Genomic DNA, 144,179 nt, shown 5'->3' with positions numbered 1-144,179 from the left:
CTACATAGCATACACATTGCCACACCCTTGGATGTAAAGCAATCTGGGCTGGCTGCGAGGGTGGATGGCAGCTTTCCCATCGCAGCTATTATTTTGTTATCTCCCTGAGTTGTAACATTGCTCTGACCCGAAAAGCATGACTGCTACAATATGAAGGAAAGTACAGCATAGTTATAATATTGTAGCTGATAAGGAAAATTAATGTATACTACTACTTGGTGAGCAACCTATGAAACACCTCACTGAAATTGCAAATCAGCATTTGTGTATGTATACAGTATAATATGTTTCTTTAGCGAGACTACAGAAGAATGAAATGAATGTGGAATATGTCAGCGTTGTTATGTAGTCCTAGTTATTGTATTCAGTTCTTGGTCTTTGGGTTTGTAGAGCTTGCTTGCATTCCTATAAATATGAGGGGATGTTTACTCGTTGAAATGATAAAGATGGACTGTTTTGTACAAGGCCGAGCTCATGTTGGAATGCATTCAAGAGTAGATTCAATTAATGATTGACTACAGTGCCTTTAGGAATCTTTTTGTGTCTCTGAGACGTTTACGGTGTCATTTGTTGCCAGAAACTATCAATTCAAATGTAAAACCTGTAGATAATAGTAAAAGAGGAAGCTGTGTGGATTTGGCTAGAGTCAGCAATAAATGATAGAGGAACTCAGAGTGCTGCCAGGAAGATGCGAGCTCACTCAGCCTGCGCAGACAGATGTGAAGTTATTAGTACAGAGGAAATTCCAGTATACAGCAGCCAACTGGAGTTAGAAAACGGAGCTGCTTTAGGAAGCTGCTACTTGTCCAGCGCCAGGAATAAATAATAGGTAAAAAAAAAATGTCTAACAATTTAACGCTTCACAAAAACGGTATTATTGTAACAACACAACAGAAAATATCACATAAAAAATTGGCAATAATATAACAACTATCACTCCATATGCCTTGTTTGAAGCGGTTATCGATGAAAGAGGAGAGCTCTAATGTCACTTTCACCAGTGGATCAAAGGTCATCTGTGATAGCTAAGTCTGAAAAGTAAACATTGAGCTTTAGCATCCATTAACAAATAGACAGACTAAGATATGATGGTTCAGTTCTCTTGTCTCATATAGATCCGCTTCAATTTCAAGCGCCGATTCACAGTTCGAGCACAGAGATGGTGGTGTTCACGCTGAAGTGCACAAAATGAATGTCTGTTCTTCAGCGGAGGTGGAGCTACAAAAACACCAGTATTTCTTTAGAGTTTGACCAATGAAGAATGAAGCTACTAAAATATATCATATCATAAAGTTATCATTTTACAGTCGGGCTTATGACCCTTGTGGTAATATTTAACAATAATACTACAGCATTCTACTTTATCTGTAATAAACTCTAAGGGACTGAAATGACTGAACCAGATCATTATCATTAAACAATGCAATTAGTGTGGACCACTGAGGTCGAACATTACTAGTCAACCTGTAACTTATTGTGGTTGTCAATATTTGTTTTTCCAAATTAATTAATAATTTAAATCTAAACTAAAAATTCATTATACATTTGAATTAATAAGTAATCCAAGTTTTCAAAAGAATAATCAGCTTCAAAGTCAAATGGTGACAACATTCATCTTTTTTTGAAAGTAGCCTATCAACAAATAGGTAAACCAATTTGTATTTACCTTTGTTGCTGTTCATTTGATCTACTGTTCATCAAATGACGCATACTTGGGTGCGGACCGAGTCATCTGGTCTGATATCACCCCGAATCGACATGGTACTTTTGTAATAAGAAAACAGTTGTCTCCAAATTAGAAACAATATAATCAAGCAAGATCCTTAACAGCATATTGTTAACATAACTGTAAAAACACAAAGTAGATAAGACCATAGACATGATTAACTTGTCTTTAGTTTCAGTGATTGGCTTGTCACCTTTCCTAACATGTGTTCCACTATTTGCTAGTGTACTGTAACTTCAACTGAAAAAGGTCAATTATGTTCCATGCTATCTTTACATGTGTTTTTATGCATGTGTGTGTGTGTGTGTTTGTTGGGGGGGGTGCTTGGTCTATCAAACATAGAGGTCACTATCACGTAGGTCACATAGGCATAAACATAAATAATTTGCTGATTTTGCCTCTAGGGATTTGGTCCTTTGGGCTAAATAAGAGTTCAGCATCTAAGATTTAGAACTAAAGAAGCATTTTGGCTTCAGGTCGTAACACAGGGGTCAGCAATTAATTTTGCAAAGGGCTACCTGAGAAACTGTAACCCAAACCAACATTCTAACCTCTTCAAGTGTTCACTTAACAGATCTCTGGTCTCCCTTGCCAACCAAATATCATTTTCCCATATTGATTGGCATCAAATTACGTTGGCGGTTCAGGCCCACAACATCGCAAAATGCCTCATTTTAGATTTGTTGTGCTGCACCTGCTAGTGCAGTTCTGCGAAAATACTAAAACAAAATCTAGCCCGCCTCCTAACAGATTTAAACTGCACATCGTTGCGTTGGGCATGAATATAGACCCTAAAAAGTTAATGATCAATCTAATTTCAAACAAGGTCAAACTAACTGCAGGGAATTTGGTCAAATAAACCAGGCAGATCCTTTTTTTTTTTTTAAAGTTCAAAATTGGAACAGCAAGAGAAAAAACATGTATGAAACATAACATTTCCATTACTCACACATTTTTATCCATAAAGGTGTATTGTTTGTGAAAATGTGTTCATATTTTTGTCTTTTATGTTAAATATGTTGAAATGTATGATTAGGTAGTTCAACCTGTTGCCTCAAGTCAAGTGTTTGTTCTTCTTCTTCTTTGTAGCTTGTGAATTCAATTTTTAATAATAATCCAGAAAGGATTCTTCTCATGCTATACATTTGAGCACATGTCATGTTTGATTGGAGCAGCACAGCTTGAAGTGTCTGCCTTTCAGCAGGCTTAGCTCCATTACCCATCTCTTGCCCTCTCAGTTTTATCATTCTTCTGTCCAAACTGCTTGTCAAGTCTCCTCAGCTTCACATTCTAAATCCAATTAGTTGCATTAGATAGTGTGTGAAAAAAACCCCCTCAATAACGACAACAACTCTGTAATCTGGACCTAGACATGTATTTGTTGCTGCTGTTCTTTGTTCCATGTGAACGCTATTGATCAGGAGATACATAAGGGTAGTGAAGGGCAAGACCTGGACAGGTAAGTGTTTTTGTGAAATAAATGTGAAAGTATTGCTCATTTGATTAGTGCTGGGATGTGGAGGGTGAAATTCACGGAGTGCAAACAATAGCAGCATGTATGTACAAGCAACTTTATAGAGGGTTGAGGAAAAAGCAGGTGAATATTGAAGCAAGATGACGGGTTTATAGTGGGCTTTACTGCCTCGGGCTAAATCGGTCGGGCAAAAGTGATGATGCCAGACAAGGCTACCGGACGTTATGGAAGTTATCATAGCCTGGAGTTCTCATTTCAAGGTGCTAACAGGAAAACAAATATGTAGATTATCATAAGAAGAGAGAAGTGAGTCTTCTAATCTGATTTTAGATTATGAAACTTTTATGGCAAATTCCTTAGCCCAAGACTTCAAAGGGAATATAACACAACCGTATTGTCATGAGACTTGGTGACATCATTACCAATTTATTTTCATGAACATGTTTTGCATTTGCCCTTCAATTTAGAGGTGAACACATCATCCATTGGAAGGGTGGGAAGCTCTTCTATGCCTTCTAGTAATTAGTTATGTGCACTGGCAGCGCTAGGATTTTCTTTTCCTTTGGGAGGCCAATGAGGAGCAAGCATATAGTATTAGACGGTTCGCCAAAAAAAGAAAAAAGAAACTGGAGGCAGAGTCATGCCTGAATACAAATAATTATAATAATCTGTCTTTTGATTCAATTATATCTATTATTTGCACACCATAGCAAATATACAAGTTGTGACGTGCCACCGCCTGCTCACCACCACAATAATGCAGAATGTTAAAATATTTTTAAAACATTGGTTTAAAAGATAGTAGTTGTATAGTGTGACAATTTGAAAGTAGAACCAAATATCCATCCGTTTTCTATACAGCTTTGTTATCATTAGCGTGACAGGTGACCTGGAGTCCATCCCATTCAACTTTAGGCGAGAGTCGGACTACATGCCGGACTGGTCGCCACTCAATCACAGACAGATTAATTCTATCAAACTTGTCAAATTAGAACAAATCAACTTTTAATGGTTAAATGAGGAAAAACAAGAACATTCTTGAGTTTACATAACATAATGTGACCGAGGCTTTCGTTATGACTTGAAGGGTTTGCCATCACATCAATAGAATGAATGTAAACATCATTGACAGCACCTCCATTGACAGAGAGCCCCCATCCTCTGTTCTCTTTGTGTTCTATGTAAACTTATCTTGGCCACTCTCTCGTGTCCGTGCTGTGCTTTCGCTGCTCCATGTTGCTATTCCTACATCCCAATACTCCATCTAATATTTCCAATGCAGAGAGCAGTATCACTGAATTATTTAGCACCTCTGGAAATGGGGTTGAAAAAAAAAAAGGAAAGTCAAATTCAGGTCTCCACATGCACATTTATTTGCAAAGAAACACAAAAAGAGTGACACACACTCTCTCCAGATTTGTGAATGGCACCGGAATTTTGCCAGAAAAAATATTCTTCAACTATGACCCAGGAAGGAGATAGGTAGATCAATCAGGAGAACTGAACCCTCTACCCTGATTCTATAATCACCATCCACAGTCCTGTCCTGGTGCTGATGGATGACCACTCTCTCAACCTACCCTCTCTTTTTCAGCTATAGGTATTCAACCCACACGTGGCATACACACATACAGAGCTTCACTTCCCTATAAATCAGGACGGCACACACACATAGGGCCCTCGGTAACCTCCTTGAGCGTCTCTTTTCATGGGTGTGATATTTAGACTGAGCAATCACACTGAGGTTTAATATCTTTCTCAGAATTTCCATCAGCAGTTTGTGCGTATACTGTGTTTGCACTCATTAGTGTCTTGGGATTCATTCTGCATCTGCTGGAATCACTGTGGCCTTTTATGCTCATGGGCACCATTCGTATAAGTCATTATTTTCAGAGTGTCTGAAGTGTGCAAGGGAAAACAAAGTAAATGGATGTATTGTCTTGACTTGATCATCAGCTCTTCTTTCAAAAGGCGGACGAGTTGTGGAAATACTTGCAAGGAAGACAAAGACGGGAGATTAATGGGACAAAACTAGGGATGTTGTAAAATAAAGAAAAGCCACTATAAAGAGTGTTATTATATTTTTGTACTCAAAAGGTGGATGGATTAAAATTCACTGTGTTCAACCAATGCGCAGTCAGTCACTTAGATGTTAATAACATGAAACCAAGTTTGTTTTTAAATATTTACCTCAAAGAAAGTCATCAAAATTGATTTAATTAATTTTAAATAATCAGTCGTAGTTTTTAATTTAAAATTTCGAAAATAAATGGATTAATGTATTACAATTTTTTTGGAGGAGAGTTTAAAGAAAGTGGCTTTACATAGTTTGGATTTGGAATTGATATCTTCATAATTGTCATGTGTTAATCAGAAGCTTATATAGATGCACAACATGACCAAACTGCATTAGCATACTGATGGATGCCTCACTATTGACTCCTGACAGATTGAAGCCAAATGTGTGTGCGTGTGCATGTATGGTGAGCCTCTCCTAAGTCATCTGATTAACTCTCTGGAGCTCAGTGATGCAAACCACAATCAATAACTGGCCTCCAAAACCATCCTTCATGTACTTGACTATTTCTGAGGCTATTTCTGTCCTTTCTTTCGCTTTGTATCCCAATTTTTACTCTATAGTCTCGTTTCACAAGAGCATTGTAAAAAGCTACTGTTCGTCATCAATCAGCTGAGAATGAGCTCATTGGAAACACTCATTTATTTCTTTTATTATTTTATCATATGTTTTGGTACATTACATTTCAGTTTTCCTTACACTCTCTCCTTTACTTTCTCTTTGGAACCACCTATTACTGATGAGTCGATTTCACGAGTCACTGGTGCGGACAGTGGACAGTAGAATATGTGCACATGTATGAATAGGAATAACTATGCCTCATAGGAAAATAGTACAGAGTAGAAAAAAAGTTCATATTTATACTGTCAAAGATGTTTCTTATTATTATTTCAGATGAAATGAAAGTATTTTTGCTTCATTGAGAATTAATTAAATCCCTGACAAAATGTTTGTTTCATGCATTGTCGTGTCGGCCAAATGTTCTGCACTTGCTTTGTATTTAGTAATTGATCTAATGAGCTCAGTTAACTTGGCATTTTATGTTGGTTAATTGTGTTTTTGTATAAATGTGCAGGCAAGAATGCTGTGATTAAATACGTACAAAGGGATCATTCTCATTTGCTTGGTCAATTTAAATAAAAACACTCAAAATGTGCATATTAATTTACCTCCTGCATATCCAAATACAATTCAGTACTTTATTCACAATATACTATGCACTGCCAAACAAACAAAAGAAAATCATTCCTATTTTTTTTTCATTCATTTTGCAAATGACATTACATCTATCATTCATGATTTTCTTTTTTGGAGACGTCAAATATGTACTAGATTGCTCGCAGAAAAAAAGTCTAATATAGAATAAAGCTCCATCTGTATAAAGCTCTCTCATCAGTGTGTGTTCTTTGGGATCACCATGAAATGTTGACCATTAATTTATGATTTTTGCATTTTGTAACTGGCCGTGGTTCTGCGCTAGAGCACCGCAAGGTTAATGTGTGACACCCGCTCTGCCCGATTCATGTCACTTCACCAACCTTGCCACTAACACTGGTGTATGCCTGGTGAAGCTTAGAAGGGCCATAGCTGCCATGCTTCCATCAGCCTGGTCCACGGCAACTGTTGGTGTTACCGACACCAGAGTGTGAATGCTCGAGTGTATCGATAATGCATCTTCTGTGAGCGCTTTGAGTATAGGCTTTTATAAAAAAACACAACTGTCTCATCTACAGTCTCAGTTGGACCCACGGGTGCATATTTTGTATAATCCAAATCCATCCATTTCCATACCTCATATTCTCATCTGGGTTGCGACCTTGATTAGGCGAGAGGTGGAGTACATCCTGAACTGTTGGTCAGCTAATCAAAGTGCACATGCCTTATACAACTATTCACACTCAGTCATGCAAACTCCATTCAGGAAGACAAAAACCCAGATTTCAACCAATGATCTGTCAAGTTGTTTGTCATTGTTCCTTCTGATTGATTGTCTTGGTATACCCTGACAATCGCCCAAAGTCAGCTGGGATGGCTCAAACATACATTGATGCTGATAAGCAGTACAGCCTGTAGAGGGAGGATTCTCCAGTTTGTGTCACTCTTTCCAGATAATGTCAGCACACGGCACAATGCCAAATTCTGTTTACGTTATCTTTAATTAATTAGTAAGCTCCAGCTGATGCTGTTATTCTCATCATGTCTACCCATGCCGAAGAACTCTCCAGATAAGGGTTTGTGTGAAGCCCAAGTACACATTGTTATATTGTATAGTGAAACAGAGAATCACATTTAAACCAAAGGCTAGCCATTAAACAATTAGAGATGGAAACTGCAAATCCGACTGTAAAATGTTCTCTAGATTTCAGACTTAGTAGCAGACTTTCAGTCATTAGGTGATAACGGATGACAGTGTTTACTTCCACCCTAATCTTTACTGGCTGCTGTTTTTTAATAGGCTGCCGAGAAACAAATAATTGTTTAGACAGAGACTAATCTCTCTCTAAATCCAATCTCCCCACCACCCAAATCCTACTGAAACACACTAATGACATTTTATAGCGGTTAATGGAAGATAATGGTAGCATGTGTACATTTTCCCCCTGTGCCTGTGTATGCCCTTGTGCCAGAGTATATTCAATCTGTACTGTATGTCTGTGTGCCTTTGGTTTTGACTGGCACTAAACCTGTTTCCATTAACTCTACCCTTTGCACAAGCGTTGCTGAAATTACATTTCTTACTTTTAACACTTCTTTAAGAAGATGTCTTTTTACTGCTGTTTGCCCTTGGGGCAAGATGCTAGAACTAATTAAGGTAAATGTATGTATGCCATGCTATGGGATGGACTGTCAAGTGTCTGGGGAATAATAACCCTTTGCCTTCTGCACACTATAAAATTTGTACAGCCCTTTGAGTCCATCTGCAAATTGGCATGTTGGTCAAGTGGTTGTACAGAATTGCCTCACATTCTTAAGATCAGGGGTTCAAAACTGGGCTTCAGCATGGAGTCTGCATGTACTTGGCTTCCTCTTTGATTCCAAAAACACACTTGCTGGACTCACGGACAACTTGAAACTGTTCAGAGATGTCAATGTGTGCGTTTGTCAGTATGTGCCATGTATTTAATTGGCCGTTGACCAGCTTGGGTGAACCCTGCATCTTGCACAAAATCTGCTGGGATTGTCTCCAGCGCAACCAGCAGCCAAGTGAGGCCAAGTGGTATAGAAAATGGAAGAATGGCTCCATGTTCAAAGAAAAAGAAATGAGATGTCTGTGATCTGCCTCTCTATACTTGCATCATGTCATACAGGATAGTGTTATGCAACACTTTTCTACTTTCCCATTCACACAATGATAATGGCTTATACTCTCATTGAAAGATAAACACTCAGTAAAACACTGACAACACAATATCAGAAGCCCCTGGGGTCAGTATTAAGAAGGGGCCGATTGGCCCATGAGGGCATTAATGGTTATTCCATTTAGCATTGTGGCAAAATGAGCAGCTTTTTTTTTTCTTCCCAACTTTCTTAGCCTGTGTTGCTACTGCACCAAGAGAGACACTGTTTTTCCAGCTTTTCCCATAGTAAGTGTGTGATGGGCCATAGATAAAAATGAACATATAAATAATTTGTTGGTTGTATTTATGCTTCAGCAGTACAGAGCTTCTTTAAAACAGATTTAATGCAAAATCTCCACTGTTATATCTGATGCACATTTGAGTGTCAGTGCTTGACCACATTATTGGACCACTAAAGTACATGCAGTAACGGTTTCACTTTTTCTGTTACTACCTACCATAGAATTACAAAGTTTTTTAAGGTGATACTTTTAGTAAAACAAATTCACATACAATTTAAAAGCTGTTAATGAGATAAAACCTCTTCCTAATTACAGTTGTGCGAATAAACACGTTCTGTCTTTAGCCATTACTTGGTAAAAGATAAAATAGCATGTTTTATTTTATGGGTTAATGAGAAAAAGTAACACTCCGACAGGTGAGAGTAAAGTTAAAAACACTACACATTGATGCAAATTTAAAATATTATTTTCTACGGCCCCCGTCAGCCGTGGTCCCTCAAAATCTCCCACTTTTGGCAGCCCTGTATCAAGAATATTAATCACTAGTGGCATTAATGAGCTGTTTGATACCTACAAGGAACCACCCTCCACATCATAACAAACATTACATGTGACTTGTATGCATGTGTTAGTGAGCGCAGCATAGATAATGCTCATCTGACTCTTTTGCTGACTCCACAGCTTCATCATCATTAGGCAGCTGCAGTGATAAGACAAAGTGATAGAGGCCGAGAGGTATGTGGGGGTTGGCATGGGTGCAGAGAAAAACGTGATGTGGTTCCGCAGTTGAAACATCAAGGGGATTATCAACACTACTCCCACCTACCTAATGGACTCCCTCACCAGGGCTGATGAAAGACACAGCTATTTTTTTTAATTAACACTTGACAACATGATCCAGGAAAAATGTGATGTGAGAGAGCAAAAGTTGTATCAGTTTTGAGATTTACTTGAAAAACTTGAATTTGCATTCATTTCCACCCACTGTTTTTCCCCTTACGGTTACTCTTCCAATTCCATCCGTGCTTTCATAACGCCTCCTACAAAGTAAGTAAAAATGTAAACCATGTGAGAGAGTATTTTACACGAGTGAGAGAGCACATACCTTGATTTGCCATGTTTATCAAGGTTGCATTAGCATTAGATATTATCTGTGATATGTATTTGGAAACTCTACCTTCTAGTCTTTTGCAACGACCTCTGTTTCTCCACTTGACCTCAACAGTACTCCGACTTTTTTCATGCAAGTGTGAACAGGCAGTAATGGAGATAATGTTCGGGCATGCCCTCTCAAAGCTGGACTGGCTGTGCTGCTTGACAGTGATTGGATTTTCATTGATTAGTTTCATCCTAATTGGATGATAGGCTGTAGCTCAATGAACGTTTGAGGACTGAAAGACCTCAATTGAAGCAGTGAAGTACCAGAAATGCTTTCACTACCCATGCAGTCAAGGTTATGTTTATTTGTAGACTTCACAAGTGCTATTTAACTGTGTTTAATTTATATGAGATTAATGAGAAACATAATGATGTGGGTTTGTGGGTTATGAGGAAGAGCTGTAGCACTAAGTTGTTGAGAGACGATGATTGTTTACTTCAAACTAATTGTTTTCCATGGGGGTGGAAATGATTAGTAACATATATATTATGTGACTATGACTAACTACTATAACATTATCAAATTTTCAATTAAGCATGCTCCAATAATTGCATTTGCTAGAAAACAGTTTAATATGTAACAGGGCCAAACTAAATATACTGATATACAAATTAAGGAAATGTAGATGTTACGCATTGTAGCTTCATTATACAATCAAACAACAAAAAATAAGTGTTGATGCTTTTTATTACCATGATGACTACAGAGTTTAAATGAATATGGCTACTTGCCACAAAAATTACAGCATGATTGAAAAAGAGTCGGACCAAACATCTGTGGATAATGATGAACATCACAAGATGAAAGAATACACAAACCATATTTTCCGGACTATAAACTGCTACTTTTTGCCTAAGATTTGAACCCCGCGGCTTATAGTCCAGTGCGGTTTATCCATGGATTTTCCATGATTTGTATGATATTGTATTATTTGTGCTCTTATATTGGGAAATTTAACATTTAAACTGCGGATGATAGTCCAGTGCATCTCATATATAAACAAAACAGGATTTTCCCCTAATTTTGCTGGTGTGTTTTATACTCGGATGTGGTTTATAGTCCAGAAATTACAGTCCATAGTGTATATATTCTTTGGACATAACGAAAAGTGGCTCACTAAAAGCTGGATAGTTTCACACTTAATGGGTGCACATGCTCTACAGAGACACAACCATACGGTATGGATGCAAAAAAATTCCCTATCCTCCAGCTAGCATTACTCATGATTGTTTTTTATAAAAGCATTTATTCTTTTCTTTTTCCCCTGAGTTGTTAAGCTAAGGCATTGTGACGTACGGATTCAACCTTAAACAGTCAAGTAAAGATGGATGCTGCTGCTTATTCTGCAGGCTGTCTGATAAATAAAGATCTAATCTCTTGGCGATCATTAAAGGCATCACTCTGGGAGCAATGAGGGATATCTAGAGGGAAAAGAGCAGTAGTTGCTGTGTAGCAAGCAGGAAGGATACTGGAAAACAAGAATTTACAACATATGCCTGGTCTGGTTCAGTGAGACAGTTCTATTGTTTGTACAGTACTAGTATGTCAGCTCTTCTGGAGATTCTGTTGAAACTCATTAACAATGCCTTTTGGCATTGAACAAAAAGAAGTCAAATTAAGGAATAATCTGAAACCAAAACCCTTATCTATGTATTACGAGAGGGCTGTTAGGGAAAATGTACACTACTGCTAACTGCTGTTCAGTCCAGAAGTCTACATTATCATACTTCTTAATGGCAATTGTTCTGCCACTTTTTTTTGGTAGACATACGTATAGCCCACAACATTAAATGTGCCACAGGAATAATGGATACAACACAACCCATCTTCCATGTCCTTTTCTTTCCTCCAAGAGAAGATTAGTGTCTCCTCTGGGAAGTACATCTTGACCTTAACCCTCCCTCATTTTCTCCCACACCACCTCTACCACTCCCCTCATCACCATTTGATGTAAATGCAAATGATTCATTATCTGCCCTGGACACTATCAGTAGTCTATGACTGGAAAGTGGAAAAAAATACTTTACACGGAGTGGTTCTCCTTTATAACGATTCCATGTATTTCACACGGAGCTTTTCAAACATTACTTGAACATCATATTGTGAAATGTAAGTACATGCTGGGAGCTACTGATCTACAAGTTCTTGCTACATCTCAGCACAGTCTTGAAACAACATACACTGACAATGTTCAAATAAACAAAATACCTTTTTGTCTCATCACTACCTGCATCTCAAGGAGTGATTGCCACTTTTGAGCCACACTTGGATAAAAATTGTCTGACAGTGTGGAATCGCTACTAGGAACTAAGGAAGAGCGAACTTAAAGATGAAAAACAGGCTTGAAGGGGCGAGAGAGAGGGACCAAGATAAATGACCAATCATCAAAAAGCATTTGTCAGTTTGTGTGTTTGTTTTTTCTCACATTTAAAACAACCAGCTGATACACTTTTACGATGCATTCTTTCGGTCTCCATCTCCTTACACCATCTGCTCAACATCAACAAGGACTATCAAGCTAGCAATATGGGTGGTTCTCAGAAAGTGAGGTCTGGGAGTGTAACACAAAAGCCAAAAAATATCCATCCATCCATTATCTTTCCCGCTTGTCCCCACGGGGACGCGGGTCTGCTGGAGCCTATCCCAGCCGTTATTGGGCAGTAGGCGGGGGGATTGGTGGCCAGCCAATTGCAGAGCCAAAAAATAAACTTGCTCAAAATCATTCATTCATTCATTCATCTTCCGAACCATCTATCCTCAGGATAATTGTGGGCATGCTGGATCCTATCCCAGCAGTCTTTGTGAGGTAGGTGGGGTGTACCCTGAACTGGTTACCAGCCAATTGCAGGGTACACATAGACAAACAAACATTCACAATCACACCTACGGACAATTTGGATGTGCATGTTTTTTGGAAATCTGGGAGGAAACTGGATCACCCACGCAGGCATGGGGAGAACATGCAAACTCTGCACAAGAAGTGATACAAAAATGAAGGGGTTGAGAGTGTCCTATTTTACTGTGGTTTGCGAACTGGTACAAAGAAATGTAAACAAATCTCACTCAATATCAAATGCGTACCTGTATAGCAGAACAACAAATGGGGCACAACATAACAAGGAAACTAATTTAAATTTCTTGATATGTTACATCACTGAAACTCATTTGTAAGTCCAAGCGGGTTTATAGAGGACTCAAAATGCAGATGAGATGTCACAATATCGCATTTAATGCGAGACTGATTCCACGGCAACATATCTGTTGATAAACTGATCTCAGTGGTTCAGAACCTCTGAAGTTGTTATAGCCTAGTCAGGGTCCAACAGTTCTTCTCCAACAAATAGGTAATTATTCTAGATTATCATGCTTATTTTACAGAAAATGATGCTAAGTTTGCCTTTTCACTTCACTGGGTGTAAATCTCAAGGCGACTTGGGAGTAAACTAAGCAATGATTAGACTACCTAAATCATCCACCGTTCACACACATTGTTTCATTTGACTAGTGATCAAGATTCCCAATCTCCATGGGGGTTTGTATAATGAAAGTTGCATACACAGTTCACAGTGCCTGCAGAATATAAAATGAAGGGCAAATACAATTCTGGCAGCAAATGAACTCTATGCATGCAATGCCTTCCTTTAAGTGTTGGGGATGAGATATATAGGCGGGGAGACGTAGTGGAGGGGTGGGTCTCTCCATTTTAATGCATCTCATTAATAACGAACAAGAGGCTTTGTTATATTGAGCAGAGAGAATTGGTGTAAGACAGGACTTGGGGAGGAGAAAGAGAAAGTGTGGAAGGTGTGAGCAGGTAATCAGCATTTAATTACACCCTTTTTTTATTCACACTGAGTGAGGGATGTCTACATACACATGGATGTAATGGAATGGAGTCTATAGTTATGCATAATCACATAATCTTTAAAATGTAATATTTAAAAATGTTGCTAAAACAATAAAGCATTTCTGCAGCTTTGTGCGAAACGAATATAATATTACAGATAAGGTTACTCAGATTTCATGACTGAAAAACATTCCAATTGGTGATGGAAACAGATGGTTTGCTGTGGCGACCCCTGAGAGGAAAAGCCGAAAGGAAAAGAAGATAGCTGATATGAGAGCAAGACTAGAGTATGTTGCAATGATATACAGGCATTGTATTTAATGAGGAAAATGTAGTCAAGTTGTTCTTATACTAATCCCTATAGGTTGGCATGTCAGAGATCAGTTGTCCAAAAATCAGTTGAGATAATTTGTAATTATATTTCATCATCACCTTCCTAAAATTATGGCCTAGGTCAGTATTTTTTGTCTTCTGATTTTGAAAAAACTGAGCAAAATACTGTTTTTATCATACAGGTAATAATTTCATTTCAGGAGTGGAATTGAACTATCTGTTTAACTAAGAATGTTTGTTGATAACGTGATCAGTATCAGATGTTTGTGGTATTTTTTTCAAACATTAAGCCATTCTCTTTAAGCGGGTGATAAAATCAACAATAATCATGCGTGTAGAAAAAAAATTAACCAGTCAATAACTCATTTAAAAAGGCTGTAATAGCTCACTGACAGTTGAAGGTTATGACCTCCAAAATGTGCTGTTACAGTGTGCGACAGAGCATGACTGACATCATCCTGACATAACATGCGCAAGTGGCTGGATAATCTATGGTTGATGCATTTATGCTGACAGTGGGCTTAGTATATAATGCACATGCCACAATGTATCTTGTTGTGAGTGACATTGGATCATAGTTGTCTGTCCACTAGGCTTTCTGCAGTTCTTCAGTTGAATCATAAAGAGCCCTAAAACCGGTAGCTGGTTCACGTGACTTAAAAGTCCTGCAAGAACAGCATTTCAATTTGAAATGTCAGGATTTAAGAAGATTGCATACTGCAGATCAAGCAGGTAGCATAGCTATTTCTCCCATTTTTTCCCCCTTCATTTGCCCCCTCCTGTTTCCCTTGTTCTACTCAATGTTCCTAAAGACACAGAAGGATTGTAGAAAATATCTGGTTAGAGTGAATCGAAGCAACGTTATCATTCGTGTGAAGTCGACAATAGAAGCTTCAGGGAGACAATAGAAAAGACCAAAACACCCTTGTTATATTTTGGTTTGTTTTGACCCTCCCCTGCATGCATTGATCATTGATTCAAACACAAACCTTAGATGAGATATCAGCCATATGTTTTTTTTTTAGGGGGCAGGGGGGGGGGGGTCATTTGCACATACATTTTTTTCCCCCAAAACTTCCTAAAATCTGAACCAGATTTATTTGGCAGAGCTGTAGAAAAGAGAGGAGGATACCGAGCAAACAGATGGAAATTTGACCTTTCTTTAATCAACCCCGTGTGTATGTGCTTGGATTTGATATGAGCATTTGCCTGAATACATTACAAAGAAGAAGCCAATCTGCTATTTATCCATTTCTACAGAAGAAGAGTGCTGCGCTGGAATAAGCAAATGGCTGACTTTGATCATTGTTGCTATTAACCACGACCTGCACTGACTAACAGAGCAGCTAAAAGGTGATTGATGACTACACCAGCAGCTGCAGTGCAAGCCCAGAAATGTCTTTGCTGACTCTTGATAGTCTTACAAACTGTCACTAAATTCTAGTTCCTTTATTATTTGCGTCCATGTTTCGTTTTAATTCTAGTCAGCTAAAAATAATACGCAGTGGGAGAGGTCTCATTCCTGACTGGGCTTTTCCTGAGTCTATCCTTCAGCTATCATTGCACCAGTGGGTTATTCCTTTTGATGCTTTCGTGGTTTTGAGCTGCAGCCAGTGTCGCTACTGCTCTTGGTGGTAACCGTGTCAGATATACACAGGGAACAGGCCTCACCTGGCATACCGATTAAGTGCTGCAGAAGTCTCATGTTAAGACAGGGTCATGCTATTCCATGTGAACTCTGTCAAGAGTTCTGCCTGGGATGTAATGCGAGAACTATCAGTAGAATGGGTTATGTCGTTTTATTGCAGTTGATGAGTGATTCTGTTGCAATGCCCAAGGAGTTTCTTGTTCCACATGTCGGTCTAGGTAGCAGTTGTAATTCTCGCAATCGCTGAGGGAGTGATGAAAGACACTTTAGGAGAGCTAACATGCTATTCTGCATCACTGCATATCATAGCGATTTCAGAATACTTTTACTTTATCTGCTTCAAGAAGAAGATTACAAATATTTTTTTATTATCGTTACTTGCCTTCTTTGCCTTTTTTTCATTCCCAGCAATGATTTGGTTGTGTAATAGCATCACTCTACTGTCCAGTGGTCAAACTGTAATGGTTGCCTAAAATTTTCCTTACAAGCCAAGCAAAGCTGTGTCTGCTTAATATAGTACTACCTATTGCCCAACTGTCTTTTGCATATGATTATCATCACTCAGACAATAATAATAATACACAATCATATGTATTTATGCTTCTCGTATAAATTGGACAACAAAATAATCAACATTTAAATCTTACAGTACCAATAATAGTAAGCAATAATAATGCTGTGAAAATATACTTTTACTTATAATTTAACTACAAGACATAGTAATATTTTTTTTCCAAGAGAAACTGCATACCAAACCAAACTGAAAACCATAAAACCAAGATACAAACAGAACCAAGATTGAGAACCACTCTTATTGTAAAACTTTTAGAACTGTCAGTGAAATATTAACAGTAAGATGTGTGATTAAAACTTGAATTTGACCAACAAGGAGCCTTACTTATAATTGCTTTATTATATGTTCGGTCAGAGCTGCTGAATACTGTTAGACTGCTTTGGTGGCAAATGCATAGAGCTATTCAAACTGAACAATATCTCAGAGTAAAAAGCCTGTTCAATCATGAGGGCTATTTGAGTGAAATTACATCTCCTTGGTGGTGAAAATTGTACCCTTAAAGCCAACTGCGGTAATTGCCTTTGTTGACTTGTCATCGCCAATACAAATAAATGGAGTGAAGCTGAAGGGTGCAACCAAAAGTGAACCCATTCATATCACTTATTTGGAGTTTAGAATACTGCGATAACATTATGGAGTTCATTCCTAATTGGATACATTTTCCTTGGATAACTACCACAAGCAGAAATGTTTTTAACAAGACAAAATATGGTGAGGAACCAAAGTAAACTACTCTGCATAATAAACACAATCAACATTGATTGTATACAGATATCTCATTTTTGTACCATGCAAGTTTATGTAAGCTCTGCATGGCTCTAAACAGTTACATTAGGACAATCCCCCCCGATCAATCGGCAAGCAAGACAATAGCACAAGGGCTAACTTTTCCCAGAAAGCCGCAGACAAATGTCTGCAATTCAAGCCAGGAAACTGGTGTGCAAATTTCAAATCACCGCAAAGTAATTTCAGATGTCTCTACATCCTTTTTCCTGCTTTATTTTTTATTTTTTGGCGTCACTGCTCAAAATGCATAGGCCTACTTTAAAGCTTAGCAAAACAGAAAGGTCATAGGTATAATGCGCCTGCATTTTGCTGTTCTCTCCCTGCTTTGAAATGGCAATGGTTTTAGAATGCATTAAAGGTGTCTTCATAGTGGGCACAACACAATGCACCGCGAGCAGGTGTCTGGGATGAATCGATTCAATTTCATGCAGTGGTTTTACTTCCTGAACACATCTTCATGGAAACAAACAAAAGTTGAACTTGAACTCTACTTGAACTTTTATTCGAATTCTGATCAGGAAGAAAACCCACATCCAGATATGAGACTGCAAAGCATGTTTGGATGCAAAGCTATTTGGTTTTTGTGGATAAAGCTGAGATTTGAGTCGAATGTTTCAGGGGTGAGGAGGTTCAAAGGAATCTGGGTGCAGGATCGAGACAGAAAGGGAACAGATTCTGAAACCACAAAGAGACAGACTGGAAAGAGAAAATAGAGAGATAAGAACAATCCGCCAGAACACTAACTAGAATGTGCAATATGGGCTTGACATGACAAAAAGTACAAAAAGAGCATTGATCTGGAAACGTGACCGGCTTAAGAGAAGGTAGCTGCCAATCAGTGGAAGGTGCAGCTCATAAACACCTCTGTAAAATCACACACACACACGCACACACACATGCACACGTACATGCACGTACACGCAAAGTGGACAGGCTTTGTAAATCTTTCTACCACAATGAGGATGACAGCCTCACCTTTCTATGGGGGAAGGCCAGTGACGAAGTACGGAGCAATATGTTGCCACAGATGCCTGGGAATATGTGTGGGCGAAGCAGACCAGAACTGGGTTAAAGGGCATCTGTAATTGGACGAACATTGCACTTATTTTACAGCTCTGAACTTGATGGTTACACTAAAATACCCGCCATATCCCCCACAAGCTAAGTAGTGATTTAGTTTTAGGCTTGTTTTTTTAATGCTTGTTTTAAGCTGATATTGACTTGTGTCAGAGGCAGAGGCTGAGACCATTTCCCCATGGTTAAGCCATTATCGTTTACACAATATTAACTGGTAAACAAACTAATGTTGATTCTTTTGGATTTTAATCACAATCACTTTCAATAGTTTATTCCTTACACTGTCTAAAACATTTTTTTTTAATGTCATTTTTATTTAAAAAAAGAAATACAATTTAAAGAATATTTAGCATTTATTTTTATTCAGTTATTCGACTCTCCATGCATGTGAGGAATAGGACTTTAAATCTTTCGTTGTAATATAGCTGATTATAATATAGAAGCCACTTTTTGTTGGTGTGTGCCTCGAGATTTTTTCCAATGAAAAGGTGTGCCGTGAATAAAAAAAGGTTGGGAAACACAGCATTAGACTGTCTGTCCCACTCGGCCATGGCCCAAGACAATGTAAAACTGCACAGGCAGCCAAACATTTTCACCTGTTGAATAAGAGTGGAGCTGGTGTTCAGAAATGTACGACTATTGAAATAAAATAACACAGCAGGCCCCCCACATTTCTGTTATACGGGGTTATTGTCTGCACAGGAAGCTCTTTGACTCTTTGGGTGGTGCTTTTTTGTAAGAGCCGTTATGGGTGAAGAACATCCCAAGAGTTTGCTGCAGATAATGACGCAAAGACCTTTTTTGATTGTGGTGGATATGGCTGTGGCAGGAGAGAAAGGCTCCAGGTGAGAAGGTTCGCAGAAAGGCTGATGTTCTGAAATGGGAATCCAAAAGGTGAACAAGAGGACAAAAAGTCAGGATACTAACAGTACTGTTCTATATGGTTTACATGACTTGAACAGAAAGCACTGTTGAGCTGAGACAAGGAGGAGTGCAAGACTGGTTTAAAAGATGGTAACTCCGAATCAGGTGCAGAACTGCATGTAGTCTCCACCATGCTTGTATTCGCCCATCCGAAAGCACACATCTACCCAGGAGCAGAAGGGGTGGAATACAGGGTGCAGATGTAGCAGACCTGACAAATTTTGGTGACAAGTTTCTAAGGATTATTGTCTTTATGTAAAAAAGATTGGTCCAGCACTGCCAGTGTCAAAATTGGCCACTTCTTTTACCCTCACAATCTTGTAGTGTAATCAGAGGATGATAAAGATATACTGCACATTCAGTGAGTCCCTATGTTAATCACTAAATAATAGATTTTTTTTACAAATAGACCTTTTTGCCCACATCTGTGACTTTGCTGTCAATAATGTTTTTATGTACATGGTAGTAACATGCTAAATTATTCAAAATGAAAACTGTATAAAATATAACAATTGTTTCATTGATTCTATTACTGACCCCACTTAATTGTTCTAAAATAGTACCAAAGGTTCAATTAAGAAAATTAAATTGATTTCAGTATTTGGAATGATGCTCACTTTCACAACAGGCAGATAGTACAAGTACAACATCAGAATAACTTTGGGATGTTCATAAATAATGGAACTATATTTGCTGCATGCAAATATGGAATATTAGTGAGTGAATAGCAACATGTTTTTCTAAATAATCTGTCATGACCCTCAAATGTGTATGACTCACCGTCTTGAACAGTTGCTACTCCCATCCCATCATTAACTGTAAATGTAGTGTTGGTATATCTCATTATTCATTATACAGTAGTGCACGTGCCATGTGGGAAATGCAGAAAGCTGAAAGTACCATATTAGAAATTTCGCATATACGATAATGGACTATGATGAGAAATGACACAGACAGGGAATATTTGTGACTGTAATTTTAACAAAGAGGGGTCATGGCAGCTGGCGTTAATGGCATCAAACACGAATTTCCGCCTTACATTATCCACTTATGTCCATTTGGGCGTTTTTGTTTGTTTTAGTGATATTTTTATATCCATGCCACACATCTACCCAATATTTACTTCTCTCTGTTTTTCTTATACATCTCCTGGGGGCTAAGAACCGCGGATCGGCAGAGTAATTGTGCAGTCAGCCTTTTCCCTATCTTCCGAGGTTTGAAAGTCCACATCTGTAAGTAGAGTCTCATGCAGTAACATCATTGCACAGCCAGGAACAGCTCAAAGGCAAATAAGAATGTTTTATGAAAGTATTATGTTTTTTTTCTGTCACAAAGGGTACACTATAGCTCCTTCTCTAAGGAGGATGGAAAAGAATCTCGTGGTAAATATCTGACCTTTGTCTGGGCTCGATCATCTTGCTGCAGTGACAATGCTGCAGGGTTGAAGTGAAAGAAATGCCAAAACAAAAATGCCATAGTTCACTGAAGTACAAAAAAAAAAAAAAAAACATCTTTTGATATGTGGGCTCGGACTTCCTTCCTTCCTTCCTTCCTTCCTTCCTTCCTTCCTTCCTTCCTTCCTTCCTTCCTTCCTTCCTTCCTTCCTTCCTTCCTTCCTTCCTTCCTTCCTTCCTTCCTTCCTTCCTTCCTTCCTTCCTTCCTTCCTTCCTTCCTTCCTTCCTTCCTTCCTTCCTTCCTTCCTTCCTTCCTTCCTTCCTCTGAGTGGTTTCTCGGACGCCTGCCTCGTCCACAACTATCATTCTACTTTTTGTTGTGTTTTATATTCTCAGCAAGGTCCCATTGTGGTTTCACAGGTCTGTAACAAGATTGTTTAAAACCGCTACGCGGACCGGCCTTGGTGCATGACAAAAATGAAAAATGAAAATCCTCTCCTTGTCCTGGAGCTTTTTTCGAGGTAGAAACAACCGTCGGTGAACATTTTGAGGGAGACTAAGACAGGTTTAAACAAAAAGTGGATCTATTGAAGGTGTTGGTAACAGCATGGAAATCTACTACATTGAGAGGCTGAACAATCAGGCATCTGTCACTTCACCTCTGAGGTCCAAGCAGTCTAGAATGCTGGATTAGATGAATGGCCATTGAGTTTATACAAAGTGGGGTTGACTGCTCTGTGTTGTGTATTGGTTGTTCAATTTTAGTAGAGAGACACCTTTAAAAAAAAATAGTTGCATTTTTTTTTTCATGTTACCTTAAAACGAGTTGCTTTCCATTGAGAATAGAATAAATTGTTGTTTAAAATCCTTTTACGTTATCTGCATACAAATTATATTTTTTTGATAATATATACAGTTCTGTTAAGTCTTACACTATTAATTATATTTTTCAAATTAAAATGAAGAACCAACACAAACGCCCAGTGTGCCCCTCGGCCGACATTAAACCAGGTGCCTCCCGCCAAGCCACTGGTCCCCCACTGGTTGCCTGCTCGCACCACAGCCAGAACTAAAGCACTTTCGGCTTCCCTAATAGCACAATTACTTTTTACTTACTTGAGAGCCATACTGAGGGCTAAATTAGAGCAAAAAAAAAGAAGTTCAATACCTGCATGTATGTGCCAGTTTATGAACCGCAACATAGTTTGTGAACCGAAAGAGTATTTGTCTGAAAATCCTGTTTGTACACCAATTTGTTCATGAACAGGCACAATCTCTAAACCAAGTCTTTCCAAGTTTGGACTGTTAAAGTCCAAACTGCATTTGAAGAAGGCATAATGGGGCACAAAGTTGAGTTACGCTACCATGTAACAGCATAGTAGCACATTAGTTCAGAACAAAATAACTTTTTTTCTGAGATCAGTACAACCACATTACATTTAACAGTCTATCATCAGTGTTTCTCTGTGAATACAAACAAAGACACATGGACATATTGTAATCATTAATCTGAGAAGGGGAAACATTACTTGGACCTTGGGTAACATAGATGAGCGAGACCCTGAGCGCAGGCATTGCTTGAGAAAGTGAAGGCAAAAATATGCATTATTTAGAAGTGTCAGTAGCAAGCAGACTTTCTAATAAAATATAATCACTCAATACAGCACATACCTCACTCAAGGGCCTTTATGATAGGAAAAGATTGTTGTTTTCCTGGAGTGTTCTTAGCCATAAATTATTAAAAAATAAAACATGAAAATGTGGCCAAGCACTGACAAGGATAACATACTCCGGTCGCATTGGTTGAAAAATGTTATGGCAGCTCTGAGGCCACAAAAACATAAGGGTGATACAACATAGTGGGATCGAGGAAAAAAAAAAAAAAAAAAACAGCAAGCAGGTCTCTATGTACGTAATTTGTGGTGTGTGAGGTCAACATGCTCGGCTGAAACTGCCAATGAAAGCATGCCATTGGTTTGTCTGTGGCTGTACTACTCTTCCACATCAATAACCTCATGACCTCACTATTGGATCAAGGTCATATGAGGCAAAATATACTGGAGGCTTGCATAATGAAGATGCATTCCATAATGTGCCATTCATTCAACACACTTCATGTGCACGTTGGTGACACTTTAATTAGCTTCCAGTCATATAATGCATATAAAAGTCCCTTGTATAGTTGAGCTCACATCAAAATTGTATTTGTTTGTATATTCTATATATATATATAACAGTATACAGGGGTATTATCTAACAGAATTGGGGCCTACAGTATTCATAGTACACATAGACGTACTATATATACTATTTGACCATTTTTTGGATGAACTGATATAACAAAGTATATTGTATAGGACACATGAATAATCTGTTACAGTATTATAAGTTAACACATATTTAAAGACTGATGAGCTGGTCAAGATTTTCAATTTTACTTACTCCTCATTTTGGACATGCAGCGTAAACTGTGCCAAAGGTAGTCATTTATTGCTACTTTTTGAATATATTTTGTATATTTTATCAATCAATCAATCAAACCCAAATAAATGATAGAAAATTGAAGACTCCATCTACTGTCTTGTAGAATTCGCTTTGACGTTTTTGGACATAGCTATTTCCTGGAACATCACAGCACACGCACGGAAGTAAGCCAGAACGCAGAGATGATTAGTGTTTGTAAAAGTCTGCAAGGTTCAAAGAAGCCAGAGGTCGTTGAAATGGTAAGGGGATGGGGGGTGAGTCACATCCTGTGATGTTACAAAAGCCTGAAAGTCCATCATTTGCTGTGGTCCATTGATGGGCATCTTTGAGGCACCAGCTCCTTGTCACTGTAATTACATGTTCGTTGCTGCTATGGCTTACTGTCTCTGCTGTGTTTACTTTTCATTTTGCTGATGGAATCTTCAAAGTCCCTTTGTTGACTTTATCAATCTAGATTTAATTTCCTAGATTATTTTTCTATTTTAATTAGAACTGTTTCTCTTGCTCCAATGACAACCTCCCACCGATACATGTACAGATTGCAGCAGACGCCACGAAGGAGATGGTACCCAGCGGCGCAGTTATGGTGACACATTGTGGGCTGGGTCAGAGTTTAATCAGCCGTCATAGCACCTCTGCCTTGCATAGAGCCTCCAGTCAATTCCACAGCTCAGAACCTAATTGGTAAGGAAATAGCAAAGGGAGATAGTCCTGCTGACTGGCAGCGGAGGGCATCTGAGTTCCAACATTTACCTTTCATCTGTCACACAAACTGATTATATTAGCATGTACTGGTTAATAACTGTTTGGCACAACCCCTGTGGTTGAATTTAATTGAGCAACAAAAATGGTTCAGTGGCCTTTAACTCATTTCAAATGTGAGAAAACACACTTATAGAAGGCGCAGAAGATTATGCATACAGTATTTTCTGGACTATAAATCGCATTTTTTTTTGTCATAGTTTAGCGACTTATACACAGGAGCGACTTATGTGAAATTATTAACATATCATTTCACGTTATTTTCACACTAAACAGCATGAGGGCACTCTAGGCCTGTGGAGTAATTGGAACTGCAACTGACAATGAGTCTGACGTAAGCCACGTAGAAGACGTTGGTTTGTTTGCATGTCTGTGCATGTGGTTGTGAAAAACAAAGAGGGTGAATAAAACAACGTAATGGTTTAACCTTTTGCATTTTCTCTCTGTGGAAGGTTATGGTATTATAGACATGACAAAATGTTGTTTGGAAAGCGTTCTTCAGTTATCCCCAGATAAAAATCTGAATGGTCTGTGTCATCCCGGTGAATGCTAAAGCATTTTCATCAAAGGCCTCTGAAAACCCGCCTTCTCTCCATTCTAAACAAGATGTGAGCAAATGCCATTTACTGGTTGGTTTTAGGCATCAATGAAAGTTGTTTGCTTCTAATAATTGGGGTCACTTGGAGTACAATTGAGGTGTGTTTTGCTTGAGCAAATCTATAAGCGTATCCTATTAGCAGCTTCTGGAGCCTCAAGGCTGCAGTGTACATGAGTATAGCCCGGTTCAATCAAATTGTCAAAAAGACAAACATACATATTGAAGGGAGTCATTTTCAAAGAAATGTTTGATATTTAACAATGAGGACAACTTCATGTTATTTTTCAACTTTCCTGCTGGATGTCTTTGTCACATATCACTGAATCTTTAGTCAAGATTAACGATGCTTCATTTTCACTCTTTCATTGTTCCCTTCCTTTTGTTTTAATTGAAGAGCAAAAATGTTCGGTTGTATACTGTGCACAAATTCATCCAAGGTTTGCTGGTTATCCACTGTTGCTAGATATTTACTGCTGCAAGAACCTTTTTAAACATTTGGGCTACACTGATGCTACGTTTTGTGATTCATTGAGGAAACAATAATGCTCTCTTTAAATACAATAATTGTAGGGGTCATTGAAGACGTGTCAGTGAATAAGGAGTACAAGTTCATTTCACATCGGTCTTTGACACATTGTTGCTCTGTTTAGCATCCAACTGAGACAGCAATCTATGAACCCATCCTCAGTGTCACTATGCAGTTCTAGATTCTGGCAAGGAAAGAAGCTGAAATGCTTCCCTTGGGAATCCTGAAGTTGATGGGTTGGCATTTTCATTTGTAAACCCTTTTCCCATCTCAACACAACCTGTGGTGGACTGAATTATTTGCAACAAAAGTGGGCCATATCGGTGTACTCCAGGGGGAAGTCCCATGGTGTCAATCCACCAATCCCATTCTGCTCAGATACCTTAGATTTTGTATTTCTTGTCTGTGATAGAATGGGTAACCAATTGAGACACTTCAGATAATATTGGATATGAGCAAATCACTACTGATGGGGGAAAATATTGACACACTAAAGTCAACTCAGACCTGAGCTTGAGCCATCCATAACTTGTCACAGCTGTATGGTTGGTCGCACCGGGTAAAAAACAATGTCGATATCGTAAGTGCTGACTGTTGAGGAACTGGAAGTGCATTGACAACCACAGAAATATTAAAGACAAAACATTCAGGCCAGTCATAAGCAGTCTTAAAATAATTGGTCCTAGCACTAATTGTCATGTCAGAATAATTAAAAGGTCCGTAGGGCTTCAAAGCTGTTGTATGACTGAACACAAAATCCCTAAAACACCCAGACTCAACATTAGGTATCACACGCTGTAATCACATTCACATCTCTTTCAGTTATTTATAAATACCGTACTCCCTAAGGCTGCCACTTTAAACTGTTTTGTCTTACTGGCAGTTTTGGCAGGAGTGATGCATAACAATTTCCCTAAAATTTAATTCCCAAACCACCAGGTTAATTGATCCCTAAAGTCTTAGCTTTTATAATTAAACAAAAAATTATAATTTCACCATTTTGGAACAAACTCATGCATATTCATCCCGTAATGACATTGTAAACATTTCCATCCATCAGTGCTTGTCGTGATTCTATCAGGATTGTGTAATTAGCTATACTTTTCAGGTGGAAACTTAAAACATTGGTTGCAGTAATTTTAGTTTTCTGGTGTCTTGCAAAAAAGCTCTATGCAAAATTCAATTATCTATCCAAGCTCAACATCAGGTAATAAACTATATGGACAAATATACCGTAACACCTGGCAACTAAAACTACAAACAAGGTGGCCACAAATATACAATTTGGTCCCTGCTGAACATCCTTAAAACATTTTTACATTAAAATATGTTGTTGGTAATCAAGATTTACTGAACTTTCAGAACTTAAATATGTTCTATTTTCAATACAACAGGTTTTTTCATTTTATTCAATCAATCTATCCAGGTTTTCTGTCAATGAAACACGTGTACATGGTTCAGCACACTGCCACTCAACCCAGGGTAGTTTTACTCAATTAGAGCTCTTAATTATACCCTAAGCACAGGACCTTTGTTTCGACATGGGTGTCGATAGAGCTCTGTTGGAAGAGTAGTGCTGATTGATCAAGTAGGACCCATTGCATTGAAACACACAGGGGGTGTTTGACAGGAGGAAAGAACATGCAAGAAAAAGTAATTACAATGGAGATTAGTACAATAAGTGAGTCTGGAAGTTCAAAATAAACATTCCTGAATATTTGCTGGGTCATACGTTTGTGTTGTTGAGTACAGATCATATACATGTCTCCCAGCCTATGAAGTCTTGCCATTTCTGTCGCTGCAGCAGTTTATCACTCACATTTTATATTTTGTCTCCCACAGTGAATAAACACAAGCCATGGATTGAGACATCATACCATGGGGTAATCACTGAAAACACTGATGTTGTTCTGCTTGATCCTCCTTTGGTGGCTCTGGACAAGGATGCTCCCATCCCATATGCAGGTAAGAAAGCAATGATGAAACAATAAGGCCAGTATACTCAACTTTTAATTTTAGCGTTACCAAAGTTGAAGCAACCATTCCAAAGCCATCTCCACAATTTGTGAATCTTAAATTGATGTTACATGCATTGGTTCAGTGCTTAGCATTGGATGCATCACAGTATGTGATTTAAATTATCTTACCCCTCTGATTGGGGCAATCATTCAGTCCAATAAGTCCTTAAGAACACGTTTCATGGTTTATTTTTTTGTTTTGTTTCAAATTACCTCTGGTGGGTGGTAAGAACTGAAAGAAAGAAAAGATGACTGTGACTGGATTAGAGTATACCCACTTTGTGACACTTCCAGCTTGTCCAAAGGGGTGCCAGCTCTTGAGGGAAGGTGTTAGTCCCTGCCAGGCTGCTAATGTGCCCCTTGCATATGTTTGGAACCTTTTCAAGTCTTTCAAGCTGGGCATGATTAGTGTGTGTGTGCAGAGATTGCAAAACCAGGTCCAGAAAGTAAAAGAACGGCCACAGTTTGGCTCTGTGTGTGTGTGTGTGTGTTAGTGGGGGAGGAAACGGAGTGTTCGAAGAAAACCCACTCTGGTTACCTCCCACATCCCAAAAACATGCAAACGTGACCAAATCATGCACTTGTGCGAGCAACCACAACTATTAGTTACACCAGTGGGAGCACATATAGTTCTAATGCATTTACGATGAACTACAGCAACATTAGTGTTTAAAACATACAAATCTTAATGAGTGTTTTGCTTTTGAGATGCAAATGGCCGCAATGGTTTGAGTTGAAGATGACAAATTGTTCTCTTTGCCATTGTTCACATACTCAGTTATTAATGAACTACTAAAATGCAATCAACTTTCTCAATGAGCCACACAAATGAACCACATAGACTTTGTAATGGGATTTTTCAGGGCTTTCAATTTTTTTTGTCTTTTGATGGCTGAGAAAATCAACAGAGGAAGGCAATCTTATGTTGCTTCGAGAGCAAGAAAAAAATAATGTCAGGGTTAGGCCCATTATCTGTTCATTGCACAGAGAAAGGGGAGGTTTTAAACAAAGGCACTGCTTTATTAAAAAATAGAAACTGATATAGAAAATGGCTATTATTCGTCTGTTAGTCATTTGGTGAAAATGTGGGTGCTTATAAGCTCAGTAAAGCTTTTGCGTGCTCCAAGGGCATGTCTTAAAGGCACAAAGAAGATATAATAAATAATTGAATTAAGATTTATCATTATTGTTAGTGTTAGTAGCAAAACTAGTAGTACAGTATTTTTGAAATAATAAGTGTGCTTGATTTGACTTCTGATTGCATAAAATAATTACAAAGACTGGATGCATGGCTGTTCTGATAAGATAATGATATAAATTTCAAACACAGTCCTAAACTGATTTTACAGGCTGAAGAAAGTAAAGAGTGAGCTATTTTATTAAAGACAACTGATTTTTGGGTATGGCTTATTAATTCCTTTATTTGCTAGAAGTGTTAGTTTAAGGGTAAACAGTTCCAATCCCGCATTCAGGAGTGGTGCTTTAAAAAATAGACATTTAGTTGTGAGTTATTATGTAGCATTACAAAGAAAAATAAAGGTATATAATTAAAATGACTTGAAATAGAGTTGCATTCTATTTGAATGTTGTTGATGTAGACAGGCTTGTCGGTGTCATGTTGCAAAATCTCGTTGTAAGGCACTTGAAACATGACTGTACAAAATCAGTCACCTGAATCCAATCTGTTCCCATAGCCCCCGTCATTTTGCCCGGGAACTTGTGACAGTCCAATTAAATACAACTGCATATCAGGAAGGTTAAATTATTGTCATCCATCGGAGCATAAAATTGAGGAGCAACTCGGGAGAAGTAAGCGGAGATCTGCACATGCACGATTGACACGCATGATTGAGAAGTGTGTGTTGGTGCCAGAACTGCAAAAGAATGAAGCTTTTTATCAACATTCAGTGTTTCTACAGTGAACTGCCGCATAGTCTCAGTTCAGTAATCACAAATTAAGCTATTCACTTAATCATGTCTCAAAAGTTTTTTTATTTATTATTATTTTGTTTTCCTTACAAAATCCTGTCAACTGTATGTATGACTTTTCATAAAAGGTTTTTAATTGCAACATTTAATGTTTATGTCTGCACAGCCATGCCTAAATACTTGATCACAACCAAACCTACACTCAGCCAAATTTTTTTGTGATTGACATCCAACACTAGGACAACCAGGAGTGGCTAGATTAGACAGAGACACCCATGTCCTTATTGGCGTGCTGAGTAAACACAGAGGCAAAACAACAGGATTTGTAACATCAGCTCAGCAGAAATAACCAAACCAAGCCACAACAACTGTTTTGCAGTGTCATTTTTTTGATCCAATGGTCTGGCAACAGTAAGTATCAAATCTCTTGTAGCGCTGAACTGATATCTCGCTTAAAGTCAGCAAAAATGTAAAGTAATTTCTGCGTTCTGCTGTGCAGTCAAATGTTCATTGTTTGACACCGACCTGCACCGACACAGTAATTTATCATCATTATGGTCATTATGATAATTGCCATCACCAGCAACCTCATCAACAGAACTGTTGATGTGTACATACATGGACAGTAATTTGTACCCTATGTAAGTGTTTAGCTGTAAGCCATTTATTATATTTGGAATGGTACAACAATATTTGAAGATGTTTTAACTGTGAAAGTTTTTTGAGGGTCATAGATTGTGATATAGTTATGGTATATCCTCTTCATTCAGATAGATATTAAATGCCTTCCAGGGGAGCATCAGTTATTTACAGAAATGTGCTATTCACAGCATGACTCGGTCCCTATCCTGGACAAATAGTGGATGTTTAGTAGACCCGTGGATTAGTGGTTATTCTTGGAAGCGATTCCTCGTTTTTTTAGCAAACTCCTACTTATTGGCAGTTTTTTTCTCAGATTCCTTTTACAGTAAGGTCTCATTATCTGGCCGCTGCTTTGCTGAAGGCATGTGTATGTTTTTGGTTTCATGTGATGGAGAGTGAGAATCAGAAGTGGGGTCCGACAGGTGAAAACCCTGGCTCCAGGCTATACATACTTGCCAATGAAGGCTTTTAGTATTTAATTCTTCATTTCCGTTTTTTCACACTTGCAAGCATTCACTTCTGACCCCTCTTACTGTTCAGAAATCTTCATGTATTAAACCACTTCTTCAAATGTCCCTGCATGGCATTTTCTATAGTGGATATTAAATATTTATGGATGTATATTCATGAAGGGAAAACCTGTTTTATACTACAGCAACACCGTTAAGTACTATTAAGCTAAAACTTCCTCTGTTTAAGGTATGCAAATATAAAGGGACTCATTGCTATGCTGGAGCTTGCCACATCAAAGGTGAAGCAGAGAGCAAGACCAGGCAGTATAAAGAAATTCCCCTCAGGGGTACTGATACTACTGTATGCTGTGCTTCCTGGCATGCAGAGTCATTATCTTGTCTATATTTAGTCTATTGGCTGTACAAAGCAAATCTCATTCTGATATTTGCTTCTGCTGTCTCACATGAGTTGGTACAAATACTGTCGTTTAGACAAGTGGGTGTAAAGGCTTTCACTTCAAGTGATATAACAAGTCTGTCCATACTGATTTGATTTGGGGTTTGAGTATAGTTCAAATGCTTTTGCGCGCACACACACGCACGCATATATATTTATATATATATATATATATATATATATATATATATATATATATATATATATATATATATATATATATATATATATATATATATATATATATATATATATTCTTACAAATAAAATGTATTATTATTATTATTTATTATCTATATCTCTATATATATATATATATATATATATATTTTTTTTTTTCTTTACTTTACATTGAATGTGCAACAAGCTGTGGTCAAAGACACACATTGATACATACTCTCACACACGCACACGCACGCACACATACACACACAGACACAATACTACTATATGTATAGCATGACTCCTTTATGCGCTCTGTGGCAAAGAGTATAAAGACACACGACAGTGTAAAGGCATTATTTCTCTTGAGGAAACTATGTACACCTTCCACTGATGTTATCGCAGCGGAATCACGTCCTCAGTGATGTAGAGAAATAGTGAGTTCAAAGGGCCCGAAATAAAGTGGCTCACCAAGTTCTGTGACAACACAGACAGACCCACTTGAGACTTACTGAAAGAGGTCTGAATATATGCAGGAGGAGCCTTCATTAATGCACGTATAAAGTAGAAGAAAGAACTCATAGATGTGGGCAAATGTAGTATTTCAAGGAACCTATCAAATCTGTTGAGTTCTGAATATATGCTGGAGTAGCATTCATTAATACACATATAAAGTAGAAAAATAACCCATAGATGTGGGCAAATGTAGTATTTCAAGGAACCTATCAAATTTGTTATAATATTTTTCATCAATTCCAATGTACACATTTGATGGTCTCTTAATGCCTTTCATGCACAGAACACGTCAATGAAATCTATAAGACACATTAATCATACAGATGCAAAAAGGTAATTCAGAATATACTCCACTCCTAAACATGGTTGTAGTAATGCTCAATTTGACTGACACTTTCAGAGAGATGTTTGATTAGGGCCATGAGCAACAACTGCTTCTTGAACCCTGTTCTAACTGAGGACATTAATTTTCTTCTTTATTATTGTCGTGCACCATGAACCACATTTGAAGGCCGAAACCTGCACAGGTACCCATCAAACTTTGCATGCACATCTAGAGTGCCCAAAATGTTTATATTATAAAGTTGCCATCTATGATAACTTCCCCAAAACTGGCCCGCGAGAGATTTAATGCGGTGCTATTGCGGTACATTTGCCACAAAAATTGGCAGGCTTGTGAAGCAACCCAAGACACATCTTAAAATGTACAAGAGGTCAACTTACTAAAAACAATAAACTTAAAAAATATATAACTTTGTTGACATTGATTTTAGGTCTGTAACAGAAATGATTTGAAGCATATCAATCTGAAGAAGAAAAAACACCACTGTCACCTACTGCAGTGATATGTAACTACACTTTATTCCAGTACACAAAAAAAGCACCAAACCCTGCACCCCGACAGTGCTATCTGCACTTATATGTACATAATAAAGCGTCTCCTGAGCGATAAAACGCAGCACCTCTTAAACAACTCTAATAACAATAATAAAAATCTGATTGACCAGGATTTAAAAAATGGAATGAAATCACTATGAAATGAAGAGCCATAGTGATCTTCTGCTCTCCCGCTATTGTAAGAAACAAGACTTTAATTGTCTATGTGAAACCATCCAGAGTCTTGTTATTCTGCTCTCCACTTACCCTCAGGTCTGACATGACATGAGTCACAAATCACAATAGTTGGTGACCAACTCTCTCTGCTCATAAATGTTTTTCACCTTCATCCACAACCTAAGTACTATTTCCAATCCAAAACCATGAGCTGCTCATACATTATTGGCAGTGATGACTAATACATACTGTATACTTGTTAAACTTGCAGTGTAACCCTGCCCATCAGCATTACGCCAGTTTCTCAGCATAGAAGCTTATCTGACAGATGAACAATCGTGTTCAACTTCTGCTCTTGTCCACCAGTGTCATTTTTATGCCCCTAGCTCTTCCCTGCCATTTCCTCCTTGCCTGATTCCTTTTGAGATACTGACGGTTCCGCACAGTCAGGCAGAGTGAGAAATATGGTAAACACTCAGTGCTGTGCTCTCCTTCATTGAAGCTGTCATACTTCATTGATATGAAAAGCCAAGAGGGAGCATAAGACGCTAAGCCGAAAGAAGGATAAAGAGGTAAAAACGAACTAGTGAGGGGAATAAAGGGTTAGAGTGTTTGTCATCATCTGCTCTGCACTGAAGATAAGTGACAAGCAGTACTGATAAAAGAAATATAGAAAGTGATATATGTGGCTTCGGTATAAACCTTAACGGCCTAACCTCGAAAGGGAGCAATTTGCCAAAATTTAATTAACTGTAACGTGATCAATCAGGGCAATAAAGGATGGAGCCCTTCCAGTGGGGCAGGCTGCCAGCCTTTCATCCTATAGCTCATTTTGCCTTCTCTAAGCACCAAAGAAATGCAGCCCGCAATACTCCTGACTCTTCTCGGTACAATACATGGAAGATTCCATTTTGCCATTTCTGACAGACATTTTCCTTTCGAGTCATCAGTTTTGTTTTGAGACTTACATTTCACTGGGGAATTGCATGGTTTTACATCTGTGTGTTTGCCTGGAGTTCAAGCAAAAAACAGGTGGTCCCAAGTACAGAGAGGAACAGGCACGGAAAGGCAGGAATGCAGAATTTTGACATTTGTGCGACACCAGTGAATGCCGTTTGAATTGATTGGCATCTTGTGCTTATCTGAAAAAGCATGACATATTCCATCAAATTGAAAATCAAATTTTATCAACTGGGTTTGTTATGGATGTCGATGAGAACGACAGGAAAAAGCCAGTCTCACCATTATCTATTGGACAATGACAAGACAAACCACACAGGGGAGAACAGGAGAAATCAAAATATGTGATGGAATCAGTATCTGGATTTTGCAATAACCTGCAAGTCAGAAGACTTAGTCTACAAAAGAAGTGTGGAAAGGAAGGCAGCATAAAAGGATAAACAGAAAACTTATCACTAGAGACACTGGGAAGCAAAGAGGAGTTGAAGGTTGAACTGAGCAGGTTGATGGTGATGGCATGCAGAGTGACGGCCCGCAGGCCGACACCGGGTGCTCCCTGCTGGGTCTTGGTACGCTCTGACAGGCAGAGAAAGACAGGTAGACCAAAATACATGGAATCATAAAGGGCAAATCAAGTGTGGGGTATCGGTTAAAAAGTATTAGGGACAAAGGCAAAGAAAGGTACTGGAGCTTGACCAAAAAAACTGTGATCCAACAAAGTGGAACATGCAGCACAAGCAAAAGAAAATGTGACATTTGACAATGGTCAGAGCCAGCGCGAAGAGTGAATTAGAGTGATGAGACAAGGCAGACCTGACCATGACACGAGTAGTTGGAGCTAAATGACACAAAGCAAAACTGAATTTAGTTAGTCCCAACAATGCCAACTGCAATTTGTGTTGCAAATATATTCCATCAATAACAAGGCCACTAAAACGGCCCATGAATACAGAAAACAGTCTGGATACGTGAAAATAAAGTACAAATTGCTGACATACTGTATATTATCCCAGCCTCGTTGTTCCACTTGACCTTTATAACTCACTCCTAAGAACAAGAACCCTAATGTTTTATTCTCAGGTTCCAATCTATCAGAGATGCACACAGAAACAGTGCGCGGGCAATCCTTTGGGGAAAAAGGAAGGTGGTTGATAAAAAGGTGATTAAGGTCATTGGCCCTGAGAATGTGGAGCAAAATGACTTATATGAGGGTTAGGGATTTAATGGAACTGTCAACATGTAATGTATTTGTGCCTCCTGTTTTCCTGATAAATTTGAAAGTACTCTAGAAGAACTGTGATCAGCTCGCCTGGGGGTCTCACTAAACAGAACAATAACTAGCTACCACACCAGTGCCCTTTATGTGAAGTGACTCATCAGCACTGATCCATTCTTTGCGTAAATCACAGAAATGTGATCGATAGCCTCCACTAAGTGATGACTCAACGTGTGTGCAAAGCCCGTCACTGATAAGTGCAGTCTATGCACCTGCATGATGGATGTTTGCAAGTGTTCTTGCCATCAGCACTGTTTTCCAGGCAGTGAATTGTGGTCACTCTGACGGACAGGCAACCTGGGGCTCAGCCAGCTGCTGGCACGCCTGGAAGCATCTGGATTCACAATGACAGCAATAAGCACCATATTGATTAAATTGTTTTATAAGGCCCAAGCACTATTGATTCGTTCTTTATTCAGAATGAGAACATTAAGAAGTATTTTTTTTAAATATTGAAGTTTACACTGTATATAATGTAATGTTTCATATAGAAAATGCCTTTTTTTTACCACAACAGAACAGAACAGTTGCCTTATGTTCTATTAGCATGTCAGTAGCATGCTTTTGTCACTAAACCCTATGGATCAAGAATTGCAGACATATTTCTGCAGCAGTCTTTCACTTTTACTATCATTTCTTGTCATGTTGTAATTGATCCATTTTATGCGGTGAGCCAGCCCAGTCCATATATTGCTGAGCCAATGGCAAGCCCTTTTGTTGGACTGACAACCAATAACCATTTGGCCGTCTTCGCTTCTGATTGCTCGGCAGGCTGCTTGCTTTTAGTAGTGTTAGCAGAGCCTCGGGTTTTTGAAAACAAGTGACAAAACAATAAAAGCATTTTTGTGACACATTGTCAAACACAAACAGCTTTCCTCCAGCGACAAATGCACTATAAGTCAAAGTGTTCTATTCTATCCTATTCTATTCTATTTCAATGGGGTTTTTTTTTCAACCAGAAGTATGCAAACTCATTGTTAGGGTTATGTCGATATTTATATAAAAACATATTTTCAATAGGACTGGCAATAAAATGGTATGTGCCTTACAAGGTGTCAGTGTTGGAGACAATAACTTGTTGCCAAAATCACAACAGCCGTATCAGATCAAGTATGTCATTGAAGCTAAAATGACTGACCAAAAGAGAGTAGAATTTCACGATTAGGGTCTGAATATTATTTTGGTGAAGTGTTTTGTCCCTGATATTTCAAGTTTAAATGACGGGTTGAGGTGGACGTATTGAAAGGTGCACATCTTTTTGCGGTAAATGCTGTATTTGTGGTGAATTAAAGCATTAGTTGTTTTTGGTTTTATATAGGTTACATGTTTCTTTTCAAGGCAGAATTATTAATTTTTATATTTAATTTGAGTTAGAAAGTAGCCCATACTTTAATAATCAGTTGTGTTACCTTCTACTTTTTGGAGAATTATCACCACACATAGAGGTCATGTTATGTTCAGGGGTATTCAAGAAAAAAAATCATTTTGGGACCAGTGTTCTGTTCTATTCTTTAATGCTAATCTCTGATTGCCAGAAAACTGTCTAATGAAACCATATTCACCCCCACAATTGAAGAGATTGAATCGCATCATAAATTGTGGTGGAAGCATTTTATCACCAAGCTTCTTGCAAACTGGTGAGAGGCATTACAACAAATACTCTCCATGGAAACAGATGATTTACTTGATTGTGTAATTTCACACTTGATGGGCTTGCAGGCACTCCAGAAATTCTACTTTTAGTATCCAACCACGAGATACATTTTTCATGGGTAGCATCAAATGTTTAGCGCAGTCACATTCTAATCAGGGGTTCGATCTTCCTATGTACTTGTTCTTCGCACTGGGCGAAAGGAACTCATATTGCTTTTCTTTGACCAAATAAGTCTGTTGTGATGTAACAAGAACGACATAACGTAAAATATTTTATCACACCATTGTTTGTTCTTCAGGCTATTATTGGTGGTCTTGGTAAATAGTATTTCACTTGCATAGCGCTTTTCCATCTGTTAAGGACCTCACATTGAATTCCTATTCACCTACTGATGACGCAGCATCAGGAGCAACTCAGGTTTCTGTATCTTGCTCAAGAAAACATCAAAATGGTCTCAATAGCCAGGGATTGAACCTGCAAACTCTGGACTAGGAGATGACCACTACACCAATGAGCCCAGATGATTTTTCCATCACTAACCACATTCTCCCAGCTGCCTCCCGAGTTTGACAGATTCAGTTATCATATTTATAAAAGAAATACGATCGCATCCACCTCACGTTTCGCAAAGCTCTGAATCTGTACAGTGTGTGCCCCGATAAAATCCACCAAAATCGTGTTATACTACGTGAGCTAAAATTTAGACATGGTTACAGTTTTCGTAAAGGTTAGTCTGCTTTCAGCTACCAAAATGTCAGGTACGCGGGGGCTGTCAAAGGAAAGGCTGAAATGCCCAGCATGGCATAGAGTGATGAACTCGGTTCCCCAAAAAGTGCATCAACGCTTGTGTCAGCACGGAAATCAGGATTCGGCAGTTGTTATACAAGGGTGCTGCTGCGCTCTACTAATATAGGGCCCATAGTGTTCGATTTGCACCGTTTATTTCATTTACCTTGCGATTGATTGATTCTCAGCAGAAAGTCAGTAGAAGTTTACTGTTTGTGTGTTCCTGTGAGGCTTTTAATACTCTCTCAAATACTTTTCAGAGACTCCCACATGCAATCTTGAGGGCTGATTGCGGTGTGGATGCAAATGAATTGATTCCCGTGTAAATGAACTCATGATACAAATCTATGCTAAGTGGCGCCTTTTTAATTTTATATTGATGAATGAATGGCTTGACGAGAGCTCAGAATAATGGTTTATAATGCGATCCACTCTAATTGCAGAAACATTGATTGACTGTTAGGGCAATCTTGCAAATATTGTGTTAGAACAATCTCTATTTCTGTAGAGTGGAAAGATTGTCGAGCACAGGTGAAGGCCTGCAGTACATTTCTGGCCCATTGTGCGTTTTATAATTCAAGTTACACCCTTCATTTTTCTCTTCTTTTTTTAAAAGAAAGCAATTGATCCAATTGTTGTGATTGATATGATTGGAGAGAAACAGAAACACTGATGATTTTCAGAGACTTTACGACACTCCTCCAAAAGTATTGGAACAGTGAGGCCAGTCTATTTTTGCCGCCTGAACATATATAGGTTTGATATTAAAAGATGAATATGAGACATGAGAACAACACTAACTTTTCCATGGATTTGAATGTCATACACCAATTAAAAGTTGTAGTTATTTGAGACAGAACATACAAATTTTAGTTGATTTGTTTGCTGGGGTTTGTCTCTACGATCTCCTCCTTAGTTGGTAAAGTACAGTACATGTTTTAGAATTTACAGGGTCTAAGTATGGAGATGAAATTGGTCAGTCTAAAATCTTCAATTTATTTCCGCTGATAAACTCTTTTTTTTGTCAGTTTTTTTTTTTGCCAGTGGTTTTTGGGTCATTATCTTACTGTGTGATGAAGGATCTCCCAATAAGATTTGTCGCACCATTCGTTACAGTGTCAAACTAATTAATTTTGTCGCTGACATTATCTGTTGCATTACTTAAGATTAACGAGTCCATCCCAAATGAAGAAGAAATGAAGTCCCAAGCTATCACATTACTTCAATACTGGGTTTCACTGTAAAACTTATAAGATTCTTACTTTTTCTGATCTAGGTCTCCCATCACTTAAGTTATTCTTGCGTCTGATCACTTCATAAGAATTCTCGTATTTTTAAGCTTGTCTGTATTTTGGGTCGAATTTCCTTTTCAATTTGGTGATGAAGCCTGGATGTGCTTTTCTTTATACAACTAAACACTGTAGGTTGTGCTATCTTCATTATGGCCTGCATTTTATTTATGTTTTATGTCAAAATGATTTTTGTCACTCTGCAATAGAAATAAATGGTCTGATTGTTGACTTTTGGAGGTGAGTTTAAGTTTAGTAAGCATTCCTTAAGTTCTGGAAGTATTACAAGCAACATGAGCCTCATTTTATGGTTAGCACATCAGCATTCCAAATACATTCTTGAGGGATTCTATTAGCGTTGAATGACTGCAAAATGAACTGAGGTAAGCTGAATTCTGACAGGACCTGAATCAATTAAATATTTTGAATCTGAAGTTGCCTCACTACGACTGTATCATTGGATGCATTTAATGCTTCAAACTTACTTTGCACATCTTGAAAATTGTGTGAGTGTAGATCCACACACATAAATGCTAAAAGTGTTCTTTCAGTTGCATGTCAAACTTCCCCTGGGAGCATCTGTGACAGGATCCGAGTCTGAACCTCCTTGCAGTGAAATCCCAGCTCTTTTCTTTCTCTCTCCTCATGGTTTTCTATTGGAGATGAAAGAGCCCTCTCCACCCCCTCTCTCAGTTGTTCTCTTCTTTTTTTTTGCTGCTAAATCTGTTCTGATCTCTTATCAGCAATATCAAGAATGAAAGCACTTGAGAAAAGCAGATTTTGCTTTTTCAAACTCTCATGGGGGAGTTGTATAGGTAGAATTGTAAAATTCAAGATGATACTGATCCAATATTGATTACATTGTTTAATACTCCTAAAGGAAGTGATACTTTTAATGTAGGGTATTTTAAATCAAATATTGGTACATGAATACATGAAGATTAATTTATTTACTTTTGTTATTAGTTGGCAGTTGGACATTTCTTTTTTTTTTTTTTTTTTAACAATTCTGAGTAACTTAAAATTGCCAGCCAACACCTAACCCCCCAAATGCCAGAATAATTCCTCAATGTTTGTCAAGATTGCATTTTCAAATATTCATTTAATAATGAAAGTAAAAAAAATACATAAATGTTCTTCTGATCATATAAGATCATTTCAGTGATAAACATTATTACTCAAAGCTGAACTGAGCTATTTGTTAAAGCATCTGTTGATTTTGCTACTTATTCAATAACTGAATTAACCAAAGCAGGGCCAAAAGCAAAAGTGCTTTGAGACACTTCAAGCTTCACATTTAGTTCCTCTGTACCTGAATAGTGCCTACCTGCTGTTTTGAAGGACCAGCTCTGCGCCCTCCTCTTCTGTCTGCATTGCTGCCTCATCATGCATACCTTGTATTCTGTCTTTAACCTGAAGGAGCAACAAGAGCAAGTCATTACCATTTTTACACAAACATGACAAATGACATCTTGGCTGTTTGGAGCTACACTAGGTTCACACATGAGTCTTGGTTATACTCTGACATAATGCTAATGTACTAAGTCAGATTGGAACAGAAAGCTTGACTAAACAGAGTGGTGCACTGAAACACATTACACACTTAAGCAAGCGTAAGGTAAACTAGGTCTCAACAAATGCGTCTAGTCTGGCTCAGTAGTTTTGTTCCCACTGTGATCCTATATATATAAAAGAGTGGGGTCGGAGCTGGCACATTCTATCTTAAAGCATACAGAACACAGCAAGATGGCTTGATTTATCTTATTTTGACCAGGTTTTGACCTAGTTTGTTTTGTGGCACTCATGGCTGACTTTTTGACCATTCTTCCAGAAAACGTCCCATAGGGCGCTTTATCTTCACAAAGTGGTCCTCAAAGCACACTCGCATCCATCCATCTTTGTTCACATTCATACACAAGTGGAATGCTGCTTTACTGCAAGGCAGTGCCAGGTCCACTGGGGTCAAATTAAGGTCGCTCGAGGACTCTTTGACATGATCACAAGGGTTGACGATTGAACCCAGAAACTTCGGGTTGGGAGATAAGGATTTAACCACCGAGCCATCCCGTCCATCTAGTAAGCATGTTGCCTTGTTTACAGCTGCTGAATGGTCAAACAAGCATTTAGCTGCAAAGTAATTACACAATCATCTATCAGATTGACTACCGATGTTCAAAAAAACAAAAAGGAGCACCTTCCAGTTGAGGCAAGCCCACGCAGTTCACATGCAAACAAAAACACTATTTCCATATTTGGTCTGCAGCAACCATAAAGCCTGTCACTTCACATTTTAAATCACTTAAAGCTCTTCATCTTGGACAGACATTTCACGCCCGGTAGATACTTGAACAAAGTTCTACAACGAGGATCATTATAAACCTGCTGTGGCACCATCATCTAACTGTAGGTGGTAGCCATCTTTACACTGAACATGACGGACTCGTGAGGTTAAATTCCAACCTAACTTGACTCGCTGTAGTTAACTGTGTATAAATCACAACCTGTTAAAAAGCTAAAAGCCATTGTCAAGTCGGATGAGCTCACAACAGCCTGTGGAAGACAATGTCCTCGGGTGTCGTTTCTACTACTGCTGCTGGCAGATTGTATCTTCAGGGAGGAAGTCAAGAGGAAAAGAAATAGCAGAGTGTGTGGAGACAACATCAGGAAGTCAGGCATGTGTATGATATTGAATAGCCACAGAGAAAATGTGATTTTGGTTCCTGGGAACTGCCTCCAGAATAGACCAATATAATGACTTCATGTTTATATTGAGGCGTCTATAAAAGGAAATAGACATCAGTGACCATTTGACCATGTGGTAGTCTGGTTCCTTTCCCCAAATGTTCATTCTCTCTCGTAATTCAATTATGCCACAATAAAAGTAATCGAAGTAGATTAAATGGACTACTATACAGTAACTTAAGTGACTGTTCAAAATGGACACGACATGCCTCACTAAGAAGCAAGAGAACCAAAGAAAGCTTCAATCTGCAACAATAACAATGTTCTATTTTCTGGAAATCAGATGAATATTTTTGGTGTAATTCTGCTATTATGCAAGAGTTGCAAACATTTAAATGTTGATTCCCATGTTGTTTTGTTATTCTTGTCTTTAACAAAGGTAAAATGAATGAGTAGTTTTAATCTAAATATTATTGTAGAAGTCTTGTCTCCGAATTTCTTTTCTTTCCGGTTTGAGGCAAAATCCAGAATCAGGGAGCATTATTGAGGATACGAGATGGATAGATACAAATCATAGATTTTCTCTGAAGACTGAGGCTTCTTCCCACATAAAAAACAAAACATGCAATATAAGGTTCGTAAAAAATGAATGTGAGTGTGAATGGTTGAATGCATGTGCAGATGGGATAGGCGGTTGCCGCTCCCTCATGACATCGATGACGAGAAGCAATAAAGGCAGAAGATGGATGGTCTCACATACATTTAGGCAATTTGTTTGTCTTTTGATTTCAATAGCGTGACAGTGTGTAAAAGAGCAGATGACAGAAACTAGCTGCATGGAAGATACATGCTTGTTGGATTCTTTTGATGCCTACTCCTCCTCCCTTCGAGAGATGATCCTGAGAAATGTAGCTGCATATAGCACCTATTGTTATGTTTAGAGGATGGAAAAGCATCTTACAAAGATAATATAATCATGGGGATTTTAATATGGGCAAGGCTGAGCAGATGTCACTCTTGTCATTTTCAATCATTTTCCTCTGAGGACAGCCAATTAGGATATCTCGCCCTTCAGTATCTACTCGAGCCGAGAAAATGTGTGCATGCGTCTGTTTTCACATGCTGTTTACACACTCCAAAGTGATCCCCAGAAATCTGCACATAGATACATCTCACCTTGTGGCAGTTGCCTTCAGTGAGCTGCTTGAGCAAAGGAAAGCTGTTTTGGCTGAGGCCTGTTACTCTTTAGGTCTACTAGTACAGTGAGGAAACCAACACAAAGAAAGCAGAGATGCGCTAAATGTAAACATGAAATGATACAGATGATTCAAGGTTGTCATGTCAGGGCTGCCTATGCCTCATCCTACCTAGCATGTGCATACAAGGCCAGAGTCACAAAACAATTTGGAATACAGACAGGACAAGGACACTCATACGTAGAAACACAGTTAGAACGGCATTGCACATCTTGCATGAAAAAATGATGGTGCTGATGAATGGTACAGCAAATGCATGGAGGGATGGTGGAAATTGTGTTGAAGGCTTCAAAGAGAAAGTGGTAGAAACAGTAGACTATTTGTTAGTATGTGTGCTGTAATGAGTGTGCTAACTTTAGGAGGAAAATCAAATTGGTCAGGTGAATATTTCATTCCTATGCACACTATGTGTGTGTGTGTGTGTGTGTGTGTGTGTGTGTGTGTGTGTGTGTGTGTGTGTGTGTGTGTGTGTGTGTGTGTGTGTGTGTGTGTGTGTGTGTTTGGGGGGCAACTATAATCTGCACGCAACAAATATAACTAAATTTGTGGAAACAGAAGTTTCAATTGTCAAACATCACACCAGGTTTCACAGTGGAACACGATCAGTTTTAAAATGAGTTTCATTACATACTTGGGCTGAAAGACAAGTTTTGGATCAAATCCAAGTCAGTGAACCCAATGTGATTTCACGCACAAAGAGAGCTCCCTTTTCAGACAGAAGGTCGAGGAGTATTCAATATTCATAACAGTAATTAAACTGTAAATATTGGCGTGGTCTCTTGCTGCTATTTTTTTTTTAAATAAATGGTTGGTCTTGTTTTTTAAAGTCAGATTGTCTTACATCTTAGAACAAAAACAAATGTCACAGTATAATCATAAATAATTGGTAGAGAAATAATAATTGACTCTCAGATGCATTGTGATGCTGTTATATTGAATAAGAAAATGATTGCATCCTACTATGCCACTAATCAAGGGAAAACGTGCATAAATTATAATTAACTTGCGGTTGTTCTGTGTTTGTCAAGTGTGACAACTTATGTGAAATGTATTTAACACCACTTACAACTATTTGGTGTCTAATGAGGTTCTGCGGCAAGGGTAACTATAAAATTTACAAATGAAACATTACAATATACTATGTAAGAGTGCTAAAAAAAATACGGTTCTTCTAAACCTTAAGATTTTTTCATCTATTTTTTTTTGTGTCAGCTCATCAGCAAGCTCTGAAGAAGCTTGAAAACAAGTCTGATCATTTCAACAAAGTGTGATATTCGTTTAATTGAGTGCTCAACACAATAGGAAAATGTATTGTGTAATTGCTCATTCAGTTTTTTTCTCATTTGGGCCTTGGATCTAATTAAGCTTGTCGCAGGTCAAAGGCAGCCTTAGTGATGTAAAATACTTTGTTTCTTTGTGAACCTTAACTCAGCGGAGAACATCCTTGCAGGCATCATTTGGGGTCATAAACTCTTTTTGGGATATCTGAACACAATGAACTCTTGCTGGCCTTGCTCACACCGGGACACAAGCCATTCCCGAAGGCCATTCCCATTAACAAAATTGAAAAATCCAACTATTAATGTGTGTCTGTGATTATTTGTGATTGATTTGGCTTGTTTCATTTTTTTCCTACAGCAGTAATTCAAAATGGTAAGAACACTTGTGATTTTGTTGTCTTGACCATAAGACTAATGACAAATGTGAAACACTAGTGTGCCATGTGAGATCATCAGAGGTGACGCAGACAATTATTCAATTTCACTTAATTTGTCAGAAAATTGTGTATTTACAAATACTGTAAATCACCGGTGTGCCTTCTATGTCACATTGTGGTAAATTAAATATTTTTTTCAACATCTATAATATTGGTCAATCAACACGTGGGTGTTTTTTCTTTCTATTTATCCATTTTTGACCAATCTGAAGTGTTAAAAATGACTTGCACTTTTTTGTAACACCAGCGTTATGTCGTCCTGTGAATAATTCACCATTGCGTTCAAATAAATAAGCTCAGATTTCAACTAAATACATTTATGAACAAAGGTATTCATTCAAAATAGTGCCCTTCGTGATTTTCCTTACCTGTGACTTGACTGACAATCGCACTCATTTTCTATCGCTCATGATGCTGTAGTAAATTGCTATATACACACACATCATTAGAAAATTGAAATGTGTGAGAACAACCTTTTAATGATGAGGAAAGGAAGGTGACAGTAGGGTCAGAAAGCATGGTTAATGCTCCTCCACAACACACACACACGCACACACATATATATATATATATATATATATATATATATATATATATATATATATATATATATACACACACATTGCAGAAAAATTATGTGTCTTCAATTAAAGGATAAATCTTTTACCACACTTGCTGCATATGCACACGTACATAAACATACCACGCGTCACATTCAAAGTCAAAGTGTGCTGGTTTAATTAGTTTTAATTTTATCTCCAGGATGGACAGCTACTCTGTAGTCTTGGAGGGTGCCTAATTTAATGACAAGCATAATCAAAGCATTTACAATTTTATCACATTACAGAGTTCAAGGCTTGACAGTCTGTCTCTGTGCCGCAGCAGAAACGACTGACATCTCTGTCGATTGATTGAACATCCATGGATGTAAGTGTGCTTGTGACCAAATGAGATAAGGAGATGGTGACTTCTGTGCTTCACTAATAGCTGAGTTAATAACTGCTTGCTGATTCCAAATAAGAAATACTGAAGTCATGACAAGTCAAGTCAAGTCAAGTTTATTTGTATAGCCCTAAATCACAAGCAGTCTCAAAGGGCTTCACACAGACAATCAAGTGTGAAAATCACTTACACTAACGCCTCTGCAAATTAGACAGATTTGCTTAAAACGGCAGGTCTGAATATTATGATAGGGAGAGCCAAGTATTGCCTGGTGCATAAGATATTTGTTGACAGTAATCTGATTTTCTCTTCTGTTCGAGCTGATGTGACGTATTCCAGTGGTAGGAGGATGAAAGGAATAACAACTCTGATTTAAGCTGCCAAACTGGCACATTTTGAGTGTGTATCTATGTTTCGGCTTTGGTCACTTTCCAAAATACATCATATCTGGCTTGAGGCAATGGCCATTTTACATCCCTCCTCCATCTCCTCCTTACCAATCGCTGACTTTGTTTTTCTTTCACTTTTCTAACATTTTGAGGGCCAGTTAACAGCTCCAATGGCTGTGTAATCTATGCACTTATTTGCAAGAGTGACATTTCAGGAAAGAAAAGCAGCTTACGAACATATGCGCGTATATATCGACGCTTGCAGCTCATCGTCGATGGTCTGTCAGGTTTGATAATAACTTGGGGCCTGGAGGTGCAGTGGCCTCGAATACTTTGTCACAGTCTTGCAACTCTGCAAACCTCATCGCCAGCAAAGCACTGCTGCCTTCGCTGATAATGAGCTCAGTGTCCTCACAGACACTCTAGTGTGGACGGGTGCCAGATTCCCATGAGGTGTTGAGCACCACATGACATCGACAAAACTTGAGCTTAGTTCCTGAGCACACATTGCCAATAAGTAATATACAGGCATTCACTTCGACGTGATTAAATGAAAATAATGATGCCCAAAGGGTAGACTTGACGCCACACAGACATCGAATTAGCACATCAAAGAATGAGACAGATAGAGGACATTTCAACAGAAAAGTCAACTGAGTTATTAGCAAAGTTTTCATGGTGGGTCGGTGATAACACAAATTACAAAATTGCTGCCAAACTATTGAATAAATAGCAGAGCAAAATCCATAGCCATTAATATGCATCCATTAGTTTTGCATGGCCAAGCTTCAAAAAGACACATTTCCTCCATAAATTTGCTGTTTAAAAGCCCAATGTGACAGGGAGACATATTTAGATAATAGTTTCGACAAAGCCATTAGCGTTTGAAAGCTCTTCTGTCTTTGCCAAGTGCCAACATCTGTTCTTCAGCTCAGGCGGCTTTGGCCAACACTGTAAAACGCCCACACTTTCTCCTGCCTCTCAATGGGTGGCTGTGCACTTATCAGGTGTGGAGTCAAGTGATACGCGAGGCAGGGAAAACTGACAGGTTTTTTGCCCTTCAAATTTGTGTGTGTCCATGTGAGTCATAAGGGAGGATTGTACAATTAGTGTTGCTAATCTTGACCCCTCTTTCTCTGCTCCTCTTCAGCTACAATTACATCACAGGTGGGCCCTTGTCACTATATATCGGACCTGATTTGGGTCTTACAAAGACATTATCTTGTTCATATATCTTCCAGATGATTACGGTAATCACTAATCCTCAAATTCATTGTAATCTCACAATCAAGAATACACAGGGCTGACGTACTTTGACAGGCTTGTTGCGGGGATTTGTGTGTTGTGCGCTGCTCTCGTGATACTCAGCATTAAAACATACATTCAGAAGTACTGGTAAAGAGATATGAACCGTACAGCGGTTCAGAAGATGAATGAATGAATGTTTTCAATGGGGCTATAGGTGCTTCTATGATCTTTATAGGATAGTACTCATCGTGGGGGGTAAATGTCCTTTAATATGTCACAGTCACCTTTTCACATTCATTTTTCATCTGATGGTGATATTCTCTCTTGTCCCCAGGGGAGATCTGTGCGTTCAACATCCATGGGTTGGAGGCTCCATTCAAGGCAGTGGTGCTGAACGGTACATCCGGGGAGGGCCAACTGAGGGCTCGTTCCCTGGTGGACTGCGAACGGCAGAAGGAGTACACCTTCATCGTTCAGGCTCATGACTGTGGCTCAGGCCCAGGGGGCACAGAGGGCAAAAAGTCCCACAAGTAAGTAAAAGAGTAGAGAGTAATGTATGGTTTACATGGAGTTCATTTTAACAACCAGAATTTATCTCTGCCTTGGGTTTTACATTTAATAGATTACGGTACAAAAGGAACATTGAGGCTACACTCTGGTATATCTGTCATTGTTTATTTTATTACATTTTTAATGTATGGTCGGGATTGAAGTAATTTGCTAACGTGACTCATGATGGCCGTAGGGGTAATTTCCTGGAGTGAATGTGAGTGTTATTTATACAGTCTGAGACTTGCAATCAGACCAGGCACACTGTGACCCTGAAAACAATAAGCAGTATAGATAATGAATAGGTAAAGAAAATGTAATCTAGTGATTTCTGTATTGAATATACTGCATTTCCTTATTCGGTCAGATTTGTGCACATATCTCAAAAATCTTAAACAAATGTTCAGATTATTCTGATGCAGAACAATCAAGGCCAGAGAATACACAGGTTGCGTCATATCTAACTTTTTTTTATGTGCTAATAGCAAATTGTATGAAGACTCAGTGATCAGTGTTCCAGTAAATGAAATGTCACTTTGATGCCCTTTGTGCTTTTTCTACACGAATTAATTAATGTAGAAAACTAACAATATAAATGGGAAATAGAGATAATAGAGATAATAGAGATGACGGACGTATGGATGGATGGATGGATGGATGGATGGATGGATGGATGGATGGATGGATGGATGGATGGATGGATGGATGGATGGATGGATGGATGGATGGATGGATGGATGGATGGATGGATGGAGAGATAGACTATTAAAACGTTTCAAAATTGTTTGAAACTTGCTCTCAGACTCCTTCAACTTGGACAAAACATAAGAAAGAATGGAATGAGTGAAAGAGAAAAGAAGAGCCACTACTTTCTGAAAGTTTTAAAATTACTGTTCGAGTATTTAGTCCTTTGCAATGGTGTGACGTTCCAAGGCTTCATATTTTCACATCTTGGTCACTAAAATATTAAACACATTTCCTCAATCAATTGGAAAAAATACAGAGAGCAGTTTGATTTCTGTGTGCGTGTATGTGAAATGTTATGGAAAAATTCCATTTGAGTGAAAGATTATTTTTTTTGATTCAGACAGCTTTGTGAGAAAGTTTGAGAATCTTTGACATCAATCTGTGGAGTGTTCTTATGATGTTGTCTATTGTTGTCTTCTCTGACAAATGTTCACTTTGTTCAAAAGGTGGGCAACAGAGATGAAGTAATGTCCACTTTGAGGGACATGTGGGCTGAGGACCACATTATGATTTGAAGTTCCCCTCAATGTATCCTATCTATTTTCTTGCTCTACTTGCCACCTGTCTGCTGCTCTACTTTTTCCCTTTGTTCTTCTTTATGGCTGGATACAGCTGTCTGAGTCTGTCCTCCATTGCTGTCTCTGCCATAGTTGCCAATACATTCATATTTAATATGACCGCCTCCGTGATAACAAAGGACTTCTTTCTCCTTCTCGTGTGGTGTATATACATTTATCTCATGGTGTGGGTGCCAAAAATATTTGTAGCATTTCCTCTCTTAAATGGAATGATACAATTTTATCGCTTGTGTCTAGCACATGCCATCCCACTAACACAGGATTCTCAAGAACCCATAAGGCGGACACGTCCAGGTCTGTTTCTTGAGGACTGCTGTCCTCCATATTTAAAATGTCTCTGTCCGCTAACACACCTGATACAAACTATCAGCTCAAAAGCAAACTTTTAAGAAGCCTAATAGGACCCTGATCATTTGAACAAGGTGTGTTGCATTCTGCAAAACATGCAGGACAGCTGCTCTCGAGAACCGGGTTTGGACACCACCCCGTCATAACGGGATAGAACTGGGTTAGTGCTTGTCAGCAAATGTGCAGGAGACAGTCTTATCCCAAATAAATTCGATATGACAATCATCATCATCGGTGACACTTGCTGGCCAATCCATCTGCCAGAGAGGCTAATTACCCCACCTAGCAATTATCTGAAGGGCAATTATGGTGTCGTGCACCCACATGTACACTCCCACATACTTTCAGTATCCATTCATCCATCCATTTTCTGAACTGCTTATCCTCACAAGAGTCACGAGTGTGCTGGAGCCTATCCCAGCTGATTTAGACCGGTAGGCAGGGGACACCCTGGATTGGTTCCCAGCCAATCATTTTCAGACGATCAATATTTTAAAAACTGCAAAACAGCAGTGGTAGAAATGCACTAATTTCAGAAATACGAAAAACATTCACGGAATGCGACTACAATTTGTAAGGCTAGGAAGCTCCACTACTGCAAAGGTGTTGGGAACTAAATTATCGTTATAGAATCTCTGACAATAATTGAAATGGAACCTTATTCTGTCAAAACCTGTTAGTTTAAGTGATAACTATTTGTCAACAATAAAATACCTCATGCATAAACATGTTTATTGTCAAGCAATGCAATGTAATATCAAGATTTGGTCTTTGTGTTTTAATTATGAATATGGGCCTGCAGGAAGTGAGCCATCTGTGTTGTTGTGCTTCTTCTCATTAGACACACAAAAGTGACATCAGTTTCATTGTCCCATTCAAAATGCAATTGCATATTGCAATATATCAGCAGATGTTTGAAAATGTTCAACGATGTGGAGAAGACATATGTAAATGCAAAAAAAAAACAAAAAAAGTGCTTATTGCTGTAAGATTTTTTCTTCTAGGAGGAGGTTTAGTAAGATGTTTTCATAAGTGAAAGAATAACACACACTGAGCTGAAGATTGGAAAAGGAGGTACCAAAGAACTGAATTTTTCAGGGATGATTTGGGCTATTGGACCAAATGACATTTAAAAAGAAAAAATCTCAATACCTATGCTTAAACCTCAATTTAAACATTCTTCTTCGTCGCACCAGTCTTACCTCATGTTTCCTGCATAAGAAAATGAGTTTTATGCTCAAGCCAAAGACAATTTGAGTTAACTGGAACTGTAAATACAGTATGTCAAAACAAATAAAAATATGTAGACATCAGGTTGAAGTGAAGTGAACAAGAACAACATTTGTTTAAGGAGCTGAAATACTAAAGGTGGGAGGTGTGGCAGAGGGCTTTGGTTTTGCATCCTGTAGACTGCACTGAAGCTGAAGCAAGGATGTTTAAAATGTTGATAATGTTTAACCAGGGATGTCATAAAGTAGTCTAATTAAATATTGAATTACCTACTGGAGTATTCTTATGGCCACTTTTTTTTTTTTTTTAAAGAAAATTATCATGCACAGTCAACTGATGATGTGTCGTATATGTGTATACAGCAGAATGACAACAATGCTCAGCCTTTTAACCGTGTTATCCTTTGCTGGCCTGGATTATAGTTGCTCATTTTTGTTGAGATATTTATGACTTATTATAAAAGTTAATTTACTTGCGCTGCCTCTATGACAATTCCATAAAGCACACAGTCATTGCAGCTCTTTGTTATTTGAAATATGCATCATCCTCAGCCTCCAAGTACATCATTCTTGCTCTTTGCTTGCAAAGTTGATGTTTAACAAGTTCAAAAATGGATTTTGTAATCTTCTGTTTTCTGCTAGGTCTGGCTCAAAAAGATAAAAGCTCTACGAAAGCATTTTTTTTTCATTTTGCTGGTTTGCAGTTAACAATCACACTTTTTCATATACATTATTCCTATAAAAGCAAAGCAATCAGTGCCCAAAGCTTCCATTAGTTGGCACATCTATTAGAGTGCAATGCCAAAGAGAGTGACAGCCCACAAGTAGGCCCAAATAAGGATTTGAGTAAATACTGCTCTGTATTTTTTCTTTTTGTCTTCTGTTTCTGCTGATTTTGGCACTAATCCAAGATTTAGGATTCAAGATGTTTTGCCATTAGCGGCAAAGTAATAATAAAACGGAAGTACTGAGCTATGGACAAAGTAAAAAATACATATAATCCACCAGCAGTGACAATGAAAAAAAACAGCTATTATTTTCCAAATATAGGGTTCTATTTTCATAGATAGGATGTGTACTCTGCATAAAAAACGTTCTTAGTATTTTGGTGGACCAAGGGCATTTTCTTTTCTCTGTACACCAAGTTGCCTCTTCCAAACATGCTGTGATGGTGCAAACACCCATTTCTACCTGCACACGTCGACAAAAATACAAAAAGAAAGAAAACTCCACCCAGTTCAACCAAGCTACCAGGCACCACAATAGGGGCACATTGGGGGCATGGTGAACAACTCATCTATGCAGTTGAGTTAAAATCCATTTCCTTCATCTGTTGTTTGCAGGGCGGTGGTCCATATTCAAGTCAACGATGTCAATGAATTTGCTCCAGTGTTCCGGCAGCTCGAGTATCAAGCTGCAGTGACAGAAGGCAAGATTTATGACAGCATCCTACAAGTGGAAGCCACAGATCAAGACTGTTCACCTCAATACAGTCAAATCTGTAACTACCAGATTACTACAACGAACACACCCTTTGCTATAGACCGCAATGGTGAGTTGTCATCAGAATAATATCACATCTGTTGTTTCCTAACTTTAATGTTCACTTGGTATTTACTGAAATTGGCGTTTCACTCGTGTTTTAGACAGATTTATGGACAATATTTGAGAGTAAATAAATAGTCCTTTTGCGTGCATTGAAAATGTCTCTGACATTTCACATCAGCTTATGAAAAATGGGAGCATAAAGTATTGAAATAATATTAATATTCCTATGATCCTTTATGACACTTAAAATAAGTAATATAGCCAAACAAATAGTCAGTAAATAAATACTTATTGTGTTTTGATTTTGTTTATAGTCATCAAAATGTCATGCTTCAGAAAAGATACCTACAGAGACTTTATATTTACTGGTGATTTAACATAAAGGAACATAAGAGTTTAACTGCCAATAAATTGCTAAGCACAAAGAAACTCTTCTTAGAAAATAACCTTCTTAGTGTAGTACTTGTATTTGTGTATTTACAGTCTTTATTGCAAGTTACCAAGTGTTGCTGTCTTTGTTGTGGTGGTACAATAAAATGTGTGAAGGTTTGAGTCAGGGTTCATATTGAGCTGTTAATGATGCAGGAGGAGGCTCTTTTTTCTCCATTTTAGGAGCCCTTGTTCAGCCACAGACTGTTGAGGAAAGCCTCTAAGAGCTCTTGAACTCAAAAGCACTTCAGTGGAAAAAGAAAGAGGATGGAGGGCGGAGGCAGTGTAGTAGCAGTGAGTGCCAAAGAAATCAAGACTGACCTTTAACAGGGGATGAATACAAATAGGTCTGAAAAATGCCCTGTAGTCTTTTCTTTTCCTTCTGTCTATAGGGTTCAGAGCAAAACAAAGAATTGATTCTACTAGTGCGTGACATGACACACCCGATCATTTGTTTCACAAATCCAGGAGGGAAAGAGTGGATAGGAACAGTTTGCAAAAGGCTAAAGGCTGAAAATGCAGAAGGTGATTGGAATATATTTTCTGTTGTTACCACCCCTTAGAGTGGCTCATCATATCAACGAGAAGACTTCACATTTTAGAATATGCACTGCAGTCACTCCACTTCTCCTCCGTGTGCCAACACATTTTTATGGTAGAGTTATGTATATATGTCCCAATGATCATATTCTGTTATTGGACTTCTGTGCTCGTCACGGATTTTCCATGACGAACACCATGCTCAGACATGATGAGTCAGAGTGGGTTATATTCTATGCCTGTATTGTTGAGTCGGCCAATCGAAGCTGTGGCCATAAGGTGGTCTGTGCCTAAAGTGGTGGTGAATGATGCTGTCAATATGAAGATGGAGTCCTATCCTTATTTTGTCCTAAAGGAAAACAGAAGCAACTGACGGGTACTGGCGGCCCAAGCAGAATGTAACTGATGGTCACTCAAGCCAAAATTATGGTGTAGGAGGAAATCGGTGAGGCTATGGAGAATGATTTCTGGATAGTTTCAAGGAAATTCTAGTTTATCCAATCAACGTCTAAGGAGCAGGAAGCAGTGCACCATCCAAACTTTGTTAATTGAAGATGAGTTGCTGCTGACATTGACTACGGGTCAGGTGAATGTTTCAAACACCTCAGTTTCACCAACAAGCCTTCCTTTGCAGACCGTGTGTGTGTGTGTGTGTGTGTGTGTGTGTGTGTGTGTGTGTGTGTGTGTGTGTGTGTGTGTGTGTGTGTGTGTGTGTGTGTGTGTGTGTGTGTGTGTGTGTGTGTGTGTGTGCGTGCGTGCGCGTGCGTGTGTGTTGAGAGAGCGAGGGAGCGAGAGAAAAAGAAGTAGTAATTTACTGGATGGCCACCCTTTCTTGTACTCACAACAAGCACAGACTATTGACATGGATTAGTTGCTGTTGTAATTGAAAGAGGTTGGCTGACATCCTCCATCTTGCTGAATATATGTGATCTAGTCCAGTTGTAGGGGGTTGGGTCTTTGTATGGACCCTACGGTATAGTCCCTCCTTTCAAAGATCTCCAGTAATGTTTGTTTTTTGGGGTCATTTTATCAGTGTTTCACTTGTGTGTTTAGTTTTTGGCCTTACTAAACCATTAAACTAGGGTAGAGCAGGAATTTTTCGTTTTTGTCCATTTTTCAAAATATAATAGAACAGACTATTTTTTATGGGTATTGATCCGCATTGGGGAGCCTTGCTTTTGCAGAAGTTTTGAAGCTTATTTCGAGGTCATATGTGATACTCTCAAACTGTCTATTTAAATATGCATTGTCGTTCAAATATTTCTGTGAGGAAGAGAAATGAAGCATGCTCCATGCACCCAAAACTCACAAAACAACATGGGAGGAGCCCCAGATTGTGGCCATTATTGACCAAATACTTATTTTCCACCATAATTTGCAAATAAATTCTGTAAAAATCAGACAATGTGATTTTCTGGATGTTTTTTTTATTTTATTTTGTCTGTCATAGTTGAAGTGTACCTACGATGAAAATTACAGCCATCTCTCAACTTGTAAGTGGGAGAACTTGCACAATTGGCGGCTGACAATTTTTTTTTTGCCCCACTGTATATGTACTTATATTATACAATACTACTATGTTATATTATAAATTATATGTGTACTTAATGAGTTCCAACTGACTGACAATGGGTCTTAAGATCACAAAAAGTAACCAAGCCCTCATGGCTGATAATTTCATTCCGTTCAGATTTACAAAGTGGTACAAATAATCAACTTTTTACATGCAGCATCCTCAATCTGTAAAATACTAATTTGTATTTCCTGTGGATCTATCAAGGTTCGGTTTTCTAATGCATCATTCATCTGCTGTCTCTCTCTCTGTCTGTTTTGTGTGTTCTATTTCATAATGAATTTGTTGGTGACCTTTCTGTGACCAGGTAACATCCGAAACACCGAGAAGCTGATCTATGATGAAGAGCAGCAATATGAGATACATGTGACGGCTTGGGATTGTGGCCAAAAGAGAGCCTTGCACAGCGTCCCTGTGCGAATTGACGTCAAGCCTGTCTGCAAACCTGGTTGGCAGGGTAAGATGTTTTTTTGCCTCTCGTTTGTGCACAACAATTGTAGGCGTTTGAATGTTCAGAATTGCAGATGTATTTGTTTATTTGAGGTGGTTGCCTTTCAGTGCAAGCTTGTTTGTGTGTTTTAGAAGTATAGGAAGAAGAGTGGCACAAAAAAGAAGAGCTGTTTGGGCTTCTTTTTTTTTTTATCCTTGCAGCAACACAGATGTGATTATTTACATTATTTGTGTTTCTCTGCTTACTGAAGTAAACATGGTTCTATTTTCTCAATTTCTAATCCCTTTGCTGTCTTCCACCTTTCAGTTTTTCCTCTGCCAAACCCAAAAAGCCTTTTCTCTTGATTTCTCTCCATTCTTCCCTAAAGAATTGTCTTGTCAAGTTTCTTTTCTGTGATCAACAGCACTTTAGAAAGTGCACCCTGACACAGTCAAGATGGCTCTTTGCACATCAGAGAGCTGTCATGACAGCTCTAACAAGAGTAATGCAAAGTGTCTGTACACACAATAACTGTAGAGTCAATGGAACAGCAGAACGAACAATGAGAGAGCGAGAGAGAGAGAGAGAGAGAGAGAGAGATGCTTTTGCAACCATGTGCAATCATTGTTCCTCTATCAATGAGTGACTGATGCATGGGATTTCTTATTATCAATGCATTTATGGTCGCACAATGTTTACCTGTGGAAAATAAGGGCCCTAGTACACAGCGGGTGGCTCTCTCTTTTAGCTTGGCAATCAGGCTTCTCAACGCGAGTGTTAGAACATGAATTGGTGTCTAGAATGATTCAATGAAGAAATCGGGGACTAACAATCAAACGTCTTTCTCGTATACCCTGGTTTTTAATTATTTGTTCAGTACATTTTGTTATGCACTATAAGCTGCAGAATATTAGGCTATGATTTTCTTTTTAAAGAAGAGAGAGGAGAAATCAGGTCACAGAATCAAACAGCAATTTGCAAGAGAAAACAAACAATAAAAGAACACAATGAATTGTTCCCTTATTTGTTGTCAGTCTCAGTGTGAACATGTGATTAGTCCCCGCCTCAGTGACAATACTGGGCACCATACTGTGATGCGCATCTATTGCTGTATTTAATGCCAAAGGATAAAGAAACTTAACAAGGATAGTACAAATTGGAAACAAATACTTCAAACAAAAGAATGCAATAATGCAGACACTCTGGAAAATCTGCAAAAAGTGCATTATACAAAATTTAAAATTATGGACACAGCAAGCATCTATTGCCATCAAAATAATAAGAAAAGAAATCATCTGAGAATGTGGGAGAGCTGGGTGTGAGGGTAGACGCTCAGTGTCATCCCACAACACGGAATGTCTTACAAACATGAATGCTAATATGACGCAGCCAAGTCTCTTCACAATGACTCACAATCTACTGGCGCTGACAGTGACAATCCTTTCAGCATCTGTGTGCTTTTTCTCATTTGGGGATTTTCAGATACATACAAACATAGATACAGTTTCCCTAGATGAAAGGGCATTTGTCCCTTTGAGCCATGGTTGGCAGGAGGGATAAATGGAGAGGGAGAAGAAAATGTCACCGCCACAGATCAGGGGATTTTTAATAGGCCTTGGGGCTGTAGCATTAGAGAAGCACCGCTTGCAGTATTCTGTCAAAATGTCTGACGCTCTCTTTTTCATTTCCATTTCATAACGTGGGAAAATGAGGTTTCATTGTTAAATGTGAAATCACAATTGCAGACTGACTGAGCTGACCTTTTTTTTTAACATGACATAGTATGCCTTTGGCACTTTGGCCCTAAACTCAGCAACAAGGTTCATGTTTTTGGTTGAATCTCAGGCTTTGGCTTTTTTGATTTCCTGTGCATTCTCTCTTTCTTCCACTGTACAAAATTAGATCAGAAGCTCTTTATTGTCCCTTAAATGGAAATTATATATGTTGCAGAAGGAGCACATAGAGGACAAGGCACACAAAAACAAGATAAGACATAATTTAAAAATACTAAACCCAGACTGGATGAATGAATGAATGAATGAATGAATACTTAATGGAAACCTTCTACTTGTACATGATTGCTAAACACATGTTCAGTCCAGAGCGAATATCATGAAACGATTAATAATAATAATAATAATAATAATTTAATTCTTCTTCATAAGGTATTGAAAAAAATGCAGCAAGCAGATGTGCAAGAACATGAGCAACCTAAAAACTAGTTGTCGTGTAGTAAATTTGCCCCTTGGATAAATGAAACCAGGCACTCTAAACCAACAGTGTGAGAGCAAAAAGCTCAAACTCACGGGATTTCAGCTAGTTTAAATTCATAATATAGTACCAACATAGTAGTTCGTAAGACCAAATGTAATGTTCTCATCAGCGTATTCCACCAACGTCAGCCACGATAGTGATGGGAGTTTCACAAAGTGATGGGAATTCTCACAAAGGGAGTTGGATTCTGACCCTTGCTAATGTCTTTGAGCTTTGGGCTCATGAGGACCTTGGAGGTAGAGAGCCAAGACCCCGCGGCAGACATGCTGAGGGGGATTACAGAGTATATCCCAACAAGCTGTGGATTCCCCCTGGATATCCCCTGAGGTGATAGAAAACATGCCAAGTGGTCCACTTAGTCTTCTGCCATCTTGAGCAAAATGAGAAGAAAAAGACACGATTCCCAATGTGAAATTCATCCGGTTGCAGCAAGTCACGTACCTCGTATACTTACACGCCTAGAATTAGATGAATGTTGCTCCTCAAGATGGAGAAAATAACAAAGAAGCAACACTGTTTCTTTCAATTGATGTCTCAATGCAACAGAGAGCAATTAGTTGGGAGTAATGAATTCACAGATTTTGTACTGCTATTCCACTTATTGTATAAAGAATTTAGTCCCTGATGTCACAGACATAAGTTCACTCTTGTTAATCACAGAGCTATCGGTCTAGAGCTGATTCGAGGAGTCTTACAAAGACATTGTGAACGTTTTTTTTTTTTTTTCCCCGGTACAAAGCAAGGTCGATCCATAAAGGCACCTTTGTAATTTTTTTGTTTGTGGAGGTAGTTTGTTTGTGTGTTTAAATTATATATGTATTTCCATTTTATAACAAAACTGAAGGACTTTCTGAGTCAGGCTTTCTTTTAAACAGATATTATCTATTTGATCCTCATAATTAGGGATTTCAGTAGCGGGTTAGATTTGATAATTCAAGGGGCCAGATTTGATCCACGGGCCAGTAGTCAACTACTCTCCAGCTTACCCACAAACATAGTGAGGATAAGCTGCATAGAAAATTGATGGTTGAATAAAATGTATTTTAGAATGGCCTAAATGAGCTCCATCTCATCTCCCTATGACAAAATATGCACCACTTTACCTGAGAACAAACACGACTACGACCACACACACATTATTTATTGCTCACACAATTTGTCACTGTCACACGTTATTGTTATTTCATCCGCTGCCTCTATATCTGCCGACAGCTGTACAATTTTTTATCATATACTCTTTTGACCTTCCTTGTCATGTGAAGTGTAGATTACTGTCTTCAGAAGACTGATCATTATTTATCTTGATTTAACCTATGTATGAAATAACTGACATACTACACTACCTTTGGACACTATTGATGTTTTTATTCATAAAATGTAAGGTTTTTCCCAGGTCATGATGATTGAAATAATCTACCAAACCCATTTCTTTCCACAATTTATAATGATTAAGTACTATACTGAATACTTACAGGACCTAAAGCTTAATAATAGATTGAGCTTTGCATATATCAACAGTCTTCAACAGTCTATACATAGTTTGTGTCTTGGCAAGTAGTCACACCCAACATTTTAAGCAATACAGATGTTTCTTCAAAGCTCTTGATATTTCCACAAAATATTTAACTGTTCAGTGCTTTTGAGCTATAGCTCTTTAATGTTAGCAGGGCTTTGTTTTTTTTGTTATCAATAATTAGAAATAATAACAGCACAAAAATAGACAAGGCCAAATAAAAACTACTTTTAAAGGTCAATGTGATCACTACGATAAATAAGAATTGAAAATGTCACAGTTTAAGGTTCCCGCCCTCAATTAATAAATCAATCAACTATCTCTTGGCAAATATGTTGAGAGGAACCCTTACATGTGTTCACAATAAATAATAAAAAAAACAGCAATACAGAAACATTTAAGATAGCGATATAAACTGATGACGATACCGAGGTGTTTGTGTTCCTAAACACTGCACTGTACAGCAATTGCCTTTCACAAATAAAATGACCTTTACATTCGACATATAAATTTTTGTTATTATCAAACAACAACAACTTAAAACAGCATTAAACGAATCCCTGACTAAAAGGTAAGATCAAGCACATAAAAGTAGCACACACTCAAGCTTTAATGATCGCCTCCATGGAGAATAGTAGCACATCTGCACTCCGCACCACAGGACTGTTTTCATGCCTGCCTTGCTTCCTTAACCCTCTCATCTTTCTTTCATATTCACAAAGAAAAGGATTTTGGGGCTTGCTTTGGGAATTTTATGAAGTCTACTGCAGGCACACACCCAACACAGCAGAAAGCAAAACGCATTCTTTTAACCCATGCCGAGGTCCACCACACATAAAGGATACATAATAGCCCACTGGTATCTCGTTGAAACATCAATATCTTATACCGGTACAGTATTGTTGTCTGTAAAACATAATACTGGTCTCAGATCAATAGAAGCATTTTAGATAGTAATGCTACTTCCTTTTCAATATATATATATACACCTCTGAACCATCGGTCAGTGATTATTATGGAAAATGTGATAGGTCAGTAATTAACAGTTGGGAATATATAATCATACACGTATTTCAGGAAATGGAATATACAATACATCCAGGGTAAAATTATGAGACCACCATCTTTTTTTCTTTGATGTCTTGTTCATTTTAACATCGAGTGCCATTAAATGTGTATCAAGAAACAACGGTGGTCTCATATTTTTATCATTGGTTGTATATGAGACATCCGCCTCACAATTGAGTGGTCCGCAATCAAAACCTGGGATTTGTCTGGGTATTCTGGCTTCCTTGCGCCTTAGAAAAACCTGCTTAGTAAAATGTAAAATGACAGAAAGGATTCATATTGTGAAAAAGTACGTATGTGTGTATGTATGAATGGTTCTTCATTTACACAGTATGTGCCCTTGGAATGACTGGCGACTAGTTCAAGATATAACCTGTCTCGCACCCAAAATAAGCTGTTACGGGTTCCAGTTCACCTGCAAAACTTATGAGGACAAGTGGTGTAGAAAATGGTTGAAAATTTGTATGACAGCTTTGCTTTCATCACACCTCCTGACAAGCTCACAAGTGCAAATGCTTGAGCAGCCCTCAGCAATCACAGTCTGTAAGTGGTAAATCAACTGCAAGACAGGTGCAGCCAGTGTATGAGTTACGGAGGTGAGTGTTTGAGGTAGTGAAAACATGACAGATTCAACAGAGTGGTGAGCAAAACACATCTCTCTTCCTTTCTCTAGTCAGCATTGTGTGATGCTCCTCTATCAGCTTGCAAGGGATAATTCTAATGCTCTGCATAAATAGGTGAATGAGTGGGTACAATAAAAGATGGATGGTAATTCATTTAGGCATTCTCAAGTTAGAAAAATTGGAAGATTCAAGTAGAGGTGTAAAAATTGACTGATTAATCAACAAGTAATTTATTATCAAATTAATTGATATCTATTTTAACAATTGTGTAATCGTTCAGAGCCATCTTTTTATTTAAAAATTCTCCAAATCATCTAACTTCAGTCATTTATGCAAACAGGGTGATTTAGCTTGTGTGTCAAAATAAGATATACGCGTTTACATTTGAAAAAGAAAAAAAGCAAGCAGTAACTGAATTTGTCTCAAATAGCTTCTTGAGTACATCAGATATTGCCTAAATGTTTTTTTTAACAATTCTAAATAAGCATTTGTAACAATTCTAAATAAACAATTAAATAATCAACAAAAGTATTTTTTAATACACTTGAATGCAAAGTTATTTGTCTCCTGGAGAAAAAGATTCTCATCCAAGAGGTAAAAACACATCTAATTGAGAACGATATCAGAAGGAGCATTAAATGTACTACTTAGTATCATATTTTTAAACTTTATTATTCTAACTCCAACTCTCTAGGCTGGAATAAACAAGTTGACTACGAGCCAGGAACAGGAAGTAAACCGCTGTTTCCACAAATGCATCTGGAGACCTGTGGTGGGCTGCTGTCTTCTGCGAGAACTACAGTTGAGCTACTGACCAATCACATTGGAAAGGGATGTGACCGTGACACCTACTCTGAGAAGTCCCTCCAAAAACTATGTGGTTGGTTCTACATTTTGTCCTCGGTCATAAAGTACAACATATTTTTCTCTTCAAACTCGAATATTTTGATGAATTTTTCGCCACTTTTCCTCCTTTAAATTTGAACTATGCAACCTCACAGATGGTTGACTTGAAAGGTAACAATATAATTGTGGAATGTTAATGCCAGGGCCTTTCATTCTGTGAATTGGATCAAGATTCAGCTAATCCACCAGATAGATTGAATTCATGTTATGGTGCCAAAAGTGTAAGGTGGGAGGTTTTTCTTTCATCACCATGTTGTTGATTAATTAGTTTGTTACAAGGCAGGATTACACACAAGTAACTCAACCAATTTGAATGAAAATTTGGGAGAGTGTGGCACATGGGTCAAGAAAGTATTGTGAAAAAAAGATTGCTGTCTATAGCAATGGCTACCCAATTTGCAGTGTCTGCGCACATTTTGCTTTGTGAACCACTTCTTCAACAAAATCATTTTAATTTGATTGAAAAAATGTCACCACCGTGATACCTGCCACTGAAGATGTTGCCAAACTTTCTTACTAGGAAACCAATTTTGCTGATCCAATAATACATGGGATGCTACCATAATATCGAACTAAAATGTTTCAAAATGAGCTATTTCCACTTAAACTAACAACCTCTGCATTGCTTTCACTGGCTAGCCAGTGCATGCATGATTTATCACAAAGGAGTCCTTTGCAGATATCGCATAATAATTATGTGATAGCAAGAAAAAATAAATTTAATTGCCTTTTTAAGGCCTAATCAATTTCATATTATGTCCAACAACAGCGGGGAAAAGGCAGCAGCAGCGTGCTGGGAAAGTCAATGCATATTTATTTATTGAAGGAATCTAATTACGTAATAGAGCGAGAATGTTGAGGCTGTCTCGTGTACGGCATGAAGAATCATGGTGCAGGCAAGAGAAAACATCAAATATGGTGCACGACGAATGTTTTATTATAAGCGGCAATTGTCAGGTCTGTATTTTAATCTTCATTTGGCAGACAGTTTTGTCGCGTGTTTTTATCCGAAAAGAAGGGGATGTTTAAATACATTGAAGATACGGCACAACATGTATGTCAAGGTGACATACGGGACAAAGTCTTCCCAGAACTCAATTCATTGAAGTTATTTAATTATGAATGTCAGGGATGATCGAGTTGCTTTTCAAGGGAAGATTAGAATGTGGTATGACTCAATACAATGAAGTGATGATGAGTACTTAGGAAGATATAAAAAGGTCAAGTAACAAAAGTAAACAATTTATGTGATTGGGTGCTTCAGTTCGTCCTTGCGGCATGTCTTTTGTGTAACTCATCAACAGACGGCAGCCACCTCATTTTACAGTGTTTGACTCACATCTCTCCTCTGGAAAGTCAATTTCACTTGCCATGAATCAATAGTCACATAGTCTATCAATTCTGGACCATTGATTATGTATTAAGCCGTGCCATCTGCTTTACGCAGTAAAGTAATCATCGCCAAGGTTGGAGCAATCAATGACACATCTACTGTGATTGTTTATGACACTTCTCTTTCATTTTTCTGTCAAATCTTCCTGTCCCAACGGCAATGACTCTAGGAGCCTCATCAGGCAGCACTGATCTTTTGCCTGCCCCCTCCGCTGACACGAACTGGACAGCTTCTCTGATGACAGACAGTGGGAGAGACAGTGAGTTAATTTTTAGGTTTGATGGTCACCAGGCAGCTAAAATCCCAGACTTGGTGGTGCCCCAGAACTTGACGGACCAGTTCACGATAGCAACCTGGATGAAGCATGGGCCCAGCCCCGGTATCAGGGCTGAAAAGGAGACCCTTCTTTGTAATTCTGACAAGATAGGTGAGTGTAAACACATCGACTCATCTCATGTAAAATGAAAATGCATATATATATATATATATATATATATATATATATATATATATATATATATATATATATATATATATATATATATATATATATATATATATATATAGATTAATTGTTCCTAAACAAACTAGTTCTACTCCATACTATGAGGCTTGGGGGAGAAACCAAACCATTAATTTAAGTTTGTTTTTGCAATAGTGCTGCATGACAAAGTAACATACAAAACCGCTGACTTTGCTCTGAGCGAGAATTTTCCCTATATATATTCCAATAGATGTGTGGGTTTTAAACTCCAATTCTTTCATTCTTTCCCTCCTACAGAGATGAATCGCCACCACTACTCCCTGTATGTTCACAATTGCCGCCTAGTGTTTCTGCTAAGGAGGGACTTTACTCAGGTGGACACTTTCAGACCTGCCGAGTTCCATTGGAAACTGGATCAGGTAGGAAGCATTAAGTCCCACATTAACAGTTCATGTTTGAAAAGGAGTATAGGAAGAAGAAAAACCTTTCTGCTCCTGCCCCTTTAATCCCCATTCAATAAATAAAAAAAATCATCATTTTCACATGTTGTAACCATAATGCACAATGAAATTGTTTTGAATATGGGGATCTCCTGACTATTTTCGAGGCACATAGTATTGGCCCATTGTAAGCAAGATATTAATTCTAAAGCACTACTACACCCGTTAATAATAATAATAATAATAATAAAAAACTATATACCTATACAATTGGCTTGAACATAATGATAATTTCTGTAACTCATTTTCAAGACCTTCCTCTTTCTGTACTTCTTTAAAATGTTTATTTTCCATTTCTTTTTGTACTGGGTTATTCTACTCCTGTAGACAGAGAGCTTCCTGTTTGTGCCTGATTTAAAGATAACTAGAATACTAAGATAGAATTCTGACTTTCTGCATTTTGACCCTGCATTGCAAACATACTTGTACAGAAATATACTTGTTCCAGGACTGTGTGTGTTTTGGGTGGACAGCAGCTGCCCGATGATCAAAGATGTTGTCTGAAAGTCAGATAGGTCACCTCAACACACCAAATGAGGGTGTCTGTTTCCGTAAAAAGAAGCCCAGCTGAGCCAAAACATCCAGGTGTAGCACCCAGGGCTAATTTTATCTTCAAACGTCTGCCTTTTGGCTGCACAACGTGGAAGCAAAGGCTCATTTTAGAGGACTACTCTGAATTTACCACAGAGAAAAGTCATCCTTCCCATTAATTTTATCCAACGTTGTATGCAAGGAGTCATTTCAACAACAAAAATTGTGAGAGCAGAAAATTAATGCAGCTTGGCAGAACTAGGCAGAAATAGGCAGTAGAATATTTGAAAACCATACTCACAAGGGTTATGACAGCTTCATAGCTGACATTTCATTATGTATTTAATAATATTTACTAATTAATAAATCATGTATTTAATCATATTTAATGAACACTCTACATGAGATAAATATCCTAACTTTTCTTAACTTTATAGGTTTTTTTTTTTTATCATGCAATGGGCTATTAAAGAGTTTAATGTCGAAAAAAATCCTGGTTGCATCTATTCATTTGACCTGCTGGGAATGGCTGTGTTGGATCTGTTAACAACAGTTTAGTCTTAGGCAGCAAGGCAATGTGTCTAAAGGCCCATTGTATTTACTGTGATCCACTGCTTTTTATGCCTTGCTTTCTTTGCTCTGGGCATTGTTGCCAGAGCTTTATCGAGCTGCTTAAGAGCTTTTGCATTGGTATCGACTGTATGCTTGAGGCCCAAAGTCTCAGCCTTTAAATGCATTATTTCATTCAAGCATCTCGATGCAGAGTACTGTCGATTGTGAAAGGGTTATTGGCAATTGCAAGCACTGTAGAAAATGTGATTTAGTGTGCACATGTAGAAATAAAAGCCTTTGGGAAAATGCAAAGAAAAAAACACAGGCTATGTGACCACTTCATGACTAGTGGTAATGGATATCATGACATAAATTAATAAAAATGCTAATTTCCCCTTTATTAAACTAATAAAGTTCATCCTACCTTCAACAGCTTATCAAGGCAAATTCGAATGAATCATCCAAAATCTTCAAAACCATTGTGTTATTAGATTTTAGCTTAATGCTGTCACATGATTCTCTTCATGACCATTACTGGTCAAGTTTTGAAATGTTTCTTTTTTTTCCCCTCTCTCTCCATTCGCAATCGGAATTGGCAATAAATAGCATATAAATGCTTCACTTATCAAATCTTCCGATAGGCTTGGTGGTGTCATGATTTTTGTATTTGGAACGTTGCATGCTAGGGCAATAATAGTTGAAAATTGTTTGATGAGATTTTTACCTATAGACAGAAAAATAAATTTGAAATTTTTGAAACATCTACTCAAATTCATATTGCTTATATCGCCTAATTTACTCCATCCTCAAAACTTTTTGGGCCCCCATAAGTCTATTAATCACACTCTTCAATCTTTCCAATCATCTCTGGAGAACAATAGTGTTTTGTGAGTGCTGAGCAATGTGCAATGGGGTTATTCGCACACTGCAGACAAAACCTTCTTGCTGCTGGTCAATGACCAAAGAGCGTTACAGAAAGTCGTGTAGAATAGAAGCACGTAAAAAATAGAGGCTTTGCTGTATTTATATTTTATTTTTATATTTTATAATATATTAACAATATTTAAGTATATTCATAATGTATAATACTACTGTGACTGCACCATATAAAATATATTATATACCAATATGCAATAACCATATTTATATGCAAAAGGAATTATCCATAAAATATGACAGTATTAACTTTTCCCTGTACCAGTGACCTTTTCCCATAACAATAACCTGTTCTCAATTATGTTGAGCAATAGCAATTTGTCTGCTGCAAAGTCTGCTTTCCATTCTACCTTGATCACAAATCCAAGCTTTTATTCAATACTGTTTCTAAATTAACACAGCATCGGCATAATTTTAATGGATTATTTTAAAGACCAAATAGAGGGCATGAGATCTAAGATACCCCAGTCTCTTTCTGGGAGGTTAGCATGTGCTGCAGATATTACTAAAGTGTCAGATAAAGGTGCCATTGTTTTTGAGTCAATGATGGCTGCGTATGACAACTAGAAGACTCCACAAACTCCACGATCAATCAAATCATAATTAGTGATTGGCGTGGTGTACATTGCATTTTATAGGTATTGGTAGAATAAATGTTTACTCTGGCATGAGTGTATTTACATGAGCTTTAGCTATTTGGTCTAGTGAATTAATCATATAATTGATATTCAATTGTTGAGCTCATTAGTGCATTCACTCAGCAATGAATTTAACCATTTCTGTTTATCAAGCTGTAGTGAATTTATCCCTTTCTGTTTATTTATTAGTGCATTCACTCAGCAATGAATTTAACCATTTCTGTTTATCAAGCTGTAGTGAATTTATCCCTTTCTGTTTATTTATTGTTCAAGATTTCTTTTGTATATTTAAACAATGCTCAATGAGAAAAATGTGACACTGAAGATTCACAGATCATAGAAGCATGTCATTTTTGATTTAGAAGGTCTTTTTATGTACGCATATTGTATGCTGGTGTTAAAATAAGTGGTCAACTTAGATTTGTTTGGAAATCTATAGTGAACACATATTTATTCTGATTATTGTCTTGTTATGACAAGAGTTAGTTTCTGGTTTGACAAGAGTTACCAGAAAAACCCCAATCAATTTATTTTTCCGCTGCAATTGCCTTCTCAGTCGTCTGAGCTCATTGTCAGACTCTCTAGAGCACAATTTGAATGCTGAGCATCTGGCATGTTAAAATTGCCAATGTGTTGTTATTTACTGCTGACTTACCATGCTGCTAAACTGTTGACTGTTTAGGAACCACATTTACTGATAGATATTTGGAATGGAATTGAATGGGATGCAATTGAATTGAATATTAGGTCCCAGTTATGGGAATGCTGAAAATCAATGATCTTTTTCTCTTTGCAAATTGAGACTCTACAGATGTATACATGATGAGGTAACAGGCTATATAGTAATAGTCACATTGTGTAATGAATTATGTTTGCATATTATTTTTAGTGATTGCTGTCTCTCAAGATGTCCAAAGTAAATAGTAAATGATATTCTCTGACTTTATTCAATACTATGGATGCTCTGCCATCTTTACATCATCTGTCCATCTTGAGACACAATGGCAAACTGATTGAAACTTGTTTGAAAATAAATTCAAAGATTAAGTCATATTTAGTGCATGCTTAAAATAAGAAACGTGTCTAATAGGAAAAGATAAAGGGGAATACAAATGCAAAATTTCATCCATACAACTATTTTTGTTCCCAGTGCAAGTAAAGTCAAATTATAAACAAAGAGAATTCAGAAATGTGTTTAATAATGTCTGAAAATGAGCCAAAATTGAGAACAATATAACCTTGAATTGCGGAGATATAGGGCTCTATTTTTGTGACCGGCATAGGTCTTGCGTTAAGTGCAGTCTCGCTGTGCACAGGGGTGGTGTTTTACTTCTTTTGGTATTTTTGTAGACAGACACATTTACAAATTGGTGTTTGTGCCGTTGTGGCAGTGAACACAAGCGACTTGCTTCACGGCCAGTTGAAGCGGCGGCTCCTCTCATTCACTTTAAATTAAGTACAGGTGAAGCGTGCGGTCTCCATGGCAAAAGCATAACAGACCTGCTCGTTGAAGTCCATGCAAGAGATCCAAGAGCGTAAAGCACAAATATAAGATACTGCTAGAAGCACCCCACTTGTGGATAATGTAATATTGGCCACTGTGATGTGGGCACACTGCCATCCACCCTCAATTGTATCTGTCTTTGACAAAACACCCCCCCTTCCTTCTTGCACACACCAGTTGTACTGCGATCAGAAGCGTGTTTTTAAAAATATATTAAAGATGCTAATAATAATATAAATGCATTCTGTTAATGTATTATCAGAATAAGTCACAACGTTCGATACTCGTCATTCATGAATGAAAACACAATGACATTCATCACAACAGAGCACACAATCTTTGGTCATCCATCCGTTTTCTATGCCGCTTGTCCCCACAGGGGTCACGGGCGTGCTGGAGCCTATCACAGCAGTCATCGGGCAGTAGGCGGGGGACACCCTGAACCGGTTGCCAGCCAATCGCAGGGCACACAGAGACGAACAACCATCTGTACTCATATATACAAATATAGGGGCAATATGGAGTGCTCAATAGGCCTACCAAGCATGTTTTTGAGATGTGGGAGGAAACGGGAGTGCTTGGAGGATATCCACATGGGTACGGGGAGAACATGTACACTCCACACATGGAGGACAGGAGGTGGAATCGAACCAGAACCCTCCTAACTGTGAGGCGGACTTGTTAACCAGTGCTCTACCGTGCCGCTCTGCACTTTGGTCAAATCCACCAAAATGGTACTGCACAACCTGTGCCACAATTTAGACCTGCTAAAATCTAGTCTATTTACTTCCTGTCACCAAATTGTCAGGTACGCCAGGTCATGTCAAATTCCCAACACTCTAAACTAGACTTGCACCAGAACAAAAATGAAGATGCTTCATTACATTGGGCACACATTCACCTTTCTATGAAAGCTGGGCCCAGACAACGTGGTGTCAAAAATCTTACTGCATTGTAGAAAAAACATGCACACACGTACAGCTGTCTCTGAATTTGCACCAAATTAATGTGCAAATGAGGCAATTTTGGAAAACACATGAGGCATAAGGCAAAGAGGGAAATAAAAGTAACACTAAAAGCACAACAAGCAACTCCTCAATAAACCGTCAATAAAAAGAGACAGTACCATCTGTGTGATGTCGGTTGAACTGTTTTGATTTTCCTTAAATTTTTTGTGACTCTGAGGGTTGCTACTGTGGCAAAAATGAGCCTTATCCCAAAGAACCAAACTGGAAAAGAGATTGGTTGGCAGATGTCTGGTGTACGCAGTGATAATTACATTTGCTGAGGCCTGATGACAAGATGGTTTGAACCCACAGTTTCTGGAATATTGTTTTTCAAAATTGAGCCTCATCCCGAATAACTAAACTAGAAAAGAGGTTGGTTGGCAGATGTCTGGTGTAGGTAGTCAGTGATAATTATATTTGCTGAGGCCTGATGACAAGATGGTTTGAACCCACATTTTTTTGAATATTGTTTTTCTTTATCGCTGGCATCTTTGGACAAAAGTACATCCTTTATATATACCAGTACTCTCAGTTTACTTTTGTGTTGTATCAGCCACAAAAAAAATGTTTTACACCTTCACACCGAATGCAAAAGTGTTTTCTTCACAGGAGTGAATACTATCCTGTTGTTTAAAATGAGATTTATTGACTACTAATTATAATAACAATAATATACAAATAAAAAAAAATTCCAATGCAATTGAAAGAAAAAACAATTAGATATTGGAAAGAAAGACACATTCATAGAAAAAAAGAGCACGCTTATTCCAAATGCCGTATTGCCAAAGGATACCGTTGGTGTTCCAATTCCTAGACTTCCAACTTTATGGGCACGATTTAGGGAAGGCTCTTTTTTATTCCAGTGTGACTGTGCCCCAGTTCACAAACAAGATTCATAAAGGCATGCTTGGATGAGTTTGATGTAAATGAACGTGACTTGAAAAAAAATGTGAGAGGAGGTGGAACGGGGATGAGGGTGAGTGAACCGAACTAGATGCAGACTGCACAATTTCGTTCATATAGTGGTTATTACCTGCTGCTGATATCACTGAAATACATATCTACTGTATTATTGGCATACACAATACTACACAATAGGATGTCCTGAATAACATGTTAAGCATTGACGGAAAGGAATATAAACTTGTCACCATTAATAAGAGTAATCACAAATGACAGGTCTTGTGTTGAAGCAATCTTGGAACGATATTACTCACAGTTAGAAATAACATCTTTATCGTATTACAGAGGAACTGCTGGATTATTTGTTATCATTGTGTATTTCCCAAATTAAATTAGTCTTTATTGCAAACACCTTTTAAAACCTTTTGCCCGATGTTTGCAATCTCTCTTTCACATCCCCCCATTACTATATTGTATAGTGTCGAGATTTTTCTCATTATCCTTGAATGCAGCATCTGCTTCCCATGCAAATTGCTTTATTGCATCTGGAGGATTTTACTGGTCTGAGCTGGTAAATGGGCATTGCTATCGCAAAAATTAAGTTTGTTTCGACAATGGAAAGTGAACCCTAGGTTGTTACTGTGATTATTTGATTGAAGGCATGCTTACAGTAGTGAAGAGAAGTTTTCCAAAAAATATGAATACTTTCAGAGAAAAAAAAAATGCCGATTTTACAAACAATAATTGTATTCTTAAAAATTGGCTCAGCCTGAGAAAATATACAAAAGATGGTCACGTTGGATGAAAATGCAAACTAGATCATACTCTTCGTCTTTTATCGCATCTTGGTAAAGAACTGGAGCTCGACAGGAGCATGCAAAACCATTCATTTATAGAATAGAATTAATTTATCATAATTGTACAAGTGGAAATTACAAGGAATAAAATAAATAATAAAATACAAAGAAATGAAGATACCAGTGCGAGGTTGCTGCCATGCAAGACACTGCCAGGCGCCACTGAGAGCAATTTAGGGCTCAGTGTCTTGCTCAAGGACATGTTCAAGGACAGGGTCACCAAGAGTTAGGATCGAACCAACAACCTTCAAGTTGGTATATAAACACAACCGCTGAGCCACATCGGCCATTATGATTCATCGCTGGCATTCACTGATTAGACAATATAGTAGAGAAACCTGAATTTTCCACTAGCATTCATGCATATGTTTATCAAATGTGGATGCATCCCCATGAGAGATTATTATTTTACTATTATTCTATCTCATTTACCCCCCCCACACACACACACACACACACACACACACTTGCAAACACACGCAGGCACATGCGCACACACACACACACACACACACACGTTTCATATTATGTTGCTGTTGTCATTGTAGTTTCATTATGTAAATTAAATACAGTGCTTAACACATTTATCGCCACCATTAATTGGCACAATTAAAACTATTTGTCTCAATGACGATTGAATAATTTTTGTTCATGTTCATTCTGTTTTCAAACAGGAAAAACATTTAAAAAATATATATATCTCTTTTTTTTTTTAAATACATCAATTTTTATTGGCTGAATGCGTTCCTGAAAAGAAGATATAAATGGGATGTTTCCTTTCCCCATGATGGTGCCCCAAGGTAATTTAAAGAAACATTTATCATTTTTCTTGTTATATAATCAATAGTTATGCTGAATAATTAATGCAACACCATCAGAATGGGACTGCAAAGCCTCAACATTATCACGACTCTTAGCAGAACACGTTTCCATCTTCAAATTGCATCATGGAATGCCAATTTAGAGACAGAGAAAAAAGAATGTGGAAAATTGAAATGGTGACAAGCAGTTGAAATTACTATTGCATAGTTCTTTGTTGTTGCACGTTTGAATCATTTTCTTCAAATTCAGTATTTAGTATTAAGAAAAAAAATCTCTGAACTCATTTTCAAAGGTCTTTAATATTGATTAAGTAAAAACACTAGCCAGAAATACATGGAAGAACAAAAACCATCACAAGATGACTAAAAGCAATTTCCTTATCAACTGAAAAGAAATGTAATGTAGCGTAATGCATTCAAAGCATAACTTCATGGTCTATAGAAAATAAACAGTAAAAACTGCAGATCTGTGAAATGTGTCATATTAATCTTATTCAAGTCACCACTATTTCCTACTTTAGCCGCTCTTTGTTATTGTTTCCCCACACATTTGTCTTACTTTTGAGGCGAATGGCTGTTTGAAACTTCCATTCCAGACTTCCCTTTCCACTCAAGTAGTTTTTAAGAAGAAAAGTTAGGGTGCTTTGCTTCTGGTTTTGCTTCCATATGGCTAAAGCACTTCCTGGAGGGCTGCTGTCAAGCGCGTGCAGTGAAGATTTATTGTGCACATCCCACCCTGACCTTAAGCATGGTCAGAGAAAAGGATAAGAAGAGTTGAATAGAAGGCTGTTGAATGTGGTGTAGGAGTACCAAAGGTGCATGTGTTGTCAGGGTTTTGGTAATCAAGAGCGGGCGCGTGATGGATGCTACGTGTCAGCAGGAGAGCTTGAACAATGTTTATCATGATGCTGTCTCATTCTATCTCTCTGCCTAAGTGCTTCAGTTTATGCATTCAAACTGCGGGATTGTGTTATATTGTCCTTTTATATTGGACGCTCAACCGTTAAACACATTGGAGCTTGTTAAATCTATCTGACCAACATATGTCGCAATTTTACAACATGAATTTAAAATCTGCCATTGGCTTCCAAAAATTTGAAATTATACCTGACCTCTTACACAAAGGTCACCTGGGATGGGCTGCAGTTCTTTAGCAACCTGAATGATTAATAGAAAATGGATGGATGGAAGGAAAACAGTGACTGTGTATGACTGCATATCAAGTTGGAATATATGGATGATAGTTTAAGAGAAGAAAAATGTACACTATATATTCCCACAATGAGCGCAACCACAAAGCAGTGTCACCTGATTTTGACCAGTTCTTTGCCCAAACTTGAAAAAGGGCCTTGGTCCTTAGAATGCAAGAACAACACTTTTTCTTTTTTGCAGTTCATTGCAAGGTAAATTAGAGGGTGATTAGATTGATAACCTTAAACATTGCATGATTTTAAATTGAACTAAATTCACTAATTGCATACATATACCAGGCAAATATGAAGCATAAGTAACCAAGTAAAAATAAAGAAGCAACTTAACTGAAAACATAAGCATATGCCAAACATAAACATCCACTTTGCCTTTGTGTATACTGAATTGATTGAGCCACTCAAAGTTCAGATAAATAGAGCTTGCAGCTCAAACCAAACATTTCAAACAAACCAAGCATGAACCAAACTATAGCATTTCTTACCAGTTGCATGTGACCAGGAACTGAGCTTCCCCTTGTATGTTCCCCCAGCTCACATGCTGGTCTGTAGGCAATATGGCCATCCTTGGCATCTGACAGGAAGTTTGGTGATATGTGATGTGGACATTTTTTCTCTGCCCCCTGCAGGTCTAAAGGTGGAGTAGTGGATATTTTGACTGACTGATCTACCTCTGTTAGTTGACGTGACAATGAGAATGCTAAAATATTCCAGTTCAAGTTTTATGTTGGCGACAGATTGGGGTTATTATTTTTTTTATGTAGTCCTAGATATGACACGGAGAAAAAAAACAAATAAGTTGGGGCCACAATATTCATTTGTAGTAAACAAAATAGGTATAGTGTGCACACAATTTGCTATTATGTTTCCATAATATACAGCTTATTCGCCACAAAATCAGTTCTATGTGCATATCAAATACTAATTTGTGAGTTTAATATCATCCCCATGAACAACTTCAACAATTGGAGAAGCAAATGGACTGCACGTGCATTAGAAATCGCAAGATGCAATGTCTTTAAGGACCATATCATTTCTTTTTTCCATCATGTCTAGGACTGTAATTTTCATTGTATAAAATATATATTTTGGCTTCCACTATATTACTTAACGTCTTTTACACATAGTTACCTCATCCAGACATTCATTCAATTACAGTTGAATATACTGCCTTGGGAAAGGAGAAACCAGTTTACTCAGTCACTGGGGATGTAACAGAGGTAAGTGGGTCTACACTTGGTCAGCCAGCCCTAATTTCAGTTTATAAAACTGAAGGACAAAACATCTTTTTCCTTATAAAATGAACAAGTTCAACATTTATAACAAAGGCTCGGTTCAGACGTCAGGCAAATGCGACCCACATTAGATTGTGCGCTCGTATGCATATCCGTATGTATCTCTTTTTTTTTGTGCGACAGTCTGAACGGCTCAATTTCGATTATTTGTTTCTAATCAGACCTGGTCACTTTCATATGTGGTCCTAGATCGGATGCCTATCAGTTTTTTTCCAATCTGACCTCAGTTTGAATGGGCAGGTCACATAGATCCAAAATTGACATTAATCCAGAGTCCAAAATGTGTGCCGGGGGAGCTGCAAGTCCAGGGAGCTAGAAAATTGAATCTGCCAAGTTTTTTTTGCGTAACACAATTTACTTTATATTTGACTTCAAATTAATGCCACTCGAAAGATGAAGCATAAAGTGGATATTTATGGTGATAGTAGTACGCTTCATTTATTACTTTTAGCAATGGTGTGATTTCATCTTTAGTAGAAGTCTCCGGAGATTGAAAAGCCTTGCCTCATTTCCCAAACATTTATACCTCCTCTTGCATCGCTCCTCTGTAGATACGAGATGTTAAACAGATGAGCTCCGACAAGCTGGAACACATTTCCGCAAACACTACGATGTCAGTGGCATCGTTGCTCCTTCTACAGGTCTCTTGGGGGCCGCATTTGGCTTACACACCAGAAAGTCGGAGGCCGCATTTATGTGAAAGCTGAGACAGGAAAAAAATGAATTTCACCCAAAAATCCAAATTAACCATTAAGACCTGCAGTGTTAACCTAACCATAGAGAGGATGTGTGAAAATCTATGGGCTAATTAGTGTTCAATTGGGTGAAAACGTTTCACTTAAACGGCCACACGTAGATGTGATTGTGTTTGCAAAATGCAGCTTTGTGGATGTGAGGTAGCAATTCTGAGTCATACGACCATTGACTCATGTCACATCTTTGAGCTGCTAGATAATTGCGACACTAATTTGTTACTTTTACAAGTCAATAATTCATAGTCGGCTTCAACTATATCTCCCTGACACAAACACACAGACAGAGGAACATCTGAAATGGCTGCTGCGTATCACTCATGTAATTGTTGCTTCCATTTCATAATTATATGCCTTGCACACTGCCAATTTGGGGCTCTTACATAATTGTCCAAATACTGGAATGGCTTGAATGTTGAAACAGTCTGTTTAGACATTTTTCCCCTCAGACTATAAAATGAGAAATAACACTCCTTAACAAGAGGTTTCACCAATTAAATTACTGTCATGTGAGAAGAGGAAGTTGGCAAGATTCAAAATTGCTTCTGCTGGAATGTTGACAATAAATGTATAATTTTTTTCATGTTAAATTTTGCATTTACTGTAACTTTTTCTCTCTTTTCCATAACTCACCTCCTTGACTTAAAGTCACCTTCATTGCAGTGCCCATCAATCTCTGTTAATAAGACTCAATAGTTCTACTCTCCTTGAATTTCTACCTCCAAATAATTTCTCTCATTTTCTCGGCTACTCTGTGTGGCTCTCCACAAACAAACAAAATGTTTAATTAAAAATTGCTATAATGTCTGTACTAAAACAGATAATATGTTTACTGTACACTTCATAAATGCCTTTTTTCCATTTTGTGCGGGTGGTGAAGCCAAATTAATTACCAGATAAAGCTGTGCGGCATCAAAATATTGTTGAATCCCTCCCAAATGAAATGGCACATCTGTACAGTAATATGTTGTTGTTAGCTCATTAAACAAAATGGTAACTGCTACAAAATCCGAACATGAGGCTTAGCATTTCCAAAGATTGTAATAATAAATAGAGACAGACTATGCTCTATGTAGTTTTACAGTATGTTGTGCCTGATTAACACTTTGGAAATCTTCATGTGGTGCGTGGGGTCAATCGGGTCACAGCCTTTATTAGAGCATTATTTGACAATATACAGTATATTGCCACTTGTAAGTTATATGTCTGTTTCTTTTCTAGGACTATTTCCAATATCTTGGAAAAGTAATTTTTCCGATAATTTTATTCACCAGTTTCCTTTCCTCATATTTTTCCTATCTGCACTCTACCCTGATCCATCTGTGTCATCTCTCTGGCCACCACCTTTTCGCCTCACATCGCCTTATCTATCTTTTTCTACTATCTTCCCTCTCCATCTCTCCTCTTAAGTTCGTAGAATGGGTGCAGATAGACTTTGAACTCCAAAGGAAGGATATGAGGCAACGGCTCCCACTGTCAGGTTCTAATAGAGAGACAAGCATTGAGAAAAGGCGAGCAGATAAACGAAAAAGAGTGAGATGGAAGTGGGCAGATAGCAATTCTGTTTTCTTCTTTCCGCCAAGTGCCCCAAGAGATGATGAAAAATCTTTGATGTGCTATGCTTTTGTTCTCCCTCTCTCGTTCACTCCGGTTTGTCCTCTGGTTGTTATCAGTCCTCTCTTTCCTTTGTTTGCAGGAATATTTACTTCGTTCACCATTTTCGTCTGTCAATTTGCATCAGGCAGAGACTCGGGGAAGTAATCAGGGAATACATAAGTTTTTGCTCTCACAAGAAATATGAAGTGGAGATTCAGTACAGAACACCAACTCTGGCTTAGAAGATTTTTTGCTGACAAATAATGCAGCTCAGTTGATGCTTTTGTGTGCAAACAACTGCTGGTAGGTAGTGTGTTGTTAGAGCAAGAGCATCCTCATAGTGCGTTTGTAGGACGGATAGATGGCTTTTTGCTACTCTGAATGTTGTGAAGACTTTGATATATGCTGCTGAAACAAAGTTTGTAGGATTGAATATCGGTTGTGCACCTTTTCAAAAAGGCCTGTTTGATGCGAACACACATCTCATTACCAAATGAACACCGCACCTACTGTGAAGGCCGGTGATGGCAAAATCATCCTTGGTGCAAATAGAATAGAAATACAGAGCCAGTGTGGACAAAAATGTAAAAATAAGGCAACCACTGTGGTTGATGTCGAGAGATTAGTCTGCTTGCTGGCTAAACTCAGATAGTGCGGTTCAGATAATAGGCAGATGCATGGATTTTGGTCACATCTTTTAGATCACAAACTTCTGAGATTTAAACACAGGTTGATAGCCTTTTTTCCACTTTTCTTTTTACGTAATTGGTAATTCTGAGGTAGTATCAGAGCCGGTGTAGTCTGACGTTTAATACCCGAGCCTCACTGCCCACCGCTCTTTGTGTTGAAACCAGTTATCACCACTAATTCAATAATCTCATTGCACCCTTGTGAATGCACATTTCGGACACTGCAATGTTCCGCTTCGGTGAGTTCTGTCAAAACGAAACAGATGAATGAATCCAGCGCGACAGTTATGCCTTTGATGCACCAATTTACTAGGAATCCAGTGTGAAGGCGACAATAGACATGCAAGCTGTGACCGTGTACTGAACCTCCAAATCAAAAATGTCTGTTATTGATCTTAATCCCATCATGATCCTCTATTCACTCTAAGCACCAACTGCAGATATTGATGTTGTGTATCAAGCAGCAGTCATGAGAGATCACACCAAGTTGCCTCACACAACCAAAAACACCTCCATCGATTACAACTCACAGCTGCTATGTGTGCAGAGCGAGGTCACCCATGGTCAAGTGGTCAGAAGTTGACCCACATTGAATGAGAGGAGCTGAGAGGAAGAGATGAAGCACAGCTAAATAGGAATGTCACGTCTATGGCAAAACAGAAGGAGAAATTATGCAAAACATAAACAACAGGCATGAGGGTGCTTGTGCAATCAATTACATGGTCAAAAGAGGGCCAAACATGCAAATGAGTGGCACTGTCAAGCTTTCATCAGAAGAGGGTCAAACACTAATGTATTAAAATCAGTATCACATTCCTCTAAGTGTGGGCCCACTTACTCTTCTGCTTGGGAGAGGCAACAAGCTCCAATGCAGTTTAACGTGAATACAAACACTGGTGGGCATCGGATTGTTAAAAAAAGGTATGCTTTAAAAAGTAGAATTCCATACATCCGTTTCTCATTAATATTGCAGATGAGCTGTCCCAGATGACTTCGGCTAAGAGGTGCAGTAAACTCTGAACAGTAAAATGCAGTGCACGTTATCAAACTAGCGTTCAACCTCACATTCACACCTATTGGTGATCTTCAGTCAACCAAACTCCACAGTGAAAGTCTGGCGCCAAGATTCAAACCCTGATCCTCAGAACTGTGAATCAGCCATGCTAGCCACTAACTAGGCCACCATTACTCTTACTCTGTCCATATCAATGTCCTTCTGTGAGATGTTTTATAAAGTTGAAATATATTGTCAAGTCCGCATGACTTTGACCGTGTTCTTTCTCTCTCTATGCCAGATCTGCGACAAGGAATGGCATTACTACGTCATCAACGTGGAGTTTCCAGCGGTGACACTCTACGTGGACGGGGTGACATATGATCCCTATCTGGTGACAGATGACTGGCCCATCCATCCTTCCCAGATTGACGTACAGCTTACAGTTGGTGCCTGCTGGCAAGGTGATCAGATTTGCTTCAGCTTCATTTTGACCGTTCCGTAGTTCTAAGGAATATAGCGTTTCTTTCATTGCAAGCTGAATCAAAAGTCAGCAAGAATCTTGCTCCTGTGACTGATTGGAGTTGAGAGCCATGTTACAGAAACTTTGCTTGAGGCCATGCATATTTCAATTCAAGTTTTATGTTGGCTTGGCTTCTTGCCCAGGATTGGTTGGCAACAGGTTCAAGGTGTACCCCACATCTTGGTCAAAGTCAGCTGAGAGACTCCAGTTCACCTGCAACACTAATGATGGCAAACGGTATAGATAATTCATTGGCTTGGCTTCTAGAGCTAGTTAACAAATCACTCATGCTGATATTGTGTATTTACCACATTATCCTAAAGAACTGTGCAATACAGAGGAACCAAGAAGAGGACAGACCAATATAAAAACCCAACACATATACATATACCTCCACATATACAGTTCTCCCAAAAAAAAAAACTACGAGTATGTGAACCCTTTGGAATCACTTCAATTTCTGCATACATTGGTGGTAAAAGTGATCTCATACCCATCTAAGTTACAACAATAGGCACACACTTCTCGGGTTCATGAGACAAATGGGGTTGATTAGGAGCAAAACCAATGGAAAGTATATTTTATATTGGGCACAAGGAATGGTTATGTGGGGATGGATATTGTTCCTGTAAATGCTTGAATACAGGTGCATCAGCACAGATATATAAAAAAAACCTGCAAACGGTTGCAACAAGCATATGCTTCACAGAGTGAAACAGAAAGAGAGCAACTTGGATGTAAAATAGGGCAGATTTTATGGGTTGCAAAGCACACCAGACCTGATGTACTATTTGACTCTTGTTTTGTTGTGTTTGGAATCCAGCCTGAAAAATGCTACTGGGCAATCTATTCATTATGTAAACAAGGTCAATCAGAAGCTTAAGGCTGCAAAAGGCTTGGCTGGAATTTCAACATTTGGGGAATAATGGCGCTTTAGAATGAACTGTTTTAAGTGATGCCCACTGGGAATCCTTACAGATGGAGGCACACAAGATTGGACATTGATCACCTTCATGTAAGATGCAGGGAGGTTTTCTCTTTGTTGGTAATCCAAGAGGATCAGTGAGAATCACCCTTGCTTGTGAGGCACTTGCCATGTCAGAGGGAAGTCCAAATCCTGTGCTGGAGGGCCACGATCCTTTATGTTTTAGATGTTTCCCTCCGAAAACACAACTTATTTAAATGATCATCAATAAACTCTGCAGAAGCCTGATCATAATCACGAGTCGCTCTTTGGGATCATGCCACAGAATCTCAAATGGTTTTTGGTCAAGACTCTGGGTAGGAAACAATGTTGAAATCATTCTGTTTTTGACTTTGGGGTTGTTGTCCTACACCACCCATCTTCTCTTCAGCCTCAACTGGCAAGTTGTCAAGTTCTCATGTATAATGCCCTGACAAATTGGAAAGATATATATAATATCTTCTTCATACAAAGTGTCATTTGTTCCTCCCAAACATTTTTTTTGCATTCTTCTATCTACACAGACAGTTTATCAGTAGTGCAGTGGAACTTCTAGGTGTTCTTTTGAAAACTTCATCATTTTTTGGAGGGGAATTGGAAGTAGTGTTTTTGTAAGTGGTGTTATCCAATGATCATGATTCATCGTCATTTAATGATTTACTTGATTACATAATAGCTTTTAAGCTTTTAGAAATACTTTTGTGGGGTTTTTTTTCAATAAGTTCACAATTTTTAATTGTGGGTATTCTGAGAGCTCTTTTGTACAACGTGTGATTCATGCTGGGCAATGAGAATGGAAAATGTGCTTTTCAAGGACAGGGCTTCTATTATATACTCAATTTGATGACAGTAGACTAGTTGACTCCTGACAACAATTATGTCTTTGAAAAGTCATCAGACAAGCAGCTCTTATCCTTTCTCAACCCTGCACTTTGGTTGCTTGATACAGACAGTAAACACATGAAGACATACAGTTGTTTGCATGATATTAGTTCAAACATGCTGTTTGTCAATTGTTGTAACTTAGATTAAAACTGGCTAAAAATTTATGGCCATTTTACTTGGGTTCACGTACCTTTTCTTGGAAACTGCGTACTCAGACCTTCTGTGCTATCAGTCTTGTCTTTGACTAAATGGGAAGCAATTGATTCACATATGAAATGTGAAAGATTAAGATCAGAGTCAGTAAAATTGGCATTAAATGTAGTATTATGCTGGTTTAATACCTCTTTCATATCAGAGCAAGCCCAACGATATCACTAATATTTTTTTGACACATCATTACTAAGGGAACCAAAAAGCGTGGCACTTGTTCTTTGGTCCTGAATGAACAATTCAATTACAAAGGACACTTAGTCTGTCTTTGACAAATGATTGAACCAGTCGGAGTAAAGTCATACAATTAAAATGTCCTCTAAGCGAATAGATGACACTAATCACATCAGGGTGCAAAAAATGGCACTTTTTTTTTTTACACTGAGTAGAATTGTATAGATAGTTCAAAAAGCCTGTCAGTGATCCTTTGACTCTTGAAAAAAATGACAATGCAAAGTGCTAGACCAAAGTGCCATTAACCACTGCAGACTGCCTTTTGTTGATGTTACATACATTCAAAGAGATAAGTTCCCAACTATTTTGCTTTTCAGAATATACACACTCTCCTTGCATGTGGTTCCGGTCAGACATTTGAGAAGCGTACTTGATTACCCCAGCACTCAATTATGATATAAAACAATTACCTGTCAATCTTTTAAGCAATTAACTTTCTCATAATCCCTTTGTGGGAATGACACTTGTAGGAAGTGTATTTTATTTGATGCTACAGAGACGATGATTACTGACTTAATAGTGACTCAACCTCTGACCACTCACATGTAAGTGACTTGAATGGCTTGAGCACGGGGGGATAGCTATCTCTTTATGATTAAAATATTGGAAACATTTAAAAATCTAATTCTCACTTCATTTTAACTCACAAACAGAAATGCAAAATGGCACTTTAAAACAACTACCAATTTAACATAGTGGAGCAATAAAACGTGGCTTTTCATTTGTGAGCTCAAAGTTCACTGATGTTGGCTCATAATCTCTGGAGATTGAACAGTTTTAATTGAGGTGAAGTCAGGGCTCTGGAAACGTCTGATACAGCACACTCATCGTACCATGCCATCATGGATATTGCTTTGTGCACTGGGGCCTTTTGGAAATGGTCGTCACCTAAATGGTTCCCCAAATATTCAAAGTAGAAGAGGAAGTTGCAGAGTGACTCACTAATAACATCTCTCCGATCTTAACAATAATATAATGATGCAGATATGTACTAGCAATAATCAATGTGTTGGAAAAAAAAATATCGAAAACAAAGTTTAAAAAGCTACAACAATTGGCTTTTAATGATTCACTATTCAATATTTTTGAAATAAACACATCGCTATTGCAACAATCATGAAAAACATTTGTGATCATATTAGAATTTGTTAGTTATTTCTCTAAGTATTATAAGATTGTAAGATTGAGGGACCAAAACAGTGCGTAGTCCAAACCCTGATTGATTAAATCATCGATTTAGAGGCGTGTGCCAAAACCTCCTTGCAGGGACTTTTGTCTTTGTATAGTGTCAAGAGTTCAGACCGGAAAGCATGAGTAGACAGGCAATGGGTGCAAAGCAAACAGAAAGAAAATGTCAGTCCAAACAAAGCTTAGTTGCATGTAGCAGTGACATTTTCATTATATTCCTTGATGTAATTTCATGGCTCATAGCCATTAACTGGCCAGTCAGCATTGTTTGATGTAAATAGATTCTGTCACGACCACAGCAAGTAAATGTAATTGAGAATGATCACATTCTTGATATTTATGCTATGAAACTTTGAGCTTGGTGGCACAAGATTGTACGCTTTGGTAAGACGGTAATTAAATCCGTACCAACCCACCATTAGCAGCTGAGAACAAGCATCAATCAGTTGTGCATGAAAGTAAATGTGAAATAATGGCCTGCAATAAATTATTTTCATCAGTTGATGAAAATGAATAGCAATTATCCCCAAGCATGTCTCACTGAAATATACGTATATACTGACATCATAGAGCAGCATTAGCATGACATATGAGCGTTTGTGGATTTAGCCATTGAATCATTTTGAGCAAAAACATACAATACAATGCAGTAAACTACAATGAAACTCACACAGTTGTTTTTTTGTTTTTTTCACATGGTACAGAGAATATGTATATGTTGTCAGTATAATTAGATGTATGTTTTACTGATATGTGGATGCTCAAGTACCAATCGTTTGATGGCTTCAAATGACCATAGAAGCAATGATCATGTTTATATATTTTCATATATTTGTATGAAGACTTACAATATGTTAGTCTATTGACAATAGCAGTAATGTTGTGGTAAAAGCACTTCAAGCACTAAAAGCACTTCATCATGCATTTTCATTTAAAGCGCAATATTTACAAATAGAAGCAGAAACGGGAAGTGACAACCTTACTTTAAGAAATAAACAGATGGAAACTATACACAAAGAAAAGATACCGCTAGTGCCTCAGCAAAAGATGCACAACAAAAATAATCATACATCACATTCACTCCATATCTTAGATTATCACAGGATAATATCTAAGAGGTTTAATTCAAATCTGATGTTCTGGGAGAAATTAGACTATCTTAGTATTAAATAAACCACATTATTTAAATTGCATTGGTTAAAGCAGGAGAAACCTCACAGTGCCCTATCATATGCATGTTTTTATATGAAGGTATAAAAATAGCCAGAATGTCAATGTTAGCTGAAACTACAACCTTTGGAAGAGTTGGCCATGTTTGATTATCATCAACACCACTTCTATATTTATAGTAAGTAATAAGAATTATTCCCAGTTTTCAATAAATACTGGCCTTCCCACAAGTAGACACAAGTCGTGATCATATTTCCAGTTCTCCCCAGCCTCTCCAGCATCAGTAGCTGCTCCTAGATGCAAATGAAGCTGAGCAGACGGTTCAGTGAGCACATGGAAGATGTAGAGTGAGCTGAGGGAATGATCGTCTCATAAACAACAGTCACGGCAGAGTGGGATATTCACTTGTATCTTTTCTGCTCCACGGCAGCTCATAATTCTCAAGAAACCTTCGTCTATCTGTGGCCTATACTGATAACATCCGAATGGATCGTTATCTTGAAAAAACAAGGCTTTATGAACTTTGCTCTCACATGGAGCATGCAAAGCAGGCAAAACTCTTATTGCAGCCTCCAAGGTGGAGTTTTATTTCTTTTGGCGTTTTCATGGGTAGGCATTTCCAGCCAATTGAAGCTCCTGCCCTCATGCCTTTTAAATTCAGCGCAGGTGAGACGTGCCGTCCCCATGGCAGAGATCTGCACACGCAAAGTATATTCATAAAGAACAGCAAGAAGATCTCTACTTGTGGATGACATGAAGTTGGCCGCATGTTAAATTGTTGACTCTGTTTTGTGGACCCACGCATCAACACAACCCGAACAAGGATGTAACACAGCAGACGAGCCAGCTGAGGGTCTGTCGGAAAAAGAGAGGATCCTGGGTTTGGCTTGCATGCAAGGTGTTGGCTTGCATGCAAGGTGTTGGCTAGCGCTCACCACGACTCGTGGGATATGCTCCAGCCACGAGAAGCTTTAACCATTCTCAGCCTCAAACATGTAGACGTGAGAAAAATAAGTGGTGTTTGGCAGTTAAGAACAACAAGACAAACTTTCAGCACATCACCGGTCACACGACAAGTTCATGATTTTGAAGTCTCGTTGGCAATTTTTTTAAATTATTTTAATATGGCAGTGTTAGTATCAACAACACTGTGGTATTTCAGACTCCCAAGAGAATTTTATTTCCTTTTTACAGAAATGTTAACAAAATATTTTTTACAGCAGTGGCCCACAGATCTAAGCAAAGTTAAGAGGGAAGGAAAAAAAATCTAGGTTTAATATAGTTTCCACTCATCTAGATATTGTGTTTCCTTTTAGTTGTTAGAGTGTGTGAGATAACAGAATATACTCGAGCCTTCATCTCAACTATCTGCTCTATTGACAATGAGGAAACTCATCAACTGAAATAACAGCAAATGAATATGGTTTAAATGTGGTAGGTTTGGGGGGTAAAACACTGCTTACGTTTTCACCACCAGGAAATAAGTGTATGATCAATAGTTTCTTGCGGTGGTCAGATGTGGGTTCAACAGCTCAGACTGAGCTTTTGAGCTCACTGATACATCCTTCCGAGCAGTGATACATGAGCCTGCAAAGTGAACTGGGAATTAGGGTGAACTGGGTCAAGCCGGACATTGTCTGACAAAGTGCAGGGAAGGATGCTGAAATGAGGCTTAGGCTCCCCTTGACTACAGTTGTAGTTGACCATGATTGCTTCTGTTACCACCCCGATTGCTCTTCGCAATGCTCATCATTGTTAGTCATTCAGCATCGCAAACAATAAGGAATGCTGATTTGTTCTGCTACTTGACAATCTGTGTAGGTTAGAGCAATTCAACGGTGATTTGACTTATATCCTCTTTCTCAAATATTCAACTAATGTATTTTCCGGACTATAAGTCGTAGTTTTTTTTCATAGTTTGGCCGGGGGTGCGACTTCTACTCTGGAGCAATTTATGTGTGAAATTATTAACACATCATTATACAATTTCACATGTTTTATCACACTAAACCACAAGAGGGCGCTCGACGCCTGTGGAATAATTGGAACTGCAACTGACGATGAGTCTGACATCAGCATCTGGAGTCAGCGGAGGTGTTTATAAGTGACAGAGGACCAAGATTTCGATGGATTAATGATTTGAAGTGACACGGATGACTCAATAAATTTGTTATTTATGTTAGTTATTTGAGTAACTCTTAATATGTTACATCAGGCGTTCTCACTTCCTCGTTTGTTTATGTAACGTTACCATACCATACCGTTCAAGCCTGTGGTTGACTATTCATGTCTGTTCTTGGAGTTGGCTTTTGTCTAAATTTCCCCCAAAAATTCGATTTATGCTCAGGTGTGACTTATATAGGTTTTTTTTCTTCTTTATTATGCATTTTATGGCTGGTGCAACCTATACCCCGGAGTGACTTATACTCCGGAAAATACGGTACCTGCCTTCTAAAAGTTCACACTTTCAAATTCAAGTTTTACATGAATATGAGCATTTATATGGCAACACACTTGATACATTTGCAAAAAATACAAATGCAAATGAAAATGCTCCTTCCTACAAAAAGTTGATTTCACACTTGTGACATATTTTACAAATGGATCTCTATGGAACTCACGTCTCATGAAAACATGATAATTTACTAAAGGATGAGAGTAGAAGCAAAAAAGCCCATATTTGACTTTAGTGTCCAAATTAAAGACTAGTCATCTTCAGTTAGAATATGATTTTATGGCATTTCATACTGCCTTCTCTGGTTTTATATATAAAATACATTGCTTAATTTTTTGGGATATTCAGAACTGAAAATTAAGCATCAATGAATGGTCAGAAAATGGATGGATGGATGGATGGATGGATGGATGGATGGATGGATGGATGGATGGATGGATGGATGGATGGATGGTGAAGGTTTAATATTGGCTGTTTTTTTGTGTATGTGTGTCTGCATGTCCATGTCTAGGTGGTGAGGTGACCAAGCCAAGGTTTACTCAGTACTTCAGAGGCAGCTTATCTGGATTGACCATCCGACCAGGCAAGATTGAGAGTCAAAAAGTAATTTCCTGTCTGCAGGCTTGCAAAGAAGGACTGGACATCAACTCCCTTGAAAGCTTGGATAAGAACATCAAGGTACACATACAGAGGACAAGACAAGGCAGCTTAACAAGTTCCATTAACAAGTTCTCAAAAAGAACCGTCTTACAGTTATTTGTTTCTAGAAGTCATTGGTTTTCTCGCGATAGAATCATACTGTATTTATCATATTATGATATAAAAATAAATCAGTCGGTGCTCGCTGGGCCACCTATTCCAATCGGTCAGTGAAGTATTTTCAAGACGCTACGCAATATTTTTTGTTTTAATTCACTTTACATACACCTAAGCACATAGAATGACTTCCATGTATGTACTACTTGCAAAGCCAATTGCCAAACGGCACAACTTTCTTGTTTGTCTCTTATTTCTTCTTTGTCCCTTATCAACATCTATGTGCACCATTTACACGATGCCCTTAGTGATCAGACGGGGACACTACAATTGGATATGCCTTCAAAAATTCAACCTCTCAAGCAGTAGCTAGTATGTAATTATTTACCCCTGAATGCATGTCCATGTCCACAGTGCCCATAATTTACAAAGTTGCACAGTTTAAACATTGTCTATTTTTGTAGCATAGCCACAAAAGAATTCGCAGTTGCACAAATATTTGTTCTTCTCTTTTCACCACAGAAATAAAACATTGACTGCATATTGAAAGTTGGAGAGAAACAAAAACTCTTGTCACTTCACACAAGATGTGGCAAGCGTCACCTGGGATGTGAGAATGATGAGTGTAGTGAAGTTTACCTTAAGAGGTTCTTTGCTTTTTCAGCTGCCATGATTCTGTGTGTGGCTTAGGGACATCATCTGGCTAGCCTGTAGAGGACTGGCACAGCACGATGAGCACTAAATAACAGAAAAGAAGAGACTAGAGGAATTGAAAAGAAAGCAAGTGCATCTGCAGAAGTAGATATGAGGACGATGGCAAGAAAGGAAACCTACGAGGAGGAAATAATAGGGGAATGGCTGAGTGTGAAGACCCCCATGGTGCTGCTAAGAGCCCAAAATCACCAGAGCAGCAAACCATCTTTCAAGGAAGATTGGCCACAAATAACTATGTTCAAGTTGTGAATGCAGGAGAGCCAACAAAACTATTGGTCCGTATTGCTTAGCTTTTTTTTTTTTTTCACTTCTTAAAAAACAAAATCATGGATGTCAGTTTACTCTTTTATAGTTCCTCATGAAGTTTTCTAATGAAATTTAAGAGCATCTGCTTCAAGTTTGTTGACTAAGGTGTCTGCAGGCTTCATTTTCACTGTTTGAATGGTCCAAAACTTCAACCCATCAATGTTTATTCTCTAAGGAAGCAGCCATTCAAATCATGATTCAATTCATCATTCTACTGATAAAAGACATGGTGTCAAGGTAAATTGGTACATTTTCATTTTATGTTCTTGGTTTTCCAGACTTTACAGCTCATTGCTGTCAAAACATGAACAATGTTCATATTAAAGGACAAAATAGAAAATTGTGTGTTTCAGGGAATTTCGGTTTCCATGCAATTCTATATACATTTTCTTTCTGTATTATAGTGAGACAAATACAACTACGCATTTTCTATGTCTAAATGTGGATGCTATTAATGGTCACTGACCCAATTGACCCAGTTCCTCCAAGTTAATCTCAATATCATTCTTACAGGTCTTCAGCCATATTCTTCAACTGCTTTTGAAAATAACAGCTTTGTTTTTGTGATACTAGTCCGGAGTGACAGTTCTAACCTTAATTCCATTTTCAAATGAGTTTTAGCTCAGAAACTCTTGAGGAAAAAGTAAAAAATGCGTTTCATTCAATTGTGCCGTCACACTAATCATCATTTACATGTGTTTGTACGTGTGTTTGTTCTTAGTTTCACTTTAACCCAGCTCAGTCAATCCTGGTGATGGAGGGAGAGGATTTAGAAAACATGAATGTTGCAGTGAGAAAGGTCTCCTACATAAACTCTCGACAGTTTCCCACTCCAGGAGTCCGACATCTTCGCATCTCTACTACTGTCCAGTATGTACAAGAACTTTTTTTTTTCCTTTTCTTTGAGTTACCATCACTTACTATAGCTCCATTTCATTGGAATTTTTATACCCAATAAATACTTTTTTTATTGCAAGCTCTTACATGTTCTGTATGCGTTAATACAAGCTATTCTGCTATGCGTTAATACAAGACGGATAGTACTACCCAACTTTTCTTATTAACTTGAAATCTCCCTTTTTCACCTCTCTCTTGTAACAAGGTAGCGGTCAAATCAGCTCAGCCTTTTCAAAATGTATGTCTTTCAGAAAAAGTATATTTGGAAAAGCACTGCATTTTTTTTATTGCATTGCTTTTCTTGTAATGTTGTTTCTGTTTAAAGGTGAACTTGTCTAATGATGCTGACACGACTGCCAATGTATGTTCCATTGTATTCTGCACAAGACAGATTCTTCTCAGTTACTTGTTTCCACCATGAACAGATTAGCAGTCGCCAGCTTCCATAGAGAGTATCAATCCACACAAATAAACAGTTAAACAATTCGGAATGACTCCAAATTCAATTATGTTTGTTTTAGCTGATTTCTAATAACGGCAAAGTAAAGTAATCAGGGCTAATCACCAGAACAGTTGTTTTAGGATCCCTTGTTATATTTCTTTGTAATTAAGTTGGACCTTCTCCAGGTTCATGTCTCAGCTCTGCTAAACCAACACGGCATCCGACTCCTCAGTCATATCACACACGCACGCACAAATACACACACACACACACACACACACACACACACACACACACACACACACACACACACACACTTGCATGGTTTCCCTCAACAAAAGCAAGAAGATAACTGTTTTAGGTTTATAAAAAAAAAAGACAAACACTTCAGGATAAATCACAATACAAAATACAAGGCATTTATGATGAGGCTGAGAGAAGACGGTGTTGTTCCTCCGACGCTGCAGGCAAGTACTATCCAGGTACAGAGGGAGGAAATGTGGAGCTAAGCACTCTTGCTGTAGGAGGGGTTGAAATTAATGAATACGGTTATGAAATAAATAATGTACGTGCTTCAACAAAGAGCTGCATGACGAGCTTGGAGTAAAAATACTGTCGATGTATCGCTGAGATCATTTCACATAACCCAAAAATACAATACAATACAATACAATACAATACACTTGTGAAAAGAAAAATGAAATTCAAATGAAAATGTTGAAATGATTCCCGTGAGTTGATCATCAATTAAACGGCTCAATGAATTTTCTTTCAATGAAATTACTGCTACTCCACCCTTTTTGGTCATTTGGTGTTCATTGCGTGTCATGTAAAGCCATTGTGGACTGTTTTAAGCCTTTTAGCTGTGACATTATACCAGAGAGTTTCTGGCTCATTATCATGCGCCGTTTTATTGAGCGGAGAATATTGGTGCAATTAGACATGTCGTTTGTCAACAACGCTATAACATCGAGGAGTTACAACCAAGTGGACCTACAAGCTGTCAGATGATGGTTGAATGCATCTTGGAAGGGATATTGAGAAAGCTGGCGCTAAAGTAATTATTTCAATTATAAAATTAACAGTATAAATAACGGTATAAATGAATAGAATTCTTTACAAAGCTAAGATTTGAAATAAACTAGTTTTTGTACCGTTACCAGATGCATTAGGGGTATTTCAACAAAACATATGTATCGGATCAGTACCTGATTAGTATAACAGATACCTGCTTTCTACCATTTTCTTAGTATGCCAGACATCCTCTCATTAAACCTTTTCTCTTGGCTCATTCGTAGGTGTTTTGGTGAAGACACTTGTCTCACCATCCCTGACATTGAAGCAGTAGTAATGGTGCTGCAGCCCAGCAAGCCCATGATAACCATCACCGGATTAGAAAGACAGAGTTGGCCACCTTCTGACCTCCGGGGGCCAAAAGGTGTTAGGCTATTCCAGCAGCTCCACATCATCAGCACGGTCAACAGGGGAGATGCTTCTGCCCATAACACAGGTAACATACTGTAGTGTCAAATGTGATATGCAGCAGTTTTTAGAGACCAACAGCCTCCCACGAGTTTGCACTTAAACGTGTAGTGTCAATTATGTATCGGCCAACCAATATATGTGGAGCTACTATACCTTTTTGTAGAGGTATCGGGAGGGGTGTATGTGCACAGATGTGGACTTGTCTTTACACCAGTAATTAATGGTGTGCAAGGAGGCAGAGATTTCATATTGATGACACAGCACATCAATTGACAGAGATGGAATGGTCAGAGGCAGGCAGCACATTGGACAAGCAACTGTTTGCATTTCACACTTCTGAGGTTCAGGGTAACAAATACAGGCGCCGGCAAAAAAAATACTAAAGGTCACTGCGGTCACATAGTTCAATCTTTGTTTAGTCAGGCCATAACATCATCATCCACATATCATTTGCCTTATAAATGTGGGGAGCTACAAATTTTAGTTGAGCTTATAGATTTCAATTTCGAAGAAAAACCTATTTTGTTGGTTGGCGTCCTATCGGTCCATGCCGATATATGATTGACTTCACTGTGAATCATGACAATCAAAACAAACTTGAGCATTAATGGATTCCATCTTCTTACTGAAATCCAATTTCCTTGTAGACTTCAGAGTTCAGAATAGACTACAGACTCATCTGATAGCTAGCCAGCAGTCCATCTCAACCCCAAACTCCGGACAGACACTTCAGTTGCTGCAGGAAACTCCTCAAATACATCTGTTTACCAAAGCATATCTTAAACCACAGGAAAACACAAACACACACACACACTGGTGTGTGTCTTTGTATCCCTTGAGCTCAACGATTACTTATTGATGAATGTATTATCTCTGTTGGTATTTACATCTTGATATATCAAAAGGACAACTTTTAAAATATAATTAAAACAATAAATCTGATAGTAATGCAAGGTTATGCAATGGTACTTGCAGCAGCTGTGGATAAGAGCCCGATTTTCTCAGGAGTAAACTGTAATTAAAACTAAAAGTGTTGAATGCAGATCTGCTTGCTCACTCCTGCAGCAGCACTTTACAGGGCTCCCCCCAGGGGACACAGGTTAGTCTACATGAGCTCCTCCACTTCTAATGCACCCTCACAAGTACCGATGTCAGCGCAACTTGAGACCTGTGCCGACCAGCTGCAAGAATCATTCACCAAAACCATTGAAAATTGAGTATTTAAATCCTCTTGTCCCTGACCGCCATGGCAGGAACATCCCGATTTGGCCTGGCCCAGAGCTAATTAAGAGGAGATAAGAGTGAAGGAGGTCTGAGCCCTCTATTGTGAATAATGCAGTGAAGGAAGCAGAGCAGAAAGGAGCATCATGCTTTAAGAGTTGGTGTAGTGGAGCTCTCCCTGCCAGTGAAATAGAACCGGCAGCTGGGGAAAGTGATTAGCTGGAAGCCAAAGAAAGAAACAGTTGGAACGAAAGAGGGTGAAGCAGAGTGAATGTGCCGGGGACACACAAGTTGAAGTTCCTTAATGAGCCGATCTCATGAAGTTTAAAGGATTCAAGAAAAAATCTTTTTAAAGCCTGGCAATACATTTCTTTTAGACCCATTTAATCATTCATTGTCCTCTTAGTTGCTTTCCATGTCATTCATTTACTGCGGACTTGGCACTGCTTCATTTCCCTTTTCCATCTCGGAATATCTTTTCAAGGCTTAGTTGGATACTTTTTTCTCAAGGCCAGCCAAGGTCCTTAATTCATTAACTCATAATCAACATTTTGTCGCTGTTCATACCCTTGCCTCAAAGTCCTTCAGTACAATGTGACTTCAACAGTTCCTCATTATTTCCTTCAGCCTGGCAAGTTTCATGCCACTCATTGTTCTTTGTACGCCACATGATTGCTGTTTTTCCACTGCACATTAGAGACTGAGCCCCCAATCTTTGTCCAACTCAATATGATACATACGTTCCTGCATAAATTCTTCATGAAATGTAAGTGAACAGTACAAAAACTTTTCTTAAACTTATGCCACACTGTGACTTTGCAGTATTTTACGGAATCAACAAAAGATGGAAAAAATGTTTGTGTTTGTTTTGTTATGATGGAAAGCAATGATCGAATGACATCTATGACTGACAATGTGGAAAAACTGCTGTGAAGCACTTTGCAGATCAATTAATGCCCAGATGATGTCATGTCGTCCAAATTGATGGACTTTTTTCCTTAAATTGAATGACAACTTTTTTCAACTACAAGGGGATTTAATTAAAAGTCAGCATTTACACCAAATCATCAATCTGTGTCACTCACTCATCCCCTATTTTCTGCTTGATCTCTGTTGACCCAACCAAACACACATAGATACACACACCGCTATAAGCTGCTGAAGTAACGAGTCCCCTCAGACAGCAATTGCAGTCTCACTTCGAGTCTAAGTACTTGCATCATGACCCAGCGCTCTTCCTCACTGTCTCCTCCCAAGAGTGAGAGCAGCTTTGCACATTTAACAGCCTCTTAAGACACTGTGTGCGCGTGCGTGTGTGTGTGTGTGACACAAGTAATTGGTGTCATCATCTAGGAGACACCATGTTGCAGTTTCTGCTGTTGCTTGTTCAGAATGTGTATGGACCTCAGAGGAAAGCCTCAATGGAGCACGACAGAAGCACACCAAATGTGCAAATGATCCTGTCGTCAACAATCTATTCAATTATACAGTAAGAGTTGCGTCAAAGGTTCACATGATCTAAAAAGCTGTGTGTACGTGCGTGTTTATTTAGAGCAAAGACAAGGACGCCTGGAGCAGATCATTCACAATTTGGACTACTGTGACATTCTGGTGTTGGGTGAAGAGTTGAGGCCTGATCAGGAGTCACTCCAGCTGCAGCGCAGCATTCTGCTTGGAAAACACCTAGATGCCACTAATTCTACATCTGGGATGTCCGTCTATGGTTAGTTACTATTAACTCTTAGTATACATCAATTTCTCTGAACTTGTATGCGTATATTTCACAGCTTCTTAATCAATTTGGATATCGTAGACATTTTTAATTTCATTCATTTTATGTCAGTTCAGCAAGTGAAATGTGTATATTGTATATTATATACATTCATTAAATAAGTAATAAGTAAGCAATATACCACTACCCAATTTTCAAATTAAAAACAACATTTAATGTAAAATACAACAGCTGATTTAACATGACTAGCACTCATGCATTACTATTTTTTTTAACCTTTCTCTCACGCCATGGCCGAAACCATAAAGTGTCTGTTGTTGGTTTGTTTTTTCAGATTGTAATGCATGAGTTTAACTTTTCAGAATTAAACTACTGAATTTATGCTTTCAACGACATTTGGACTCCAATTTATTGAGATGCACCTGCTGTGTGCTTTTTATGAGTTATATTTTATGTTTTATTACAGTGGGCATTAAGATTTGCGAGGCTGTTTATTTTCATCTGTCACTGTAGGTGTGGAGTCCATGGCTAACTATGAAAACGTGATCCGAGAAGTGCGTTACTACAACTGGCGACCAACGCAGCTCACAGAGAGAAGGTTCCGTCTCACATGTTCAGAGCTAAACGGACGCTACACCAGCAATGAATTTAACTTGGAGGTCAGTCTAACGACAGCGAGCCTGATCATTAATGAGCGAGAGAGCAGCCAATATTCACTGTCTGCACATCGGAGTCATAAAAGTAACATTAAGTTAAAAATCAATGACACATTCTGTTAAAATGTGAACGACTCTGCCATAAAGTTACTAATTGGGTTCTGAGGCTTGGTCCCACTTAAATTCGCTTTGTGCTTTATAGCCGGAATGTCAAACTCATTTTCTCCCCAGGCAATAATAGTGTTAAGGCTGGCCTCAGCGACATGGTTGTAAATGAGAAATGTATAAATGTACTGCATCTGCTGCTTGTATTATTACATAATTGCCTTAGGTTTTGCATGTTATTAATTTTCGAAAAACTCTATTCGGAACTTATTTAGGCAGTACTATAGAAAAGTTATGTCAAACATATATCCATGTATGTGGTTATTTTTCGGTTAACCCAAATCTTGGTGCATTGATTATTTGTTATTTTAACTACTAAGAAAAAAAAATCCCAGCATTACTTTTTAAAAATGATATATTGCTAAAATGGGAACTAACATCTTGAGAGGGTTACAAATGTAGTGTTTTTCCAACTAACCTACTGCGATCATGTGTGACAAAAGGCAAATCTGTTCCGCACTCACATTTTCTTTATAGTGAAGAAGATACATGATTGGTTAACTGAGGTCTCTAAATTGTCCTTAGGTATGAATTTGAGATAATATAAAAACTTAAATTAACTTTTGTTTGAAAGCAAAATGATATACATATTCTGTCTTTTCACAGGTGAGCGTACTCCACAGTTCAGAGGTGAAAGAACACGTCAGTCAGATCGCGCCTTTACCTCAGCACATGAAATTAGTTCACTATCCATCTATGATTGATGAAATCTACCCTGCGCATAGCTCAGGTAGGAAAACATATTTGAAATCCTCTGTGCATCATCGTCACCAACTTGCGTCTAGAATTTCTCATTTTCAGCCCTGTTGACTTTCAGCTGTTTGTTTTTCTTGATATAGCCTGGCTGTTTCATTCCCTGGTTCAATATAATGGACTACAATTTGCAATACATTGGACTTTTTTCACTTGTGCTAAATCTTTGTCTCATTCTTAACTGTGTCTTTCCCTATTATATGTTCAACACACATTTAAATTTGAACAACAAAAAGAACAGGAAGTGAGGTTTTATATAAAAAGGTGACCTACTTTTAAGTAATTGTGAACATGAGATTGATAAGGTGCACAGGCAACAGTGTACGCCAACTCAAAATATAGAATAATAATAGTTGACCTTTGTCAATTAACACTTGCAACATCTACAACAGACCGAAAGACAAGTACAGACAATTCAGCTTGTATTTTTTTTTTTTCAAACCACTGTACCTCTGCAGTATAATTATGGTGTGAAGATATGTTCCAAGCTGTTTTTTCACACAGTTTGACATAGTTAAAAATCAGTTTGACTTTGTAGTTCCTTATCAGACTGTTCATCAGACTGCTACTCTCATTCTGCGGAAAGTGGAGAGGCACAGCCGAGTGCTCTTCAGTCAAGAGAACATGGCGAGACATTGGTCTTATTCTGCCATACGAGGTTTAATTATTCATCAGACCCCAATGGATTCTACTTAGTACTGCAGATATTACAGCGCCAAGTGTGTGCATGCCTTTGTGTGTCTGTGTGTGCGAGTGTGTCTTTCAGAGGCTAACGCGACAAAAAAGAAGGTCAAACAAGAGTGCCAAAGTGGGCAGTCAATGGTTGATAATTGAACTATTGTATATTAGTAAATAGTATGTAGTTAGTAGTATTAGTAGTTAGAGCATGATCATGATTAGTGCATGTGGCTGTTTCAGGAGGAGTGCTTTATCGAGTCAATGAACTCAATACAAAACAGGCAAGCAGTTTGTCAGATAAAGAATATGTCTTCAAAAAAAAGAGGCTTTTGTTGCGCAAAAAGTAGCAGTTTATAGTCTGAAAAATACGGTAGTAATGAAACTCTTCTTTGTTTGTGTCTGTACGACAGTATTATGCTGCCTTCGGTGGCCAAATCACGCTCAAGTTGCGATTTATTCATGATGCACTAATTGTTTAATTATTTAGATTTTATTTTATTTTTGCATTGTTATATGTTTCATAATGTACAATATTAGAAATTATCATTTTTTTAGAGCACAGGTTATTGTCATTTGCGCTCATTTTGCTAGGGAAAGATGATTTAAATGTTTGTTTTAGTTCTGAGCACGGTCACAGAATGGACTCTTATCTTAAGGCACTGCTGCATAGTACAGCATAACCTTGTACACCAAACTGAATCTGTTGCAAAAACAGGATGACTTCCATTATTCTCTCATTTTGCAACAGTTTCCTTTCTGTCCAAAATGAGTGAAATTGAATGGATCCATTCATTTTCATAAAACAGTTATTGACTAAAACGTTTCCACTGAAGGTTCCAATGTAGAATAAGAAAGATTCAGATACGCCTCAAGACCAACACATTTATGGGGAAAAAAAAACCCCACTATGAATCCAAAATGGAGTAAATGCGGTACAGACCATTAAATATGAAGTATGGATGTACGATATGGCATGTCCTCATTCATCATTAAATAAACATAAAAATTTTGGATGACGTCCAGTGGAGTAATGCTGAGGTTGCCCTATATATATATATATATATATATATATATATATATATATATATATATATATATATATATATATATATATATATATATATATATATATATATATATATATATATATATATATATATATATAGATAGATAGATAGATAGATAGATAGATAGAGAGAGAGAGAGAGAGAGAGAGAGAGAGAGAGAGAGAGAGAGAGAGAGAGAGAGAGAGAGAGAGAGAGAGAGAGAGAGAGAGAGAGAGAGAGAGAGAGAGAGAGAGAGAGAGAGAGAGAGAGAGAGAGAGATAGATAGATAGATAGATAGATAGATAGATAGATAGATAGATAGATAGATGTATTTTTTTTTAAATTAATTCAAGATATATTCAGAATATATTCAATTAATTCAAAATTTAAGATCCAATTAATTGTTTTGCCCTAGTGTGAATCCATCTTAAATGTCTCTTCATGCAAAAGTGTGAGCTACTTGCCCTAAAGAGATTGCATGAATTATGGGGGCATGAAAGTCTTTAGTTTTTGGGTGGGATTCACAAGAAAGTGAAATAAATGATCATCTAAGGAGTGCTACGAGTGCCTGACTCATAACAAACACACACAGTAACAGCAGCAGTGGGATTGAGGCCAGATTCATAAATGTTATGCTCTTTCAGAAGGCTAAAGATCAGAGCATGAGAAATAAACATTTTAGATCAAGAAGAAAACTGTGTGTCTAGTAGTTGTTGTTGTTGTTTTGAGTGTACCATTAAAAAAAGTTGATTTTGTTTTTGCTCCACTTTTGTTGCTGTGGACTGCACAGCAACTAGATTTATACGTTGGGGATTATTATACTTTTAGGTACTTATTTTACTTATTATACACATAAGATGTCATATACTTTAAATACAATTTATCTTGACAGTAGTGCATGGAAAAGTGGCTTTTCTTTTACATTATTTAAACCCTAAAGCCTTTGACGCAAATATAATTAACTTCGTACATTTTTGAGCTTTTGCGTTCTAAAATTTATAACAGGGGTCCTTACTTGTATTTAGTCATGAACTAAATACAGGATATTAGTTTGCCCAGCTCACTTCTGTGCATGCAAGCGTGGGTTCAACTCCCACTCAGTGAAAATGTGAATGCCAGAGTTAATGGTTTTCTCTTTAAATCCAACATTTGCTCTCTCAACGATTTCAGCCCAAGTCTGCTCTAGCTCTCTTTGACCCTAAAGAAATAAGTGGTACGAGAAAAAAAATGGGAGGATATTTGTTATCATTTTAAACAACAAGCAAAACAGCCTAACTCACAGCTTTCTCTGTGTCTACGAGACACAACTAATGGGATTTTTTTTTTACAAAATTGTGGAGTGGCCAAGGTGCTTGTTGACAGGTTTTCCCTGCTTAATTTAACTGTGCATTTTCCCCCGTGACTTTAGTGACATATTCTCTCCTAAAATAACTCTCAAAATATATATATTTTTTTAATTACACATTTGGACGATAAGGACTGTGGCTCTTTTTGTTTTTTCCTCACTCAGAATGTGGTCAAAGTCTGCTAGTTGTCCATCCCTAGTGTAGGAAACAAAAGGATGGATGTATTGGGGTAGCAGTCGAATGGACTATCCCCACTTTAGGATCGTGTTTGCCGTCTGTCATTATCAGGGGTCCCGAGTGCCATCACAGTGGTCATTGTGATGTGTATCGCCGTCCTGGTGGTGGTGGTGGTGTTAGGCATCTACCGCATCCATCTAACCCACCAGCAAGAAGTCAAGCTGTCTGAGACGACCAAAGAGGAAAACGGGACCTGGGACGACTCTGCCCTGGCAATCACCGTCAACCCGATGGAGGTACAGTAAATGGGGAAAAACGGTGGTCGATTAAGCTTGGAGCAAATACACGGAATAGTAATGAAGTAAAAATGTGCACCTGTTATGCTTTTTCCATCACAATTTAAAAAGGGAAGTGATCATTTATAACTTTGATAACTTCTTGGTTGTCATTTAGTACCTGCTTCTCTCAGAATCTGCAGGATCCCCAAGCCGCGGAGCAAGAGGTGAGTGAGGAAGAGGATGAAGACGAAGAAGAGGAGGATGATATCACTAGTGCAGAGTCGGATGACAGCGAGGAAGAAGTGGACGTCCAACTACCCAGGATGCAAGGAACGAAGCGTCTGAACTGGGACAAAACAATATCTTATTGAAATCCTCAATCACAAACATTCACATGATCAATATGGCTGTAAGAAAACATCAAATGATGATGGCTGACACACTAACACAATCAGGTAGACGTACAAATTTTGTGGTATTGAAAAATGATGAAATATCGCCCCCCACTGGATTTCATTACACCTAACACCTAGCACAGAATGTAAAATAAAAAAAATAAAAACAAATTAAAGTTTGACAAAAAATTGAAATACAACGTCAACTGAATTTACTGTTAATAGGTACAGTAAATGTCATGTCACTATAAAAGTCACACAATTTAGCAAAGCTTGATGAAACAAATTCTGCAAAGATTTCTGATACAAAATAATGCAAGTGGCTAAGATTTATATTATTATTTGGATTTTTGTACAATGTGTGATGTAGCCATCTTTATCTCGGCCCTTGCGGCAAAGTCAGGTGATTTTACTGAAATAGCATATTTTCAATGGAACTCTAAAAGTAACTCACAAAAAAAAATAGAAAGGTACAGTGCAGTGTCCAGATGTCATGTTAAACTCAACAAGGGATTTGAATTTTGTGTTTTGGGGTTACACGGCGAATCCCCATGGTACATTTTTATACACAATCTTGTAAATACAGAGTACAGTACCATAAGTGATTTCCCATCTAAGCCTCTCCATCCTTACCCCAAGCATACAGACTGCACCCAGAGACCTTTCTCTCCACTTGTACACAACAAATATCATCTTGCTTCATTTTCATCTTTACTCTGCAGAAATAGTCAGTGGCGCCGCAGTCCCTTTATGTACATATCAGCTCAGTGTTCAGTTGGGTTTGTATTTGTTTGTTTGTTTGTTTGTTTGTTTGTATGTATGTATGTGTCACTAGCTCCATGGATACCAGAACAGTTCACTAAATCCATGCAGCAAGCTGTACATATTTTCAAAAAGAAAGCAGCCTTATGAGTTGTAAATGTGCACCGGAAAGGGCAAAACAATGGCAAAAAGCAGCACACACTACTAACAGTGTTGCAGGATTTGGCAGACAATATGGCTGAAAACACTAAGGTAGGATTCAAAGAACATTTTCATATCAACAAACATGAAATGGCTACAAAGTAGAACCCGAGGTCCCAGATATAGACCAATAAGTACCCAAAAAAGAACTATTGTATAAAAGAGAACACATAACTACTAGGAAAACAATATATTTGTTGTTTTTTTCTTCTTTCCCAATATTTCACGAACCACAATGAAGAAAACACCAATATTAGTTGAGCACAAGTAGTAATATATATTTCGGCTATCCAATAGGTGCTGCAATATAAAATCTGATCCACTTTGACATGCAGTCTAATGTGTATTGACACAATGGATAGCAATAGATAAAAATGTGTCTCATGAACTGGAACACAATAAGGGGGGAAACTATTGATCAGTCTGTTGGAATCTGTGTTCTGCGTGGTGCGGTCAAGGTTGAGGTTAACGACACATTGATAGCACTTTAAGGGTGAGCGTTAGAAAGGAAGTCAACCCAACCCAATTGTCTTTACAATAATACTATTTGGTATGCTCCCCCATTTGTTTAAACACAGCCTTTTGATTACGATGCCATTGTAAAATTTGAGTCCACCTGTATACTGAAGCTGACCTGTGATCTATTAGTGCCGAGCAAATGCCTTTCCTTGGAATTGGATTTTGCTGATTAACTCATATTTCACAGACACAATATTGATCAGAATGCTGTATTTAGCCTCGTACAAGGCGCATACAACATTATTGTGAATTTTGGGGTTTTAAGAAGATTAAAAACGAATAATGAGATAATCATGACATAGTGACATTTGAATATAATAATAATAATGCTAATAATAATAATGACAATAATAAAACAAAGTCCCTTTGATGGTTTCTTGTTTTTTTTTTCTTTCTTAGCTGTAACTCACCAACACAGAGCTATTGTCTGTGTTAAATGAACACCCTAAAATGGAGTATGTGTATACTGTAGCACAACTATATGTTCATGTAAAATACATGTTGTTTAAAGGTTTACCACATTAGTCTCGTGAGGTCATCCTTTTCACTACCTTACTCATCTGAAACCTTTCGGTGGGTTTTTCCCATCAAGCCCTAATGTCGACCTGATACGTGTTTTAGAAGAGGAGGACAATGCAGTTAACATGGAAACCTTGTAAATTGTGTACAACGTTGTTTTATTTATTTATTTATTTATGGACTCTTTTGTCTGTTTTGCTTTGGAATGGTCAGTCACTACAGCACTTTCTGTAAATTGACCAATAAAACCCTGTTTTGGAATCTAGCCATCAATTTGCACATTGATCTTTTCGTATTTGGCATTAGATTCCCATCAATCCATTCACGATAAGAACACAATTTACACAGGGGTGTCAAACTCATTTTTTTCACGGGCCGCATTGTAGTCATTGCCTCTTTCGGAGGGCTATTATGACTGTCAACCCAGATAAATGTATGAGCACCTCATATTATATACAGTAAAAGCTACAAAACAAACTGACAAATAACTCCTTTTCAAATCAGACGAGCAAAAACTGGTCAAATATTTTAAAAAAAGATATTAAAAGTGAAGACAATTTGCAATTCTAGTAATGACACGAATTTGATGCACAATTCGTCTTCGCGAGCCACATAAAATGATGTGGCTGACTGTATCTGGCCCTCGTGGCCCCAGGGCCTTTAGTTTGACACCTGTGCTCTAAATGAAGTGTAACGGCACGCACACGCTATATAATCCATAAATAAACAGTACATATTCACAGATTCATTTGTGGAACCCGCACATTCACTAAATGAAACGTAACGTACAAAATAATATTTATGTCACCGTATCTGACTGAAAAAGGTTCCAACAAATAAAAAGACCAGAAGATGGCAGCAGTAGCCTAGTGCGAAACCTGCCTACGTCTGCCTCGTTGCCAAATATTTGGTACGTATACTTGCGTTGATATGGGTGTAGTGGTGGTTTTTCCCCCCAACACAAATAGTGTTTGTCACTGGCAGTCTATTTTTCTAGAATATGATCTAGAATAGAATTGTGTGGAATCACAATTTGATCAGGTATTTCAGTTTTACTGAAAAAAACATTACAAATCTTGCAGTCAGGGCTTATGAAATAGAATGCCACTAAAACGTGGTTGTGTTGGCAATGCCAAGGAAATCCACAGTGAGTAACTTAAATCACGCATTCTCTGTTGAAGTTGGCCCTGAGACAATCCCTCATTTATTATAAGTCGATACAAAAATCTGACACTTTAAGGAGTATTGAAGGACTTCAACACTTTTAAAAGGTAAATACAAAGAACCACAAAGAGTATGTATGTATTACTGTCCCATGGCCAAGGTAAATCCAGCATCTCAGGAATTCTAAAACTAACATAGGGTGACATAAAACCAAAGGAATTTTTTATTTTAGGCTATTTGTGCAGGTGAGAATGGCTTGTGAAGTTGTATTTACTCAAAATTCACATCACTTGCTTTTTCTTATCATTTCATTGACGCGGCAAGAATCCTTTTAGCGTCAAAATTCTTATACTTTGGCTCGTATTGCCATTTCAAATTGTAATCACACACAGATAGGTCTTTTGCTGGCCTCGTTTCTTTTACCAGACACTCTTTATGACAGAAGGGGAAGTGGGGGTAGAATTGTATGCTTGTGTGAAAGTACATCATGAAATTGAGAGAGCACACATTGTAAGGAGGCGTAAGTTTTGCCAAGTTTATTATTCACATTTAAAAAAAATGCTCATGTCCTAAAAGTTTTCCAATCCCTGCGAGATCATGCCCTGGAGACAAATCTCAAAATATGTAGAGATAAAAATAGTTTTAAAAAGTATTTTAGGGGGAAAACCAAATTTAACACCATTTAATGGTTAGAAGAAAAAAAAAACAGCACTAACAACTCTAAAAGTAACGTGTGGTCAAATTAGTGATAGCGCGTCACCCTTTGAGTTCATCAAGTCTGTTAGAGGTTACTGTCAACTGAGAAAGAAAAAAATGTAAGTGGGGAAGTAGGTATGACGACAAATCTATACAATATTTGGCTGCCTGCAGGTGGATACAGCAATTAAGGCCTTGAGGTATCTTCATTTGGCTCATTTGCTTGCGCCTGTGATGAGCAGAAGACAGTCATTTCATTTAAACTCTATCGAATTCATAAAACCCTATAGTCCTTTTCACGAACAGACAAGAAACTGGAGAATAAAAACATTGCATCATATTCATGCTTATCTTCTAGTCACAGTCAACGCCCTTGTTGACGTTTTCAGCAGTTATCTGGGGGTTTCATCAAGTTCAATTGGAAGGGTCGCAGTGAGAGTAACAGGTGTACAGTACCTCCCACATTGGAGTTCCAGTGAGAGTGTGCGGGAAGACTTTGTCACTGGTACTGGAGGTAGTTCTTGAGAGTCTGAGGCAGCGGGAGCGTGTCGATGTGATGGATGCGCTCCCTACCCAGAGCCAGGCGAGCTACTCTTCTGCATAGCTCCATGAGTGGGAGGGGTTCGGCTGTAAAAGAGAAAAATGGTTAGGATCCATTTGGTACCAACAACATGAACAACAAGCAACGTGAACTGCGTCATCATCTCATTGTAAATATTTGGACCAGGCCATCTGATTAAACGCTGATACAATCTTTTTCTTCAGACAGTAAATGCTGTTCCGCAAGTATGGCTAGCGAGTAAAGGACATCGCTTCATGGCAAACAAAATAATAGACTAGAAGAAATGTAAAGGAATGTACAAGAAATGTAATGTTAACTAAAACGTACTGCTTGAATAAAATGTTAAACTAATCACGTCATCATCTTTAGATGATAGAAAGAAAAACATAATAAGCTAAATTACTTGGTATCAAAAGCCACATGACACAGCTGCTCCGAGGTTACCATGCACAAAATATCACATCATACAAATTCCAAAACCACATCTCCACTATTAACAACCAAGTAAAACACAAACAATAAAAACAAGATAGGTGTCATTTATATAAAAAAGGAGAAAAAAAAAAAAAGTCAAATGGGGTTCACTCGAGTACAAAAGAGGACAGCAGTAACAAAGTTGGTGGAATGTTCCCTTTCACTGGTCGCTTTCCTTCAGTTTAATTGGTTGACTAAGCATTTTGTCATTAGCTGAAATGCCAAAAGGCTTGTTGTCATGGAGATGGTTAATACTGTATAACAATACAACAATAACAAATTGGACTGCTGGGACTTTAAATGGCATGAGTAGCGTTTCCTTTTTCTGACATGGATTCGCTCCTGCAGGCAGGTCTTTATGCTTTCTTACATCACTGGTTGTTCCAGACCGCAGCCAAATACGTCACGTATACAATAGGGCAAAGTGACCTTTATGAGAGCTAGCCAAATCTTCCAAATTCCCCACCCTTTTCCTCCGGTTGTGCTTTCATGCACTATGATATGCAGGGGCTCCGCTGCTCAGTGGAAGCGAGTGGCATTGGGTCACAAAAAACATAATAATGACAAAAACAAAGGCAAAACTACAGTCGGACCATCACCGAGTGGACCACCTGTGTTGTGCCACCTAGGTAAAAAGATGTAAAAAGCTGCAAAGTGTGGCATTTACTGATGCCGGTAGTATATGTTGGTGCTCCAATTCTTAATTAATAGATCAATCACCATGTTTTTGAGACACATACAGTATGTATAGTACAACTCAAGAGAAAGGGTGTGTGTTTGATAAAGAGTGGGGAACAAAATGTTTTTTCAACGGCTGCATGTCTGATATCCCGGGAGGCTATTGCAGTTTTCCAAAAAATACAATATCAGCCATCACTTTGCCACAAAGCATGCAAACTATGCTAGACGCTAGAACGGGCGGCTACTGCATAAAGGTTGGCGGCTGATATACAGACTCTGCAAGATTTTTTTTCATTGACAACTACGAGTCGAGCATTGCAATTTGTTGGGTAACAATAGGTTTTATGTTGTCGAACGTGATGCCGTTGAAGCAAAGCTGACACAAAATGCAAGGCAGTGGCAATAAAGGATAGAATGAGGACCATCACGATTACATCGTTAAGCTTTTGCATGGTGATCCACTTGTGCTCATTGAAAACCTTAAAAAAAGAGAGAAGGTCAACATTGCACAAATAATCCCATGGGCAGCCGGCTTTAAAGATGAGGGGCAGTCAAAATGTTTATTGGTGGATACCCTTCCAAAAAAAGGAATTAAAATCACAACATCCAATGATAGTCATTTCCAAAATGGCTGAGAGGACGTTGATGCATTCAAACATTTATATTGTTCTAGTATTTTAATTCGGGGAAATTGCACAGGGCTCTTTACCTTTTGACTGTCCCTCATGAATAGCTCGTCTTTGTGCTGTGTGTTGACGGAGATGAACTTACGATCTAGTCCGTTGACGTAGCGAATCGTCACTTCGCAGTGTCCCCACACAGCACTGACAATGGGATACAGTCTCTTGCCTTTTAACCCTCGAAAAGCCACTCCCAGATACTGTCCGTCCACCATGAAGCTCAATGAGCCCTCATCCATGTCAAGTATTACTGCCAGGGAGTCTGGGAGCACAAAGGACTCATCTGGCTCAAGGAAGCAAGGGTATGTGGGAGTTGTCGAAGAAACGGGGTGATTCTTTCCATCGTGGTAGAGTCTGTTTCGCCCCAGGTCCCAGCCCCAGGACTCGGAATCTGATCCCACCAAAGCGGTGTATCCCACTGAGTGTAAAGGTGCTTCGACAGTGGCCACTCCTACAATGGCATGAGTGCCTCTCTGTCTGGCTGGCCAGTGTATACTCCAAACATGGAGGCCCCTAGTGTAGCCCAATTTGCCTCGGATACAGTCCGTGCTCTGAGCTACTGGGTGTCGGTGGAACGTCAGCTTCTCATCTTCTTTGACAAAGACGTTGAGAGACCGATCATCGGGATTCCAGGCGTGGCGTAGCTGAGTCTCGGGACTGGCTGGGGGCATGTCCAGCAGTAAATCCAGTCTGGGTGGCCGGCAGAAATCTGGACCTCGCGGTCCTTGTCGCACGGGGCTGTATGAGGGCTCCCCATCCACTGACTTAATGCTCACTGCAATCTTCTGGCCCATAGTGAGGTGGTCTTAAGGGAAAGAGAGGACAGGGGGAGGGGATGAATGCACTAAGGATCCTAATAATGAAGTGGTATATCCGGATGTTAACTCATTTGGCATGGATATAGTCGACTCTTCTACCAGGGGGTATGTGACTCCTGAAACACAGACACAGCATAAATCTGTGAACGGATTGTGCAATCCATACAAAACAAAATGAGATGGTGTATTTCTAAATCCAGGTAAGATAAGTAATATTCCCACTCACAATTGAAATGACAAATGTGCATCATCAAACTTTACACTGATGCCGGTCCTTTCTCCTTGCAGAGCACACACAAAGACTCCAAAATAATTTCCTTCAGCAGTGTGCTTCAGTTTGGTCCTCAAGAGCCTGTTTTATGTGTAGCCCTATAACAACACATCCGATTCAAATGATCGGCTCATCAGCAAGCTTTGCAAAAGCCTGACAATGCTAATGTTTTAAATCGGGTCTAGAGATTTATCTAAAACAGGCGGGATAGGCGCTCTCGAGAACTGGCCTTGGGTATCCCTGATTTATGTACATACTACTTGCACACTAACATGCATTTTTTTGGTAACATTGTGGAAAGACAAAGATTCTAATTCTAATATACGGAATTGCGCATATTATCTCAGCCTGTTCATCTGCCCCTTGTATACAGTACACCATGTGGCTTTCCCATAAGCTCAGGCCCAGCTGTGCTGCTCAATCCCCTGTCGTTTTTTTGCAAAGGAATCTGTGTTACTCTTCAAGTTGTACAGCAAAATATATAAGGGCAGCCCAAAAGAAATTACACTTTAGTCACTGTCAATGTTTCTATTACAAATCTATATTGGGATGATGAATGACTGATCACAAAATGATGTTCAATTCGGTTCAACATCAATATAGCTAGCGCTAGAGATGTTTAATAGGGATTTTTAATAAAGACAAAGGATTGTCACATTAGAATCGCTTTCAAAATTTCAGTGTCGGAAATAGATCGAGAGACTCCAAAAGCCCATTGGAACACTAACACGCAGGCAAAACTCGGGGCATAGGTTCCGCAATATTTAAGCCAAGAGAGAAATGGGAACCCTGAGAAGATATCGCAAGACAGAAAGCACCGTAAGAAAAAAAAAAAAAACATCAAGTGGCCTGTGAAACGACAGCTTACCATGAAAGCATTGCACCGAGCAGTCAGGAGTCTTTCACACAGAAATGTGAACACACAATCATAGCTGCCAAGTGAAAGAGTGGGAACACAGTTCTCAGTCCAAAAGGGGGTCAGTAAACAGTCAACGGCAAGACGATTGTGGGATAGGGCACAGACAGCAAAGAGTGTGCATGTGTGTGGGCGTGCGTGTGTGTCATGAGTCAGTAAGTTCCAGCTTGTGACGCAAGGATGGAGAAAAAGAGCCTGGCTTCCCAGTTTACAAGAAAATAGCTGCTGAAGGAAGAAAGGTGAAGAGGAGCCAGGGCTTATAGAGGAGCACACTTTTAGTCCCGAAGCAGCTACTCCACAACCCCTTCAAAATTGGCAGTGCATAAGATGCATAACACTAGAGTCAAGATTTAGTTCCCCCCCCCCCCCCCTTTGCAAACTTGCAGATGGTGGACATTGTTATTTCCAAAGTACACATGGGGTTCATCTTGAGCCGCTCAAGCATACTGACATAAATTAGATATGCGACGATGGGGCTCAAGCACATTGACATAAATTAGATGAGCAACAATGTTAGTGCAATAGCAATAATTGCTTTCAACATGTGTGTACATGAGCAGTGTGTCTGGTGTTAAACTTCACGCAGGGGTTACAGCTAATGGCAGGGAACAGCAAATTTGTCAGGAAATTGCTGCACTGGATAGCCGGTGTGAAAGAAACTTCTCAGAGATGCATTGCCAGCTAAAGGCACCAAATGCAACTGAGCCATACAGAATAAACGGGGAGTCATTTTTAAACGCAATTGCAGTTGAAAGTCACGCTGAAAAATGCTGAAGAACTACTTTATAACTGTCAATTTTGTTGAGTTTCAAAAGAGTAAGAATTATTTTCTACCGAAACTGAGCTTGCAAAAGAAAATTATTTAGCTTTCATAATTTCTACATGAGCAACTTGTCTAAGCAGATGGTTACCTCGATGTTTGCCTGTAGAATTCTCAGGTACAGTTCTGAATGCATAGTTTAAGGATGGTGAGTCACCCTGGAACAGACGAAAAATACATTATTTAGAGGTTTCACGGTTTAACTTTGTTATAAATAATTCAAGTATTCAACACGTAATGTTTTGTCAAGAAGTGGTGGTATTGAGAGGCAAGCAGGCAATGTGAATTACATCAACTTTTCACCTCATATTTAAGCTAATTTTTATTAATATTTAACTAATGTGACAGATTATTTATTTATTCATTCATTCATTCATTCATTCATTCGAACTAAAGTTGCACAATGTTAACCATTTTTATTTAGAAAAAAAAAAAACTTGAATGTGCAGAGATATTTTACATCCTTAACGTTGCAATCCAAGAAGCAAGACGTGTCCATAGCAGCTACAATTGCTTCCATCAGTTAATCCGGCTGACCATCTGCTGGTACAGCCACACAAAATACCATTTGATATGGACGATAGCCTGGCCACGGGGTGCTAGGCAGACGGTGTGCTTAAATCCATAGTATTTAATTAAATGACATCTTTACCCACACCAGTAATTAACTTGAACAAGATTTAACGATAAATGTGTTAAACTAGAATGATTGCGAGCCAGAGTGAAGACTTGTGTTAATTTAAATTGCAACCATATTATACCCTGGAATACAGTGGTCTAAATCACAAAATTATTTATAAATTAAGTGAAATGTACTGTAAATACTGCAACTATGAACCCAACTTTCAAAAACTGCTACTGCTGTGCCCATGAGTCTTGTATGAAAGTAAAACACAGTGGTGCCATGAGCTATACTTTATTAAATCATAACACAGTAACTAAATAGACTATAAAAATTGAACAATGAGTTTCATAATTGAATGCTGCTCTCCAATTGATGGTGCTGCTCTTGCTATTGTCCGTCTTGGCCACTCGAGGGCAGTATTGTACTGCGCAGTTAAGCATAGACAAAGAATATGTGTCATTATACGTACATACCTAAACGTCTTAAACCTTCTTTCGGGTAACCAGATGTCATAAATATTTGCACTTTTATTCTGTATACACACTGACGAGTGAAATGCTAGAGAATTAATTTTGACTGGTGTGTTCATTTAACATGATCAGTGTCTTCACGTAGAGTTCATGATAAATATGATAATAAATGGATTCCATTAAATTAAATCATTCAATTAACAGTTATTAGAGCAAAGGTATTATTTGCTGCCCCACTCCACTCCCCATTATCCAGGAATATGACTCACAACTAACTTCCTGTTTGCTTACACGCGCAACAAAACACGCTCAACTGGTATGAGAATAGACCGTCTGGTACATGCCCAAAGTATGCATCAGTCTTCAGATATCGGAAAATGTTTTAGCCATGTTAATACTACACTTTGTCAAATTTTTGAAGGACCACAAAAAACAAAAAAACACCAACACAATCAGATCTGTAATCGAGTACATCCCCGCCGCGTAAACCTATGTAATCAGTACTTTTGGAGAAAACTTTATGCTCACGGAAATAAAGTATAATGTTGAACACTAAATGATTCGTCGTGTAGAGCAGAGTTTTAAAACTTACCTAAAGTAGACGCTGCCCTCCAACACAAACGAAGCAGCTTGCAGAAGTTGCAACAAACCAATGAGTTTCCCCGTTGCTCAAATAAAAAAAACAAGTCCCAACACGCCTTAGATAAAAAACAAAAAGTCCTAAAAACAAACGTAAAGCGTGCTTGATGGCATGTCTCCTAATCAGATAGACGAGACAAACAAATCAGACGACTTTCTTTGTTCTCCGTGGATAACGTCTTGTCCGTGGACGTGGTTTAGTCTGTTATCACCGTCCAGGCGTCCATGTGTGCCTCCCTGTCGCTGATTGGCTGCAGGTTGAGGATCACGAAAAGGTAACTGGCATTAAGTCAGCTCACGTAATCACGCGTCCTCTCGCGATGTTTGCAACTAGAAGCGTTTGTTGGGGTATGCACAAAGAATACATATAATATTTCAGTGTGATCACTAAGAAATGTTGGTCTGATTGCATCTTTCCACAAAGCATCTGAAACACCCCATATTCTTAATCTGATGGATTTTGTTTGCTGTTATACTGAAGTACCCCAAGTGATTACAGGAAATTAGAATTTCGAATATCTAATTGTGTTTTTTTTATTGCTGTTATTGATGCAGACAAGATGAGTGTTTATAGTAATATACTGATGTGAGTCCCTGGAAATTGAATGTATATATTGTAGTCTTACTCTTCATATTCGTATTTGAAGTTAAGTGACAATTTTAGAGTCATTGCGTCTTTGCTTTCTTGCAGAGATGAGAAAATACACACGTCATTGTGAAAATGGTAGCTTATGTCAAGGTGTTGTTAAACTTTCCATACAGGTCCACTAAAAGGCAAATTGAAAGAAAGTTTTCTGTACCAACATCTGATGAAAACAAGACTTTTTAGTTAGAACATATCAAGATATCTATATTTCCACTCAAATATTGTTAAAGAAATTGTATTCTACATTTAGAAAGTCTGCATTTATAAAATGCATGCAACCATATCTTTCATGTTAGTGTTGTTGGCTGAACGCTTGTGTAGGAAACAAACTTGGTACAAAGTGCCGCCTGTGATATTTTGTTTGCCTTTTGTTGATGCAACGTGAATGTTCTGCAGTTGCAGTGTGACTCAGAATGCAACATTCTGGGACAAGAAAACTAAGTCAGCGGACTGGACAACTACTGCCACCTGCTGCTATAATGTAATATTACAAAACTAGACCCCGTGAATACAGCATGAGTTGCACTCTCGAGTTTATTGACTCACATATTCAACAAAACAAGTTATGACAATGCATAGATAGAGCCACACTTAAAGTAGGCTCATCAACAACATCAACTACAACATGGAAAAAGGTCAGCAGGAGAAAGGCAACAATTTATTTAAAAAGATATAAACCTGCAGTTCCTTTACTGAGTGCATACATAATTCCTAGTTTCTTGCGCTCGAGACATGACTGAATGACAGACTGTCATTTAGGCAAACACACACAACACATACACTCACAAGCATACAATGCAAACATGTGTAAAACAATAACCATTGGATGAAAGGAAGACTGTATGAACAGCAGGCAGACATGCTGTACAATATAGTTGAAAAAGATGCATACTTAAGTTGTATTCATATATTTCCAGTTCAAGTTAATTTTGCTGAAAGTAAATACAATATTTGTTTAATTGTGATTTTCTGACAGCATTCAACATATTTTTGGGGGATGAGTCAACCACCTTTTTAAGGTTTGGTAAAATTAACTCAACCAACCGACAATAGCCCATCTATCTGACTGACAAACTTTAAACCCAATTCAAGCAGAGCGAGCTTGGTCACCCAACTTGTGCGCATTGATGTTAAGTGTCTGCAGAAACGCTTACAAGGAGAATAAGCTAATGCACTATTCACAGCATTTGACAGAGGGTCACATAGCTGGGTGATTTCCACAATCCAAAGTACAGGTTAGGGGTTAAGCAATTTAAATGTCCAGCCAAAACCACCCTTCCACTAAAGCTGGGCAGATAAAAATGTTTCGACATGTAGCCAGTTTGAGCTAAATTAAAGTGACCAATCACAGCAAAAATTGAAATTAGATTTACTTGTTGTAAGCATTGTCAATTTGATCCAAGGACAAAAGCCAGTGACGTAATAGAATAGGTTAATAATTTAGTATTCATCTTAATCGTTATTTGGTAACAAATACTGTTTAAAATATATACTGTATAAGCAGCAATGAACAACTAAGTAAACTGTATATGGAAAAAAAACTTCAGCAATTATAATGGGTATTTATTATTGTGCGTTTAAGACAGTCATATTATTCAAATTCATCAACACCCAAATTCCAGGGCAAAACAGGATTGTTCTGAACACCAAATATGGATTTTCTAAATGAGAAAAGGGAATAAAAATTCCCCCAAAAGATTGTGAGACACCATAAGTACAGGTAGGTATTGGAGAGATCAGATTTTCACAACAATGGTCTCTTCAATACAGATGAATAGATGGTTTCATTTGCCTTACCAGTCAGACAAATAGAATTATATTATTTAAGCAAATATTTATTATATATCAATATTACAATGTTAAAACTATTTATTTCACAACTATTAAACATGTTTCAGTGTTTTGCTTCCTTAAACCTGCATATGTATTTACATTCCAGTAGATCTAAAGCAGGCCAAACTATGTGATATTATTACTCCTGTACTGTAAGTCAAGATATAACAGTTAATCTCCTTCTGGTTTTATGTGAGGATGAGATCATTCTAAATGCATAAAAAGCAAGAGCAGAAGGGTTAGGTCAGGCATGTCCAGCTCCAGTCCTGGAGGGTCACTGACCTGCCTTTTTTCTATGTCTTTCTGCTACAACACACCTATTCAAACGATCAACTCATCAGCAAGCTCTGAAGAAGCTTCATGACAATCCTGATCATTTGAAACAGGCAGGACAGCGACCCTCAAGTACCGAGTTTGGACACCCCTGGGGTTAGGTCGTTGCAAAACCCAAGTTGACTGTCCTGTATACGACGAAATCTAAGTTTCTCTAAGTGCCTGAAATTCCACAATACCTTTGTGCAATAAAATTACTTCACATTGTGGAGAGTTCTGTTAACCAGAGCTTCACATCCGTCCAGCAAGCACACGTGTGTCCTAAATCACATCTTGTTTTTACACAAGGCACATTCCCCTCCATCTACATTTCACTCAAAATTGCTTCATTACAAATTTGGCAGCACAACAAACAGATCTGAGATGTGGACTTTTAAGTACAAGTCAGAGGCATTATTACTTAAGTGCAACTACAATTTTCAAAATTAGTATTGCGGGGATGGGAGTAGTATGAATAGTTCTGAATGAGATAGAGCTAGTTTGGACCTCAACACCCCAAATCAGCATGGGTTCCATTCAAACGTCCTTGTGCCTTTGGTAATAAAACAAAACCTGTCACTTAAAATCATCAGACAACATTGAGATGCTGCCTCTGTCATCACGTGCGCATGTTGTAGCTTCTCAGCAGGTTTTTCATGTTCTATCGTCTCTCCAACACTGAACAAGGGCCGGATTACAAGGGTCGAGTTATAGTAAAGGAGTGAAGCCATTAACCACTCAGGATGTAGACCACCATCTCATAGGTGCACATCATGATGGCGGTGTTGGGGATCTGCCGTACCAAGTGGGTGGTGAGGCCGCGGTACAGAGCGCGAAAACCCTCCTCTTTAGGAACTGTCGTTAAAGTATGGAAGAAGGAGCGGTATCTGGTACCTTCCTCACGTAGTCGTGTGCGGATCACTTCTGCAAACAGAAAGGACAGATTGAAAAAAAACAAGAGACAAATCTATGGCGATTTTTATTCGAATCACGCTCACCATGAGGATAAGCGATAGATGTGGCACATGTCTTGGAGGTGGCAGCAGCAAGCATCATCCCCACAAAGTCTGACGCATCCTTAGATACCTCCTCTTGTTCGTCCATGTTCTGGGGGGCTTTGGCCTCTAAGAGCCGCCGCTTGATGTTTTCATAGATCATAAAGTGGATCACAGTCTCTGAGATGCCAGCATAAGATGCTGACATGCCCCTGTAAAAGCCTCGCAGGCCATCTGACTGATACACCCGGCGCACGCATTCAAATGCACTCATCCTGTGCTCCCCTCGATTTCTGAAATTAAAACAAAAATAAAAAAGAGAGAATAACTCCAAGATGTCTGACCGCCACTTGGGCGAGCAAGAAAAAACGTGAAGAAAAAAAAGACAAGCAGAACTGGCAAAGAAATAAAAATGGTTTAATGGCATGGTTAAATTTCCAAGGATTTAACCAGTGACTCAGATTACTGTATCAAAATGTCAAAGTAGTGTCTTGTGTTTGGGGCCAAATAGATAGAATAGAACTCAAAGGGGGTGGTGTACTCATTACTGTGTACATACATGTTGAGTACAGTAGATCCTCAATTTATTTTATTCCCTTCCCTTTGAATTCTGGGATAGGTGATGTTTCTTATGGTTAAAAGCCAACAACATTTTTTTTTCTTCACAAGATAAAAAGGTCAGTCTAGCTGTGGCATCACAATGTTGATTGACATTTCACCTGGCATCCAGCTGTAGACGAGTCTTTATAAGCCATATTGGATTGGTTGCTGTAATGGCTGTAAAACCTACAGAAAGAGGGGAAAAACACAATGCTTTAGATTACAAGAAACTAAGATAATATGCAGCTAGTGACCAAATAATCTGCCAGAAAACAACTTCCGACTAATTCTTTTGAAAGACGTGAAAATTGGTTTTAGCAAAGACATAAAAACTTGACAGTATTTGGCTTCATTTTTAAAAAATTACCGGCAATAGAGGTAATTGCCTGTTAAAAAAAAAATCACCCGACCTCAGGGTTAGGTGGGACTGGGTCTAGAAAAAAAAGAGTGGATGGACATCACCCTATCACCAGTCACTGCAGCCCACTTGGATAGCTCTGCACAGGAGAGTCTGTGTGACTAATGCTGACCTTGACTGCAAAGGTCTGAGTCATACTGTGCTAAAAATGGCACTGTAGTGTACCTGTGAGATTTAGCTTTACACAGACAGATGACTTTCAGACTGCAGCTCCAGCAGCTTGAATGACCCACATTGTAAAGTTGTGCCTTCCCGGCTGGATCACAGCTGCAAAGGGGTAGATAACGTTTCTTGAAATACGGGTCACAGAAAAACGTGTACTCTATTTGAAAGGGGATCTTTTTTTCTTGTTGTGTTTTATGATGCACTGTTTAAATTGCATCTATACAAAGTAGGTCATAAAAACATGACAATAAGGGCAATAAGTAAATTGCATCTATACGAAGTAGGTCATAAAAACATGACAATAAGGGTTACTGACGCGTGGTTTACATTTTCCCCAAAAAGGTTTACTCGAAACACATTAAAATAAACTGTATAAAAATAAAATAAACTTGAAATTAATAAACTTAAAATAAACTTGATGAAGTTATCTACAGCAGAGATAAAGTCTATACACTTTATTACTTGTAGTTTTTTATAGCTATGCTTTTAGTGTTATTTTTACTCAAGCCACTTTGGCTTAATTGTTTTAAATCCATGCTCATTTATTTGTCAAAGTTTATATTTTGAAAAATAAATGTTAAATTAAAACAAAATCAAAAACAAGGACAAAGAAAATGATCATAGTACCAGTAAAAATTAGCAGTAACTTGGAGCAAGTTCAAATGAGAAATGTAACCATTCCTACGCAGAATAACAGTTCTTATGAACCTTGTCTACAGAATCTTTGTCTACTGACCCGAAGCCACCCAGCTACCAAAGAGGTTCCTCATGCTCGTGCGGTTGCGTACGGTCGCCGATCAAAAGTGTGGCTTAACTTTGTTCAAATAAACATGCAGTCTCAGCGAAACACCTTCAACGAGAATATATATATTCTCCTCGTGCTGAAGTCACAATTAGTTAATAAAATGACTTTCATTTAAATATTTGAAGCCCAAAAAATCCATTTTCCTGGTGTCGTTGAACGAATGTTAAATACATTTGCATTACTTTACTTACTCTAACAAATATGTGTCAAGTGTAAACACAAACACAGCTTAAACATTGCCTTAAGTCATCTTGAGTGAATAATGCAAGATTTTGTGGCATTTTACAGTCGTACATCGAAGATTGCCTACACACGTCCAGCATGAAAAAGAGTTGGCAGTTAAATATCAGAAACAAGCAGTGTTGGCATTCAGTGATTTCTCGAACAAACATATGGACAATCCGTGGCACGGCATTTCTCCGCATTCTTTTTTGATGCATACAGTCGTCCGGAAAAGGTCACTGGGTTGAAGTATTGTAGATTAAACATTACAAAGTGGGGATAAGAGAGCTTGCGCATATACCTGCCATTCCAGCTGATACCATGTGAACCTGTGTGGAGTCAGGTTCCAATACACTGTTCAGTTTCTCTTTGGCTGTGGAGTAAGCAGCAAAGTAGATGGCTCTGTTGACACAAATCACAAAGGTTAGCATCACTAGGAAGCAAAATATTTTTTATGCCATTATTCTGTGTAAAACGTATTATTAGTCTCATTCAAGATTGTGCCTCCAACGATGACAAATACGCTTAAATTAACAAGTGCCCACTTTCTGACATCTACATACATGTCATTCATATTACCCCCATCCAATATCATTCGGTGCATTTACTCAAGGGAAACAACCCGCATGCGCACATTACCCTAATCTGCTGAACAACATTGGAAGGCAAATTGGTGACGGCACAAAGGTAAACTGCTTCAGGTGATCCTAACTGAGACCTTCCCACCCTTTTGGTGGTAAACGTCATTCGCGGTTTGTTGTTGCTGGAAAAACCTGAATATAAAAACTACTGTTAAGTAATGCCACCCATCAAGCGATGCTGTTGAACTAAACTTAACTCTTCCGCAGTTCAGCTTCCAGTTTTCAGAAAACAGTGCTGCCGACAAGAACACGCATGCCAGATTTGGCAAAATTGTCATGTATATTTCCTGAACTATTGCAGCACAATGCAGCAAAAATTCTTAAGCACTGGTAAGGCATTGGCAAAAAAAAAAAAAAAAAAAAAACGTGAATTTCAAATGTAATTGAGTGGGCAAACACCCCAGAGACGCCACTATTTGCATGCAGCAGTTAGCAAATTTATTTGAAAGATTAAGAAGAGGATTTAGCTGTCTCTCTCTGATCTAGTTTTACCTAAGGGTTGATTGCAGTCAGATTCTTGGCTGCTAAACTAGACCAACAAGCAGTTTTTACAAAACGGAAAAAGTCCTGGCCAACTGTAGTAGAGCATGTATTTAATTATTTAACTCTTTCCTAGCCCAGTTAGATCACAGGCCACTGCACAGTTGAGTAATGCCAATAAACACTCTTGAAATGCTTAGCAAAGGAACCTGCAGGCTCCTGTCATTAGCCACCACTTTACTCCTATCATGAGCACACTAATGATGATAAATACCGACTCTCACTGACACCTGCTGTGGCATCAAAAGACTTTTATCGAGGCTCCTCTGTCTCTTTCTATTCCTCCTTCTCTCTCAAATAGATGTTTATACATTGTGCTTCGGAAAAAATAAAGCTTTCTTTGCCTGAGAATCTGAATTTAATTTTGACAGAACAAAACGCCATACACCAGATAGTGAATGGTGGAGCAAAACACAGACAATACAGCAATACTGATTTAGGATTTGTCACTGTTCCATGTATATATGGTATATAGAAGCTATATTGGTATTACCGTATTTTACGGACAATAAGACACTTTTTTTTTTTTTTTTTAATCGGGCTGGAGTGGATTAATTGCATTTACATTAAATCTAATGAGGAAAGAAGATAGTGTAGTAGCGAGGAAGAAAAAATAATGGATTCAAGATCAATAATCTCATGGATGATAGTGACGGAATGAAACCGTGGCTCTCTACGTTATAATGAACGGTGAGGTGGCTAGAGATTCCAGCTCAGAGTTGCTAATGTAAGGAAAGAGATATGTTGTGATCAACCCACCTGGAAGGTGCCACACCCACCAGGTTTGGTCCCAAGCCTCTGAAGAGTGACCGAGGTCCTTCCTTCTCTATAATTAATCTGAAAACGGACATAGAAGAAAAAATGTGACAAGATTGCACTAATATTTAACATTACAACTTTTCACTGAAGAAGACTTAGTCAGGTTGTACAACATTCCTATTGGTCTTATAAAACTATGTAGGTATTGCCATGCTCGCTGTTGTCAGTAACATTTTACCATATGAAAGTATGCGTTCTTCATTCTTAAAAGAACTGGTTGCGTAAACGACGAACAAGTAATTCATAAAAAAAATCATAATACGCAGTAAAAATCTATTTATCATCCATGCATTTTGACTAAGATTCAAGTGGCTCGTGGAAGGCTTTGCACGTGGAATTCAAGCCACAAATCCACTTCAGAAGTTGGCATCTTGGCAAAGGAGCGATGGAACACGAAACCATCTAAGCTTTATTTAAAACGTTATACTTGTGCTGCATCTAACTTTAGAAGCAGTATGATGCGCTGTACGTATTTCACTTAAAGCAACACACCACTCCAAATTCATTTTCCTTCATTCTATTAGGCAGTTTGTATGGACATTAATAGTGCAAATATCAATGGCATTTGATTCCCTGATAAAAGGTTTAAGCCGATTAAGTATCAAAACAATGATAGACATTTTTGACGAGTTCACAATAATGAATGTGTTGTCACATGGGCTGTAACACACTGCTTCTCATTTTGGAATTCTTTCCTTTTCTATTGTGCCAAAAAAAATGCCATATGGCATCATTCCAAAATTTAACACACGTTTGTGATGTTTTCCAAACATGGGTGATATATTGGCCTTGTTGGACTGACCAAGATTTGGATGAGCAAGCATCAACTGGAGCCAAGCTTCCTTGACAGCAAAATGCATGATGGATTGTATTGTACAAGAAATGCAACAGAGCTGATGAATGAGAACTCACTTGAGGCAGTCCAGGGGACCTGGTGGAGACATCCGAGCCACACTGGCCCCATTGACAGTACTCAGATGAACCTCAGAAACATAGAGACTGATGGATGATGACTGCAGACGTGTCTTCACTACTTCCAGTGGGCAAGTCAATATGGCTCCTACGGTGCCACCACATCTGGTAAAAGAAAAAAGTCCAAATCTTCTGATTTCCGCCTCTCAAAAGAATTATTCTCTATTTTATGAAGTCCTCACTGAAAGCAGACGTATCTTTTGTTCATCCATTCATTTACAAACAACAGCTTTTACTGTGCCTACACATTTTTGCCTATATTCTAACATATTAGCAGCCAAAAAGTACCGTATTTTCCGGACTATAAGGCGAACCTAAAAACCAAAAATTTTCTCAAAGGCCGACAGTGCGCCTTATATATGGACCAAATTCATAAGTGCCGAAGTGTTTAGGAAACTAGTAGCCCTTCACACTAAGTAGCTCGCTTACCAAGTACAATATCACTACCTCTTGGGTGATATTGCTTAATTATTGTTTCCTTGGTTTTGTCCAATCATTAGCCAGTGTCAAATAAACAATAATTAAGTTAATAAAAAAAAGTAACTGGGGAAAAAATGATTGCAACAAACTATCTTTGTCTTCTTCAACTTCCTAACCACTTATCCTCACAAAAGTGCAATACATTTTAATGCAAAATCTATTTTTACTCCATTATGCGATGGCATAACGCTTACATATTTTGTAGTCACAGCCCTAGTTGTAGCCTATCCCAGGTGACTTTACGAGAAAGACATGGCCCAACCTGGACTGGTAACCTGCCATTCACAAAGCAATCTAACAACGTTGTATAATGTCACCAGTGTCTTTGTGGCATTCTAACGATCTGTAGCATGTAGGCAAGCCAAAACGAGAGAATCGGAATGTTTTGTGTTTCGTGTGAAATAACAAGCTTCTATTCGTCGTCACATTCAATCAAATGGTGGCATTATAGGTTTAGGGACGTGCAAACAGCAGCAGATACCTTTTGTCTTGTTGACAAGCTCGAGAGTGGTGTCATCTACACACTGACAATTCACTCATAATGTTTTAACAAAATGGACATATCTTATATGAGGTTATGGGACAACAAACAAGCTAAAACAGAGGATAACAAATCTAAAAACTTGCTTTGGACAAGTTTGGTCTTATGACCCATTGAAGAAAAGGAGCGGAATCGATTAAAAATTTGGAAATTATATTTCCATGAAAAAATTGGAACAATCTATTTATGCCATGTTATTCAAACCGACAATATAAAAGAAAAATATCTGAAAAGATACTATGCAAATCTAATAACACTATTGGGTCAGGTCATACCTTAATAGAGAACGTGCGGTTATCTTTAGTCAGGGGATCATTTACAACATCAAAGATAAGAAATGTCAACAAAGTTGTACGAACCTCAGAGAATAAAGTAAATTAGTGAAAAAAGATCATTTGGATGTGCAACATTGGGGGGGAGCAAGGTTGGAAAATACTGTGCACAAATGCATGCATAGTCACGCCCTCGTTTTCAAGAAATAAGTACATTTAAAGAAATATGACGGGAAATTCCGCATTTGTTCGTTTCTATTGAAAAGAATGGCGTGGCGGTGCATGTATCAGTCGCATACCGATGCATTTTTTTTATTTTACTTTTAGCATCTGGTGAGAGCCTAGGTCAAACACAACAAAAATAAACGTCACAAACTTTGATTTAGAATTTCACCTCAGATTTGAAATGATCAGCGAGGGCGCTCGCCCTCATACGTCTACCTCTGCCTGACGTTTCACTGAAACATTGACATGTCATTGATACGTAAGGCTTACGCGAATATGGTCGAGAGAAGCAAGTTGACCTAAGGTGAACGGAGCACCGCAAAGCAAGTGAACCACATCATTTGAGCCCCCCCGACTGTTTTGGATCGGCGAGATCGAGTGACGACAGACGATGGCATGGAGCTAGCGCTAGCTCTCGCTGTAAATGACATGAGAATATATTCTACTCACCCTCCTGCAAACAGATGAACTAGTGTATCTCTTTGACTCATTGTGTCTCATATTCGGGAACCGTCAACTGGCAATCATATAAGAGACAACTGGGAGTCGGGCTGAAGAGACAGGCCAATACTAACAATACTCAGCAAGCACGTCTGTGTGTTGTTGTAGAGGTCAGTCAGTCAGTGGCTGGGGAAAAACGACGGCATGCAGTTGCTCCCCTTTGCTAGCCAGCTTGCAACGCTAGCACTGTCTTCCGGTGGGAAAATCCTTTTCAGAGCGACAGGTCAGCGTCGCCACTTTTATAAGCAGTATAGTTCATCATTCGTTGTATCATGCGCAATGTGGTTCTGGTGAGTTCTTGCCTCTCGCGCGGGACAACAATCGATGCACACCCAACAGGCTTGTCTGACACCCATGAAGGAAGTCGACTGCTTGTAGGTGAATGAAAAACCAATACAAAAGCTGTGATTGGTTAAGGGCTTCTGTAGCCCCGCCCATCGCCTTTTCTTCACGTGAAAGTGCTTTTATTTTGTAGGTAAACTGGTAAGATGCCAGAAAATGCGCGGCACGGTACGGCTGGATCTATGTTTCAACTACAAGAGAAATACTTATAACGTAATCTTGCCTTATTGAAGGGTTAACTAGTACTACAAGGTGGCCTTACCATTTTTTTTTTATCAATTGCATTCCCTTATCACAAAATTTATGTTGCATCATTTATTTTCGAAATACCAAAATAAAAGCTTGGAATTAAAATGTGTTGTTTTTACTCTCGAGGTTGTTTTTTTTTTTTTACCAATACCAAGTTTTGCATGTAGTAAGATGTGCATTGTGTCAGTAAAGCAATTAGAAGATTGTAACATATATAAAACACTTTACCCACAATATGTAGAATTAATATGTTTGTAAAGCATACAAAGGTTCTAAGCACTTCTGTAACCATGTGCACATGTAACAGAGGTGAACTGTAACTCTCAACCCTGTAGACATAACGAGGTTTTCCAATTTGGGCATGAGAAACAAATCCTTACGCACCCAATTTAAATATGGCAGCAGCCTATTAAATCGCAGGATCATGTGCTGCAGTTGCATCAAGTAGTGTCTGACTGACTGTAAGACAGCAAAAAGGGTCTCCAAGGGGTCACCGTTTGATATCTTCTTGTCTTGTAGAACAAGGGTTTTCAACTGGTTTTGTCCAAGGGACCACATTATAACCAAGAAGCAACCAAAAACATACACTTTCCCCTTGTCAGCAATATCTCCACCACTATGACTTTTTTTTTTTTTTACTTCGCCCCTGGGAATTCTTTTTTGAAAGCAAAATACTGTCTCTCCATATATGTTCTTGATGGTGTTCTGTATTCTGAGATGTATTCAAATAAAAAAATTTCATACTGCAAAAAAATTGCAAAACATTGCAACACGTGTGAACTTGGCTGAGTGTTTTTGTTCTGTTAGTCTGCTTTTCTGAGCTGTACAGACATACATCCACAGTTTTTCCATGTAGGTGTATTTCTGGAAATGGTCAAATAAAATGGTATTTTGAACTTTGAGAGCAAACATTCTTTGGGAGTTTTTGGTTGCCCCGTGAACACAAACAGACAAAGACGTAAAAGGTATGATGCAAAATATAGTTTGTGTGGTTAATTATGGTCGTGAAGTGTTTTCATAGATTAGACAGCAATATTCATGATTCTGGTAAAAAAAAAATAATAATAATCTGAACACAAAACAAAACAAAAAAAATATGGGCAATACAAAAAAAAACTTTCGCAAAATAGGCAATTTTTTAATCACATAACAAAATATACCATGATGTATTTTCATTATGCTATCAAAAATAGACACCACACTGTTTTCAACCTTATCTCACATTTGTTTTGAAGTGACACTAAATCAACCTATATTGCCGCTATATAAATTATCAAATATAAGCAAGTATTGTAGCCTGCGTATTTTTGCACAAATGTAGATTTCAAGTGCAGCCTATATTTAATCTTTCTCTTTTAGTGCAAAGACAGTGTAGCTGTTTATCAACCACATTAGGATGTGATGTTGCCAAACTATAAACACACAAACTCTACAAAATATTCCTGATAGATTATTTCTTAGTACAGACAATTAACAAAGTTTCACCATTTATCATGAGTTATGCAAGCAGTAAATCTTGGAATACTGTTTTCTTCTGAGAAACAATAGAGACCAGTAAGCTACATATTTGAAAGCTTTATTCTGGAACATGGGGTCGGTCAACATTCTTTAGTGTCAATGATCAAACTTTGTTTGACAATAATGGGCTAAAGAATAGCTTTCTTTTTAAAATATTTCCATATTATATTTTTGCAGTATATTATTTTAGTTTAAATCATTCAGTGCTAATGAAGTGTATGCTTTATCTTTGTTTGTTTGTGTTGTTATACATAGACTGTGTAATCCAAGATAAAAATGAGTAGATAAAATTTAACTTTTTTGTTTTCCACCGGGCATTCGGTTCATGTTCCCAGCACATGTGACTTATGAGACGTTATGGAAGACAGCCAAACAGACAGTGTACAAGTATAAAACAGAAGTTCACTTTTGTTGCACTTTGCTTTCCCAAACAATCACAAAATCAAGCACTGCAACTTAAATGTACACTCGCTCATGTATGTGAAATCTTTTGTTATATTTTTTTAATGCAAAATTTTTATTTTGTTAGCTAGGCCTCAGCCATTGCACTTGACTTGCAGTAATTTCCCAAAGCTAAAGGGGCAATGCATTAAGGGGGCAGAAAATAATTTAGCTTTAACACATCGGTTAATTGTTTTGCGAGCGATGTGAGCTTTTGCACGTGATCCATGATGATCTGCTGAACTATCCAGGTTATTTCCAACAATAAAAACAGGAATGCTAAAGAGCCAAAGCCATTGAGTAGGATCTTTGCCATGTTGGTAGAAACACACTGCATGTAACAAGTGACATGTTACAAGTTAGATGAACATGTTTGGGACTGTTGGAGGTCTGTGTTCTATTGATTACTCTTTGAATTTTTTATCATCTTGGCAACCAGGTCTGAGAAAGATTTTTCAGGTGGAGCCATACACTGATAAAATTGAGTGAAAGAAGTCACATGGTAACAAAGGTGCATTCACCCACTCATGCGCAAATGCATACTATTTCTAATCACCCTGTCTCAGCCAGTCCCATGACTTCTATTCCCGAAAAGATTCGAATAAATGGTTGCACGTTCACAGATCAGCTCATATGACTGCCATTCCTTCAGAAATTACTGCGTGAAAGGAGTCATCTGAAGACAATGACTGACCAAAGGCCTCTGGCTTCCTGTGGCATGCCTCATTCAATCATCAATAATTACAGACGCACACTACTGATTTCTTTTTTTAAATTAAGAGATGACTTCAAGACTGTTTCAGAAAGTTTCTGCCTGTGGACACGGGCCAGGGAATTTGACCTCTGGGAAAGAAATATGTTGTGTCCCACCACTTCAGTGCAACAAATTTAAATTATTTCCTAGACCCCCCGACCTACTGATTTTGTCCTCCCATACCATGCTGTTTTTTCCTAAGACTTGAAATCCTAACCACAGTGCTACTATTTGCCTTATGTGTCTAGCGAGCAAATACTGTAAAAGAGGCAGCTGCCTTACCTCAGTGTGATTTTATATCCACAACTAAATGTGCTGAATCAATTCATTCTATATGAAGAGAGTACAATGCATGTCCAATGTATTCCGTTAGTGTGTTATTTACAATAAAATGTGCACATATTTGTTATGTAATACCAAAGAATTTGTATTGAGGTGAAAGTGGACAAAAAAGACACACACAGGGTTTGTAGCACAAACACAAGGTTGTCTGAGTATTGGAGTTTTTCTGGTTAGACTAGCAAAAGCTCAGCGGGTCCGAAAAAAGGAAACCACTGTATTACAAATGCAACAGCATATAGGCATGCTGCTGGAAGGGTGACATTGATTAGCAGATGCCATGTGTTAGTCTGAGCCACTGTTACCATGCAGTTGTCTGCAGTCGATGTGGTTTTTGGCTTTGTGTCAGGTTTTTCATTTAAAACTCTGACCTAATTTTGTTCCTCCATAATAGCAGAAACTATCCAACATTAAACTGACTGTTGAGATTGACCACTGGTAGTGTCGTTCATTTTCTTATTTTTGCAAATCATGTTTGTTGTCATGGTTGGAATGGAGCAACTTTTTACTATATTGTGAAGCGAGTGCTGAAATTGCGGCTCAAACAACATTTATGGGACTCAGTCCTAATCTTTTTTATTTGATTTTGTTTATTTCGGCAAGTACAACACACTTATTACAACTTCATTTCAAATTTTGTTTTACATGACTTGTCAAAAAGGTTGAAGCAATTCTGCTTATCTAGTCCTGTCCCGAATACAAACAAGGTTTCACTGCCAGACACACAATCCACATCACTACAGTACTAATTATAATACTATCATAATCATGAGAAGAGTAAAAAGGATATGAAAAGGAGGTGGAACATCTAGTGGAGTGCGTTGCAGAAATAACAAAAGACCACGTAAAGGTGGTGAACTTCAAGAGGAACAGGCATCACGTGCATTGTTCTCAGTGCTCCACTAGATGGAGGAGTTGGGTTGAACTTTATTGTTTATTGCGTTTACCCGCTGCCAGGCCATGGTTAGAATAAAACGGACAATGAGCAAAAAACGGCCGGATAGCAACCTTACAAAACAAAAGCATAATATTTGGTCTTTAGAGCTTGTACAACTGGATTCAATTTCTACTTAGACTATTAAGAACAATATATGTCAATACATAAGTGTTTCCTTAATCCGTCAAGGCAGATTTTTTTTCTTCTCTTTTCAGACTTGCCAATGTTCATAAAGGGAAAATATGGAACTTACGTCTTATTAGTGTTTTCTATTGCGAAATAAATATCTTGCAGAACAATTTCATCTGATAGTTATTCTTTGCAATGACAACAAATGTTGAAAGTGAATTAAAAAAAACTGCAAAAAAAACACCTCTAATCTTGAATCTAAATGAACTTCAAATTGTTGAAGGTTGCAACTGGTCTACAGATTGCATCTATTGCTAGTATTACTATTAAGTACATGACACCATTATTGTTTGGTACTCCTGCGTACTACTGCTACTGTACCGTTGGGGAGCTTTGCTATGCGTTTGAAAGCGTGGGTCGGAAGTAAAGCGTATTAGCATCCTTTTAACTGTGACTTCACACAGCTTGTCGTAGACGGAAAAATAGACGGTGCACAAAGTCCAAGCGCTGCGTAGGGAACTGGTCCAGTTTCTGCAGGTAAACTGCTAATACCTTTATTCTGTCCTGTGATGTGCAAACGTTATATAGGGCTCGATTGTCTTCTCCACTGATCACATTGTATATGTGGCATGTAAAACGATTATTCTCATCCCGTTTGGAGTTTTGAACGCGAATGCGAGCGGCTGGCTTTCACCCAAAGTTAAAAGTCAACAGGAGACACAAGATATTTGTTCCTTAGTAAGTGCTGATGACTTAGGTAGGAAGATGTTGTGCAATGGTTTTTTGATCGTTAGCATTTCGTTTAAGAAGCTAACAGTAACAGTTTTCGCAGGACACGTCAATGATGCACCAACATCATCTGGGCATTCTTGCACATACCGGTGTTGCTTGCTTCGAAGAGATTTAAAATGGATCGACCACGGTAGTTTATGGTGACTGCTCACATATAGTGTTGATATGTTATTGTGCAGAATAGACCCAAATATTCACACTGATAACAAAAAATAACTATAATGCAAAATCCAACACGTAACTTCGTTTGAATCGTTTAAGCACAGCTCCTTTGTAAAAAGTCTACTGAGTTAACAGGCTCAGTAGTCTGTTTTATAAAGATAAACGGAAACATTCACAAATAAATACAGTGGAGCCTCGGTTTTTGACCACAATCCGTTCCAGAAGGCTGTTCGAGAAGTGAATCGTTGAATTCCGTATCATGTTTTCCCATTACATATAATGGAAAATAATTTTAATCCGTTCCAAGCAAAAAAAAAGAAAAAGAAACCCCCGTCATTTTTTCATTTGCGTATTTTTGTCCGATCGCGCAACTGTAGCGCACCGCCGAACGCGCAACTGTAGCGCGTCGCTGACCGCGCAACTGCACCGCGCTGGTCGCATTATTGTGACAGAGCGGCCGCTGAAATGTGGAAATTATTATTCCAGTCCTGATGTACTTTCCAAAATTTAAGTGGACCTCAGTGCGCAGGAAGTTTAATTTTGTCCGATCGCGCAACTGCAGCGCTCCGCCGAACGCGCAACAGTAGCGCGTCACTAACCGCGCAACTGCACCGCGCTGGTCGCATTATTGTGACAGAGCGGCCGCTGAAATGTGGAAATTATTATTCAAGTCCTGATGTACTTTCCAAAATTTAAGTGGACCTCAGTGCGCAGGAAGTTTAATTTTGTCCGATCGCGCAACTGCAGCGCTCCGCCGAACGCGCAACAGTAGCGCGTCACTAACCGCGCAACTGCACCGCGCTGGTCGCATTATTGTGACAGAGCGGTCGCTAAAATTTAGAAAATATTCTTAAAGTCCTAATGTCCTAACCTTCCAAAATTTAAGTGGACCTCAGTGCGCAGGGAGCTTAATTTGGGATGGCTTTACTGCTCCCACTTGCTTCATTTGGAGGCTTGATTAGAGTTGATGCAATCCTCAGAGTAGCGAGAATGTCATAACGAATGGAGTCAGTTGGCATGCGGATCCTCTCGGCTCATCTCGTGAGGTTCGACAACCGAATTTCGTCTGAAATCCGAAGCAAAAAAATCTCGATTATCTTTGTGTGAATACCGAATTGTTCGAGAACCGGGACGTTCGAAAACCGAGGCTCCACTGTAACTTCTTATGGATCTCCGCTATTCAGCCATTCAAATGCATTGGAAAAAGTGGGAGTAAAGTGTTTATGCCAGTAAAGTAAAATTACTTTGTGTTAGACCTCCTAGTTGTGCTGGATGATGACATGATGCATATTCCAGCATCATGTTTGTATGCACAGTCAGTGAAGAGGGTTGGTCAGAAGCAAGGATCATTTTATGGTGCTTTAGTGAGAGACCTGTGCTATCTTTAGAACAACTAATGGCAGTCATTTTTGCAAGGTTACATTAAGTGCACTTTTTCCTCCCCCTCTTGTGTCAGCATCATTTCCAACCTTCTATTTTCCTTGTGCTGACTATTTGTAGTATGCCTGTGTGGCTGTTGAGGTTGGAGAAAAATGGAACCAGCCTCCATAATTTAGCAGACTCATCAAGTGCAGAAAGTAAAGGGTAAAATAAAACATACAAACTGTCCAGTGGCTGTTTGACTTTTCATGGCTGGCACATTTTTAGTTGGCATTAATGTTGGTGCCCAACAGTAACTATATAAGAGCACAATAAAATACAAATAATGATGCGGTGTTGGGTAAGCGAAGCAAGATGGCATTTTTTAAAATTGTCTGTCTGAAAAGTAGTTATTCTCATGGCTCATAAACACAAGTCAATTTAATGGTACATTCATTTTGCATTCTAGATCTTTCTTGAAGATTGTTCCTTATGTATCTTATTTAAGTCATTTAAGTATTTATTTTAAGTCATTGAATTGTATGTTTTACAGACTGCAGGTACTGGCTGAAGGCTGCATGGCTGACGTACAGGGACGTGGACTGTCCACATGACACTATGTTGGCTCGTAACTGCTTCTTCCTCCTGTTGGTGGTGAGTGGAGCAGCACTGGCCATCATCAGTTTCACCGTTCAGTTCTGTAAGTGCACTTACTAATCAGACTCTACTATATGTAAATTTGCTAAAAATCATAGTACATCCATCATATGAGTACATTTTCAGTTACAGCCAATGAAATGTGGAATAGTTTTCCTGCTTTTCTTCCATTCTAATCTTAGTCATAGCAGAATAACAGAAGGACATCCATTTTTTGCTTCATCTCTTTCATTGAATGATTCATATTACCTAACATGCATCATCACTGATTTCATTTAATCCTGTATTAAAGTTTTTTTTTTTTTTCTCATAGCCTACCGTTTCAATTTTACAAAATATAACAGTGAATTGACCACAAGTTGCTCATTTATTACTGTTGTCTTCCCATGAAGAAAGGTACCGTGTTTATTTTTACTTCGAAGCCACATATCCTCTTGTTCTCTTGTTGAAGATACCCCATTCATTCCAAAACAAAGTCAAGTCCCCTCTGGACATCCTAAAAATACCTGTTACCATGAGATTTCTGGGTGCTCTGAAATACTTGGAGAAGATGTGGGGACTCGCTCGCATCACATGTGGAATGCCCTTTTGTACACAATAGTCATTGTTCACTGTTACATTAACAGTAGGTATTGACTCGTATCCCTTTAAGCCAAAGTGAATTCAAGGAAACGGCAATAGCATACATTGAGACTGTTGCCACCGCCCTAGGAAAGCAAACAGTGTGAAGCTGTTATATGATATCCTGAAGAAAATATGCATCTGTTCAGTTGTGAGACTTTCTTGTACTGATATCAATAGAGTGCAAGTGTCTCATAAATGAAGTGATTTGAATATCATTAGTTGGTTTTGAACAAGTGAACACATTGTCAGACATACACCAGCTTTGGCTGGGTAGGGATGTGGCAAAAATACGTTGCATAGTCGCTTCGATTAATCATCGGCTCCGCAACATTACTGAGGAAAGACTGACGAAACGTAAAAGAAAAATAATTCAACAAAAAGAATACGGAAAAAGAGTACTATCATAATGTGTAGTTTTGTGAGTGTGGGATTGTGCTATGCTTTATTCCGAATTCATTTGTATCTATCCATAATATGTGTCAGTCTTTTACAAAAGCCCTTTTGTGTATGTGCCTGGAGAGAGCTGTTTCCAAATTTTGTTTAGCTCAGGCAGGCGTGTGTCAATTGGTGGGCGGGGGTGACAGAGTACGGGGCACAGAATGTAAGAGCGAGACTGGCTGTGGTTCTGAATGGACTGCAGTGTGTGTGACTGGGCCTCAAGTCTGTGCGCAGTCGACAAAATGCTCTCCGCTGTTGCAGCACGCTTTCTCTTCTCTCTCATCATGGGTAAGTTTGAGTAGACATACAGATAATATTTTCTCAATTACTCATCGGCTGAATAGCTATGCGGCTTCATTGTTTAATTTAAAAATAAGAGCAAAAATAACACTTTTATCAGATGCATTGTATTTTCATTGAAAGTGACATCAAATAACTTAAAATCGAAATTGTAATGTTGTTAACTCTAACTCTGAATGTTGAATATTCTCTTCAACTTTTGTAAGTATCACACAAATAGTCAAAGTAGACAGTAGTATGTAGAATACTGTATATTATATATAGTATGTGGACAAGGAGTGTATATTCAGCAAAATCAAAATAATGGAATATAATTTAATGATTTGGATATAAAATTATCTGGGTTAGGATATAAAGTTTTATCCGCTTGGCTCACCTCTGATGTCATGGCTTGAAATGATGGTTTAGAATTTTTGGAATTTTCTCTAGGCATGTTGCAACACCCCAAATGTTATCAGCAAAGAATCATTTTCTTTTGCATTATGTAGCGAACCTCTCGGTACATTTACGGTATGTACACCGCACAAAAAATTCGATTACACACGGGCAATCCTAAAAGTCACAAGAGTTAGTCATAGTGCTGTTTTTATTTTCTCTGATGGCACCACTGAAGATGGCATTTTTTATTTTTAAAATTTTTATTCGCAGTGCATAATTTGTAGCACTGCCTCGTGAAATTGTTTTCGGACTTGTTTTTCTGTTATTTTGTGACATTGGTCTTGCGAAAAAGGCATCAGGCCAGTTTAGTTTCTTTTGATTCAGTCCTTTTGAATGGGTCTTCCAATTCATACAATGCCTCTGGAACCTAATGGATTTTCTCACGGGGATCACTGGTCATTTGTGTCCAGGCAACTTGCTGGTTGCACTATAGTGTTTATTTGCTCATATTTTGCCATGTAAATTCCTATGGGTATTTTATTTATTTATTTATTGTATTTCTTTTTATTTATTTACTCATTTATTTATGACAAATATATTTTTGTAGTTTTAAATTTTCTTTATTTTCCCCTAATTATTGACATGTCTATACTGTTTTGTGTGCCTTTTTTTTTTTGCAGTCAATCTAATCCCTATTACTCCTCTTGTGGAGGAGAGACCTCTCCACGCTGCTGATGTTGCTTTTCGGGTGCCTCAGGGCAAGACCAGAAAGCGAGTTTTTCCAGTGCGCCACACCGAGAAACCCAACCCCATATCTGAAGCCTATGGCTACTGCAACACCCCGAGTCATACTGAACAAGCCTGGGAAGGTGCTCACACTACCAGTTTGACAACCTTTTTCCTTGATACCAATGAAAAGAATTACTCACCACTAACTGGAACTATCTTTAGATGAGAGATAATAGTCAGTGATCCCTTTGTCATGCTTATTTGTGATTTGTTTGGTTTCTCTGTGATACCCAGTTCATTGGTATTCTGCCACACTTGTAGGCTAATCTGTCACCCAGGTGGCATCATTTTCTAAAAAAAAAAACCCTTAAATTTGGAATTTAGTGGTGGATGTTTTGAGTTATATGTTTTGCAGGTGAATGGGTTGTTTAATAATTCAAAAACTTTACTCAATTGACGTGTGTACAGAATATAGGTCAACGTTTTAAGAGCAGTCTTGTCAAAAATAGAAAGCAACCCAGAATTATGCAATCTTACATCACTTTGATGAGGTTTGCTGTGTGATTTTAACGATTTTTTATTTTCAGGTCACAGTCCAGCAGACTATAAGCTGCTGGCTGTGCATGTGATGATTCGCCATGGGGACCGTTACCCTCTCTACGCCATACCCAAGACCAAACGCCCAGCCATCAACTGCACCTTGTCCATTAGCAGGTACTCAGCCATGTTTCATATTGACTGCCATTCCATTCATTCATGCAAAATACATTCATTCATTGCTTTATCCTCACAAGGGTTTTTTGTTTTAGTTCACTCCTTTTAATTAACCATTATATATTCTTTATTTGCATTCATTCATTCATTTGTTCATTCGTTCATTCATTTGTTCATTCATTCGTCCGGTCTTAAATGTCAATATGGATACAACATGTTGATGTTATGCAGAATTGAAATTCATATGGTGGAGAAATATCCTCTTAATCGCAAAGCATTAGTGGTCTGGATTATATTAATTGAACTCCTACAGTGTATTAAGTAAATAGATGTAGAATATGTAGTGGAGAGTATATACATATTTTTGTTCTGTTGATTTTTATGAATTTTTCACTGGGTGTGTTTTGTAACACTTTTTTCGATTGTATGTGTAGTTTCTCCAATTCTTGTTTGATGCTCGAACATCAAGACAAATACTCCTGCAGTGTTTGTTATGTGCAACAAAATTGTTGACACTAGTATGATTCAAGGAACACTCCAGTTACTAAAGCAAAGCATGCGATTCAGCTTGACAGGGTGCCTCGAACTGGCTCACTTGCACCAAACTATGAATATAAACAGTACATAGTGCATATTGGAATGAAATATATTTTTCTCTCTACCATTAAGTCACTGAAATCATTCCCCACCAATACTTTTAGTGTTTGTCACAGTATGTGAACAGCATCATGATTGTGTTGTGCTTAATCTTCAGAGCTGGCATAGTGGTGAGCACATGTCCATTTGATTATTTTTAGTGTGTCCTTGAACTTAAGCAAGTCAGCAAACATGGATTTTGTGGGTAAGGAGATTCAAAATCACATTAACTAATGCCATCACTGACCTGACCCAGATGATACAGTGCCATGTTTTTGTCTATTGGATTAATGTGTAGGTTAGTTAGGTTTGTTGGAAGCAGTGCCATATAAAATGCTGAACTAAGTTTGAGTACAGGATGAGGTTTCTCAGTCCCACAATGAGGTTAGTGAATGGTCTTATGTATCGTTTATATTCTAATATTGGTTATTAAATTGATGTTGTCGACTGTCCTTTGCAATGTTCCCAATCCATTCATATAAAATATGTTCCCAACCCATTCACATGAAATACATTACATACAATAATGACCTCAAAAGTTCAGTGCAACGTTGTGGTGTAAAAGGAATGACAAAGAGTTGTTGTTGTTTTTTTCCAGTGATAAGGCCTTGATCTGACCTATGATTACTATGGTAACAGTTGTGTGTGCAGTTGTGTGTTTTTAATCTGATTTGAGCTGCAGCTCCAACAGATTGGTTAAATCAAAACGTAATCTCCAATCATTTTTCAAACCAGATAAGCAACTGCTCCCCTTGCTGCCATCATTCCTCTTTTTGTTTGTGCATTTCTGCGAGCATACCGGTTTGTGTGCGTAAATGTAGTCTTAAAGCAACACATTCTTAAATCCTGTTACATCATGTTACTCTTAGTCACTGGCAGTATTGACACCCAACTGTGTAGTATGCAACATCTGGTGAATGGGGAAAAAATATTCTCATGCCTTTTATACGGAGACAAAAGGTGCACAGTTTATTAAGAGCAATTTTCAATTCTTGAAAATAAACCATTCAAAATTGGCTCATTGTTAATTGGTGAAGCTTTTTGTTTTTATTTTACAGTTTAATGTCAGAGCTCATATCGTATTGACACCTTCAAAAATACATCAGCATAGGAATGTGGATAATATTTTCATTGAGTCAACTAGAAACTGAGCACCGCATCTTTGTATTGTATATTTGCCAGAAATCCGTCACACCCTCTGCTGGGATCCTTCATAAGTCATATGGGCAAGGGAAACCTTGGACACTGGGAGTCCCCTTTGACCTCCATCCCTCGTCTACCCAACCACAATCGTTGTGAGATGGGAGAGCTCACACAAACTGGTAGGCTCTTGCTGTGTAAATGAATGATCTTATTTTGGGAAATTGTGATTGATGCATTTACTTGTATGTACTGGATTCTTCACTTCAGGTGTGGTGCAGCACCTACGTAATGGGAAACTCCTTCGCCAAGCCTACCAGCCTCACAGCCTTGTCCCCTCCGACTGGTCACCTCAACAGGTATGGGTGGAGACCACAGGAAAGAGCCGCACACTTCAGAGTGGACTGGCGTTCCTCTATGGTTTCCTCCCAGATTTCAATTGGAAGAAGTTGACTGTACATCACCAGGGGAGTACCTTGTTCTGTGGCTCTGCTTGCGATTGCCCTGCCAGGAACCGATATCTTGAAGAGGAGCAGAAGAGACAATATCGTCTCCGAGTGGCCAATGGAGAACTAGAAAGAACTTACGTCGACATGGCACGCACGTTAGATATTCCGACCCGTAACCTCCGAGCCGCAAATCCAATCGACTCTTTGCTGTGCCACTTGTGCCACGGTCTTTCTTTTCCATGCGTTACCAGGAAAGATGGTAGCACAGGGGAGTGTCTAACAATGGCGCAATTTGCTGTGATTCGTCAACAACAGCTCAATGATGAAATAGATCGAAGAAGGGTGGGACTGTATCGTAAATATGCACTCCTAGCAATGTACCCCTACCTCAACCGAACCGCCACCAAAATGGAACGAGTCGCCAAGGCTGCTGCGAGTAGCCGGCCGCCAAGAGCGGGAGGCAAAGAGGTGTTGACTCTTTCCTCAGCTCATGACGTAACTGTGGCACCTTTGCTTAGTGCCTTGGGACTGGAGGAGGCCAAGTTCCCACCTTTTGCAGCAAGATTGGTATTTGAATTGTGGAAAAGCCCCGCAGGGACTCAGCAACAGCAGGAACAGAAAGCTGGCAAAGGTGAGAGGCCAAAAGGAATTTTTATCAGGGTGTTGTACAATGGAGAGGATGTAACAAGTCAGACCAAATTCTGTAGCTCGATTGAGCGAAATTCCAGTCATCCCCTCTGCCCTCTGAAGAAGTTTCTTTCTTTTGTCAGGAGAGACATGTTCAGTCTTGTCAATGCTACTTCCTACCATGAGGCCTGTTATGGTCATACGGGTTAACACAGGGTAAAACAATGAATTAGCTGGTGGTTTCTTGGTTTTTACTTTTGTTCTTTCACTTGTAATGGGTAAAGCAAAAATGTAATGTTCTCGTATTGCACAGATAGAATTCCATTTATTTTTAAAAAACACAGAAAAAACTTGCTAACATTCCAGAGGAAACACATCTAGCACTACAATTGATCGAATGTTTGTTAAAGTTTTTAGCATTTACAAACTGACAACTATATGCATTTTTAGCAATGGCATTGTGATGAAGATTTGATAAGAATAGTGAGGATGGGGTCTTGACTTTAGCAATAAAATGCCTCTCAATTCTGTCACAAACATTTGTAAAATATAGCACTATGACACTTTATTCTTACATTCCGGACAGAAACACAAAGGATTTGTAATTCTAAAATGTTTCTAAATGCTTGAAAAAGGGATCATTTAGTACTGATACTGTATGCTGGATTTCTCATTTCTAGAATTTTTCTGTTTATAATTCAATGCATTTGTTGTATAAATCAATTAGATCATTTTCAAAAGTTAAAGGGTGAGTTTCTTGTTAAAAAAAAACACTTTGTCATTTGTTAAAACTATGACCTGACAGTAGAATATTATTCAAATAATTGTTGGAAATATTTTGCCTCTTACTTTTTTTTTTCTCAAATCATCATCACATCTTGATAAAAAACTAGAGATAGACGGTGTGACTGAAGGTACTGTATTTATCAATCATTTGCCATGCAGGCAGCATGTGGCTGTAAGTCACCTCTTTTGTTTTTAATTCATTATACAGGTCCTTAAAAGAGTATTAATTCCTGGAATGTGTTCATATTTTGTGACCTTCCAATCACAAATTTTCATGTTATGTTGAGATTTTTATGTAATAGACCGATACGAAGCATTTAATTGTGAATTGTAACAAAAGTGATTGACGTTTTTCAATAAATTTAGCAAATCTATGTCTGAAAAGTGTCAAGTGCATTTTTATTCAGCCTGCTCTACTTTTATATCCCCCAAAAAATAATCCAGTACACATTTTAACTACTGAAATTACTATCAAAATTATAGGAACAATAGGAAACATTGTTTTGATGAAAATATACTCTGTATATGCTACATTGAACATTAGTATTAACATACAGTACAATGTCAAAGTTGAGAGGAATCCTCACCAATGCTCAATAAATCCTTGGGTCAAAAATGTAGCTTTTGACTGGTAGTGGATAGATTAGAATTAATTTAATCACTTGGCTTTGGTTTGTGTCAATCATGGAGAGCTGTCAAAAGTTCTTGCAAGTTACCAATAGATGGCACTGGAGTTCCATATTATTTGAATTCCCACCATCCCTTCTACTACGTCAGGGTTTTTTGTTTTTTCAATTGTGCTGCAGGACTCAAGAACAGATTGTAACATTCATATAAATGGGAAGAACACAAGTTCTTTGTTAACAGTACATAAATATGTTTCACCGGTATTTTTTTTTCGCTACTTGAGCAATTAACATTTTTTTTCTTTTGGACTCCAGCATAGCAGAAGTGTATCATTTGACATAATTGATTTGGAAAAAACAACAACACGGAACATGTTATTACTTGCTATTAGCACATCTATCTTATTTGATAAAAAAAAAATACACAGGAGTGAAATGGCTGACCATAAATGAACTGAAAGACCTCTGCATTACAAAAAAAGACAATTATTAAATTAAAAGGCAAATATGCAAATCCAGTCCCAAAATGTTCTCTCTTGCCATTTCCCACACAATTCTCTGATGTCAGACCCTTAATGGGTTGTTAATGATAGTTCTCCTTCTCTGACGAATTGGACTTATCCCACTTTTATCCCGACCTCTCTGACCAACGCCTCTCCCTCCAGTCTTAGAACCCCCTCTACCACACTTCTGGCATCATCCTGCCAGAGTGAGGTCGAACTGCATCATTCCACCGCTACTTTCTCAATCTTTGATGTTGTCACTGTGCCCCTGGCTTTGGCAACTGCGCCGGAACACATCAAGGTTAATGTGTTGGGTGTGTCTGCTTTTTGCTCTTCTTTTTGTTTGGCCCCAAAACCATGTAAACATGAATCAACTTGGCTGCAAAACAACAAAAACAAATCTTCATGCACATCCAGCAACAGGGCAGTGATTGAGAAAAATATTCTTGTGGCACATTTAAATGAATGCTATGCAATGCAAGAGCTGTATTGGCAGCATTTTTAAAAGGTAATACCAGAGTGCTATTGATTTAATCGTGGTAGTGTGGTTGTTGTCATGCTTCTGATATTTTGTGTTGTTTAGAAACACAATACTTTTCAGGTATGCTTTTATAAACAGGTTCAAAAGTTTAAAAGAAACTCTCTGGTTTAGGGGAAAAGGAGCCAGGCATTGACTTGAGAAGCAAGCATGCTAATGCTTCTGTTGAATGGACTCCAAGTAGTTTCTTCTTTCAATGTTCCACTATAATTCACAATCGATGAGCAACCTCAGATAGCTTTATTCAGTTTTATGATATACTATAACTCCCAATATGTCACTGAGATTTCATTCCAGTCCAGTGCTGGAATTTATATTCATATCAGCAACATTTTCACTCTGGGTTTCTGACATTATTGCCATATGTATGAGAACTTTGTTCAAAACCTGATTTTTAAGGAGGTTGGAAGTTTCACTCTAGATATAGATGGTTGTTGTCAGATCCTCTGACTATGAGCTTGCATTCAAATTTCCATTAAGCAAGCTATTGAAAAATTGAATACTGATTAGGCAGGTGGAGTAATATTCTTGGCACGTAAGCAACATTTTATATGAGGTGACATGGCACAGGAGGCAGTGTGTGTAAAGCTGGGGGTCAGCTAATTGGGGTCCAAAATGTGTGTGTGTGTGTCCTGTCTGTCAGTGTCTAGACTCTGCCACTGTTGTGTTTTCTCAGTTGTTAGGCTTTATTCAGCCCTTCACTTAAGGAAATAACCAAGTCATCGTGAATGTGTGTGCATTTGCACTCACCAGTCACAATGTTAAATGTACCAACACATCCACATACGTAGATGGAATAAAAAAAAATCATAGAGAAATAAACAGTCATTGCTTTTTATTACCTGCACCGTAGAAGTCCATATTTAGTTGTTTATATTCTCTAAAAGTCAAAATCACAAACTGAGCCTTGTATATTTTTTCCCTTTAAAGACTTTTTATGTACTTGTTAAACTTGATTCTTGTGTTATCTCTGTCACTGATTGGAGAGTTGATTTAGATAGTTAAAATAATCAGCATATTCATATGAGTCTGTCTGGCCATAAATGGTAGTCCAGAGAATCCATCCCACAAAGATATAATCAGATAGGCAGCTACGTTAATTGAGTTTTGGACATTACTGTCATTTGTCTGTGAAGTGCTCAGTCAATCATGGACTATGGCTGCATTTGTGTGTTTTTTATGAGTAAACTATTTGTCTTTCTGAGTTAGGGTTTGTGAATCAGCTCATCAAATCGAAATGAGTCAGTAACTTTCTCATCCTTCCACAGGGAAAGCAAGATGGGCAAATGAATCGAACCCATGCATGTAACAAAGGCAATGGGGTGATGGTGATGCATGCAAATATACAGAAAATCAAAGAAGAAGTGAGATTCAACGAATGCGAAGTGGGGTAAAATTGTGTGGAAAATAGGTCAGGACTGTATGCAATCCCAAACACATACAGACAGTGTGCTCCCAACAGAGTGAGATTCTGACGACTGCATACTGCTCAAGAAACCAATGTCGAGGGGAAGAATGAAATGAAAGAAATGGAAGAAGCAATGAGGTCATACGAATATCAAGACAGTTAGTTGTACTTGAAGTTTCCACTACAGGTTTTTGTCAAACTCATCACACACATGCACATTTGCCAGTTTGTCACTGTAGTGACTCAAATCAATAGTTTTACCTGGATGTCTAAGAGCATTGCTGACAGTCTACCCTGGGAAAAAAATCGGTAAGGGATCTATACATAGCAATGATCATTTTTATTATTGTTGTTTGGATTAGTGGTACTGTGTACAAGACATTTTGAATGGTGAGAACTGAGAGGAACATAAGCAGAAAATTTGTCTTAAACAACAGTGTTCAACAAAGGTTTACAAAAAAATTATTACAAAGATTCAAGTGAACTTTTATTGATGATTTAAAATAATAATATTAATAATAATAATAATAATAATAATAATAATAATAATAAAAGTCCTCTCCATTTCATATTTGCTGTTGAGCCATGATTGTGTTTACCTCGTAAAAAAAAAAGCATCTGCAACTGATGTTTTTTTTTTGTAGCTTTAAAGGTCACTTGTGACTCATATTTTGACTTGCAACACAAAGCAGAAAATTAAGCAAGCGACTGCTCTTAACTCTTCCAAAATACATAAATTGGAGCAGTTGTAAGTCAAGTTAGAACTGTATTTTGCTGCAAAACCGTTTTTCTGACTTCTGATTATTTCTTTAATCGCTGTCATCAGAAAGTGACATATACATAGTACAAGGTTCTGGGATGGATTTCATCACCTCTAGCATTATATTATTGCTATTATTTCCATGGGAGTAAGAATATGTATGAAGTGTAGAAAAGCCATAGCTTCTGATCTGAAATCCCAGTTGTGGCTCAGGTTGCTACTGTGAAGGCCACACCAGTCATTTTTTATGGTATACTGCTGCCTGATGAAAGGACACGGTGAGTTTGTTCTGTATCAAAGGAGACCGAGACAGACTGGCACTGAAGTGAGAATTTCTCTATGGTTGCTTGGTCTGAACCGATGAAAGGGTTAATCTCATTTGACATGACACAACAATGAGTAATGACTCCAAAGTTAATGTCTTTGCTGTATGTCTCGTGCAAGTTTTTTCCTCAAACATGGCCTTATTTGCTCTGAATCTTCAACAAGTCTTGTTTTTCTTGATTGGAGATCTGTTGTTTGCTTTCCGTGCGTGCCTAAGTAAACACGTGTAAGGAATAGAAGCCAATCCATCATGGGGGTATTTTCCCGGAGGCGCTGCTGTGCTGCGGTATCAGGTGGACTGGTTCCACTTCCTGTCTTTGTGGGCAGGTTCCTGGCCTCGAAGGGGACAATTTCTTTATTGCTCCCCTGTGGATTGATCATAAACCTCAAGAGATTTGCTGCAGCACTAGTTGGCGCCATTACTTAATTTATGATTGTGGTCGTGTACACTATGGACAAATATCTTTGGATCAAGGTTATTATAGTTAGAAAAAAAATGAAGAAATAACGAAAACACACAAAAAATATATAAACTCAAATAATCAGTGCTCTTAAAAAACAAAAAACTAACTAAATCCATTTTATGTATGATGTGTGAAGAAGAGAAACTTCTAAATCAGGTAGGAGAGTGGGGCTCTTGGACCGGACTTGCCTCCCCTTGCCTTAGTCCCTCTTGGTTACAAACCATCAATTAACCAAAACACAAAATGTGCTCTCCATGTCAAAATTTGTCCTAAGCATGGTGTCAGACAGATTTAATTGACTGCACTGTGGGTCAAGAAATAAGTCAGTCAGTGTCCCCACACTCCCCCCTCAGACACGCACGTACACACAGGAGGATGTATGCTTTTCAGTAAACTGCACAGATTCTAAATTGAATCTCTTTTGTCCACGCTGTGGGTGACCTTCCCTTTCAGGGCTGACAAGTTCATGAGAAAGTCATTGCAGCCTCTGTGATTTCATCCTTATTGAGCCAGACAGTGACAGCCAGAGCAAGAGCGATCCAAAGAGATGAGACACAGAGAGACTTTTATCATGCTCCTTGTGCATTTCGTTTCCCTGGCATGGTTTATGTATTTCAAATAATGTTAATTAGTACTGCAAGATACAATGGATAACTTGTGACCCTTTCCAGTGTTCAATTATTATATTGTTACATTTCTCTGAATTACATGCATCATTGCACAACAATATATAATTCAGAAACCTCATTAGCAATGCAAAAGCAGCAATCTTGCTTCCTATTATTAGTAACTGAGAGGAACATAAGATTATCTTGTATCAATTTGTTATCATGTAGATTCTCGTCTTTTTGTTGTTGTTGCCATTTTGCAACATCTAAGTCAAACATATTAGGTTGAGCACAAAGAATGCTGGTGGGTCTATGTTAATGGAAATGACGGTAAACAATAAATGCCAGAATTAAGACAAAAAAGAAATAAAGTGCAATGTACCAAAGCTTGTTTACACGCTTAAAATAAATTTCGATGCTCTTGCTGCGACCAATGAGAAGCTCTGCGGGTATTAGATCAATAAGTCTCAATTCTATGGTGAGCCTGCTGTTACAGTAAAAATCTATAATGCTGTTTTCAAATCATTACAAATCCATTACTCTTGTTTTTCCCTGGTGCTATAAAAGAGGTGGCAAGGTTGTTTAAACAATGAGAGAAAATCAATGACTACGGCAAACAAAACATACCCTGCAGAGCCCTCAGCATAGGTCAAGCCATGCTATGTAGCATTATGATTAGTGCTATTCAATATTTCCTCTTTTGTTGAATCTTGGGAAGTTTACACTCTACCCAGAGGGGGCTGTGAATGAAAACCTGTGTAACTATTTTCCAAGAGGTAATGAAGCCATCATCCCCTGTAGATATGAACATGCCTTGCTTTTTTCAACTTTTGGTGAATCATCCATTTGTCAAACCTTTCCCCCGTGTGTGCCTGCATAGTTCATACCGCTAACACATCATTAACACTCTTAAAGATGACATAGCACATATCAATATGATGGATATAGAAGGAAATGCAGTGGATCATGTATGGTTTTATTCTACAAGGACAATTTGGTCAGGAATTCATTAAAAAAAACAAATGGGGCAAGATGTTTGATATCTGCCCAGAGTATGCTTTATTTCTTTTCTTTTTCTTGCGTGTATACAAATTCATTGTGGTACTGATCATCCAAAAAGGAAAATGATAATGATAAATATATGAAGGTTTTGAACATATTAGAAGAAATCTTACTTCTAATCTTACTCATTGCAATAAACAACAATATAACATATTTTTTTAACTTGACATGAAAACCAGCTGTGCTAAAATGTGCTTCAAATGTTATCTGTATTTAAGTTTTAAGATGGTGGAAGTTTGTGTCTAATTCTGGCGCGTATATTTGTGTGCGTGTATGAGTGTATATATTTACATACTGTATGTATTTTCAGTGAACAGTCAGGTTCATAAACATTGTCACATTGACACGTTTTTTTGCGAAGGGGCTGCTTTGAAGACCATCATATGGATTTGAAATGAAAAACAAAAGATGTGTTTTAGCTGCAGAGTTTGATTATGTTTACATCCAAATCAGACAAAAGGTCTAGAAAATACAAGTTGGTATTTATGCCTTCCACTTTTGAAGGCACCAAAATGGGATAAATTAACAATCATTAATCAAATATTCACTTTTGAATGCTTTGTTGTAAATCCTTCACAGCTAGAGGTCTGGAATGCATAGACTTCACAAGAAGCTGAATGTTCCAGGTGATGCTCTGCCAGGCCTGTACTGTCTTGAATTCAGTTTTGTCCCCAGCAAATGAAATGCATGGTCAATCGGATCCAGGTCATTGCATAGCTTTCCACTTCTTTTTCTTTATAAATCTTTTAGTTGCTCTCGGTGCATGCTTTGGATCATTGTCCATCTGCACTGTGAAGTGTTGTCCCAAATGAGCAGATAATATTGCAGAGAAAAACCTCAGAATTCATTAAATACAAAGGAACCAGTTCCACTGGCAGTCATAGCTGGCCAACTGGCATCGGAACAAACCAATGATCCAACCTTACCATTTTCAACACATTCCTTACAGCCTAGTAGGGACCACACAGTTTTATTTGGAGCAGATAACATCTTCAGTGTGATGATAGTTTTGTACTTTGAATATATCACAACAAGATGACAAAAGTTTGGAGACAATGAAGTATAATTCAAGTTTAAGTATGAACACACACATGGGTAGATTTAAAAAACAAACATTTGAGTCACAAATGAGTCAATGAAACTCTAACACTCTAAGAGAAAGGGAGGATTCTGAAAATGGTTGAGAAATTGAGGACAGCTGACATCTTTGCTAGACAGATGATATGGCTTGACAAACCAAAATCATTAGATTTGTTTTGATGTTCACAGCCAGTTGACTTACTTTTTCAACAGACATGCATGCACAAGAAGCTTTCAGATGGAATATGAATACTTATGAACACAATCATCTATTTTGTTGAGACTTAATGATGGAGCACCAAGTGTTTATGCTTCGAAAGCCACCAGTTGTCAGGTCTCAGGTCGCAACCAATCATGGTTAAGCTTCAGAAAACTGCCAAATAAAGTGGAAGTAATATAAAAAGTGACATGTCGGACATGTGGGCTAATGGCAACGTGTGCTTTTCTCTCCAAGGAATGGATATATAATTTGGTAAGTATTGTATGACTGCAAAGCTGCCACATCTTCCAAATGACGTGTGCTCATGTGAATAATCTCGCTAATCCTATTTCCTCCTCTCCGGCGTGCCTGTGTAACTGTGTAGCAATACAAGTAGGAAGAAAAGGCTTCATAGGTTTAGAACACAGAGACTATACACATGCCTGCGCATACATCACCAGTGGTTGAACAATCTTTGGCTCAGATGGCTGAGTATCTTAATGACCACATGACACAGCACCATGGGGTTTATGGATGTGGGCCCATTTAACTAACTCAAAGGTTTATCAAGGTATTGTAGGGGGTTGGTATGCATGAAATACAACCTGAGAGGAAACACTGTTGCTTGAAATGCAGGGAGTGACAGCAGAGAACTTCAATTCCTTTGAAGGAGACATATTGTGCATCCTTTTTTGCAATTCAATTAAGTACTCATAGCTTTTCAACAACATGACTGCATAGTACATATACTTTTTTAAAAGTACCTCAATGATTTTAAAAAAAATATATAGCACACATTACACTTTTTTTTGTCAGTGGAATTAACCAGTTTCAAAAGACTGTCCGAAATATTTATAAATTGTGAAATTTTACATTTGATGGTTGGCCAGTGAATTTATGAATGATGAGATGGAATTCAAGTCAAAGTTGATTAATTCTGGTATGAATTGATACTGACCACTATTCTCACCCACGCAAGCTTATTTTTTGTAAATTTTTAACTATCCATGAGCGCTCCAAGTTAACTCGTTCATGAGTCGACTAATTGTTTAAGCCCTTAGCAGTTTAGAGTCAACTATCCCTTCACAACCAATTAAAAGGCAATTTTTCAAAACATGACCCCATTATAACTTCCATGCATTCTTTACTGTTCAGTCCTAGCCATTTTTCAAATAACATTTTCAACGTTTCAATTGACACTGAGTGGAGTATTTTTTTTTTTTCAAATGAGGCCCAGCCTATCAATGGACTACTGTTGATTAACATAATTGTTAATCATTTGTTCTTCAATCCATTCCTACTCCAGTATGTTTCCTTCTAATCTTGACCTTTTCCATTTTCTCATTCACCTTCTAAGTATCCACTCTTTGATGTCCCTGTGGTGTTCTGCGTTCCTCTGTGCGGACTCCTCTAGCTCTAATCCTTAGCTGGAATTGATTGAGTCATCACAGCTTCATTCCCCCTTTCACCTTGTTGGTTGCAGCCCCCGGGCAGAGCTCCAGTGCCAGTCTTGAAAGAGACATGCTCGGGTTACATGTCGACTCTTAAAATATTTCATTTTTCGCTGACTTACTTTCCCTTATCTGCTCATTCCAGGCACAGAGTGCGCTTGAAGCTTTGTCCTCTCATCACCTCATCCATGGATTCACTTTGATGACCATGTGTCATAGACAAACCTGAGGTGAAGACTCAATTTAGAAGTGTATCATTGTGCTTTAAACATAGTAGTGGTCTTTTGACCTGTACCAAGTGTGTGATGGATTTAAATTCAACTTTGGTTTTATTGCATACAACAATGCACTTTAAGATAAAAAATAATTTTTGCACTTGAAACAGGTGTTTATGCTGATAAAAAGTTCCCACTTGACATTCCCTTTTCCAAAACAATCTCACAAGGGCTTCTTCAGGTAGAGCAATGTCACCTAGAGCAGCCTACTATATACATCGTATTTTCCAAACTACAAGTCACAGATTTATAAACAGGAGCGACTTATATTTGAAATTATTAACATGAGTGAGTTTTGTTAGCTCACTGAAATGAAGTCTCTACAGCTATGATAACACTCTGCCATGGTCTCACATGATGACATGTATTAATAATATTCATTCTACTTTTGAGAATATGTTGATTGTATTACTGATGATATATCATCTGTATTTTTCTTTTGAGGTTCTACAAGAATAGCTCAGATAATGCTGCTCCGTAAAGCATTTT

The 144,179-nt window shown here is 38.2% G+C and overlaps 4 protein-coding genes across 9 annotated transcripts; 2 read left to right on the top strand and 2 right to left on the bottom strand.

Annotated features, from left to right (window-relative positions):
• The first annotated feature begins 26,631 nt into the window (after positions 1 to 26,631).
• Positions 26,632 to 98,196, top strand: LOC147054522 (calsyntenin-2-like). Its single transcript, XM_085916404.1, has 17 exons — positions 26,632 to 26,650; positions 26,812 to 26,934; positions 46,732 to 46,927; positions 51,192 to 51,400; positions 54,246 to 54,395; positions 60,541 to 60,726; positions 62,315 to 62,572; positions 62,927 to 63,048; positions 77,714 to 77,876; positions 85,553 to 85,719; positions 87,539 to 87,687; positions 89,455 to 89,666; positions 92,415 to 92,585; positions 93,108 to 93,253; positions 94,022 to 94,145; positions 97,527 to 97,711; positions 97,885 to 98,196. Exons 1-17 carry the CDS (start codon positions 26,632 to 26,634, stop codon positions 98,062 to 98,064), a joined length of 2,760 nt encoding a protein of 919 aa, XP_085772530.1. The 3' UTR covers positions 98,065 to 98,196.
• A 3,565-nt stretch (positions 98,197 to 101,761) lies between these two features.
• On the bottom strand, positions 101,762 to 109,152 carry LOC147054521 (SPRY domain-containing SOCS box protein 4-like). 4 transcript variants are annotated; one of them, XM_085916128.1, is made up of 5 exons: positions 108,859 to 109,152; positions 107,263 to 107,329; positions 104,438 to 105,280; positions 102,406 to 102,576; positions 101,762 to 102,178 (listed from the first exon to the last, which is right to left on the bottom strand). In XM_085916128.1, exons 3-4 carry the CDS (start codon positions 105,138 to 105,140, stop codon positions 102,449 to 102,451), a joined length of 831 nt encoding a protein of 276 aa, XP_085772254.1. In that variant the 5' UTR covers positions 105,141 to 105,280; positions 107,263 to 107,329; positions 108,859 to 109,152; the 3' UTR covers positions 101,762 to 102,178; positions 102,406 to 102,448. The 4 variants fall into 4 exon arrangements, with proteins under 4 accessions (XP_085772254.1, XP_085772258.1, XP_085772253.1 ...); XM_085916132.1 differs by having other exon boundaries at positions 101,762 to 102,576; positions 104,376 to 105,280; XM_085916127.1 differs by having other exon boundaries at positions 101,762 to 102,576.
• Positions 109,153 to 110,079: 927 nt separating this feature from the next.
• LOC147054520 (solute carrier family 25 member 36-A) lies at positions 110,080 to 120,274 on the bottom strand. 2 transcript variants are annotated; one of them, XM_085916939.1, is made up of 7 exons: positions 119,842 to 120,274; positions 117,814 to 117,978; positions 116,842 to 116,919; positions 115,203 to 115,303; positions 113,411 to 113,477; positions 112,695 to 112,984; positions 110,080 to 112,620 (listed from the first exon to the last, which is right to left on the bottom strand). In XM_085916939.1, the coding sequence occupies exons 1-7, from the start codon at positions 119,880 to 119,882 to the stop codon at positions 112,427 to 112,429; spliced, it is 936 nt and encodes a 311-aa protein (XP_085773065.1). In that variant the 5' UTR covers positions 119,883 to 120,274; the 3' UTR covers positions 110,080 to 112,426. The 2 variants fall into 2 exon arrangements, with proteins under 2 accessions (XP_085773065.1, XP_085773066.1); XM_085916940.1 differs by lacking the exon at positions 119,842 to 120,274 and adding an exon at positions 119,254 to 119,445.
• Positions 120,275 to 125,055: 4,781 nt separating this feature from the next.
• On the top strand, positions 125,056 to 134,766 carry pxylp1 (2-phosphoxylose phosphatase 1). 2 transcript variants are annotated; one of them, XM_085917276.1, is made up of 6 exons: positions 125,056 to 125,138; positions 127,468 to 127,614; positions 129,992 to 130,180; positions 130,628 to 130,754; positions 132,573 to 132,712; positions 132,801 to 134,766. In XM_085917276.1, exons 2-6 carry the CDS (start codon positions 127,533 to 127,535, stop codon positions 133,814 to 133,816), a joined length of 1,554 nt encoding a protein of 517 aa, XP_085773402.1. In that variant the 5' UTR covers positions 125,056 to 125,138; positions 127,468 to 127,532; the 3' UTR covers positions 133,817 to 134,766. The 2 variants fall into 2 exon arrangements, with proteins under 2 accessions (XP_085773402.1, XP_085773401.1); XM_085917275.1 differs by lacking the exons at positions 125,056 to 125,138; positions 127,468 to 127,614 and adding an exon at positions 128,161 to 128,921.
• The last annotated feature ends 9,413 nt before the right edge of the window (positions 134,767 to 144,179 follow it).

This window comes from Syngnathus leptorhynchus, chromosome 7, assembly GCF_054491065.1.
Source record: "Syngnathus leptorhynchus isolate UIUO chromosome 7, UIUO_Slep, whole genome shotgun sequence".
NCBI classification, from domain to species: domain Eukaryota; kingdom Metazoa; phylum Chordata; class Actinopteri; order Syngnathiformes; family Syngnathidae; genus Syngnathus; species Syngnathus leptorhynchus.
This window is presented reverse-complemented; position numbering and strand designations above follow the sequence as displayed.

Excerpts from the sequence above, each read along its gene's own strand:
- LOC147054522 (XM_085916404.1), top strand. Across the intron at positions 60,727-62,314 it reads GTCCCTCCAAAAACTATGTG|GAGCCTCATCAGGCAGCACT; the intron begins GTTGGTTCTACA and ends CAATGACTCTAG. Across the intron at positions 63,049-77,713 it reads TCCATTGGAAACTGGATCAG|ATCTGCGACAAGGAATGGCA; the intron begins GTAGGAAGCATT and ends TCTCTATGCCAG.
- LOC147054521 (XM_085916127.1), bottom strand. The coding sequence starts at position 105,140 with ATGGGCCAGAAGATTGCAGTGAGCATTAAGTCAGTGGATGGGGAGCCC. Across the intron at positions 102,577-104,437 it reads CTACGTCAACGGACTAGATC|CCGAACCCCTCCCACTCATG; the intron begins GTAAGTTCATCT and ends TCTCTTTTACAG.
- LOC147054520 (XM_085916939.1), bottom strand. The coding sequence starts at position 119,882 with ATGAGTCAAAGAGATACACTAGTTCATCTGTTTGCAGGAGG. Across the intron at positions 117,979-119,841 it reads GTTCATCTGTTTGCAGGAGG|ATGTGGTGGCACCGTAGGAG; the intron begins GTGAGTAGAATA and ends TTCTTTTACCAG. Across the intron at positions 113,478-115,202 it reads GGTATCAGCTGGAATGGCAG|GTTTTACAGCCATTACAGCA; the intron begins GTATATGCGCAA and ends CTCTTTCTGTAG.
- pxylp1 (XM_085917275.1), top strand. The coding sequence starts at position 128,825 with ATGGACTGCAGTGTGTGTGACTGGGCCTCAAGTCTGTGCGCAGTCGAC. Across the intron at positions 128,922-129,991 it reads TCTCTTCTCTCTCATCATGG|TCAATCTAATCCCTATTACT; the intron begins GTAAGTTTGAGT and ends TTTTTTTTGCAG. Across the intron at positions 130,181-130,627 it reads TACTGAACAAGCCTGGGAAG|GTCACAGTCCAGCAGACTAT; the intron begins GTGCTCACACTA and ends TTTTATTTTCAG.